Source organism: Chionomys nivalis, chromosome 16, assembly GCF_950005125.1.
Source record: "Chionomys nivalis chromosome 16, mChiNiv1.1, whole genome shotgun sequence".
Lineage (NCBI taxonomy): Eukaryota > Metazoa > Chordata > Mammalia > Rodentia > Cricetidae > Chionomys > Chionomys nivalis.
In genome coordinates, this window is record NC_080101.1 from 26,315,183 (window position 1) to 26,459,361 (window position 144,179).

Below are 144,179 nucleotides of genomic sequence, written 5' to 3' on the forward strand. Positions count from 1 at the left end.
GCAACAGCCTCACAGGAAGGCACCAGCAAACAACTCATGTCACTCCTGTCTACACATAGGTCTGGACGTGCACAAGACACAGCACTGAAAACTAGAGGGGTCTCGGCAATCAAACAGCACAGCTTTATTGTTTTTAATATTTAATTGGATTTAATCAAATATTTTTTTAAAAATCTTAAATTCTAGCTTTATTAAAATTTAATAAAAATTTTAATATATACTAATTATAACTGGAATTTTTGTCTTTTCATCTCATAGGTAAGGTGTGTGTGTGTGTGTGTGTGTGTGTGTGTGTGTGGTGTGTGTGATGTGCGTGTGTGCATCTTTGGGAGAGGTGCACTCTTCTATGCAAGTCCAAGTGCAAGTCAGAGGCTGACACTGGAATGTCCTTCCTTGAGTCTCCACCTTACTTTTGAGGTCTCTTACTGAAGCTCATTTTTTTTGGCTTGATGGGCTGGCCAGCAAGCACCTGGATCCGCCTCACCACCAAAGCTGGTGCTAAAGGCATGAGCCCACGGGCCTGACTTTTGTAAAGGTTCTGAGGATCAAACTCAGTTCTCATACTTGCACAGAAAACGTTTTACCTACTAAGCCATATCCCCGGTGCTCACTCGCTCGCTCGCTCTCTCCTTCCCTTCTTTACTCCTCCCTCCCTCCCTCCCTCCCTCCCTCCCTTCCTCCCTCCCTCCCTCCCTCTCTCCACCAGAGCCATGCTCTGTAGCATTACCTGGCCTCTGACTCCTAGATTCTGAGATTACAAAATTGCACCATCACCCCCAATTACCTTTAATAATTTTAGAAGGAAAGTAACCCTAATAAAAATGTTTTTACTCTTGCCTGTGATGTGATTAGGGGCAAGGAATTTGGGGCAATGTGGTATTGTGGATTTTCACTGTATTTTGTTCTTTTGTTCTTCCATATTTACTTTGTATTTTTCTAGATTTTTGTTCAATGAAAAATAGTATGCTAGAAAAGGGAGAAATTCACCAATAATGTATCTTTTTAACAGTTACATTAGCTCTCCAGCTTACCCTACGCCAGCCTGAGGAGATTTCCTACCTTTCCTCTAGGGACAGGTTTCTAATTCTGTGTCCACTCCTCATATCTACTCAGACTGCCAGCAGGAGGGACCCTGGGGTACTGAGCTGCCCCCTTCGCTGGCTTCCCTAGGCACCGGGGTGAGCGAATGACCTGGCAAGCTGCCCCTAAGATGCCCTGGTGTCTAGTCTCCCGATGAATGGTGCTCTCAGCCTTGCCTTCCTCCCTGAGTACTTAGTGCCATGCTGCTTCAGGACCCTGCGTAGAAACTTCCGCTGTGCCTGGAACCGACCCAGTGCCCCATCCAAGTGGATGCTGCTCACGGCCTCACGCTCAAGCATGAAGGCATTGCCTCCCCTAGAACTAGAGTTCCAGGCAATTGTGAGCCCCCATATTTGGGTTCTGGGAAGCAAAGCAGGGTCCTCTGAAAGAGTAGCAAATGCTCTTAACAGCTGAGTCATCTCTCCAGTCCCTTCTATTTCCACAGCAGACTGACAAAGCTCCCTTAAGGAACGGTCCAGATCCACCACACAGCCTAAGCTGTTCCCTCACAATGTGGCATTTAAAACTGAACACACAGCAGGGCAGTGGTGGCGCACACTTTTAACCCCAGCACACAGGAGGCAGAGGCAGGTGGATGTCTGTGAGTTCGAGGTCAGCCTGGTCTACAAGAGCTAGTTCCAGGACAGGCTTCAAAGTTACAGAAAAACCCTGCATCTCGAAAAATCAAAGAAAAAAAAAACTGAACACACAGGCAAGTCTCATGGTACATGGCTATAATCCCAGTTGCTCCAAGAAGGCTAAGGCAGGAGAATTAAAAGCTCAAGAGCTGTCTAGGCTATAACACAGGACTGTGTTTCAGACTAAATAGAAGTGAAAGGAAGATCATGAATATAGCTCAGTAGTGGAGGACTTGCTGTTGTGTGAACACACTTTTCTTGTGGAGATGCAACACACATGTCTACACACCCCAGACAGGGGTCTCATGACAGACCAAAACATGGATACCACCAAAGTCCAACTTGGTGAACCCTGAGTTTTATTGGGGTTACTACAAGAGTAAGGTTGGTGGCTTACTTACAGGAGCAGAAATGACTCAAAGATACCTACATCACCACCACCACGCAGCCTGGGAGACAGCATGAAAGCTGAGTCTCCGAAGCACACTGCAAAGCCTGCAGGCTGTCCTTTCCAAGTGACTCTGATCTAAACCTCTTCCAAACAACTCAGCTGCTTCCTGCTTCTCCCAGACATCTTGGGTAGTCTCATGAGTCTTCTTGGCAGCTTGGCTTGTGGGAGGGGGACTGAAAGCAGCCTTATTGCTTAATCTGGGAGGGGGGAGGGGCCTAGTGAACTTGGTGAGTTTCAGGGACTTCCTGAAGCTGTTTTGAGTTAATCACCTTCATGCTTAAGGAGCTTCCCTGGACCATGCAATGTTTCAATCTGGGAGAAAACTGTTGCACAACGCTTGCCTAGTTGGACTTGAGAAATTTTTAGAAAAGACTCTGTACCTGGAAGTTTGTCCTGAGTGGCGAATAGAGACAAGGTAGAGGCTTTGGTGCCCCAGAGGTTCCTGGCATGCACCTGGTTTGTTGATTCTGAGGTGGTGTTTTTGTTATATGCTAACATCTCTGAAACCGGTGTGTTAGTGAGTGTAACTAACAACATGTTTTTCCTTAGGAAATCAATACCTGTGCAGCATACAACTCATCAATGGCAACATCCATTCAATAAAATCAGCTGACCCGTGGTTATAGTGGCCAAACTGTATTTGTCAATGACACAGGTATGTCAACACCGTGCTAAGGTTCCACATGTACCACCCCATGGCCTTTCCCCAAATGCCTCGTCGGCCCCAAAAATCAAAGCCAAGAGTGGTGGGGACACTTGCTGAGGTCACCCAGCAGCAGTGCAACCATAATCAGCTCTGCGGATGAAGTTTCGGTTGCACCACAGAGAAATCCATCTTCCCAAGAGACGAAGGACAACCTCCTTACTTGCTAAGAAGGTCAACCAGCCGTCTGGTTTGTCCTGGGCTCAGTGACTTTCTGTGCTAAAACTAGGGAGGTTCCTAACAAAACAAAATGCCTGATCAAGCAAGAGTTCTCAGCTTCTCCTGACTGGTCTGCCTGTTCTTCAATCCTGGCTCAGCCTCTCCCTGTGCCTATGCAACCTGGAACCCAACTGGGATTCCCCAGGACTTGGGTCTCTTCACTCTTCAGTTCAGGAAAGCTGCCAACATTCCTTCTTCCCTGAATGACTGGCCCTGATGCAGGCTAGATCCAGTCCCTCATCCAACCTGATGCCCTCGCTGAGCTGGTGCACCCACTGTGGGACCTAGACCACTACCTCTGCCTTCCGGGCATGCATGGCAGGCACATCTACTGTATGGAGCATTGCTCTCACCCACAGGAGACATCAAAGATGTCCCTCCCCGTCCTGCCAGCTTTCCGGGAGTGAGGCTCCCTATCTGCTTTGTTCCAGCCCCCCCCCCCACACCTCTTCCTGCTTCTCTCTCCCCACTCCTCAACCGAGAGACTCACACAGATCCCAGAGTTCGGGGCACAACTGCCTCCCTTACAGCCCTTGTCCATTTACATGACTAACAAGTGGACATACGTCGCCCTAACCTGACAGAGATGGACTGTGTCCTCTGCTCAATCTCCAGCACATGGCCCAGAGCTCCGCAAACCTTGGAAACAATGGACTAAATGGACCCAGAAGGTTGTAAGTACCCCATTTTCTCAGTCAAGAAACTGAGGCCCAGAAGATTAAGGAATGGGCTCCTAGACTCAGCTACTCTAACTAGTGGGACAGAACAGGAACCTGGCCACAGCTGCAGCCCCTGAAAACCCAGGGTTCCTGACACTTCTAGGAGTCCAGGATCCTGCAGTCAGGTCTATCCAGCAGCTGGCTCACATTGTGTCCTGAGATTGCACACTGGAAATTCTCTCCCTGCGTTTGCCACTAGAGTTCCATTTCTGTCTTGTATTTTTTTCTACACTCCCATCTCTGCCTTCTCGTGTCTCCCCATGTTCTCCACAGCCTGAGAATACCCAGACCTGGGAAGACTTTAATGAAGAAAGTCTTAGCATAAAGGAAGGCACGAGGGGTGGAGTGGGGGGATCCATCATCATACCCAGGGGAACCAGAAGCAAAGGAGAAATAAGCAGTGTGCGCTTCTCTTTTTGTCTGTCTCTATGAGAGAAGACAACAAAAACTGAGGAAAAATGAAATCATCCATTGAAGAAGAAGAAAATGAGTATCAGGAAAACTTGGGGAAATAGATATAAAAAGCATCATTTGCAAGTGGCTTCCCCTTCATAGCAAATCCCATTGAGCAGCTCGAAGTGTAAACAGATTTGAACAATAAACTTACCGGACCATATACAATTATTTCTGGGGAGAAATGGATGAGCGCTTGGTTAGACAAATGGAAGAGGTGTGAATGAGTCTTAACACTCTGATCTAGCAAAATGGTCCTTCGAAATTAATGGAACAAAAAATTATATTGGGGAAGTGCAGCAGCCAGGGGAGCAGGCACTAAAATAGGAACCATGAAATGAGAACGCATTCGTACGAGTGCGAGCATAATGAAATGAATCTAAGAAAAGGTCAAGTTCGGGAGGTGATCAGATGGGCTGCGGCTCCACACGACCCTTGATTTGCGGTGACATTTGAAGCCCAGGACTTTGCCATATACAGAATCCGTAAGAAAGAAATCACCCATTCCGTGAGTTTTTTCTATAGCTGAAGGATCTCGGGTCCAGAGAGGATGAGTGGCTCATCCAAGACCACACAGCTTGGTAGGTATCTGACCTTATACTGCATTTAAAGCTCTAGGGAATCGAAGGAAGTCATGTGCTTCCCTGGTTCTGGTCTATTTGAGTGACAGATACCACCTTCATGGTCCAGAGAGGCAGAAAACTGGAAATTTTTTCTCATCGTGTAAAGAAAGCACACTTTCTAGAATTGGGAAGAGCCGGGTTCAAATCTAGATCCTACCAAGGACTACCCAAAACCTGTTGATCACTCCTGGATGTCTAAGCCTCGGTCTCCTCCTGAGTGAAATGCAGACAACATCTCACACTCGGCAGGATGGGATGAGGTTCCCAGGAGGAGCACTCAGTGCAGAGGAAAAGCTCAAAGTAAGTTCCAATATTTAGTCAATTCCCCAAAATTCTAATTTTTTCCCAGAGTGAAGAAAAATAATGACAAGAGAGGAAATGAATTCTAGAGGCTGAAGGTGGTGGTCGTTCAAGACCAAGCCGAGCTACAGGCAGTTTCCAGGGCCATTCCAACAGAAAGAGATCAGGAGCAAAGGGTGACCTCCAAGCTTGCTATCTCCCCTCTGAGATGTCAGGAATGAACTAAGAGAGGAAAAGCAGATTTAGATGGTGGCTCCAGACTGGGATATGCTAAGAGCAGCTTCCCAGTGTGATCCCAGGCTCCTCTTGATGGTGAAGGATGGTTTTCCCAGGTCACACCCCTCAAGGACTTGAACTAAAGCCCTCTCCACAGAATATTCTCCTCTTAAAACTTGGGGCATGTGGGGTTGGGGGAATGGTCCCCAGGGTCATTTGATGCCTTGCCTGCCCTTCAGCAAAGGGGTAGAAGAGCCCTGGTAAGGTGGTTCCACTTCCCACCACAGGGGGCACCAGAGAGGCACTGAGCTCCCAGCTGTCCTCTGGAGCAGGAAATTAATTTCATATTTTATGTTATTTTATTTCAGTGTGTTTGATAGTACTCACAACTGCTCAGATCTGAAAGGTCCTGAAGGAACCCCAGCCATCAGTCCCTCCCTCCCCACAAAACTTCCAGGTACAAGAAAATTAAGGACAGTGACATGGATGGATACTTTTGCTCTGATCCCATGAGAAGTGAAAGCAAATTTGGCTGGAGTTGTTTTCACAAAATAAGTGGATACCATGAGCAGCATGCTAGCTTATGACAGGTGAGTTATTAATATCAGAGATCTGCACACACAGAACCTGGAGTCCCTCTTTCAGCAACTGTGCTGAGACCCTTTGGTGACCATTTTCTAAAAGCCAAGCATATAAGCTGAATTAACTAGCCAGCAATAACATGCAGGCTCAGATTCTGCTGTCCTCACAATGTCTTCCAGATTGTCCCAGCAGAACTGCCTCGAACTCCCATGGCTCTGTACGTACCACTGTCTTTTTAATTTAAGGTGTGGCCACAAATCAAATGGCATTGGTTGAGAGTCAGGGCCATCATTTCTCTATTGTCTGCCTTTAGCAGTTCTTTGCTGGGGACCTGGCACATGGCCAGGGATCAAAAGCATATTTGGAATTAAATTAAAGTTGTGGGAAATATAGGCTATATCAAATGGACTCAAAGACCAAATTTCCCCCTTATTCTTCCTAGAGAAATCCCAGGTGGTTTATGTCAAGAGACTCCGAGAGTCATGGACTCTGTTCAGTCATGGGCTTGGTTGTGGCACAGAGCTGTCAAGGAATGCCATTCCCTGGCAATGGGTAAATCCAAGGCCAAACTCTACCTTACTACTAACTCCCTTGGGCTTCAGTTAACTTATCTGCGATGAGAAATTTTCATTCCCTTTGAAGGCTATAGCTGGGATTTAAAGGAGCAATGCACAAAGTGCCTGCATCATAGCAGGCCCTGCACATGGGCCTTCCATTCTCCCTTCATATTGTAAAAAGACACAGTGGATACTAAGGGGCTAAGGCTTTCATGCCAGGCTGAGCCGGGCTGAGTTTGAAGGCTCCTGTCTTCACTTACCTGAGTGGGACTTTGAGAAAAATTCCTGCTTCCCACTTTCTGCTCTGTGCTCTCTCACCTGTGGAATGGGAGCAATAGAACCAATTGTTCGGAGGCAGATTAACCGAGATTGGTCAAACCCTTAGGATATTGCTCAGTTTGTTGAGCCCTGGACACATGGTCTCTGTCATGTGCTTTCTTAATCTGAGATGACACATCAACCAGACTCACAGTCAAGGTCTTGGCTTTGTGGGTTTGGGGTCCTGGCTCAGAAGGCCCAGACCAAAGGGCAGAGAACCCATCTAAAAGATCCCACTCCATCACTGGGTCTGGTCAGCACCACGGACAGCTCAGCCAGCACTAGCACCGGGGTGCGCAGCTGGCTCAGGGCTCTGTGGCTCTACGGCTCTGCAGGAGCACTAGGGGGCAGTCAGCACCGGTAACTTTAAAGATATTGGCTTCATGGGTCTCGGTTTCCACAAATCTGGTCTGGAGAAGCATCATGTCAGTTTCCCATTCCACCTTTCCTCATGTGACCCCCTCCTGTGCAGCAAGACCCACGTATTTGTCACCTGGGTCTTATTGTGTGTCACTGAGTCAGAGCCTCTAGTTCCACACAAAAAGACAACTTGACAAATGGTGTTTTCACTGCCGGGCGGTGGTGGCGCACGCCTTTAATCCCAGCACTCGGGAGGCAGAGGCAGGCGGATCTCTGTGAGTTCAAGGCCAGCCTGGTCCACAAGAGCTAGTTCCAGGACAGGAACCAAAAGCTACAGAGAACCCCTGTCTCGAAAAAAAAAAAAAAATGGTGTTTTTAATGTCATCTTTAGCCAAGGAGCCATAGTCATTACCCCACCTATTCACGTCAAGGGCCACCACAAACAATTATGTAGCATGCCCGCTCTAAAATTCTAGAAGTTACCATGTACATAACAGTCTGTACAGACAGCTCTCCCGGGATTTTTGTGGTCATAGTCTACATGGCTGCATCAGACAGTTCTGCCTCCATCCATCGTGCCAGGAGGAACATTTCTGATAAGATTTAGCTGTTTAACCCAAGGGTGGTGGTACACACCTGTCACCCCAGCACGTGGAAGGGAGAGACAGGAGAATCACTACAAGTTCCAGGCCAGTCAAGGCAAGATTGTGAGTCCATGTCTCCCAGGAAAAAAAGAGGGGCACTGGAGAGATGGTCCGGTGGGTAAGGACACTTGCTGAGTTAGCATAAGCATCCGAATTCAGATCCCTGGCACCCACATCCAAACAAAGCTAGACATGACCACACATGTCATAACCCTAGTATTGGGAGGTGGGGTGGGGACACAAGGATTACTGGGGCTTGCTGGTTGCCAGCCTACCAAAAAAGGAAACAAAAAACAAAAACAAAACAAAAAGCAAACCCAAGTTTTCAGATTCAGTGAGGTACCCCATCTCAAGGGAATAAGGCAGGAGCAGTGGAAGGGGGACACCCTTTTGGCATCCTCATGTGTGCCCACGTGCACACCACACACACACACACAAAACTCAAAACAAAACAAAACACCAAAAAGCTTTAAACTGTTTAAAAATTACCTCCACAATTCTTCAGTACATTTATGTTACTTTTAAAAATAGAGTTTGTGTTATTAGTACTTAATAAGCTCATTCAGTCCAGAAGAATTTTTTTTAATGTAGAGGTTCATGGTTGGAGGGAGGTTTTTAAATCCAATTTATATACATCGCTTTGTTGTAGAGAAGTATGATAGGAAAATCAATAAAAAGATTTTCAAGCATAAAAATACATTACATTGGGATAAAAGTCTGTGGGAGAAGTGGATTGGAAATGCAATTTCCCACTGTTAAATAAAAGCTCATTTGCATGTTTTTTAAAAGGATGGTGGCATCCAATTGCTCTGATGTGTGTATTTTATTGGCTACATTGAAAACAGCGATGTCAGAGTTTTATAAAGTTTATTTTCATAACACAGTAGACATCACAGCCTTTACAATGACTTCAGTTGTCACAAAACACCCTAAATACTAGTGTTAAGAGGTTCAAAAAGGGTCAAAGAACTTTCAAAATTATTTTTGGCACCACTAAACAAAATGGTTGACCTCATTGATGCAACTCACCGCACTGGACACACCAGCCTTCCCCAACAAGAGATGCCAGACTTCAGAGGAGACATCTCCAACATGGGAAGTGTTTGTTCTTTGCTTCTCTTTGCATCAAGTTCAGGCTCGGGAGTGGGGACTTCAGTACATGGGAAGGATGGTCTTTGGCTTCCCCTATCAGGTTGTCCTGGGTATCTGTTGTCCTCCCTCGCCCTGCCAAAGGTTTTCTTCTGTGTGGCCCTGGGTGCATGCCAAACTCCCATCAGGCAAGTGAAGGCACTTCATCAGGTTCTCTCCACACCCACCCACCATCCTTCACTGTGCATAACGTACCTGACACTCAGTAGGGCCACAGAAAACAGGCCTAACCATGTGACAGCCCCAAGTGTAAACAGCTCTGCATTTTCCCAACAGAAAGTCCACCCCCAAAAAAGCCTTAAAATAACTTCTGTGTTATGATTATTTATATAGCGTATATAGTGGTGAGGGGTGCATTGTAGAGGTTGGAGAACAAATTTCATGACTTCATTCTCCCCTTACACCGTGTAGGTCCTGGAGTTCTAATACAGGTCGTCAGAAAGACTGCAAGCACCTTTACCCAATGAGCCATCTCACCATTCACCCACCCCCAAAAATATTTTGTTTTTTTAACTTACAGTGTAAGGTTTTCCAGATTATTGGTGAGATTATAAAAGTCTACTCATAATCTGTAATTAATTTAACACTTTTCGTTTTACCCATATTTAAAGTTCTTTATGAAAATATATTAATATACCTGTTTGGTGGCTATCAACAAATATACTTGAATTATAAAATCTTATTAATATTAGCAGAAAGTCTCATACAAATGACAAGCACATTTTTGAAGACTTCCTTTTCTTTCCACATTTGTGGGGTTCTCCAGCAGATAGGGCTGAGGCTGAGCAGGTCCTGCCGATCTCTCCCTGTGGCTGAGTGAGATGGTGAGTATCGAACCCAGACCTCCTCCACACCTCCTCCCCAGAAGAGAAACACACACTGAGCTGGGAGTCTGTCAAAGCAAGATCTCACTTAATTGCATCAGGGCAGGAACTTATATAGAACTGAGGTAGTGGGCTGGAGTCTAGGGGGGTGAGGTAGAGTGAGGAATAAGGGCCAGTAATATCCTGCCACGTCATCAGTGGCTGGGCAGAGGCGGGTCTAGGTCAGGCTGTGCTGAGTCACTCCTCTCCAAACTCAAGTTAGGCTCAGGAAGTTACATGAGGCCCAACATATATTCACACTCATTCCTGCAGCAATTGCTTCTGCTCTTCACAGACATCTTTGGCACTAGTATCTTTGTCACCGTGAAGCCACTTTGCTATCCTCTAGCAAAGCTTTGCTGAGCACATCCCCTGAGCCGCCATCTAAGTCATCTAAGATACAGGGATACAGGGATACTTTGTATCCATGGACGATGCTGTCCCTGGAAATTATCCTCCCAGTCCCAAGTCCCCATTCTCTATTCATGAACTCTGCAAAGTGACCTCTTAGCGCGTTGTTTTTTAAGGGATCTTTAAAAGGCTTGTTTACAGCATCCGACGCTTGCAATTATAAGGAAAAAAAACACTGCATCTGAGCTTCGTGATTTCTTTTCCTCTTCACGTTTGCTCCAATGAGTGACCTTTATAAGCAGATGAAACATAGCACCAATTGAGATTCTTTTGGACGAAGATGTTGTTCCCAAATAGTCCTTTGTGGGTCACAATGAAGTAACTTCAGCAAAGTCCTGAAACACAAGGGCTCTAGCCAAGCCTTGAGCAGAAGAACATGCCTCTTTTCTGAGAGATATCAGTTGGGTCTATGGGCACCCCAGGATGGGACTGCCTTCCAGGGGCGTGTTCCCCAGTACACTGAGCTTAACTCGCACAGAAGCCCTCCCCACCAGGACTGCAATTTACCTAGGCCCAAGGCAGAGAAAAAGCCCTGGTCACCTGAACACTGCAGAAACTCCTGTGCCTGCCACCGTGCCCAGCTTCCCCTCCAGCGCTGGCACAGGGCTGTTCATCTGCATTTTGTTGGAGCCCAGTAAAACTGTAGGCTGCTGAATTTCAACAACATTCTTGAGACGCGAGGGTGAGGGCCGGAGAGATGGATGGTTCAGCAGGACAGTGTCTTGACACCAAGCCTGATGATCTAGCTCAATCTGTGGGACCCATGGGTGAAGGGAGAAAGGCGACTCCCCACAGACAAAAACACCACACACACAAATGTCCAAAGTGCTTAATTTATAAAGATGTATAAACTAGTTGATAGAGCTGGGGACACACATGGTGACTCACGCCTGCCATTGCTGTGCTCTAGAGGGGAGCAGAAGGATTGGGAGTTCAAGGCCAGCCTCTACTATACAACAAGTCTCAAAATAAATAAATAAACAACGAGCCTCAAAATAAATAAATAGATAAAAATCACCCATTGGTAACACATTTATGTTTGGTGGCTTAGAGCCAGCTTCAGTATGACAATCCATGTTTAAAGCCTCATTCTTCCACTTAAGACGTAGTAGCCTGAGGCAGGAAAACCAAATTCCAGTTCATCCTGGGCTGTGTAGCAGGACCTGTCTCAAAAAGAGGGGGGGAGTGTACAGAGATAGAGAAAGGGAGAGAATACATGGCCAGTAACAGGCGACAATGCCTGCCCTTAGGGTGGTCATGGGAGTTGATGGGAGCTGGACCGCCTCTGCCTCCGAGTACTGGAATTAAAGGTGTGCGCCACCACCGCCCAGCCCAAGACCTCGTCTCTAAGCAAGTGTGCTGCCAATGAGCCCCATCCCCGGCAAACCAAGGCAATCTTGCTTTGAACATTGTAATTAGCGTTAGCTATTCTCTTGCCTTTTTCGTTGTTGCTTGGAGACAGCATCTTATTACACAACTCAGGCTGGCTTTGAACTTGCAGTTCCTCCTGCCATCCTACCCACCTGCACCGCCACAACCAGCTCACTGTGAGTTCTGGGATTTCTCTCGGGTCACCAGACTGGATGAGCAGACTTGAGGAGCAGGTACTTGTCCCCACAGAGTCATCTTGACAGCCTCCAAGAAGATACTTTGATTGCCAATGATCACAACCCCACAGCATCTGAACTTTAACGGTGGGGTCATCCAGGCCTAAACCCCTTGTTGTTATCTAAACACAGACTCCCACTCTGTTGGTGCATGAGCGCACCAGGTGAGGTTGGGTAAATTCACAGTGACTTTTCCAGGAATGAAACCAACATGGAAACTGAGGAGTTTGTTTCTTATTTTGTTTTCTTCACATCCTGCCAGTGACACTGTCCACGGCATCCACGTCACGATGCCACAGTCTGCTCTTGTGTTTTTGTGGCTGTCGCCCTCAAAGTGATTCTATCCACAGTGTGCTTTTCTTAAGTCCTGATTTCAACATACCAGCGATAAAGAGAAAATATCATCAACATTCACAGGGATACGACTTCCTTTTTTTTCAAGTCAAATATTCGCTGTAAGGAAGGTTAAATTCTTTAATGCTTCACTGTGCTTTCTTGTGTACTGATGATGAAACACTTAAGTATTGAAGTACATATTATTTTTATTAAAATTACTTTTTTCCTTTTACATTGTATGACAGTTAAGATGCCATATTGATTTTTAAATTGTGCAAATAAATAGAACATTTATGAATTTAATTTCAAGATACTAAAGGGAAGATTCTTTTTAAATTACTTTATCAAAGGTCTGGTTGTGTTGAGAACCACAGGCTTGGTCTCTGTTTCAGTTAAATCTAAAATACCCACAAGGTGCCTGGTTTGAATGCCTTTTCCCCAGGTGGAGACACTATATTGAGAGGCCTCGGGATACAGTCGTGTTTTGTTTAAGATCTAACAGATAAGTTTGCCTGAAGATCAGAGTGCAAAGTTAGCCACACTGGTCAGTCATACAGGCCAGGCTGGCACACACCTTTAATCCCAGCAGCTACACTAGTTAGCTACAGAGGCCTGGCAGCTAGAGAGAGCTGTAACGCAGGATGAGACAGGAACTCGCTCTCTTTTCAATCTGAAGACTTCGAAGAGGTAAGAGCTCTCTAGTGGTTGGCTGCTTTGCTCCTCTGATCTTTCAGCTTGAACCCCAATATCTGTCTCTGGGTTTTTATTATTCATGCTGCATATGGATTTTAGTAGATGTGATAGGATGGGAGGAAGCAGGTGTTCTGGACGTTTTGGTCCACCATGATGTGGGCAGCTTCTGTGCCTGCTTCCACAGGTGCAGCTGCTATACCAAGCTTCCCTGCTGGGATGGGCTGAGACCCTCTGAAACTGGGAGCCCAAATGGCTGGGTAACAACTACACAAAAGAATAGTCTCTGCCTCTTCTGAAGGAGCAGTGCACGAAGGCAGGTATTGGTCCACCCGTGGGGCCCTGTGTTTGGAATTCTGCGTTAAAGTGCAATTGGCTAAGGATGTTGGCTCAGCCGTGACACTGTAGGGTCCAAGCTTTTATAGGTGAAAAGCCATTTGCTTCTTCTTTTTTTTCCAGTTTGTTTTTGAGAGAGTCTTTCTATGTAGTCCTGGCTGTATTGGACATGTTATATAGACCAAGCTGACTGTGAACTCATAAGGATCCTCCTGCCTCTGCCTCTTGGGTACTGGGATTAAAGCCTGCACCACTAAACCCAGCAATAGATGCCATTTCTAAAATCCTTTTAAAGGACAAATCCAGATCAAACTTCCTGGGCCTGGTGACTGAGAGGAGGCAAGATCTCAGATATGGAGGCTGCTGGCACAGCTCCTGGCAGACGGCAGAGGAAATAAATGTGGGGTGTTATTGCTAACTTCCTCAGACTGGAAACCCCAAGTCTCCACCACCATCCCTCCCTGCCCAAAATCGGGGAGAGCTGTTGTTACTCAGACATCTTCCCAAGCCCACCGTGGCCAATTTATTTCCTCTCCCTGCCTCTCCTACGTCCTCGGCCCTGGCCACCTTCAATAATCTCACTCTAATTGGAAATTGGGGATGTCAGCATGACCTTCATTTCCCATCCCTGAGTCTCACCTTGGTCCCCAGCTCTGACAGATGCCGATGCGCCCATAGCTCCAAGCAGCACCGGCAGCCGAGGAGGGGACTGTGAGGGGCAGACTCCTGTGGGTGCCGTGGGTAGGACTATGACCCAGACTTCAGCTGCCACCCGGAGGAGTGGACCTGGCGTGGCTAGTGATGAGCCGCGCTGCCCGGGGGAGTTGTCTCCAGCCCTCCACAGCGGCACTGCTGCAGGTTTATCTCGCTCGCTGAGAGAAGACATAATCAATTCCCCAGCTGGCACTTTGCGCTGAATACCTACTTTTTCAGCTTGATAGCAAGACTAAATTAGTTATTTAGCAACTAGGCCCTAATTTAGAGCGAGCGAGGGCCTTGACAAGGACCATTGTTCAAGGCCGTCCCCCCTTTGCCTTCAGAGAGGAGGCCCGCAAATCCCCAGAAGGTGATAAATAGACAATTAGAAAATAGATATATTTGGTTAGATCTACAAGGCTCCCCAGCGCTGTCAGGCTCACAATGAAGGGGACCAGGGTAAATTGGTGGCCAACGAACACCAGCTGCACGGCCATCCGTCCTGCAGACACCCAGCCATATGTGGCCATTTAGAGACCATCCTGAAGAATAGATCGGACCAATAAGACCAGAAGGAACTAAAAATACTTGACAAAGTTGGCTGCTCTTCATTTAACAAGAATAAAATATCTAATGGGGTGTAATGGAGGCCATCAATCACACGCTGCCAGGTCCAAGCGCAACATCACACTTTTAACTATTAATGCAACTTTGTTTCTGTAATAAGTAGAACAGGCAATCAGCTCGGTGCACAGGGCAGGTGTCTGGGCGGGGGAGATGACTGGGGGCTCTTGGAGAGCTGTGGCCGAGGATGGCTTCAAAACGGAAGGGACAGAGGGATAGAAAACCGTAAAGCCAGTGTGGGAACCAGCACGGGCAGCACTTGAAAAAGTTGCCCGTACAATTCCCAGAGGCTCCAGGTGGGCCACTCCCAGGTATAAACTCAAAAGGCTGGAAGGCAAGGGCTCAAAGTGACGTTTGCACAGCCAGGTTCACGGCAGCAGTATGTACAAAGTGCAAGCCCTCCAAGCACCCCTTGACACAAGAAAACATGCAGCGTGGAGGGTGCGTGTAGCATCGATTATTTTCCAGCCTTTAAAAATGAAGAAGGAAACACTAGTACATAAACCTGATGGGCATCATGCTAAGTGAAAGAAGCCGACTGGAAAAACACAAGATTACCAGACAGGAAGTGGTTGTGACAACAGTGACACAGCAGGTTTCCCACTCCTTCCGCTGCTGTGGACTCCAGGGAGCAGTCACTGAGCTCTGCTCTGTGGAGAGCAAGGTCCTGGGATGTGGGGCCAATGTGGATTTGAGGCCATACCTGTCCTCACAGGGTGCAGCTGTCCTTCTATTGAAGGAAACACACACACATAAGATAAACATCACAGCTGTGGGAGCCTGTGGAACTCACATGACTGGGAAAAGGCAAGGTAACTTCAGTGTGCCCCTCCATGAAGGAGACATGCTAGCTGGGAGGTGCTGGTTGTGAGCGGGGAAGATCTGGCCTGAAAGAGCAGAAAGAAGAAAGTGGACAAGCGTGGACCTCTTGGACTGCGCAGCACACCCCCACTGGGCTGGGGAGGGACAGCATAGAACAGAGATCAGGTGATGTCTTAAACCATCAAGGCAGCCTCCATCTTGGCTCATTCACTCTGAGAATTAACGATGGTATTAAGATTTGCAGAAGAAGGGCTGGAGAGATGGTTCAGCGGTTAAGAGCGCCTATTGCTCTGCAGAGAAGTGAGTTCAATTCCCAGCACCCACATGGCATGGCAACTCACATCCATCTGCAACTCCAGTTCCGGGTATCTGACCTCTCCTGGCCTCCATAGGCATTAGGTACACAGGTAGTGTTCAGACAGACATGCAGACAAAACACTCATACACATAAAATAAATGAGTCTGAATTTTGAAAATAAGTTTTCAAAAAGATAGAAAGATAGATGAAATATTTTTATTTCTCTCATTGCACGTGTTACTAGATGCTTGGTTTTATTATTGTGTCATCTCTATACTAGCAAAACACAGGGGTATTTTTGTTGATAATTTCCCCCTCCTTGGCTTTGTATATCAGGTTTCAGATCATCTTACAGGTTGTCAAGCTGTCTCACTCTACTGAGAAAAAAAGTGCTAACTTCTACTTCCATGCAGAGTGAATGCCATCCCCTAGTCCTGCAGTGTGGTCACGCATGCCAGCGTGGGAGAGACCGGCCCAGGCACGGACTGGGAAGTGTGCAGTGGTAAAGAAGAGGATGCTGACTCCAGCTGACCCCGGCAGGGAAACACACTGGCTCACGTACTGTGCGCTGACTCCAGCTGACCACGGCAGGGAAACACACTGGCTCACGTACTGGAAGGCAGCGTCAGACTGGTGGTGGATTCTGGGATCACTTTCAACAGCTTACGTTCTAGAGCCTTCTCTCTCTGATGCTGCCCAGAGAGCTACAAACTCAATTCCTTGCTCTTTTTTTTTTTTTTTTTGGATAGAGTTGCCTGTGTTTCAGATTAGCCTCAAATTTGCAGTGTAGTTGTCTCAGTGTTCAGTGCTGTGCAGAGACACCATGACCATGGCAACTCTTATAAAGGAAAACATTTAAATGGGGCTGGGATACAGTTTCCGAGGTTTAGTCCATTGTCGTCATGGTGGGGAGCATGGGGGCACACAGGCAGACACGGTGCTGGAGAGGTAGCTGAGAATTCTACATCCAGATCCACTGACTTGGCTTGAGCATTCGAAACCTCCAAGGCCACCCCCAGGAGACTTCCTCCAACAAGGTCACACCTCCAAATGCTGCCACTCCCTGGTGACCAAGCATTCAAATCTATGAGCCTACTGGGGCCATTCCTATTCAAATCACCACAGTAACCAAGAATGACCTTGAATGTGTGTGTACCTGTGTAGATACATGTGCATGTGTGCACACATGTGTAGTTACAGTGCATGCGTATGTATGTATGTAGTTACATGTGTGGGTATGTGCGCATTGTGTGCACACATGTGTAGGTTTGTGTGTGTGCATGTGTAGATACATGTGCACGTGTGCACACATGTGTAGTTACAGTATATGTGTGCACACGTGTGGGCACATGTGCATTGTGTGCACACATGTGTAGGTTTGTGTGTACACATGTGTAGATACATGTGCACGTGTGCACATGTGTAGGTACATGTGCATTGTGTGTATGGATGTGTGGGTACATGCATGTTGCATGCACAAATGTGTAGGTACATGTGCATGTGTGTAGAAGCCAGGGGTCACTGTCAGGTACCTTCCTCAATCACTTTTACTCAGTTTTTGAAACAGTGTCTCTTACTAAACTCACTGAAGTTCACTGATTGGTAGGCTGGCTGTCCCCTTTCAATTACAGACAAATGCTGCCACACACGGCTTTTATATGGTTCCGGGGATCCAAACTCTAGGGCTCATGCTTGCTCAAAACATTCTACACCTCTAGCCATCTCCCCAGCTTTAACCTTGGACTTCTGATCTTCTAGCCTCTATACCCTAAGAGCTGGGATTACAGACATGTGCATATTGACCCCAGGACTTCATGCATGCCAGGCGAGCACTCTACCGACTGACTCAGCAACAGCTCCAGCCTCCGTTCCCTCTTTTTCCAGAGCAGGCAGCTAGAGCTCGTGTCCCAGCCTCCCATGCATTTGAACATGCACATGTAACTGAAAGTGGGTAGCTGGTGGCGTGAGCCACCCGCAGCCAACTACACAGAAACTTTCCTATGCATTTACTATGTGCCTTCATTGTCTGCTGGCAGATCACAGGGTCCCTCCATTCAGCAGCATAGCAGAAGGGCCTGGAAGAGGGGACTTGATGCCTCCTGTGTTAGGTTTTGAGGGCCACAGAACAGGACCTTGTGGTTCAGATAAATGTGTTTTCTCACATTCTGGAGACCAAAATTTCAAGACCAAAGGGCATTAGGGCTTAGAGGTGGCTCCTGCCCAGGTCTTCACATGGTCTTTTGCTCTGTGCATGCACACCACAGGCTTATCTTCGAATGTTGCATCTTCCTCTGCTCATAAGGACATCAGCCACACTGGACAGGTCCCACCCTCACTGACTTTGAAGATCTTATCTTCCATCTTCTCTTTCTGAAGTATGATTTCAACATACAAATTTGTGGAGCACATACACAATTCAGTCCGTGACACCACGGAAGGTTTTTTCCAACAGATGTTCATGTGACCAAGGAGGAAGTGAGTGTTGTGTTAAAGGATTGGGATTTGAAAACTGATTAAACAATTAAAGGCAAAAACATGTTTCTCAGCTCTGTAGTCAACAGGGAGGGAGGGAGGGCAGTAGTGCAAGCACAAGCAAGCGCATGCGAACTCACAATGAATAAGCAGAATTGGCCAAAACAACCTGTCAGCGGGCCAAAAGCAGGGTAACGAATGATGCCCACTCTTAGCCAATCACAGCACGCCAGCAGTGACCACCAATTTCTAAAGGACCAACCATAAATGTTCCAACGGCAGCTTAATTTCCCTAACTCCATAAAACCTCCTGACCTTACTCCATAAAACCTTTTTTGCAATAAAGAGCTTCTGTATTGGAATCTCTCAGAGTCTGTGCCATTGCCTCCATGTCTTTTCACCTGGGGATCACACAACGGGCAGCAGCCACAAGCCTGCAACAAGTGAGCTTTGTCCAGAAACTCCTTGGTGAGACGAGAGCTCCCTGCTTCCATCTGAGAGTAAAGAGTCACATTCACATGTGGTAGCTCATACCTGTAATCCCAGAACTCAAGAGGCTGAGGCAGGAGGATTACTATGAGTTCTAGACCAACCTGGTCTATAGATTGAGATCTGGGAGCTTTGTGCCAACATGGAACACCATCTACTCTCAGAAACCCCTAGGAAACCCTCCTGCTGCTACGTGGACCCCAAGTGGGTCTCATGTTTATGATCAAACCCATTCCGGGAAGGGGGTGCAGTCATTCTGTTTTCCTTATCTAATCAAAGTGACTCAGTGCTCTCTGAGCAGAATGGCTACCTGTGTGGGAAAGGAAGGGATGGCCAAACAGAACCAGTTTGATAGACACAGGAGAGGACATGGCAACTGCTGCTCTAACAGATTGCTTACTAGAGTGGTCCCTATTCTGGAGCCCTAAGGGGTCAGAGGTTCGTTGAGCTCAGTCATTTTCCGGGAAAAAGGTTGTTTTAAAAGACACAGAGAAAGAGGGACCCACACTGAGTGTTGAAGTCACCTAGAATGGGGGGTCCAAAGACAGTGATCAGCATGATGCCCTGACTGCATCCAGGGCCCTGACCCACCCTCTGTCCTCCCTTGCCCATTAAATGGCCCCCATACTGCACCGCCCATGAGGAATTTCTGGGGGAAATGTCCAGCTATCCAGATGCCGGTGCCCTGGCCAGGCTGAATCGGCACCCCCAGGAGTGGAGTTCAAGGTTGTCTTTGAAATATCTCTCTAGATTATTCTGGTTGATGACAGACTTAGGAAATAGAATGCCACATGGTTTTCTAGAGAAATCATCTTTATATACTATGGTATCTTGAGAGAAAAACTTGTGAATTCAGTCAATCTAGAGGTATTTAAAAAAAACATCAACCCAGAAGACCTCTTGAGCAACATGCGCTTTCTTTTTTCTTTTTAATTGATTTTATTGAGCTATACATTTTTCTCTGCTCTCCTCCCTGCCTTTCCCCTCCCCTTCAACCCTCTCTCAAGGTCCCCATGCTCCCAATTTACTCAGAAGATCTTGTCTTTTTCTACTTCCCATGTAGATTAGATCCATGTATGTCTCTCTTAGGGTCCTCATTGTTGTCTAGGTTCTCTGGGATTGTGATTTGTAGGCTGGTTTTCTTTGCTTTATGTTTAAAAACCACTTATGAGTGAGTACATATGATAATTGGTTTTTTGGGGGGATCTGGGTTACCTCACTCAATATGATGTTTTCTAGCTCCGTCCATTTGCCTGCAAATTTCAAGATGCCATTATTTTTTCTGCTGTGTAATACTCCATTGTGTAAATGTTCCACATTTTCTTTATCCATTCTTTGGTCGAAGGGCATTTAGGTTGTTTCCAGGTTCTGGCGATGACAAACAATGCTGCTATGAACACAGTTGAGCACATGTTTTTGTGGCACGATTGAGCATCCTTTGGATATATACCCAAAAGTGGTATTGCTGGGTCTTGAGGAAGGGTGCTTCCTAATTTTCTGAGAAATCACCACACTGATATCCAAAGAGGCTGTACCAGCCTGCACTCCCACCAGCAATGCAGGAGTGTTCCCTTTACCCCCCAACCTCTCCAGTAAAAGTTGTCATCAGTGTTTTTGATCTTGGCCATTCTTTCAGGTGTAAGATGGAATCCCAGAGTTGTTTTGGTTTGCATTTCTCTGATGACTAAGGATGTTGAACATTTCCTTAAGTGTCTTTCAGACATTTTAGATTCCTCTGTTGAGAGTTCTCTGTTTAGGTCTGTATTCCATTTTTAAAAATTGGATTATTTGTTCTTTTGGTGGCCAATTTCTTGAGTTCTTTGTATATTTTGGAGATCAGACCTCTGTCTGATGTGGGGTTGGTGAAGATTTTTTTCCATTCTGTAGGCTGTTGTTTTGTCTTTTTGACTGTGTCCTTTGCTTTACAGAAGCTTTTCAGTTTCAGGAGGTCCCATTTAGTAATTGTTTCTCTCAGTGTCTGTGCTGCTGGGGTTATATTTAGGAAGTGGTTCCCTGTGCCAATGCATTCAAGTGTACTTCCCACTTTCTCTTCTATGAGGTTCAGTGTGGCTGCCTTTATGTTGAGGTCTTTGATCCATTTGGACTTGAGTTTTGTGCATCGTGATAGATAACATGCATTTTCTTTAGACCCTGTTCCTGTCGATAGATGACAGATAACTGTCCCCTGGTCCCTCTGCCATCCTGAAGGACTCTGTAGACCATAGGAGACTTAACAATCTCTGCGCACTCCTAAGTGGCATTGTCTTATTTGCCAACCCATCCCCCTCCAGTCAGCTAAGGACAGCTAAAGGAACCTCGATAAATATCCTTCATCCGTATGAACTGAACCATTAGTCTGAAAGACCCACGATGGGATAGCGGGGTCTCCACAGATGGAGACGAGACCCTGTTCTCAACCCACCACCCACTCAGGGAGCCTCCCACTTTGCCACTGCTGCTTCCATGCATAATTCAGTCACAAATGTCACCCTACACTGGCCTGAGTGTGTCCTTCAGTCTGAAAGTGTCTCCAAGTAGCGCAGAGCGGGGACTGGGAGCCTGGTGACTTTGAACACACCTCCAGGATGCAGATGGGCCAGGTGCTTTGGCAGCATGGGATAAAGCACTCTTCTGGGGAAGGCGCAGGAGGGTTGAGTATTTGAGGGCACAATGACAGCTACAGAAAACAGGCCACCGCGATTGTGATAACGTCTGTGCTTTGGACTTTCGGTGGTTTTCCCCCACGCCCCAGAATAAATATTAGGCTTGTTATAAAATTCCCTTTGGTTTCATACCTAGGCCCAATCACACCTCTTGGCTCATTTGACCCTCAAAAGCACCTTGGATGTAAATAGAATGGATTCTTCTTTGTCTTGAATCTGGCATGCTGTGCTTGCGTCCTGGTTCACTTTGTCAGATTCCGGCTCAGTTCCACTGCTCACTGTTTTTTTATTATGTCCATGAACCCAAATGCCTCAGACATCCACTCTTTTTCTACTTGAATCATAATCAATAATTAACTCATTTAGCAGATTTTATTAGTTAAGACTCACAAGTGGTAGCAACCAAACTCAAATAAGCTTAATCAAACACACAGACAAAAAAAAAAGAATGACGTTGAAGATAAAAAACATGCAGGCTCAAGCTTGGTCACACCCTCCTTCCTCTCTCTTCTCTGATGGGGTAGCTGGGGAACAGTCATGACCCCCCTTTCCCTGTCTCTGGTCTCTTGGACCCGTCTTCTCCAGTCCTCTGACTCAAAGAGATGGAAAAGTGAGAGCTGAGCGTTCCTGAGCTTCCCCTCTTCATTTTCTACCCACAGGGAAGAAAGAAGTCTGGCCACTTTCTGTTCATCTTTAAGAGCCTTATGAGTGGGACTCACTGACGTAGGTACCAGTCCTGGACTAACTAGCAGTGTGGGCCTCCATAAGAAAACTGGAGGACCATCCTAAAGATGATGCATAGAGATTTAATTCAGGGGACACAAAACAGAATGTGTCTCTGAACACAGATATTTCTTGAGTCTTCCATGTGCAAGACAGATGCATTCACAAATGTGCAATGGGCACCTACTGGGTGCTAGCCACTGTCTTGGTCACTGGCGATGACCATGCACCACATTTGCTGTCACATGATACGGGGTCATCCCCGACCGTTTTTGCAGTTGTGGTATTATTAAGTGCAAACAGGATGGACCTGAAGTGGTCAACTTTTCCCAGGGAAACCACAAACATCGAACAGAAGCAGCTGAACGGAGAGGGCTTATTGTAGCTCAGGGTTTCCGAGGGGCCAGTGCATCGTGGGCAGGGAGGCATGGTGGGCGGTTCCTCCCTGGCGACTCAGGAAGCAGAGAACAGGACTGGATGTGGCCAGGCTAGGCTGACTCAGAGAGATCGGCTCTCCAGCGACTCACCTCCATCAACCAGGCTGGGACATCTAAAGGTTCGTAATTTCTTCAGGCAGTGTAGCCACTGGGGCCAGGCGCTCAATCAAACACAGGGGCCAATGTCACCTGAGGGGCGGGGACAGACACTTCACATCAAACTGTGAGAACAGGATTTACACCAAATAAGGTCGGGAGAGAAAGGAGGATAAAGATTGACGTGGGGGGAGGGAGGACCAAGTGTGGATAGTAACATGTTCTTTGAAGTGAAGTGAGACCGAGCAAATGGCCGGTGATACCCCTGAGCGGTGTGAACAAAGTTAGAGTTCCCATCTAGCCCAGTGGTGTTAGCTGAAGCATCGCACCCAACCCTTGCTCCACAGAATAGTAACATGTTTCTGATTGGTCTTAGGAGAGAGAGAGAGAGAGAGAGAGAGAGAGAGAGAGAGAGAGAGAGAGAGAGAGAGAGATCCTGTGGAGCTCAGGGGATGTCTTGCAGTAAAGCACTTGCTTTGCAAGCAGGAAGACCTGAATTCAAAACCCAGAACCCACGCAAAAAGCAGGGAATGGTGCTCCTCTCTTACAGCCCTGTGCTGGGGAGAGACGATAGGATCCCAGGGCTCATAGCCCAGCCTCCCGGGCTAATTGGTGAGTTCTAGGACAATAGGAGACACTGTCTCAAACTGGAGTGGACAGAATTCCAGAGGATGATACCCAAGACTGTCTTCCAGCCTACACACACACATACACATACACATGCACACACACGTACACACACATGCACACATACACACACGTACACACATACATACACACATACACAAACATACACACATGCACACACATACGCACACACACTCACACGCACACAGAGGAACTTGAGCACACACGTTAATAAAACAGATTCCGTAGCCAGATACATTTTGGAAGCACTGGGCTGGCTTTAAAGAAAATTTATTCTCTTTGCTGCAGAATTTGCCAGACTCCAGCAGGCCACTGTGCCCTGAGAAGCACCAGAGAGATTCTCCCAGTCATGTTTTGTCTGACTTGCAAATCAAAAGAGCTCCTCCTTTTGGGGGTGGGGGAGGTGTTTATTTCTCTTGGGCATTTGTTTTGTTTTGTTTTGTTTTGTTTTGTTTTGTTTTTGGACAGCGTCTCACCACACAGCACAAACTTCAGCCTCCTGCGTGCTGGGATTGTGGACCTGTAACACCACAGCTGGCATTTATAGGTTTTGTCTTAAGCCCACAGATCACGGACTCTAGACTCCAGAAGAAGCAGGGTCACCATTCCCCAACCTTCTTTACAGGTCTGAAGGGCATGTGAGCAGTTCCGCCAGGGAGTTGGCAGACTTCTGTCACAGGTCTTGCGAGAAGGGACTCTCCTCCTAGAGAGAGACTGGCAGGCCTTCTCTTCTGGAAGGCAGAGGTGATGCTCTGAGCTGCTGCAGCCACTCTGTGAGCATGAGAAAACACACCACCAACGCCGTAGAGAGGTAAAGCAGAAAGCGGGTGAGAATGAGGAAAAGCTGTGCTGGACCAGCTGGACCAGCTCTGAGCAGCCTCACTGGACTTCCGCCCACAGCCGACAAGTTCTTACCAGTTCCGTTCTCATCCCACATCCCTCTTGGGTTTTTCTCCTTTTTTTTCTTTTTAATTGTATTTACTTAGAAGCAAGCCTTCAGAATGTCAACAAAACAGCTGCAATTTTTTTCTTTTGCAATTACAGAGTGGTATTCAGTTAATAGAACAATTTATCTTTGAATAAGGTGCATCAGAGACAACTGAATATAAAAAAATCAAAAGAAAAACTACTGTTCCCATATGTAACTAATTTACGTTGTGCATCAACAAAAACCTGCTTTAGATTTCCATGTGGATTTACAGCCCCAGACTGGACCAGGAACAAATACAGGCTGGAAACACCGCCAGGACAGAGACATTTGACAGTGTATTAACTGTACAGAAACAACAGAAACGGTGAGATAAGGCTTACACAGCCCTACGTTTCCATTTTTTTTTCTCATTAAAAGGAGTGAGTTGTACATGGGTATTAAATGCTTTATAGATGAGAAAAAAATCTTAACTAAAACCAACTTATTTCATCGCCGTCATCCTCCTCATCTCCCTCTTCCTTCTTTTTCTTGCTCTTTTCAGCCTCCAGCACCCTGTTTTCTGCAGCAGCGGGCTTTCCTTTCCCTCTGGAGGCAGCAATATCGGCTTCGTGTTTTTTCTTCAGCTGCGCAGCCTTCTTTCCTTAGGGCTGCCCATCAATTACAGCAGTGCTGCTCCACATTGCTCCCAGTTTCTTCACGAATGGGTGCTCCAGGGGGCTCTCCTTTGATTTGGGGCGACTCTCAGAATGGAGCAAGGAGGCCAAAGGAGGCCTCTTGGGCGCGCTGGGGACCTTGAACTTCTTTTTGGTCTCCCGTTTGGGCGGGTGTAGGTTTTCTCTTGTGAGCCTTTGCCATGCCTTCATTGCCGCTTTTCTTTAGCAGACAAAGCTCCTGCCTGGATCTCTGATACTTCTTAGAGAACCCCGTGGAGTTGACAGAAGCGTCCATCGGGGCTTCTTCTATGCTCGCTCCGGCAAGCTTGCACAAAAAAGGCCTGTGAGGACATTTGCCGCTCAGCTCCCTAGGCTTTCCTTGCCCGCGCGTTTAGTTGATTTTCCTCCGTGAGCTCTCTCATCGTCCCTCCTATCTTGGACTAGTAATGCCTTCCTGTTTAACATCTTCCTGGTAGGATGCCTTAGTTTGAAGACTCAGATTTCAAAGAAATTGTTTATCTTCTAATCTATCATTGCAGCCAATATCATGAAGGAAACTTTGTAGGTACATTAGTTCAAAAACTCACTGTAACATTATGAACAAAGCAACACATGAGAAAGGTCTCCATTAAATCCAAACTCCAGTTGTTTGGATGTCTAAGTCATATGCAAATTTTGAAGAATGTATATGGGAACCCAGCAATGCTGTTCAGATGGGGCCCGCAGCAAAAGGATTCTGGTACTGCCCACAGGGCTGAAGGGATGGGGTCATTTCACATCTTTTTAATTTGGGTTTTTTTTTTTTAATTTGGGGGGTTTTTGTTGTTGTTGTTAATTTTGTTGTTTTGTTTTGCTTTGATTTTTGTATTTTTGAGACAGGGTTTCCCAGTAGGTATGGAGCCTGTCCTGGAACTCGCTCCGTAGACCAGGCTGGCCTTGAACTCATAGAGGTCCACCTGCCTCTGCCTCCAGAGTGCTGGGATTAAAGGTGTGTGCCATCACCGGCCAGCCTTTAACTTTTTTAAATATTTGATTTTAAATTATTTCTAATTGTGTGTGTGTGTGTGTGTGTGTGTGTGTGTGTAAAATATCACTATAGGGGTGCACACATGCAGGCTGGCCTCAAACTCAGAGATTTGCCTGTCTCTGCCTCCTGAGTGCTGGGATTAAAGGCACACTAACAGGCTATTTTTTTTTTAAGTTCAAAAGTAAACAGTCTCCCAGACAGTATTTCTGTGTGAAGTGTGTGATCTTTCAAGGACAGATTACTGAAAATGCAGGTGTCTGTAGTGTCCTGTCAAAGGAAACCTGAAGTCGAGTTGTTTTAGCAATGTCTTCATGAAATACTTCTCAGTTCCCCTCTTGTATTGAGAATGGTTTCAGCTGGGTACTGCGGTGTGCACTGTGGGACTGGGGCAGGAAGCTTTCAAATTTGAGGCCAATTTGAACTACGTACTGAGATCCTGTCCCAAAAAGAAAATAAAAATCAGTATGATAACTGGCTCTATTAAGAATTTTGTGTCTTGGGGCTGAGAGTGATCTGATTAAAAGCACTGGCTGTTCCTGCAGAGGACTTGACAGATTCCCAGAACCCTCGGCCAGCTACAAACACGTGTAACTCCAGCCCCAAGGGATCCAGCACTTCTGGCCTCCTCAGTACCTGCATGCATGTGCATACACACACACACACACACTCTCTCTCTCTCTCTCTCTCTCTCTCTCTCTAAAAAAATTTAAAAACAGAATTTAAAGATTTTAAAAGGATTTCTGTCTCTTCTACAGAACAGTGAATATTAGTTTGCTTGTCATAGTCACTGACAGTAAGCATGCCTGGCCCCCAGGCCACCTGAGAGGTGTTTTAAGAGCACGCATGTGCATGTCCTGCCCTCCTTGGCTGAGCCAGACAGACTGTCTAGTGTTGGGCTCACTTGTCGATATTATCCCGCACATCAATGTCATGTGTATTCATAGTTGAGAATCATTGCTCCAGGCGCTCATAAGCATGGAAACCTTCTGAAAATCATAATTACAAAATCCCCTAATCTCCATTTCATCTGGCGACCAGGAGGCTCAGCCAAATTTAGTTCTAGTAAATCTCTTACTCCTGGCTTTCACTTTCCCTTCTTTCTCCAGGCTTCCAAGTCCCAAATCACTTGTGTCCAGTCACCGGGCCTTCCTCCAGCCCGACCAACTACTCCAAAACACAAACACACATGCGCATGCCCGGTGCGCGCCCACACACACGTAGGGGTACACACACAACTACATGGCTGCACTGGATGCCCTCCCTCCTTTAGAAGCTGGATTGCGGTGAACATACTCTACGGTGGTTAAAACCTAGACTGATTTGTTGCTCTAATCAGAAATATCAAACATTCCTATCCCCTCGCTTTCTGGGTTAAAAACATACTTTACTTTGTAACAAAATAACGTGGCCACACTTGAGCCTGTCTATCAAGCCATTCAGATGTTTTGTGTTCTTCTCGTCAGTTCTGACAAAGTGAGATGGAGTTGGACACCCTGTGAACTGTCTCTGTGCTCTAATGTGTGAGCTGCGCTTCACTAGAGGGGATAAGATAATCCGCTGTCATTTCTGTTTTGATCATATTCATTTTGGGCCGAGAATTTATTCTCCCTGCACAGTATCGCTATTTATGGGCTGCAGCCTCCCGCTTCTGCATTCCCCAGAGAACGCACCATTAAAACTCTTAATGTGACACCTCATATTTTAGTAGACTAGAAAATAGTTACAATTTTAATTTAAATTGAAATGACTATGTAATGGCTGGACAAATCAGCTTGAGCTCCCCAGAGCTCTTAATTGTGATTCTCCATTGTTTTGTATGCATAAATGTCTTTCCCGAGCTCATTCTGAAATACTCTCTCATGTTTTTCAGCAGCTCTAGCTCATTCCAAACTCACTTATTTAATAATTTTCTATGGTGAACAACTTCATGATTAAGCTTTAATGTTAAATATAAATGGTTGGAATAATACGCTTTATCAGAGAATTTAGGGGGGCAAAGAAGATCCGACATTTAAGCGATGGTGAGCTGAAGAATCGAGTGCACGAAGAGGAGACGGCATTCAGCCGAGAACAAAGCAGATTTTGATAGCTTAAATACGTGCATATATAGGATATAAATGCTGACACAAATGTCTAGATTTCCTCATGCAATGGGACGTGGCACTCGGTGACAGAGCAGCAGTGACTGTAATCTGGTGTGACCTCATTTATGAATGAGGGATGCAAGGCTCAGAAAGGAGAAGTGATTTTTCCCCCCAAATCAAATGACTTATTAGCCAAGATCAGGCTCAGAGAACAATCAGCAGCAAAGTAAAGACAGCAGAAAGAATTCTACAGGACTGTCACACAGGTACTTCCCAGAGTCCTCTTGTCCCCGGGTGCTCAGGGGCCAGACTGAGCGGCAAGGTGCATGGTTGCCTCCCACGAAGCTGGGCTGTGTGGAGGCATTTCGTGCTATCTCATGTTAAGCTTTAAAACTAGAGCTGCTCTCCTTAGCTCGGTGGGTAGTGCTTGCCCAGCATGCACCAAACCCTGGGTCCAGTCCCCAGCACCACAGAAAGCCAGAGTGGTGGGCACTTGGATGACCGGAGAGAGGCTCAGCAGACCAAGGTCACCTCAGGCTACACGTGAGTCGAGGCTAGCCTTGCATACACAAGACCCAGTGCAAAAATTATTCAACAAAGCCTGCGATACAAGAGATGAGACGTGAGTTTTAATCTTGCCAGGCAGTATGAAGTATATACATATAAGTACATATAAGAGTGCTTAGTACATATATGAGGAGCTGGAGTGATACAGGCATGCTAATCCACGAAGCATCCATGTTGAGGACCAGGAGAAAATTGGCAGAATGCCAATCATATATCAACTCAGCTCCCTTGAATCATGTTGGAGGTTTGAGGCGATGGCTTATGGCTAAAGCCCTTGCTGCACAGATGGAAAGACCTGATTCAGATCTCCACAGTGCACATAAAAAGTTGGGCAGGCACATATCTCAGTGCTCAGAAGCCAGAGAAGGAGATCCCATGGGTAAGCTGCCTCACTAGACTATCCAGAACTGGGGAGCCGTGGCGTCAACAAGAGACCTACCTGAATAAGTAGGGTGGAAAGCAATCAAGGAGGATGTCCAATGACAATAGTGGCCATTCACATGCAAATTCACACACACACACACACAATCTGTGTACACAGACATGCACCCACACACGTATGAACACACACTCACACAATTCCTATAGTGTGTAAGGTATGCGTGAGATACCAGAGAACCCCTCAGCACAGCACGCTTTCGTGGGAGGCTACGAGGAACTTTGCCGCTAAATTCAAACCCAGGATAGAAAGATGGATCAGTATGAAGAGCGCCGGCTACTCTTCCAGAGGATCCAGGTGCTAGACTCAGAGCTCCAGCGTGGCAGCTCACAGCTGTGTGTGACTCCAGTTCTAAGGGACCTGATGCCTTCTTCCAGCCGTGTAGGGGCCAGCATGTGGTGCACACATGCACACACAGGCAAAACACCCACATACATGAAATGATATAAAAATCTTTTTTAAATGTTTTTTTATTAAAGAACCATAATTGCTGACTCTTGGGGTTCAGAGAAAACTTCAAGGGATTTAGTCATCACTGGATGTTTAAGCCTCCTGTCAAGAGTCCCAGGGGACCCACTTCTACCTAAGTACCCAGGACAGGGAGTTTGTCATTTTCAAGGCAAGCATATTTTTTTTTCCTTCCAGAAGCTAAAGATAAAATCCTACTTCAGATGGAGCCAAACCCGGCTCCTTACACCACGCATTTGATCCTTTGTACCCCATGGGTCCACCTGGGAAAGGTCAAATCCCTCTTCCACACTGGCTCAGATTTTGCTGGGTCACCTCCATCCCGTGCACCATCCCTCATGGCACACAGATCCAAGTCTCTGGACAACCCACCCCACGCTCCTGAATGTTACATTGCCAAGAGTGAAGTGCGTGTGGTCCGTGCACAAAGGGAATTTCTTTTCGTTTTCTTTTAAGTAGTTCATTTTTGCAAACATCAGGGAACAATTTCCTGAGAGGCAGTATGACTTATGGTGACAGAGGGACAAGGTTATCCGAAGCCCAGCGCATCAGACCTTCCGGAAAACCCTTAAGTGAAGAATGCTTGTCTCCACAAAACCTTTGTCATTTAAAGGGGACAATGACTATCTGAAGCAGTCAAGGTCCCTGTTAAATCTAGCAAGGCTGGGTAACTGGAAGCAAGGGTGTCTCGTGCAAGGGGACCCTTTGGTCTTTAGCGACATCATTATCTGTGGGTTATTATCATTACCACAAATACTAATACAGTTTATTAAGCACTGGCAACGACCCAGGGCAAGTGAGTTTAAGTTCATATTAGATCCATTTTCATTATCTAAAGGAAAGAAGAGGATGAACAAAGGACTATAATGTGAAAATCTAAAGCAGGAAAAATGAAAAAAGGTTAATTAAAAAAAACAGTGTAAAGAGAAAGGTGCCAACTGTTCGTCGTCAGAAGCCATGATGGATGGTGCCTCTTGTCACCCTGGACTTGTCCCCTATTTCTTCCCACCTCGCTCTCTCTCTTAAAAACATTCTCAGCTAAGGACATGGCAGGGTCAGGAGAGGGTGAGAAGGGAAATGGAGCTTCATGTCGAGGCCCTGTCCATGAAATCCTGAGAAAGTTCCAATAGCCCCACACAATACCAAGTTTATCATTACGCAGATTTAAAATATAAAAATAAAATCAGGATATTAAACCCTGATGGACAGCTCCTTCTCTAAATCCCTCCTCTTCTTCTTTTTCTATTTTTTAAACCTCGGACACAAGCATATTCAGACATGACACGCCCATGGCCTCCTGACAGCTCGTGCGTCTCAGGACAAACCCGAGAGCTCCTACCATCACAGTTACGCTTCTTCGGAAGTCTCCTGGGAAGACTTTGCCTTTCTGTTCTGTGACTGTATCTAGTCGCTCAGGTGGCTTTCTATGCCAGCTGTTTTTCTCTGTAAAGGAAATGGCTGGAGTTTCTCAGAGTGTAAAACTCAAACCAGTGTGAGTCATGTGTGCCTGGAGTCCCCGAGAGGGGTCGGGGGCTGGGCTCAGGTAGGCCGCTCGCCTAGTAAGCACAAGGCCTGGGTTTCATCCAGACTGAAAAAGGGTAGGGGAAGAGAAGCCAGTATTTTAAAAAGTAACATCTAAAAAAAAAAAATTAAAAATAATAAAAGATAAAAGAAAGGTCTCAACAAAGCTCAGACAACATAAATTTCAAGGGAAAACAAAACAAAATAATTACATCATCAACATGAAAAAAAGACAAGAAAATTTCAGCAGGCAGAGAAACACAGCAAGCAGCACCTCCAAAGAACTAGGCTAATGTCCCCCAAATTCCGGAGTCCAGGTGATGCGGGAGTACATGCTGATACCAGGAGGACATGACTGTGCCCATTAGAATTCTGTACCTGTGGGGAAAGCTTTAAAAATGAAAATAAAGTAAATATGCCTTCAGACAGACAAACAAACTTATCCTGGAAGAGCTGCACTAAAATCAATAAAAAGAATTCTTTATGCAAAGGTCAGAAGCTGAAATGATGGTAGCCAAATACACATTCACCCTTTCTGTTGTCCTTGATTCCCGCACTTCGTGTATTTGGGGATGGGAATATACACACAGGTGTAAATAGGGATGGGGATACACACACAGGTGTAAATAGGGATGCGGATACACACAGGTGTAGATGGGATACACACACAGGTGTGAATAGGAATGGGGATACACGCAAACAGGTATAAATAGAGATGGGATACACACAGGTGTGAAAAGGGATGGGGATACACACAGCTGTGAATAGGGATGGGGATACACACAGGTGTGAATAGGGATGGGGACACACACATGGGTGTGAATAGGGATGGGGACACACAGGTGTGAATATGGATGGGGATATATACACAGGTGTGAATAGGGGTGCGGATACACACAGAGGTGTAAATAGGGATGGGATACACACAGGTGTGAATAGGGATGGGGATACACACAGGTGTGAATAGGGATGAGGATACACGCACAGAGGTGTAAATAGGGTTGGGGATACACACAAGTGTGATTAGGGATGGGGATACAGACAGTGTAAATTGGGATGCGGACACACACATAGATGTAAATAGGGGTAGGGATACACACACAGGTGTAAATAGGGATGGGGATACACACACAGGTGTAAATAGGGATGAGGATACACACACAGGTGTAAATGGGGATGGGGATACACACACAGGTGTAAATGGGGATGGGGATACACACACAGGTGTAAATGGGGATACACACACATACATAGATATGAATGTACCTGTATTCCCAGAACAGGAAAGGTCGTAAAAGGAGGATCTCTAGGGTTTTTGGCCAGCCCACCTAAGCAAACCAGCAAGCTCCAGGTTATGTAGACCCTGTCTCAAAAGATCAGGTAGAGTGACTGAAGAAAGCACCTGATGTCAACCTCTGGCTTCCAAACAAACATGTGTACACACACAGACACACACACACACACAGTCAGTCTGGAGTACTTAATATTTTTTGATTAGGATGTACTGACAGACATTATTCAACAATAAAAATGAGTTACTAATAAAGACCTCAGGCACATACCCACACAAAGGCAAATATATATACATATAACTAAAAATAAAAGTCAATTGAGAAAATAAAATATTATTAAGTAGACACAGTAGTGTCTAGTTATAATGCCAACATTCAGGAGGCTGAGGCAAGATGGTCTTGAGTTCAAGGCCAGGCTAGGCCACATAGTGGGACCCCACCTTGCCCAATCCCATTTCAGAGCCAAGCATGTTTGTCTTGAAGTATCTGTCCTCCAAAGCTTCTCGGTAGAGGTGGGCTAGTCTCCCCTGACTCTATCAGGAGTAAAAAACACTCTGAGTTCTTGAGAACAACTAGAAAGCAAAACATCTCTAACAGAGAATCCTATTGTCTATCCCACGATATAAAAGCCCTACAGTGACAACAGCTTAGCCCTGAAGTGAGAGCTCAATAGAGAGTTCCAGTCCACTGCCTCGGTTTCCCCAGTTGTGTCTCCAGGACGACTGTCTGACCTGATGTTATCTCTCTGCTCCTATGTGTCCCTTTGCTCACCATGGAGACATTGCTGCGCTCAGGATTCTCAATGGACTCGGACCTGAACTGGCTGCTCCTAAGCTTCCCCGGTTGGTTTCTGATGTTGCCTTTAGTGTGCTCTCCGAGCCGGGTTATTCCAGTTGTCTCCGCTGGCTGTGCTGAGCACTGGCTTTGATCGTCTTCTGCTGTTCCTCTCGATATGCTGGTCACTATTTATCCTTTTGCTTGTCACACACTTAATATTTAACTCCCTCATTCAAAAGTCTCCATAGTGTCCAGAACAGATAACAAGTGATTAGAGAAACACAATTAAAATCAATATAAAAATGGTATCTCACTGTGATTTTCTGTTTAATAAGTCAATAAAGATCTAGGTCAGCCTGAGCTAGAGTGAGAGGTGCCTCAAAACTCTCTCCTCAGAATCCCCAAGTGAAGACGGGTAGTGGTGGTGCACGCCTATAATCCCAGTATTCAGGAGCAAAGGCAGTTCTTGAGTTCAATGCCAGCCTGGTCTACAGAGCAAGCTCCAGGACAGCCAGGGCTACACAGAGAAACCCTGTCTCAAACAAACAAATCAAAAATCCCCAAGTAATATACTACTAAAGTATAAGGGCTTACATTCTACGAATTGCTGCAGTTTGGTAAACATAGCAAAGCTGAGGTTCACTTTCTAGGTGATGCCGTTCCCCAGAGGAAGAAGAGAGAACACTGTTTCATGCCTTCCAAGAACAGAGAAACTGGGCTTCAGAAAACTAAAACTTCTTTCATCAAAACTTACCATCAAGTTAGGAAACTCATAGACAAAAAAAAAAAAGCTAAATAAACAAAAAATAGAATGAGGTGCTGGCAAGACAGCTCAGCAGCTTCCAGTGCTATTGCTCTTGCGGACAACCTGAGGTGGATTCCCAGCACGCACATCAGGCAGATGACACCCACCTGTAACTCCAGCTCCGGGGAAATCCAGCGCCTCTGGCCTCCAAGGGCACCTGCATTCACACGCACAAACCCACAAACATATGCGCACACTGAAAATAAACTTTAAAGCATCATTTAGAATGAGAAAAGCATTTGTCTATCACATGCTATCAAACTCATGTATGCCACCTATGACTGTTGATACCAAACTTACGTGAATAATCTGTAAAGGGCGCCTATGATTCACACAAAACCCCAGCTGAAACCAGGCAAAGGATCTGAGTAGCTGTTTCGTTTTTATATAGATGAATAAGTGCCTGAAAAGATGTTCAACTTCTTTCATCATTAGGTAAGTACATGGTAAGACACACTTACTAAGACGGTTAAAATAATAAACATTAGGTGTTGCAGTGTGGAAAATTCAGGACCCTCGTACGTCACTGCTGGGAATGTAACATGGTGTCTAGTGTCTTTGAAAAGTTTGGTGATGCCTCAAGATGATGGCAGTCAGCGTTTCACTGCTAGGTATACACACAAGAGCACTGAAAGCCACATTCACACAAACTTACACACAAATGTTCACACTAAGATTTAAAGGTGTAAATATCCAAATGCCTTTTATCAGCTGATAAGATGAATATGCACTATATTCATGCCATGGAGAGTTAAGTAGCTATAAATTAGAAGTCCTAATACAGGAATCATGATAAATCTTGAAAACATTAGGGAAATTAGATCCCAAAGGCAACATATGCGATTCCACTTTGTCCTAGTTAGCTTTGTTTTTGTAAAAACAGGTTTATTTATGTGTGTGCATATGTGTATGTGTGGGTGCCTGCTGCGAGGCCACTTGGAGGTGGAGTTACAGAGGTCTGCGAGCTGGCTGATGTGGATGCTGGGATTTGAACCCCAGTCCTGATTAAGTGCTCTTAACCACTGAGCCATCTCTTTAGTTCTATTTTGTCCTAGATAGCTTTGCCAACCTGACACAGCCTAGAATCATCTAGTCTCAACTGAGCGACTGCCTAGATTGGAATGGTCTGTGGACATTTCTGTGCGGGATTGCCTTAATCGTGAATTGAGGGCCCACGGTGGGCACTTTTTCTTGGGCAGGTGGTTCTGAGCCATAGCAGGCTAGCTGGGGCTGAAGAGGTGGTTTAGTGCACTTCACACTGTCCTTTCATAGTTCCTCATGCTGTGGTGACCCCAACCATAAAATTATTTCATTGCTACTTCACAACTGTTATTTTGCTGTTATGAATCATAATGTAAATATCTATGTCTACGTGATCCCAAAGGAGATACGACCCACAGGTTGAAAGCCACTGGTTTAGTTGTTAAGGCACAAGCTGTTCTTTCAGAGGACCCAAGATCAATTCCAGCACCCACACTGGGTGGCTCACAACTGCCCTTAAGCCCACCTCTGAGGAATCCAATACCCTCTGACCTCCAAGAGTTCCTGCGTTAACATCCACAATCCCACACACATAGGTACAACCTGTTTTAATGTTTAAGACAGGTAAATATGGGTCTGCGAAGAGCCAGCAAGCAGTATTTCCCCCACGGTTTCTGCCTTTGAGTCCCTCCCCTCATTTCCCTCAATGATGAATTGTGACCTGGAAGTGTAACCCAAACCAACCCTTTTCTTCCTTAAGTTGCTTTTTGGTCATGGTATTTGTCAGAGCAACCAAGTGTAACTGGTGTAGAACTATATGAATTGTGTGGAATAGTCGATCTGTAAAGATAGAAAGCAGATGTGTGTCCATCAGGGCTATGGGGTGAGGGGATGGAGAGTGAGTCTTTCCAGAGACAGCTTGTCACGATGAAACTCTTACAAAATTAGATGGTGGTGATGGACGCATAAATACCAATGAGCTTTATTTTGCCCCATTTTCATGTGTGCATGTGTGTGTATGCATGTGTATACAGGTGTGGGTGCATTTATGCACGTCCATGCAGAGCCTGAGGTTGGTGCCAGCAATCACCCTTCATCACTCTGCGACCATATTCACTGAGCAAGGTCTCTCAACCAAATGCAGAGCTGACAGCTTGCTCTGGGGATCCCACCTCCACCTTCAGAGGCCAGAATTCCAGGCGGGCATATGCAAGGGTTCTAGAAATCCTACCTATGGTTCCCATACTTGGATGGCACATGCTTTTACCACAGAACCACTCCAGCCCTTATTTAATAAAAAAAAAATTACACTTATTACATGGAAGAGAAGAGGGGGAAGGGAAGCATGCAAGAGAAACCAGAGGACAGTTTTCTCCACCACATTGGGGGAGGTGGGCAGGTGTGGCAGCAAACACCTTTACCTGCTGAGTCATTTCACTGTCCCAAAAGGTGGAAGCTGTAAGATGTAACGTATATGTCAAGAAGGCTGTCACTAACAGTGTAAAACCCTGCAGCAGTTGGTTTTCCTTACCCAGGCCGCTCTCTCTGTTCCTCAGGCCTTCCTTACTCTCGGCTAAATCTCCAACCCATCTATTTGCTCTTAATAGCTGACGTCACTTCCTTTTCCCTTTACAATCTCTGCTCAGCACCACCTGAAAGGCTTTGCTTTTGCACACATTCTGTCAAGAACACCGCACTTCCCACTCTGTCTGTGTATCCCTGTTGGTCTGTCAAGAATAAATGCTGTTTTTTCCAAGACATCATTTCTACCTTCGATCATGTGTCAATACTGAAAACATCTGACCCTCACGGCAGATTCTGAACTCCCTGATTTGCTAGGCAGCACCAGCTTCAGCTCCAGAAGCACAGGCCTGGAAGCCCTCAGTGAATGTTTATTGAATAAATGAATGACAAAACACTCCCTCACTACTGACCAGAAACAGTGCTATTTTTCCTCCAACTAGTTTAATTGGTAAAATCCATACAAATGTAACTTGAGTTCTGGCCTTTAGAGACCAATAAAATGAAATAAAAATACAAATTTGGGGCCAATGTGGAGTCTTAGGGAGATTACCATAAAGTAACATTTCATGGGGCCTGCAGTTTGGATACTTATCATTGTTGACTGGACATACTTACTGAAGTCAATACGCTTTTATACCACATATTAAATGTGTTGTTTAACTCTGGTAACCACAGCTGTGACTTAGTTAATGATCTCAATAAATCCTACTTAAATCAGAGACAGGAAAAAATTATGCAAATGAATTCTTATCTGTTTTTCTGCCCAAGGCATATTTGATAACAGATAAAACACACTCCAAATAGTCTCTACTTAACAGTCAGCAAGCCATTTGAGGTTTTATTCCAATCGAAATCAGATACAAAGAGAAGCCTGGTATATTCACAAATGGTTTTAGTGCAGAAAGAAACTGTACATCAGAGTGAGTCACAGGAAGAGCTGGCATCCCTATGGAAGTGAACAGAGAACAATCAAGTTACAAAAACACCAAGTCGCACGATTTAGAAAGAGTAATAAAGAATGACAGAAGGGTTGGCTGCCTCAAATTTAGCCATAAAATAACATTTTTTGTTGAAAAGGCAAAAAGGTCTTGGTCTTGAAGACAGCTATTTAGAAACGAGCTCGCAGTTCCAACCAGTCATAGGGTCTTCTCGTGCACAACATGCCATCCTCGCTCATCCAGGCAGGATGAAAGGCATCCATTATTTACATCCTGCAGCTAGACAGGATATCTTCCACCAATCTCTTGTAAACCCAAGCATCACCCTTAAGTCGATGCCTCCTGATGCCCACCACGTCCGGTTTCTGGAGATGGCACACTTCTAATTCAAACTGCATTGTCACTTTGCCAAAATCAGACTGCGTTTGACACTTCAGGGTGTAACTGAAAAACATTAAGACAGCAGGTAGTCAGCGAGCCATAGTGTTCTGGATAATGCAAGAGGTTTCTAGACTTCTAAGAGCTGGCGGGAAGTGAGCCATTACTCCACTCGAAGCAATGAATTCTCCATACAGTTTCCAACTGGCCTAGCTGTGCTGTCGGGATGAGGTGTGACCGTGTTTTCTCAGATGAGCGATGATCCGAAGAGTAAGGTGTGAAAACTTGACCAGCATTCTCCCTCAACCACAGAAAAGTCCTTCTTAAATAGTACAGAGCATGCATACCTGGAAAACCTGGCATGTTTTTATATGGCCTTTTTCAACAGGAATGTGAGGTCGTTTCCACAATATTCCCAACAAAGGAAAACAAGGGAGATTTAGAACATTCTTACCTCTGAAAATTGTGACTTTTACTTAAATAAAGCTGAAGCAACCCTCTAGAAAGAGATCTGCCTCATCCAGGTGGTGGAGGCACGTGCCTTTAATTCCAGCACTCAGGAGGCAGAGGCAGGCAGATCTCTGAGTTCAAGGCCAGCCTAGCCTATAGAGTTAGTTCCAGGACAGGTTCCAAAGCTACAGAGAAACCCTGTCTTAAAAGGGGGAAAAAAAATCTGCCTTGAAGACTTTTCTTATACAAGTTTAGAAACTATGACTGCTAGCTATAACACTTTCCAGTAAAAATAAGAGCAGGAAAACAGTGTACCACTATGCTGGACGCATAGGGCTTATGTAGCCAAAGCTGCCAGGTTCCCTTCCCTGGCAACACAAAATAGAGCTTTGACTATGAAAGTGGCATGGACTGAATTCATATAAACATAAAATTAATTACTTTACATTTTAGAGCTATGTCTTACCGATCTTCAATAAATAAGAACACAAACACTCGGGTTTCTTTTAAATTTAAGTTCTCTAAATATTTAAGCATTTATGTACTTATTATAATATTTAGGAACTGTTGCTCAGAAGTATGACGATTTGGGGGACTTTTGAGACAGGGTTTTGCAGTCCTGGGTTCCCAGAACTTGGGAGCTACAGGAGATTCTCTCAAAAATAAACAAACAAAACAAACAACAAACAAAAAAGATAGTATCTTTCCATACAGCCCAGAGGAGCCTGGAACTTTCTATATCCTTTAGGCTAGGCTCAAATTCATAGTCATGCATGTACCACCAGGCAAAACTAAAACTGTTTTTATTATTTATTATGAAACTTAACAAATATTCTTTGTCTTACTCAGTTACAACGAGTTTGAGAAAAGGGTAAAATATCTTAGAAATAAGCAGCCAGAATCAGAAATGTCAAAAGGAACATCCTAGGTACAGGTCTACAGGAAGGGAAAGAATAGTTTAGCTCTGTAGAAGACAAATCCATCCTCCTTGAAGACTAAGAATCATAACAGCGCTGAGAAGCCAAACACTGTTTTTTGCTTCATCACAAGGTAAAAGCAACCAGATAGTAACAGATCAGAGCGGGTTGGACCATTCTAGTTGCTCCGGATGTCAAGTCAAAGCACTGGTTGGATTTCAGCTAATGGTCTGCTGCTGAACCACATGCCAAAGGAGAGACCAGCACAGGCCTGTGAGATTCAGCCAGAGCTTCTGGGACCAGAAAAACAGCACCACACACAAGCAGCACTAAGCAGGAGTTAGACAAACATGTTCTAATGAGGCTGAACAAAAAAATGCAAGAGTTCACACAGGTGACCTATCTACAGAATATATACGGTGATACATTCACAAAGGATTGTCTTTAAAATATTACTCAGGCATGGCCATGGTGGCACAAGCCTGTAATCCCAGTGCAGGAAAATCACAAGTTCAAATCCACCCTGGACTAGTCAATTGCATTCCAGATCACCCGAGATAACCTAGAACTTAGGGTGCAAAGTAGGAGAATTCAAAGTTGAGACCAGCCTGGACTACAGTACAAGGTCCTGTCTCAAAAAAGTAAACAAGGAAACAAACAAACAAAAAAAAATCAAATTCTATATAGATTATCCTGTCTGCATGCTTTCGGTAAATTTAATAAACAGTACACACAGCTGTCTAATAAAGGGATTTTAGGAGCTGGTGTGATAGCATGCTTGTAATCCAGTGCTTGGGAGACTGAAGCCACCAGATCAGAAGGTCCACAGTAAGGCTGTTCCAAATAAATGAATAGGGTTGAAAAGATGGCTCAGTGGTTAGAGCTGCTCTTTCAGAAGACCCCAGTCCAATTCTCAGCATCCACACAGCGGCTTACAATGATATATATATCTCGAGTTCCAGGGGATCTGATGCCCTCTTCTGGCCTCTGCAGGCACCAGGCGTGCATGTGATTCACATATATACATGCAGGCAAAACATCAATACACATAAAATAAAAACTAAAATCAAAATAAATAAGTCATTTAAAAGACATAATTGGTGAAATTCTTAGAAGCAGGAACAATTTGCATGCTCAGAAGAGACCTGGCTACTCCATGAGATTACACCACGGAGCTTCTGACAGCTCACCCAGCAGGGACATTCAGCTGAATTAACTCCTTAACCCACTGAAAACTAACTCCAAAAGATAGTTGGTCAAAAAGAAGCAATCTACAAACTTCCACTTGTCCAATGTGTCTCAGTGATTAAGATTACAACTGGAAAATGCTGTAACAAAGCAGAAAATTAAAGGATCTAGAGGATTGTCCTAAAATAAATGGAAGTCCAGAGTTCCCAATTCTGAGATGAAGCCTAATCTTGAAAGTGGGGACCATGAGTGCTTTCAGCTCAAAAGAAAATCAACTACGAACAGTGGCGCTGGCCCCGCAGCTCTCTGGAGAGGGACGCGGTGGAAGCCGAGGAGTGAACAGCAATGGCGGCAGTGAACGACTCACCCTTTCTGTACGAAGTCCACATGCTTCTTGGGGAGCACAGCCATTATTTCATTCAGGACCTGGTCGGGGTTCAGCAGTTTGGTTGTCGTCACATTATAGTGCAGCTGAGAGAGAAGAGGGGTGGAGTCAACCACGCTGACACAAAAGCCCAATGCTAACTCCTTTTCTAATGGGAACTCTTCAAGAAAATGCTGGAAGAATAGACTACCAAGCCAGCTGCTTTACCACAGCAGTGAGGACTCAGGGGAAGATGTCTTCATCAGAAACTATTATATTATTCCCATTTAAAAAAAAAATGTACCAGGCATGGTGATGCAAGCCTTTAATAATAGCAGGCAGAGACAGGCAGATCTCTTTGAGTTCAAGGCCAGCCTGATCTAAAAAGCAAGTTCCAGGACAGTCAAGAAACACTGTGTCCAAAAAAAAAGTGTGTGTATAGATACAATGTGTGTGGTGAGCACGAGTCAGCCACTGTGTGTGAGGTCCGAGCAGGACTACATGAAGCTGCTTCTCTTCTTCCCCTTTATGTGAGGTCAGGGATTGGGCACCTTTACCCACTGAGCTATCTCATCAGCCTCATGTCAATTTTACATGCTCATTTTCCTTTCTTACCAATTTTTAAGTTGCATTTCAATGTGTGTATGTGTGTGTGTGTGTGTGTGTGTATGTTTGTACGTGTGCATGTATACACACAGTTCTGGCTTTAGAGTCAACGATACAGTAGGAAAGGCGTTGTGGAATCTCTCTCCATGGCCAAGGAAAGCTGCTGAGGTCAGGCATGTCAGGGGTTGTCCCTACATGGAGGTCCAGAGAGGCCACTGTGTGAAGCTGTGCAGGTGAAGCCTGGCTTGTTGTTATAGACCCCAAGATGCTGGAGATGCCAGAGTGGTGGGATGCCTGCCCAGGAGAGCTGCTAACAGGGAGTGTGCTGAAGCTAGCAAGGCTATAAGGAACTGAGTTCTAAGAGCGCTCTGACATCAGACGTGGAGATGCAGAATTTGGAGTTTGCCTTGCTGGTTTTTGGTCTTTGATGTAGAATTTCCTCACTATGTTCCCTTTCCTCCATACAATGAATGGTACATTCTGTGCCACTATATATTGGAAGTATGTGATCTGCTTTTTATTTTGACTTTACATGGGGTAACAGTAAAGAGATTGCATGAGTCTCAGAAGAGGCTTTGAACTTTGGACTTTTAAACAATGTTGAGACTGTGATAGACCATGGAAACTGTGGAATATGGACTAAAGACTTTTTCATTATGACATGGCTACAAGCCTCTGGGGGTCTGAAAAAGAATGGGCCCCCAGAGGCTCTTATATTTGAATGTTTAGTCACCAGGGAGTGGAACTATTTGAAAAGATTATAAGGATTAGGAGGAGGTGTAGCCTTGATAGAGAAGGTGTGTCACTAAAAATAGTCCTTGAGATTTCAAAAGCCCCAGCCAGGCCCAGTAGCTCTCTTTTTCCCTGGGCCTGCAGATCAGGATGTAGCTCACAGCTACTGTTCCAGCATCTGCTTGCTATGTCTGCCGTCATGCTCCTCACCATGATGATAATAGACTAAACCTCTGAAACTGTAAGCCAGCCCCCCAGTTAAACACTTCCTTTTATAGGAGGTGCCTTGGTCATGTGTCTCTTCACAGCAATAAAACAGTGACTGAGACACTGCTAACAGCTTGTTTCTTTTCCTTTCCCCACCAAGTATATTGTCTACACTAATAGATTACACTCTTTAAAAGTGTAACAGGGCTATTGAGCAAGATGCAAACCTCTTAGCCAGACCCTTAACAACCTTCCAGCCCGTCTTCCCAAGCTGCTCAAACTAAGACTTCCAAGATGGCTCAGTGAGTAAAAGTACTTATTCCCAAGGTAGATGAGCTGAACTCAACCCCCAGGACCCACGTGGTAGAAAAGAGACCAGACTCCTATAAGTTGTCCTCTGATCTCCACATGGTATGCATGTGCACACACAATAAACAACTATTTCTAAAAATTTCAATTAATTTCCCATGCATGCAAATATTTCCTAAGAACCTATAAAAGTATCTATGTGTCAGGGACTACTCTTTATTGTACCTGAAACAGGACAACTAAGCTCAAGTCTCCAAACCTGAAGGAAGCTCTTAATTTCTCTTAGCATATATGTATTTCTCATAGATCCCATGCTTCCCTATCTCTATGTTGTCCTGTGATCAATATCTGTGGTTCTGAATTATATGAAATATATGTTCTCTGAAGAGGGTGACTAAATCACCTCTACATTCTTTGAAAAAAATTATTTTTAGGTTTTTATGTGTATGACTGCTTTGCCTGCATGTCTATACACCACATGTGTGTCTAGTGTCTACAGAGGCCACAAGAAGGCAACCTATCTTCTGAAACTGGAATTATGGATGTTTGTGAGCCACCATGTGGGTGCTGGGAACTGAACTCAAGACCTTTACAAGACAACAAACGCTCTTAACCAGTGTGCCTCTCCAGGCCACCTCTGCATTCCTAAAGCCCACCAAATAAGAACATGCATGTATTAACTATTCAAAAATGTATATAAATGAATAGGTAATTTAAAATAGATAATTTTAAAAAAACAGTAAATTTATTAGATACACTTCTCTTTATTTTCTCCTATCCATCTAGTTATCTATCTATCCATCTATCCATCCAGGTTTTTCTTTTTTTATTTTATTTTTGAAGATTTATTTATTCATTATGTATACAGTATTCTGTCTGCATGTATGCCAGCAAGCCAGAAGAGGGCACCAGATCTCATTACAGATGGTTGGGAGCCGCCATGTGGTTGCTGGGTCTAGAACTCAGGACCTCTGGAAGAACAGCCAGTGCTTTTAAGCACTGAGCCATCTCTCCAGCCCCGCATCTAGGTTTTTCAAGACACGGTTTCTCTGTGTAGCCCTGGCTGAGACCAGGCTGATCTCAAACTCAGAGATCCACCTGCCTCTGCCTCCTGAGTGCTGGGACTAAAGGTGTGCACCACCATTGCCCAGCAATATATTTCTTCTTCTTTTTAAAAATCAAAAGGATGAACTGGCAAGATGGCTCAGTAGGTAAAAGCTCCAGACATGCAAACCTGACATCCTGTGTTAATCCCTGGATCCCACACTGGATGAATGAGCAGCAACACACAAACACACACACACACACACACACACACACACGGAGAGAAAGAATGGATCAGTACAACCAGGTGAGGGGGTGGTAGTTGCACATGCCTGTAACCCCATTATTTAGTAGGCCAAGGAAAGAAAATTGCCCTGGTTTAAGAGCAGTCCGGGTTAGAGACCCTGCCAGAGAGTGCTGTTAAAGAGACATCTAGTTAAGAGTCAGCTTCTGAACTTTTAATAGACTCTGGACCACTTACCTTGCGCCTTCTTGGACCATCTTTGGCAGAGCCCCTCTTCTTGCTCCTAGTAAGTGCAGTAAGAACCTTATCCAGTCCTCTCTCAAGGCTTCCAAACACATTGGTTCCTTTCCTTTTGGGGGTATCCTCCACATGTGCCTGGTTGAGATCCACGTCCATTGAGCGGCACCTTAAAAAACGAACGAAGCACTAGTGCCACTGTCTTGCTGCCCTCGCGGCTCCTGCGCCTGTCCCTCTACAAGCTGGCTGCAATAGAGTGACAGAGCCAGAGTACCTCAGTCCTCTCTGGGAGGGGAATAAAGCCATCTCCCACCAAACTACTTACCCTTTCATTTTTGTTTATTTATTTGGGAGATAGCAGTGATTAAACCTAGGTCCTTATTTATACTGGAAAAGCATTCTACAATAAGCTCTATCCACACCCTTCTTTTTACCTTTCATTTTTGTGACAGGTTCTTCATTAAGTTACCCAGGCTGGCCTTGAACTTGCAATCCTTCTACCTCAGTCTCCCAAGTAGCTGGGATTCCAAATCTATGCCAAGGCTCAGCTCTTTCACTTTTTTATTCAACTCAAACATAGAAACATGCGAATATCAGAACAATGAACATTCACATGTCCTCCTAGGGTCAACCACTACTAATATTTGGCCAATGGCTTTCTCTGTGTATACAGACAATACACAGATTCAGTCCCTGTGCACGCCTGCCCAGCCACCTGAAGGTATAATACTTTACTCTGAAACACTTCTGTGTACACCTCCAATGAGTGAGACTATCTTCTTACCCAACCATAATATCAAAGACATTAAAAATAAAAAGATAGTAACTGTAGCATCATCTAATAGTTTATATTGTACTTCTCCAAATAAATCGCGCCTCTGAAAACAACTGAAATGCAATAAAGGCTCACTTATGCCTTGGGGTTTTTCACCTAAGAGAAGTGAGCTGGTTTTCTCTATAAGCCGAATTAGTGTATTTACCATCCTGGGGAGTGCAACTGTTAGTGCACACCTACCCTCTACCAGCAGAGCCGCACAAGCAAGTGAGCCTTGGGGAAGGAAGGCATGGCCATAGGCAGGAGTCTGTCTTCCAGCTTGCGGTGCTTTAACTTAAGGTGCCAGTCCCACAGTTTATCAGTTTCATTACCCCGCTCCAGGAAGGAGCAACAGTGGCAGTGACTGTGCTCAGCCACTGCCTGTCCTCTAGCAACAGCGGTCCAGCTCCAGCATCATCTGTCTCCACTCCATGTCGGGACTTCCTCATGGGTGAAGAGTAGTCCCATGATCTACACTAAAAATTGGGAGTTTGAAAAGCAACACTTACCGCCTCTCAGGGCTAATGACACCCGTTGTTGTGTCTGCCCCTGCGGAATTCCCTGGTGTTCTGACTGGGGTTTCTCTCAGGCACTGGTTTCTAGCTATTAAAAAAAATAACAAACACAAACCATGTGTAGCTGACAACACCTCAATCAATAATACATATACCACTTTCCTCACTGACTCCAAAATATTGGCACCACTTGGCAAGTAAAATTGCTGGCTCTAATTAAGTAAGGAAAATGCTTCCAGATGATCACTGTTAAGAAGGAAATCACCTTGTGCTGTAAAGCATACCTTTACTCTCAGTGCTCAGGAGGTGAGGCAGGATGCTCCACAGCTCAAGGCCAGCCTAAGGTGTATAACACCCTCAAAGAATAAATCATTTTGCCTTACATGTAAAGATTTAAAACAAGACATGAACCTCACTGCAAACTGAAGCATACTGAAAAATGTTAATGCAATTCACAATCCATTTAATTCCTATTAGGTAAAGAAATTCATTCCCTTCTAAGTTTGAAAAAAAAATAGCATGAGTTTTGTTAATGTGACTGTATCTTTATTCCAGAATTTTGTGCTTTACCCTAAACAGGGTAGGCATTGGCAGATCTGGTTACCACTAACTGAGCGGCCTTTTGATTTTATGTCTAAAGGTTCTATCTGGGAAGGCAGCAGAGTGGGAGAACACTTGCCTAGCTCGCCCAAGGCCGTGTTCAATCCCCGGAAAGTACAGACACACAGGTTTGATCCATGTTAGTGGTAACAATGATAATAAACTTTTAAGGGGGGGTTGTTTTGCTTTTAACTAATAAAGTCTATTCTCTTGAGCTTCATAAGAACAACAGTAATTTTAAAAAAAGCTTGTTTTTAAAAAGTCTTTGTCTTTGTATCCTAAGAGAATGTGCTACATATATAGCAGCAGACCTGTGACAGCTACCACTGCCTGGACTACACAGGAGCTGCAATAGGAATTACCATTCATGTCAAAACAAAACACAAGTAAGATGCGCTGGTGGAAGCTCCCAATTACATCGTCACCCTTGCACTCTGTGGAGGCTTTCTGTTTAAAGACAAAGAGCCAATATTCAGTTTTTCACTAATACAGTCTTGCAGGGACAAGATCTGAAATCTTGTACATTTCAAACTACCCACATTTCAAAACCTTTAGAATCAAATTAAAAGCATCAACAATAAAAAAACATAATAAGAAAAGATTATGTTGCCAAAGAGTTTTTGTTGTTCTGTTTGTTTCTTTTTAGTTTCTGTATGAGGTTGGGGAAACCCTGAGTTGGTAAAGCACTGACTACAAAACCCAGTCTGGATTGGACTGGCATGAACTTCTAATCCCAGCACTGGGGAGACAGAGACAGACGGGTCCCTCAAGTCTGCTGGCCAGCTCAGCCTAACTGGCAAGCCTCAGGACCCACTAAGAGCCTGTCTCAGTAGTGCAGGTGGCTCCTCAAGAATGACATGCGCTCTCATTCTCTGTCTGTCTCCACCAGGCAAGGTGGTGCTCATCTACAATCCAACAGGATCGGGAGGTGGAAGTAGGAGGACAGAGAACTCAAGGTCAGGGGGCTGGAGAGATGGCTCAGTGGTTAAAAACATGGCGGCTCACCACTCTGATACTCTCATACAGACATACATGCAGGCAAACACCAATGCAAATAAAATAAAGATAAATTATTTTTTTAAAAAAGGAATTCAAGGCCAGCTGGGCAGTGGTAGTGCACGTCTTTGATCCCAGGCAGAGGCAGGTGGATCTCTGTGAGTTCAAAGCCAGCCAGCCTGGTCTACAGAGCAAGTTCCAGGGCTGCCAGGGCTATACAGAGAAACCCTGTCTCAGGGGGACAAAAAAAAAAAAAAAAAAAAAAAAATTCAAGGTCATTTTCACCTATATCTTCACAATGAGTCTAAGGTTGGCCTGTGCTACATGAGACAGTCTTCAAAAAGCAAAGATAAATAAATTAAAAGACAACACAATTATAGTAAGAGGGGTAACAAAAGAGAGAAAGCTTTGTTGGGGAAAGATGAAATGGCAACCACTTGAGATCCTATAGTTTATTGAGACAAGTGCCACACATAAACACACCTCATCATTCCAAAATGGACTCACGTTTGGAGAAGACTATGAGTTGATGAAATGAAAAACTCCATTAACACAATAATGGAACTCTAGCAAATATTTACACAAAATCTTTCACAATGTCCACGTATAATGATAACCTCTTGAAGTGGCTGTCAACCCTACTAGCAAACTAGAAGCGCAATGGGAGAAGGGGCTTAACAGAAGTTCACACGGTAACCTCAGCGCTGGGTTTCATTAGGATCTCAACACAGCACAAGAGAAGGACATGATTGCTGCAGGGATGATAAATTAGCTGCTGCTGTTATAACCAACACAGACAATAGATCAAGGTCAATAAAATTGCTTCCAGCTCTAGTTTCTGTCTTCGCTCAGCACAGAGTCTGCAGGAAACACGACGGAGCTCTGCTGCATACATGAACTGCTTGTCTTAGGGAGACCTAATCCTAGCAAAGTGGTCTTAACACTGGCACAGCAGAATGTGTTCAGATGAGACAGCAGCCAACCACGTGTCCTGAAAGGCCAGTTTAAATAACTGGTGGAGGAAGCCAACGGAAAGAAGTGTCGTGTGAAGGCTGCGGGGGAGTTACAGACCCCTTGCCTTCTGGACTCTGGCGGTCCTACTGCAGGCAGGTCAGCCAGGTTACCAAGAAAGAACCAGATGGTGAGAAGAGCCCAGCAGAAACTCCAGCCTGAGTCATCCTCAGTGGAGTGAAGAGGCTAAGGCTGTACACACCCTCAGCACTGCACTCCACTCCTGGAGACACAAAAGCTCTACGTTGCTATCTTGTGATGATATGATTCAATCACAGATGGGAGAGAGGGGGTGGAGAGATGGCTGAGCAGCTCAGGGTGCTTGTTGTGTTTCCAGAGAGGACCGGAGTTCAGTTTCCAGCACCTACATCAGGTGGTGACAAATACCTGTAACTCCAGCTCCAGGGGACCCACCACCTTCTTTAAGCCTCCTCAAGTAACATCCTTCTGCCCCCAGCCACACACACAAAGCTTATACACACAGCCATAAATGTAAATTAATACAAGTTACACACTGTCTCCAGTTCCACCAATGCCAGTACATATGACAGCAGCTGACCCGCCCTGGAAGCCAGAGTACAAGGCTGGTTAACTCCAGAAGTCCGTGTGTTCATTACAACAGTAAGAATCACATTTGAACCTTGAGATCTCTGCACAGTTCTCTTAGTAAATACCTTTTGTAGGCGTCGTGTAACGGTTTGGCGAAGTGAGCATTTCTCTCTTATACTGGTTCTTACTAACTGGAGTCCTTGGCTCAGGGCACACAAAGTGCTCTTCATCCTTCACAGCAGACTTGGGAGTGTACACATTCTCTTTGTCCTTTAATTTATTTGCCAATGCTCTGCATACTGCGGGAGTTGGTGACTGAGACGCCTTACCATTTGACTCTGCCCAATGCTTGGTAACCTGGAGGGAAAGGTACTAAATAAAGCAGACGTAGGAAGAAAAGCCAGTTCTTTACTTTATCCTTTAATAAGCAGCAAGTCAACTTGCACCGCTCTTATTAAAATGAAATGCCACCAAAAGGACATTGCGGGACAGCAGGACACTTAACAGTGTCTTCAGGTCTCCTGTGCACAGGCACATCAACATTTTAAAATGAGAGTCTTTTTTTTTTTTTTTTTTGATTTTTCGAGACAGGGTTTCTCTGAAGTTTTTGGTTCCTCTCCTGGAACTAGCTCTTGTAGACCAGGCTGGCCTCGAACTCACAGAGATCCGCCTGCCTCTGCCTCCCAAGTGCTGGGATTAAAGGCGTGCGCCATCACCGCCCGGCTAAAATGAGAGTCTTAACACACTTAGGATTCCAGACAATGCTGAGAAGAACCACACATAGGCTCCAAGTAATGGTTCTTACGCCCACTTTGCATTGGTTTGACTCTAATATACACCAAAATAAGTTTTCTCAGTGATTAGAACAAAAAAATAAAATAAAAAAAAAAGAATAAAAAAGGAAAGAAAGACAACTGACTGAATTAGGAAAGTGACTGCTGTGACTGGAGAGCCTGCACTCTGACCCCGACACCCACGGAAAAGCTGGGCGTGACAGGTGTGTCTGTGGATGCAGACACAGCAGATTTTTAAAGCACAATGGCCAGCCATTCCAGCCAACTGGTAAGCTCAGGACTCAATGAGAGACCTGGTCTCAGAAAATAAAGTGGAGAATAACAGAGGAAGATACCTACACACACATACACACACACACACACACACACATGCACGTTCATGCATACACACATGTACACACATACTTTAATAGAAATGATATGATTACAAACATTTTTTAAAATATTAAAAAATTTTAATTGGATGGTACACACTTTAATCCCAACACTCAAGAGGCAGAGGCAGCAGAACTCTTGAGTTTGAGGCCAGCCTGGTCTACAGAGTGAGTTCCAGAACAGTCAAGGCTACCCAAAGAAATCCTGTCTCCAAAATTTAAAAAAAAGCACAAAGATTTAATTATTTTTATGTTATGAGCATGGGTGTGTGTACGTCCACGCACCACATGTGTGCTGTGTGCATGAGAGAATAGAAGGCAGCACTGGCCCCCTGTTGATGTGGGAGTGTTCTGTTTTGTGTTGATTTCATTGGTTAAATAAAGAAACTGCCTTGGCCCTTTAATAGGACAGAAAATTAGATAGGCGGAGTAAACAGAACAGAATGCTGGGAGAAAGAAGCCAAGTCAGGCAGTCGCCATGATTCTCCCACCTGACACAGACGCAGGTTAAGATCTTTCCTGGTAAGCCACACCTCGTGGGGCTACACAGATTATTAAAAATGGGTTAAAGCGAGATGTGAGAGTTGGCCAATAAGAGGCTGGAACTAATGGGCCAGGCAGTGTTCAAAAGAATACAGTTTCCGTGCAATTATTTTGGGTAAAGCTAGCTGTGCGGGAGCAGCCCATACAACACCCTGTAGCTGGAGTTACAGCCAGTTTTTAGCTGCCATGTGGATACTGGTATTAGAGCCTAGAGCCTCCAGAAAAACAGCCACTGCTTGTAACTGCTGAGCCACCTCTCCAGCCTCCACATCAAAACTATTTTAATCCTTTGAAATTTGTAGCTGAGCTTACAAAAAAGTAAAGAAAACCAAACTGAAAACAGAAAGAGGACGCCAATGTTGAAACTTACTGCCTCTGACAACCTAATCCTAAACAAGCCTGGAAACACGGAGACCTGGGGCCTCTGCAAAACTCTCAAACAGAGCCAGGAGGGGCTATGGTAAAGCGAAAGACAGTGAAACAGAAACACCCCAGAGGAGTCAGTAAGATGTGTCCGGCTTCACCTTGGTCCTCAGAGCAAGTGGACAAAGTGTCCTTTAACAATGTGTGAGAAAATGAAGTTGTCATATTAACTCAGGGCCCAAGTTCCACTGTTTAATTAGACTTAAACTTATGTGGTATAGAAGGCTTCAGTCTACCTTAACCAACACCAGTCCTTAACCTAACACTCAAAGACTTCCAAGAGTTCAAAGAAAAACAAGCACATATATATTTATACTTATATATTTCCAGTCAGTCATGGTGATATTGGTGGTATACCTTTATAATCACAGCCATTCAAGAGACTGAGGGAAGAGAATAACTTGAGTCTAAAGTCTGAGGCTAGTTTGGATAATATAGCAAGATCCTATCAACCAACCAATCAAAATAAACCCAAAAGATAAAAGCAACTTGAGCCAGGTGGTGGTGACACTCGCTTTTAATCCCAGCACTCGAGACGCAGAGGCAGGCAGATCTCTGTGAATTCAGAGGCCAGCCTGTTCTACAGAGCAAGTTCCAGGACAGCCAGGACTACACAGAGAAGAAACCCTGTATCAAAACAAACAAACAAAAGAACAAGTCTACAAAATACTCTGGTAGATTATAAAGAGTATTAGCCCCAGAAATTAAAAAAGGATAAAATTTAAAAACTTGGTATATATAAAATAGCAGACTAAGTAGAAATGAAAATGGAATTCTCAAATGGGAAGATAAGGGTAAGTGAATAATTACCTAGAGCAGAGCATATCACAGCGAGCCTCAAATCTGAACCAAGGTATCTCAAGCAACATTCGTGGCTTCCTGTGTGGTACCTGCTGCGTTCATGGCGCACAGTGCACATGCTGATTGCTCAGCATGGAGGCTACAGTGATACAATACAGGCGAACACAACAAGGAACACCTTAAACTCATGACATGCTAATGTTAGATTAATCTTTGATCTTTTTATACTCATAAACATTTCGCTGTTGCTAAATTTTTCTCAACTCCAACATTCACATCAACACAACCGCATGAGGCTGGGACTCTAGAGAACTATAGTATAAGGGCAACACGGCAATTGACAGAGAATCAACAGAAATAAAATTATTTACAAGAACTAATCAGAAATTCTAGAATTAAGAAGTATAGTGATTTTAATTAGTTGGGCATGGTGGTGTACCCTTTCAATTCAAACCTCAGCAGGCAGAGGAATGAGGGAATCACCATTGTCTGGGAGCTGCACTGCAAGTTCTAGGGGAGCCAGCACTGCACAGTGATAGTGAAGCCCTGTCAAGAAAGGACAGACAGACAGATACAGAGAAAGATGGGGGCTGAGGGGGACAGGATGGACGAAGAGAGATGACTGACTCATCGGAATAATTCAGTGATCTCAGGAGCCATTAGAAAGGGAGGCAGCAAACTGGAAACAGGTGGATCAAATTACTCTGAAGAACAGAAAGGAAAAAGAATAAAGACACAATGGTAATGGAGCAAAAAAAATGGAAAAAATGGTCCTAAAGTCCCACATATAGTGGAAAACTGTGAACCACAAACCAAAAGAGTCCAATAAATTTAAAGGAGGACTAAAACAAAAAGTCAACAGAAGAGGAGAAAATCATCCTTTGCTGCCCTGAATTAAGAGAAAGAATTCATACAAAGGGGCGTGAGCGACTGGGAGAAAGGCAATGGAATTACTGTGTCACAATTTCTGATGGCTCTATGTTGTCAAACACATAGAGCTAAACACTAAAAAGGGTGAACTTCAACTATTTAACTATATACAAATTATACTTCATTTAAAGAGGGGAGGGGCAATGAAGAGTTCCAAAATGGAATCTTGGTTTTCTTTGAAATCACTGACTTCTCTCTCATTACTATTCCAATAATCTCTCATTAATGTCTTCAGTGGCTTAGAGATTCAACAAATTTATAAGCACAGAACTTGATCTCCTGTAGAGTATATGTATTTATAATTAAGATACGCATTCTGCGTTAAGTAGTAATAAAACCACCCACCTGTGGTGTCTGGGGAGCTGATAAATTATCTTCACACAGTTCAGAGTCTTTTAATCCAGTCACATAGCTATCAGCACTTGTGGTCATATCTTCCAGGCTCAGATTCTTTGACTATTCATTTAAAAGGCAAAAGAAGTTAGCAAAAACAACATCACGATCCAAATTTTACAACAGCACATACCAGGCCCAGGGAGGAACCCTGGAAGCAGGAACAAAGAGACAAGCTAGGCATTCTCTGGAATATAATTTATGTAGCTTATCACCACTACACAGCAACAGTCAACAGCTCATTTGCAAACTTACAAATAAAGTCCCAGTGAGCAGAAGCTGGGAAGGACATAACTCCTGACACTGTGCAAGGGCTCGGCAAGTAAAAGTACGTGCCCTGCAGTCCTGGTGACCTGCATCTGGTCCCTAGAACTCACAGAAGTGGAAGAGAACCAAGTAGACACAGTTGTCCCGACCTCCAAACTCACACCCACCTATACATAATCACTATATATACCCACCCCTACACAAACATTATACACATTCTCAATCAAAATGTTTTTATAATTTTTATTTTATGTATACGTGTATTTTGTCTGCAGGTATGTCCATTTACCACATACATGCATGGTGCCTGCAGAGGCTAAGAGGGTATCAGATCCCCTGGAACCGGAGTTACAGACAGTTGTGAGGCACCATGAGGTGCTGGGAATCAAACCTGGCTCTTCTAAAAAAGCAGCCGGTGCTCTTAACCACTGAGTCAGCTCTCCAGTTCCAGAAATAAGTAAATTTTAAAATCACACAGCATAGCTCATCATTTCTGCCCGGAGTAAATAAGCTTTACGGAAGACTGTCCACAAACAGGACATGTGGGGCCTATGCTAACACTACCACCAGAATCCCTTATTTCCCTTCATCCTTGCCCTACACAAACTAAGAGTACACTAAACACAGCCTAGAGACTGAGGTCATGGAGCACTACTCACCATCTCGTTAACCTGAGCAGGCAAGTTTACTTGAATTCTTAAAACCTACATCCCTATACCCAGACTTGAGCTAATGCAGTTCAAGGCCAAATCTTCTCATATCTACATTACTCAAACAGGCAAGCCTTTTGCCTTCTCTGCCTACTGTGAGAGTTCTCCAGGGCTGCCAATTACCATCAATGAGAACTCTCTGCATAGAGTGCCAGGCTGAGAAAAATACTGATGTTAAGTTAGGCCCAGTGGGGAAGTTCAGCGCTGTATAAATGATGGCTGGGATGGCACCACCTACAATAGGCAGTAACTACCACAGCATCTCTGTCTTTCTGTGTGAGCTCCAACATGGAGTAAGAGGACAACTTATCGGAACCAGTTCTCTCCTGCCATGTGGGACCTGGCTCTCAAACTCAGGCGTCAAGTTTGCCAAGTCCTTTACCCACTGAGCCATCTCCAGTCTACCACTGGATACATTTTTCAAAATCGTTTTGCCTCTCTCTTGCTCAAAAGTCAGTTGTTCCCCATGACCTGCTCCACAGTCAACCACTGTAACACAGCATTTCCAAGTTCCTCAGAGTTTAGCTCTTCCCCATCAAACACTGTCACCAGGATACATCAAGCACAATTTGGTACCTGAGCTCTGCTAATTACATTTATTTTACCCCAATCACCTCACTGTGCTCTCTTTTTTTGAGTTTCCATTTTTCTAAATTCAAACTCAACTGCTGATCCAGTCTGGCTCTCCCAATGGTGGCCATTCCTATTTTCCAAAGTCCCCACAAACACCACTTAATCTGGAACCTACTGACTGAGGTGGAGTCCCTGCGTTCCTATGCATGTGGATTTTGCCTCAGCAAGACCACTCCAGAGCAAGTACCACACTCAAAGACATCTGCTCCCCAAACCACTACTGTTGTGACCCCTGAGTCACACTGTACTTATTATCTCACCAGAAGTGCCATCAATTGACTGGTAAATGAGAATTACTTATTGTCTGCACACCCTTAATCCCAGCACTGGGGAGCAGAGGCAGGCGGATCTCTTAAGTTCAAGGCCAGCCTGGTTCACAAGAGCTAGTTCTAGGACAGGCTCCAAAACTACAGAGAAACCCTGTCTCGAAAAACTAAAAGAGAGAGTAAGAAAAAGGCACACATTATCTATCTGTTATTAAAACTGGTTCACTAGTATGACTGTCCATTATTAGGAAAATATTCACTATTTAGTAGACAGAAGATAAAAATAAATTATTTTCTTAGATCTTCCCACTTTGAAACTATAGATCAAAGAAGCCATCCACTGAGACCACGCCAACTCAGATACAAGACAGGAGAATGTCCCAAGTATCTTAACTGAGTAAATTAAAATGTTTAGCTAAAGTAACTATTCTAACTGTAGAGGTAAATAATACCTTTCTGCAATTACCCTGATCAAAAAGCCCATATTTTAATGTCCCAAATGGCCCTAAAGGTTGAAAGGATTTGACCAAATTAACAAGAAAGAGAACGGGTTGACTTACTAAGCATACAGACAAAAGACATGGGATGTTTGCCAGCATATCAACCCTCCAAACTTAGAGCACCAGCCTGGGAGTGAGACTACCTCACTTCACAGATGTCACACGGTGCCCAACCACACTGACACTCTAGTACTGAGCTTGGTCAAGAGATAAAGAAGGGAGAAAAGATAGAAGATACATAAGGTCTAGCAAGATCCTAACATACCCTCAGACCCACAGCTCATGACTGACAGGTAATAAAAAGCAAGCTCTAAAGGAGTTAAAGGAAGCTACAGACGGAAGATTCAACTAGATCAAGAAAGCAGTGGTTTTAACTTATTTAAAAACAGTTTTGAGATCTAAAAGAAAAAAAATGGCCTAATTCAGGTCCATTTGAATTATGTTAAATCTAAAAAGAGGGTCAACTGTGGCTCTTTGAGGATAACAAAGAAACATTTTCTGATTTCTTTTTCCCCATCCTGTGATACTAGGGATCAAACCTAGGGCCTCAGGCACACATGCTAAATGAACACTACCACAGAACAGCTGCTGCCCTAAGGGATGTTTTTCTAATATTGGAGTATTAAACTGCAATCTGAATTAAGTTGAGGAAAGGCTATATTACAAAGTCCACACCCAGATTTAACAAAGTATTCAGAGAGTTGTGGTTGCTCATTTTACAGATAGGGTCTCTGTACCCACAGGCAGGCCTGAATTCATATATGTAGCCCATGCAGGCTACGGACAGCAATTCTTCTGTTTCGGTCTACCAAGAGCACAGGTAAATATTAAGCAATGGGAGGATGGGGAGCAGACGCAGAGAAATAGTTTACAGGGTAAAGGTGCTTGTCCTCAAGCCTGAAGACTGGATTCAATGCCCAGAGAAAATCAATTGTCAAAAGCTATCCTCTAACACCAGCACGCTGTCTGTCTGTCTCTCTGTCACACACACACACACACACACACAAAGAATGTAAAATAAATTTCAACTATGGAAGATAGAATCAAATGGAAACAAATGTGAGCATCTAGGAAGAAGGAGATGTTGCTTGCGTCTCTGTAAACAAAAAAGAATCACAACTTGTTTAAAGCCAGCTCTCATGGAGTGAATTTACATGGCACAAGCTATAGTAACTACAGAAACCTAGATCCCAACGATAACATAAACATGAAAGTGTTTATATTAGAACGCATCATGTCATATGAGACATAATATATCACGTGGTCACAGGCCTGACCCACTTTAAAGCCCTGTATTTACAAGGGCAAGCAGAGACAGGACAGACACATTAAAGATTAGCTAAATCTGGGGCCCCAGAGGTGGCTCAGTGATTAACACTGGCTGCTCTTGCAGAGGACCAGGTTCAACTCCCAGTACCCACAAAGTGACTGACAACTGTCTGTAACTCCAGTTCCAGTGGATCTGATACCCTCTTCTGGCCTCCTCCAGCCCCAGGCACACACAATGGTACATACACACACACACATTCACATAAAAAAGTTAATCTTTGTATTTAAAGATCAACTATATCATCTATAGCTAATAGGTTTATAGTAAATCCTACATTTTCTTTTAGTTTATCTATTTCTATAATAATTAGGACATGCTTTTGTGGAGAAAAAAAGGGCAGAGGGAGAGGAAGTGGCTTTTTAGTTTAGTTTGTTTGTTTTTCATGACAGGATTTCTCTATGTAGCTCTGGCTGTCCTGAAAGTTGCTCTGTAGACCAAGCAGGCCTCAAACTCAGAGATTCACCTGCCTCTGCCTCCCAAGTGCTGGGATTAAAGGCATGCGCCACCGCCAGCCTAGAGGAACTTCAAACTTTGAGAGTTCAAGTTCAGAACTCCCATTTTTCTCTTCGAGAATGTTCACAACAGCTGAAAAGAGCTCAGGGGTAGAGTGCTGGCCTCAAATGCACGAGGCCCAGGGCTCAATCCTAGGGATGCAGAAGAGACAAAAGTTCTCTTGTGTCTGGCTTGCTGATACCCATGACGGATCGCTCATGACAAGACTGCTGGTAAGATGAACACAGGGGTCAAAGAACTTGCCTTTGGAGTGGCGCTGGAAGTCCCACAGGAGAAAGAGGGAAGTTGTAAACGAGCTGGCTTCCCTCGAGACTTCTTGGCTAGAAGCAGAAGGTAGGTGGCTGTGAGGTGATCATACTGCCACTGAAGGAAAAAGAAACCAGGCAGTTAAGATACTTGCAGTACATGAGGAAATAGTATTCTATTTAAAATTTTTTTCAATCCAATAGGCATTCAGAATTTTAAGTCAATACCTTTGCAGAGACGTGGTATTTAACATACCTCTATACCTAAAACTGTCTTGCACAAAAAGAATTCTAAACACCTTAAAAGCTATTCTGTTACCAATTTCATATAAGTTAATTTCCTTAGTAGTTCTAATTGTTTTATCTTCAGGTGCTTTCCATAGAATTCTTACTATGGAAAAAAGAATTCCACTCTGTTATCTTACCTACACACATCTTACTTCTCCTCCTCTGGTAATTTTTAAACAAATCATTTCAAGTTTACATCATTACGAGTTTATAAGTAATTTTCACAACTAAATAGGGTCAATGTTCTAAATATTTCATTGCTATGCTGATGCAACCATTCAAAATAGAGAGCAAGCGTTGGCCAAGACGGTACTGGGACCCTGCCACATCAACGGCTAACTGTTTAATTGTGAGATGTAAGGCTTAGAAAGTAGTTCGATCCATCTAGCACATACAAGACCCTAGTTCAATCCCCAGCAGCACTAAATAAAAGTAGATAAGATATAGGGAAGTGGTACCCAGGGTATCTGGGACAGGACAGTGAGGCAGTCAGAACACTGGCTATTTACTAAGCACTACATACACATTTTAACATCTTAATAACAGCCATACTGACTGGTTATAAGTCAAGCAGTCAATCCAAACAGCAAAAGACAAATAAGATGCAAAAACAGAGTGTAATGGTCTGTCCTGTCCCTTTAAGAGACAAGCCCCGCCCACTCTCTCCTCTTCCACAGCTGAGACAGGCATATCTTCCTGCCTGCCTGCAGCCCAAGCCCTCTCCCTTTCTGTGTCTCACTCTGTCTCTCTCCCTTCTCCCGACTTCTCCTCCCCCTCCACCCTTTTCTCTTTCTCTCTCTGACTCTCTCTCTATCCTCCCTTCTCCCCTTCCCTCATTTCCTTTCCATAACCTACTAAATAAATATCCAACTTCACTCTGCATGGCGTGCCTATCTGTCTCAGACTCATTGGCCCTCATGGCCTGTGGGCCACTCGGGGGCTCCCTGCTTGAGACCTGGCTGCCTTCGTGACCAACCGTGGTCTCGTGCCTGCTGCCCACTGCTGCCAGTCGGGGACCTGTGGGGGTCTGCGGCGTTTTATTTTTATCATTACACAGAAGAGTAAGAAAGATTTGGCATTCTTGTTTCCTTTTTGTTGTTGTAGAACTGTGTCATTCCTAAAATTAATTTATTTAAGCTCACCACTCTTTCTAATTCTCCCACAAATTCTAGTGTTCTCATCTCTCAACATTCATGGTACATCAGCTAACCTACCTTCTCCCTTCTCCTAGAGACATACCCCAATATTAGCATTCCATGTGCCACCTGTCTAGCAACGTTTTCTCCTCCATTCTACAAGTACCCTTACTTCCCTAGATCCAAGTATTCTTTCTTGATTGAAACTCTCATGGTAAAAATCATCCTCCAGTAACTTCCTGAGGGTTGACAGTAGGTAAGTGTTTTAAAACCTCGCCTGTCTGATATATGACAGCATTCTAGCCTTATGCTTGATTCTGGTTTGGTCAAATAGTTACAGACCAACAATAATTTTCATAGTTTAGGAGGCACTATTCCTCTTGATTGTGATATAGCTATTTTTAAAAGATCTCCCTAACTCCCATGACTTTGACTATAGTCTCTGAAAACATTCATGGTCCTTCCCAGCTTTCTGAAATTCCACTAGAAGAGGCATTAATTGGTACATATGTTTTTAATCCTGTATGCTAACTGCTGGTTAATGTGCCGTTTTCTTTAGTGGTTCTTCCCCCTTCACTATTTAACCTTCCTCAGCTTTCTATTACTATTAAATGTAACGTATGTGGTGTGTCTTCTATTACTATTAATAGTAACGTATGTGGTGTGTCTTCTATTACTATTAATAGTAATGTATATGGCATGTCTTTCTTACCTCTTCTTTTGTCTCTGGGTCCTACTTTTGAAAACATTACCTTAACTTTATTTTCAAACATTTCTACCAAGCTTTTCATTCCTAGACAGTTTAAGAATTACAAAGGCTAGTGCTTAGAACCGCTGTTTATGAGCCAGGCGGTGGTGGCACACCTTTAATCCCAGCAGGCAGATCTCTGAGTTCAAGGCCAGCCTGGTCTACAGCGTGAGTTCCAAGACAGCCAACTTTTAAGTTTGAAAACCACAGAGAGAATTTTGAGAGGATACCATTTGAAAGACTTTCTCCAATGATGCTGAAACTGATTAAATGTTGCTTTCAAGGGGTAGGTTTTAAACAACTGTCACATTCGTTCTGATATCCTCTGAAACACCCCAGCTGACAAAAGGAGACATGTGCTGAGATATGGTCAAAACTGGCTTTTTTTCCCACCTGTGGTACCAGATCTAAACCTAGGGCTTCATGCATGGGAGGCGAGCACTCTACATTAAGCTATATTCTGCATTAACTGCCTCTCCCATGCAATAAAAAGCTTTTCTGAAGCCAAGTGAAGCACTAATCTTAGACGGTGACCAGGAACTGGGCTTTTACTCATTTTTTGAGACAGGGTCTCAGAATGCAGCACAGGTTTGCCCAAGTTAACATCAAATTCCTTGTCTCAACTCCCCGGGTACTGGAATTATAGGTGTGAGCTACCATGCACGGTGGGGTTGGACGGTTCGTGTTTGAGATGGCCTCACACTGTAGTAGCACTCTTCCTGCCTCAGCCTTCAGAGGACTGGGATTACACATGTGAACCATCAGGCCTGGCATTAAATATAGTTTTTAATAAAAGGTCATCCCAAAGCAAAGGCACATAAAAATTTCAAAATTGCACTCTTAGAGACTAAGGAGCTGCCCCTCTGTAAACATCTCCAGAGCTACTGCACTGCTCTACTTCTCACCACAAAGCAGCAGCTCTGCTTCAAAACAAACTGTTCAAGGTTTCTACTGGCACGATAGAAAACAGTAAACAAATCCAAAGCACAGGTGACAAAGGACACAGTGTTGAACCAGGAGCAAGGAGAGGTGTAGTCTTGCCATAGTCTTAAGATGAGACTCCGAGCAGTGAATGCCTCTATCACTATAAAAGACCACAGGTTTAGCCTAGATTTCAAGGACCCAAAAAAACAAAAACCATCCAATATCAGAAATCTTGCCAATGACTTCATAGCATCCTTCTCACATGCTGATGACCAACACGCTGCTACAGGACTGTTAAAGGAGAAAACTGTGCTATGAGCTGGGCAGTAGCAGATGCCTGCAATACCAACACTGGGAAGGCAGAAGCTGGAAAACTGAGTGAACAAAGGCCAGCCTGAGCGAGACACAGCTCCAGACAAAGGCCAGCCTGGGGCACACAGCAAAACTGTGTGTGCACGCATGCACGTACATGAGAGACAGACAGACAGAAGGAAAGACAGAAAGACTGACAGAAAAATACTGCGTGGGGCATATTATTAAGGCCTGCTACCCGGACTACATCCAAGCCCTTGCTCAGAAACAGAACTTTCGTTTTCGCTCTAGTTTTGTTTTGTTCTAGTGCTACTTCAAACACACTTCTACCACTGGCTAGAGCCCCAGCCCTTGAAAAGAAATGTGCAAATATAGTTTTTTTTTCAAGTTTACAGCAGAACCAGATTTCTGTTTGAGAACTTTAAAACAGTGAAAGTCAGAACTACTAACTCTCGGTGGAGAACTACCAATTCATCTGCTCAGATTCTCAGTCATTAGTTCATTACATTTCTTTAATCAATGTCCAAAGTGCAGTGTTCACATTTAAAGAAGACATCCAGGGTTGGTGAGAGAGCTCAGTGGGTAAAGGCACTGTCATCAAGCCTGCCAACCTGAATTCAATCCTTGGAACCCAATGGCAGAAAGAGAAAACCAATCCACAAGCTGTCCTCTGAGCTCTACACACTTACTGTAGCATGTGCTCACCACGGACACACACAGAGTAAGCAATAAATAAATGTAGAGACTGTTGTAAGAGACACAGAGGACACAAGCAAAGAATTGCATCATACATGAATACAGTCTGTGCCTTGAGAGTTCATGGAGCTCTCATGGGTTTTAAACACTATGACTATCAACGTACCAGCAAAATACAAGGAGGACAATAAAACAAAAGCTACCACCTTTAAGTTCATGTTGTACCTGAACTTACCAATGAAATTAAATCCTCCATTGTTTGCCTGTTGTTGCGGTGATGTACAGAAAGTTCTGTTATGCAATCATCGTCAAGGTGAATCAACTACAAAACACAGTTTCATACATGGTTAAGTTTATAAACAATTTCTGTTCAACTTAAAATCAACATAATCACTTCAAAAAAAATCTAACAGCAACATGTGGAAGGAACATGAGTTTGCCAAACTCATGGACACCTATCAACACGCATGATTTGTTTCTTTTTGCAGTGCTCAGACTGGAACCCACGGTCTCATGTCAGTTAGGCAGGTGCTCTACCGCTGAGCTACAGCCCACTCGTCCTCATCTGTCCACAAACAGTCAGAGGCTGACAACCATCCCAAGATCTCTGCTGGCTTCCATACCCCAGCACCTCACTGACTGACCGTGCTTCCACGCTGCAAAGGATCACAGTCCTCCCCATGTCTACTGAAAGTCCTGCCAGGCATTTTCTTCAGAGCAGCCATGTTTAAAACTCAGTGTGGACACAAACAGTCAACGGGTGGCTCTGACTTGTATCCTGTTGCACTCTGGGTCATGTTTAGGTCTCCACAAGCCCAGGAGGTCTTGTGATAGATGTGGCAAACACAACACAACACCCATCACACTCAAGTGAGCACAGCATAATGCTAAAACACACTGAAACTCTCTCAGCTTAAATCCCAATTCGCAGTAAGGACAGCAATTACAAGTCTCAGATCCCTGAAAGGTGGGACCTTACTAAGAACAAAATGGCCTTCTCTGAGCTGGAAATACTCAGAAGACGGAATGTGAAGAGAATCACAGGAGAAAAGTAAGACATTCTCTTTTCAACAGCTCAGGAAGTAATGCCTTACTTTCTGCTTCAAGTCTTCCTCCGCAGGGAAGCTGAAACAGCTGGGGCGCTCAGCCTCACCCTGTCACCTAAGTCTGTCCCCAAGGGATCTCCAGCCACTGAATCAGTGCAACCTGACAGCTCACAGGCTTTGAGATTAGACACATTTTGGTTTTCACTGTGACATTACTTTATAACCGTGTGACCTTAAGTATGCCACTACACCTCCCTGAGCATGTTTTATATCTGTAAGAGAGATGATACATGCCTTGCCACTTACATAACACATGGGAATACTCAAGTATAGCATCTAAACAAAGCCTCCCAAAAAATGGTTAGCTATTTCTATTAATATACACACACAATCCTTTTTCCTCTTTATCTTTCAGAAATGGAAATATTCTTGTTAGAGGCCACTTTCCCCTCTAATGAACTACTTGGACTCAGATACAGCAGTATCTCATGCAGAACACCACACGAGTAACAGTGAGCTCAAGAGAAACCATCATGAAAGGAGAGAAACAGAAAATACGAAGACCTTTCTGAGGTCCAGTGATTCTGTTCCTTAAAAACTGGATGCTGAATCCTAATGACCAACATGATAGTGTTAGGTTTCGATTTTGGAAAGTGATTAGATATGAGTGGGATCCATCCTCCCAAAAAGAAAGAAGCCCCAAAGGCATCCATCTTTGACTCCTTCCATTATGGAAGGATGATACAATGTGAAGAAGTACCAACTACAAACAGAAAAGCAAGTCATCACCAGACACTACATAGGCCTTGGTCTTGAACTTCCCAGCCACCCAATTTATGGTATTCTGTTCTAACACACTGAACAGACCAAGTCAAACTTGCACTATTGGCTGGACAAGTACAAACTCAAGGGTTATATATATTTAAAAATCAAAGTACAGACCACACAGATTTATACCAGTGGCCCTGGAGAGCTCCAAAGTGCTAAGACATGTATTCAATGTGATACTTTAGCCTTTGTGACTCTCAGATCACAGATTCTTCATTTAGAATGATCTCAACCTCAACCCCAAACACTTCAACACTCAGGTGGGCATCTTCTTATGACTATCATAGCTCAAGTAAGAAGAGATTTACTGAGTTATTTTCACCTCAACAGAAATACTTCTTGGCCAGGTATGGTGCCACCTGTAATTCTAACACACTGGAAGTTAAGACAGGAGGATCAGCAAGGTGGTGGTGGCACACACCTTTAGTCCCAGCACTCAGAAGACAGAGGCAAGAGGTAAGAGGATCTCTACGTTCAAGGCCAGCTGCCTAAGGGGCTTGAGTTCCAGGACAGCCAGGGTTACAGAGAAAAACCCTGTTGAGAAAAACAAAAACCAAACAAAGAAAGGCAAGAGATCAAGACTTCAAGGCCAGACTGGGCTATGCAGGAAATTCAAGGCCAGCGTAGGATACTTAGGAAGATCATATTTTCATTTTATATTTTAGATATTTATTTATCTTAACTTTATATGCATCTGTGTGCCCGAGTGTATGTATGTGTAATTGCATCCTAGAGTCCAAAGAAGTGAGATCCTTTGGAACTGGAGTTAAAGATGGTTGTGAGTCACTGTATGGGTGCTGGGAACTGAACCCAGTCCTCTACAAAAGCAGTAAGTATTCTTGACTGTTGAGTCATCTCTCAAGCTTTGGGAAACCCTATTTTTTTAAAAGAAAAAAAGAAAGGAAAAGAAAAGAGAGAGGGCGCGGGGAGGGAAGAAAAAAAATCAACCAGACCTGGCATGATGGTATGATGGCCACCAAGTTCAGTGGTCTGGGATGGATTGCAGACACAGAAGACCACACAGAAGAGTAACTCCTCTGGACTATTCTCTATCTCTTTCTGTTTCTGTCTGTCTGTCTGTCTGTCTGTCTCTCTCTCTCTCTCTCTCTCTCACATACACACACACATACACACATGCAAACACACAAATAAATGCCAAAACCACACAAAACCTTAAAAAAAAAAAAAGACAACCAGCCCGTCTCTCCATACCTCCCTGCCCTGAACGTCCATGCACAGGGAAAGCAGGACAAGCATGAAGGAGACACTTTGTTTTCTGCTGGACTCCTGAACTAGAATAAAAAGGATAGGGTGAAAACAGTCTGAGAGAGACCCTCATTTTAAACTGAGTCTTCCAAAGGGACTCAGTATTTTGATGAGGCTTTAAATTCACAGCTATGCATACTCAGGTTAAGGACAAAAAAAAATGCATGTCCAAAAGTAGGCAATTATTTTGGATTATCCGTGCCTGCTACATTTCCTGTTCACTAGGGCAGAAAATGGAACTGAATATAACTTCTATTTGATACAATACTTGGGTACTAGAGCTGTGTATGAAAATGGCATGAGGAGATCATGCGTAGAATTATTACAGCATCTATGCCTTAAATATCCAAGTAAATCGGAATTATTTTTATAGTTCATTCTTGATAACACACACTACTGAAAGAAAAAAGCAAATACTTCAAAAAGTGACAATAATCCTTATACCTCTTCTATTTACAACTCACTTTACCCTGCCACAGCTCAGTAAGGAGGCAGAATGGTGAGGAAGCTGATGGGTAAAGGAACTCTAGATAGACAGGACACTGACTAAAATACCCAGATTTGGGATGATGAAATGAAGAGTAAGAAAAGTCAGTTATCTGCCCCTCAAGACTGACACTTTTGATTCCTGGCCCAGACTTTTCTATCACACTATGCTACCTATCTTTGTTTCTGTTCCTGGCCCAAACTTTCCTAACATGCCATGATGCTTCTCATCTATGATTCTGTACCAGCAGACACCAGACAAGGAATGTTTGCCACAAGGTTGCAGACAGGCAGGATACAGGCACCAAGCTGTAGCACGAATAATAAAAACTCAGAGACAGATATTGAGGTTCAATTTGAAGATCAAAAAAGCAAAGCAGCCAGCTTATGTGGAATTCCCCTTTGTAAGCTGTGATTATCATTAGTTAATAAAGAAACTGTCTTAGCCTGTGATAGGGCAAAAGATTAGAGCGAGGCAGGGAAAACTAAACTGAATGCTGGGAAAAAAGAAGGCGGAGTCAAAAGAAACCATCAAGCCGCCACAGGAAACAGATGCAAGTCTCCAGGCAGAACCTTGCCAGTAGGTCACGAGCCTCGTGGTAAAATATAAAATAATAGAAATGGGTTAATTTAATATGTAAGAGCTTGCTAGGAATATGCTAGAGTAATGGGCCATGCAGTGATTTAATTAACACAGTTTCTGTGTGGTTATTTAGGGACTGAGCATCCAGGAACAAACAAGTGCCCTTCCTACAACAGCCAGCCACTGGCCCTTACTGAAAATGGATGAAATCCTGTCTCCATGAATTCTGACACCGCACTGACTTCCTCCTGTCTCTTCCCTTTTATATTCATCTCTCTGCCTAGCCATATCACACCTGTCTCCACCTCCCTAGTGCTGGAATTAAAGGCCTGTGATCCCGAATGCTGGGATCACCTTTGTGTGAGCTCTCTTTCTCTTTTAAACAGATTCAAACTTGTGCAGCCCAGGGTGGCCTTGAACTCACAGATATCCACCTGCCTCGGGTCTCTTGGGATTAAAGGTGTGTGCCACCACTCCCTGGCCTGTATAGCTGACTAGTATGCTTTGCACTCTGATCTTCAGGCAAGCTTTATTTATTAAAACACAACAATATACCACTATATCAAGCTTAATCCAGTTGACCTCCCAGGTCCTTTCCATGCTGCAGCCCTCCTGTCTTGATTCAAATTCTGGTTTTCTACTCTATACACACTAACCATTCAACTACAGACAAGTTACTTCAAGATCATGTATATCCTTTGCTCAGTCTACAAAATAGGGCAATAATAGCCCCTGCTCCAGAGAGCTAGCACAAAGTCTGAAGGAGTCAGCAAAGCCTATGGAATAATAATAGACCTAAAGTACTATCCAGAGTTCGACCCATATCATTCTGTAGTAAAACATAAAGCCTGAATCTTATAATGGCATGCTATTGTAGTGCTCAACAAATACTAAAAATGTTTAAAGATTTGTTTTTATTGTTGTGTATGTATGTGTCTAGGTGCGTGAGGGGACCAGGTGCCAGATTCCCTGGAGCTGTAGTTACAGGAGGCTGTGAGCCACCACATGCTAGGCATGCTGGGATGCAAACTTGGGTCCTCTGCAATAATAGTATATATGCGCTCTTAACCTCTGAGCCATAGCTTTGTTTGTTTTTAAGACAGAGTCTCACACTGTAGCTATGGCTGGCCTACAACTCATTAGATAGCCCAGACTGACCCCAAATTCATGTCAGTCTTCCTGCTTTGGTTTCCCAAGATCTAGGATTACAAGTATGTGCCACCACATTCAGATTAGCAGTTAATGTTTTCCTTTCTTTTTCCCAAGACACAGTCTCACTATGTTTCCAAGATCAGCCTCAAATTTGTCATCCTCCTGCCCAGCCTCCCAAGGAGCTTAGATTATAGGTATGTGCTACCACAGTTGACTAGCAATTATATTAAGATGTAAATAAAACTGTATGCCCTGGAACACTCAAAATAATGTTCACTTTATACCATGCCCCAAATTAAAAAAAACAAAACAAAACAAAAAAAAAACAATAGAAAACAAATACACAAAACCTCTGATGTTTAAACCAGAGACTCCTCAAGCACAGTTAGGATCTCAAGTTCCAAACCAGCCTTGGCTTCATAGCAAGTCTGAGGCCAGCCTGGGCTAAATGAGACTATGTCTCAAATTCAAACAAGCGTACCTTTTCTAACATGAACAGTAGTGTATTCTATCCCATTCGAATCATGGCTCAAAAGACATGCAATGCCTTCTACACATGGAGAAATGATGACCCCCAATGGTTGAACACAGGCATTTGCACCCCCCAATCTCTACCTCACAAAGGGCATATCAGATTCCCTCTTCCTTCTGCTGAACTGCTCAGACACTCAGACTCTCAGCATTGGTAATCTCTAGATTAAGCTGCATTTACTCAATAGGTATCCGCTACATCATGGTTGGCCGGGGAGACTATGGATAAGAGGTACAGTAAGAGTTAACCATCAAAGCATAAATAAGAGGGGTATGAGTTCAGCCAGTACGGCCCTAACAGTGGGAAGAGTAGAGGCTTGAAGCCAAGTCCATTTTTCTAAGACTGGCTAGCTACTGGGAAGAGTAATTATAGTCACTGATGTGATATTCAAGAAAGCAAATGCCCCATTTGTCTACATGTGACATGTCTGAGACATAACCCCCAAGCTATTCCAATCCATATATATGCATGTCATCATATACCACTGCAGAAGTGGAGAAAAGTCTCAATTATCGGCAAAGGTTACAAAAACACTCCTCCCTTTTCTAACTACATATATGATGAAGCTGTATGTGTGTATGTAAATGGTGCATATATGGTATAAGCGTGTGTGTGTGTGTGTGTGTGTGTGTTGTATGTACCTATGAGAACTCAGAGGGCAGGAATTTGAGCCCAGTTTTCAAGTGTGACCTATAGTCTCCTGGGGACCTCCAGGGCCAGCACTATTTCTATAATACTTCTATTTCTGACATTTGAACTAATGGCACAAAACCATGACAGAAGCTGGCGTTCCTGGAGAAATCAAACTGTTCCAGGACAGGGTGTTTTGTCATGAACTCACAATTCCCCAAGTAAGCCAAAGCTATTAAGTCCTTGATGAAGCAAAGAAAAGAATTCTATTACAACTCCACACTGAACATGTGTGTTTCTAGTATAAGATGGAAGTGTCAAGTACAAAACCATTGCTGTCTGGAGCAAAGCACCTATGTGAGTCAGGTAAAGCTTCAGTGAGCCACTGCAGTCATGGAAGACCACTTCACTGGTTATTCAGACTGGTGTATTTGGGAAGTACTTTGTCAAAGCCGAACAAAGTAAGTTAACTGATGGCATTTGTTGGCAACAATGCAATTTTATCTTTCAAGCAAAATTTAAGAATTTTAGAAAACGTGTGTCTGTCACACAAGCTTGACACTTTACGACACTGAAAATGTCTTCTCCGATGAGACTGGTAGTGAGTTTAGGGAATGCAGGCCTTTTTAATGCTGTGTTGGAAAAGGAGCCAGCATTAGAAAATCTGCACCATTCAGTGCCCAAATATTTTCCAAATGACCAATACAAATGGTACATAGAGAAAAGAGCTCATGAAGTAGGTTTTATGGGAGAGTTCAAAGTGTTCGCTGCTGTGACTTCATATTCCACCTACTAAACTGAGGGCTAGAGAGGGATGGTACTCGGTACTCTTACTTAGGACCAGGGTTCGGTTCCCGGCACCCACATGGTGGCTCACAACCATCTGCAACTCCAGTTCCAGATCCCATCTTCCTTTCTGTCCTCCTCGGTCACATAGTGCACACACATATTTACAGGCACGCAAGCACCCATACACATAAACTAAAATAAATACTTTTAAAAAAAAGAAAGAACCATACTTTAAGGAATGGCCAGAAACTATCTGAAAGGGCTATTAAAGTACTCCCCTGTTCCCTCTCTGTCTGGGTGAGGCTGCATTTTCTAAATGCAGAAACAGGAGACTATACAGGTGTCTGATATTATGCCAGACCTCACATAAGCTTGTAAAGACATCAATATGACACTCCTTTGTCAAATTTATTTTTCAATGTTTTTTTCTTCACAAAAATATTTACTCATGATATGTAATGGATTTATTGACTGCTTTTTTCTTTTGAGGCAGTCTCAGTATATAGGCCAGGCTGCCCTCAAACTTGCAATCCTCCTGATTCAACTTCTCAAGTGCTGGGACAAGCATGTGTCACTGCATTCAACTCTTACTGTTACTTCTGAATGAATTAATAAATATGAAAGGTACAAAAAATTCCTCAAATTCAGATGTCTGAAAATTGATATGATTTCATTACTACCCTGGGAATCAGGGCTGGTTGAACCTATTTCTACGGATGAATAAACAGGTTAAGCAGAACTAAATAACTTATTCAAGACTCCCAGAGCCACTGTTCACAATCCTGACTGCACAAGGCAAACACCTGGGAGCTTTTAAAAAGCACTAATTAAGTATTTTGGGATGAAAAGCAGGGCCTGCTGGTGATGTGGATGCTCTCATCTCCTACCTACTGGAACTAGAGGCACGTGTCACTACTCCAGGTTCTGGGTGATTCTCATGTCTAGTGCAGGCTAAGCAAACACTCACTGACCCAGAGAGTGAGTGACAGGTAAGATAGGACTGGGCTGGAAGCCTCCCAGCAGCGATGCAGGTAATATATTTTCTCTCATATTTAGAGGATATCATTGCAGGTCCTGAAGTCACACAAACTTCTGGGTTTCATTATACTTACAGGCGTCTTGCTTTGCCACTCAACAGGACAGTTGTAATCTTGCATGATCCAGGGATGGTTCAAGAGATTTTTCATAGAAATCCGTCTCTTTGGGTCCACCTAGTGGCCATCGAAGCACATTTCAAACAGAGACTACAACGCCTTTCCTCCTGAGCTCAGAAGGCACCAGAACAGATGTAAACGTTATCATCACAAACAACGCTGTCAAGGACCTTAAAATGGCCTTGGAATGAATTCTTTAAAAAGGCAATTGAGGCAAGAAAACTATAGCAACCAACACAGGCCTACAAGATAAAAGTTTAACAAACACGAACTTCATTGGTATGGACATTATTCATGAAGTTCAGTCAATCTATTGTATGATGTAATAGTCTTTTTGCTGGAAAACCTATTCATGGGAAATATTCACCAGTTTAGTATTCAAGCAAGCGTAGTGCAGGGCATTCACACGGAATACACAATCTCTACTTCCGATTCACTCACAGTCACAAAGAACAAGCTGAAAAGCACACCTTTCGCTTCCATTTGTGAAGTTCAAATGTGAGGAGAGAAAAATTAATCAACAAAGATTAAGTTTTGGGGACTAGAAGAAAGGCTGAGGCATTTTTCAATCTCACTATGGAGATTTGGTGGTCTGGTTCTACTTAATCAAGGTGGGTGAGCCTGAGGTACATTTTAAATTAAAGGTAGAGATGACTTAATCGATGAAAAACTGGAAGATGTTCAGGAAACATAATAAATAAAATAATTCACTATTTTCCAAGTAGTTCCAATTCATTGTATCCAAACTCCACAACAGAGCAGTGAAGTGGGCTCTGCCTCAGCCCTCCATTTTACAGACCACAGTTTAGAAGGCAGACTCACGGACCGGCTAACAGGTGAAGACCTAGACTTCAGCACTCTGCCTTTCACCATCAGCCCATCAAACAGTCATTCTCAAAGTGGCCCCAAACCATCAGCATCAGCACCATTCAGGAGCCTTTTGGAAATGGGAATGCTTAGTCCCTGCCTGAGATCTGTTATATCAGACAATGTTTTTTAACAGGCCCACCTGGCAATTCAGACACACACTGAGGTTTGAAAAGCACACTAGCTCACTGGGCCAACAGAGCACACATCCGTCCATCCAAGCGTTTGTTCAGTAGTTTCTATACGCCTAATGTGCCAGAGTAGAAATAAGAGAATGGAGAGGACAGCAAAGAGCTAGAGAAACAGAATTGAGTATTAAATAAACAAATAAAGGTTTAAAAAGTACACCATCAAAGACAGGCAAAGTCTAAGCAACTGTGTTTACAACATAATTAGCAGAGGTCCTCAGAGAGGATATTTACAAGATACATGATGAATAAAATCCTTTTTAAGCTAATAATGATAAATGCAGCAGTCCCACAGATATATTAAAAGTTAAATCAAACGACTATAATGGATTCTATTATTTAGAAATAAACAAACTTTACCTGCAGCATCTGTTGCAGAAGCAGAATGCTACTGGGAGAGAGCCACTTAGGAACATCGTATTTCCCTCTCTACAAAAAAGAAAGAGAACATTGAAGACAACTTTGGTCCAACCTGCCTTGCTAATATTCTACGGTAGTTAGATGCTAGATTTTGCTTCTGTAACTTTCAATATCTTGCCAACTACAAGATTCAGTCAACACTATCAATAAAAACAACTCCCCCCCACTCCTGCCCAGGCCACCGAAGTAGCAGGATGTAATCTGCCCCACTGAAAAAGTATAGGCTCCCATGAAAGTTCCATGTATAAACAACTGTGAATGAAGCATGAGTGATCATCTGTGGATGAATCATGTTTATCAATCTCTGCCGATTATGGCTCAAGGAACACCTTGGAAGACTGGGTATAAAGAGGTTTATTTATATGATGGATTACACTGATAGACTTTCATATTTTGAACCATCCCTGCATCTCTGGAATGAAGCCGACTTGATCATGAGCTTCTCTGTGCAACAGTCCTGGCTGTCTTGGAACTCACTCTTTAGACCACGTTGGCCTTGAACGCAAAGACCCGCATAGCTCTACCTCACAAGTGCTGAGATTAAAGGCCAGAAGGGGGCAGCAGATCCCATTACAGATGGTTGTGAGCTACCATGTGGTTCATGGGAATCGAACTCAGGACCTTTGGAAGGACAGGCAGTGCTCTTGGCCTCTGAGCCATCTCTCCAGCCCAGACCTCTCAGAGTGAAGAGAAAGAGCATTGTGAAGAGAAGCATTAGAGAATGCAGAATAATGTGGGAATTCTAAGCCGAGCTAGAGGAGAAAAGAATGTGGAGTCAGAGAGATGCCATGGAGGTGCCGAAGGAGACAGAGGCCCCAGAACCTTACTGGGCTTTTCATGACAATGAGACACGTCTGCTCCTGGCAGCACCAATCTACTTCAAGAGGAAGATGGGCATCAAAGAGGCTCCTTACGGAGTTTGATAGCCATTTGGGCAAGAAACTGCTCTTGCCTGGACTGTTGCATAAACTGAACACAAAAAACCTGCAGAAAGAGGACTGCTAAACTTGCCTAAAGGTGAGATGGTCTTTCGGGGTTCCTGATTCATAAAAGAGTTTGTGAGACATTCTACAGGACACAGCAGATAGTGACTAAACTGCCTTTAAAATTTCCTGTTTCATGGAAATGTCTGCTAGATACTATGGGCCTGTAGGCTAAAGATGGATGCCCCAACGGTACAGAGGAACTTTGGCTGACTGTCCAGGCAGCGAGATGTCTATGTTATTTCTAGAGTTTTGGATATCTTGTTTACTTAGGTAATATTATATTCTTCTGGAGTCTTTGATGGAGTTAAAGAATGGTTAGTTATAGTTTTCCATTATTATGATAAAGTAGATGTAAATATTGTAACTGTAATTCTTTCTCGATAACTGTTTTGTTATATGTAATCTTACTACGTTAAAATGAAAGCCTTTCTTTTTTGTTTAAACAGAAAAAGGGGAAATGATGGGGGAGAGTCTTCTGTTTTGTGTTGATTTCATTGGTTAAATAAAGAAACTGCCTTGACCCTGATAGGACAGAAAATTAGGTAGGCGGAGTAGACAGAACAGAATGCTGGAAGAAAGAAACCGAGTCAGTCAGTCACCATGATTCTCCCACTCCAGACAGATGCAGGTTAAGATCTTTCCTGGTAAGCCAGCTCGTGGTGCTACACAGAATATTAGAAATGGGTTAGATCAATATGTAAGAGCTAGCCAATAAGAGGCTGGAACTAATAGGCCAGGCAGTGTTCAAAAGAAAAAAAAAAAAAACTCCCAGTTCTGGCCAGAAAAAAAAAAAATCCAGTAAATTAAGTACTATCATCATCTCTAAATTATTCACGCCAGAAAAGGACTACAGTATTGAGAATATAATTACAATTAACAGACACACACACACACACACACACACACATACACACACACCAGGCTTAGGAATCCACACTGATTACAGGAACAGCAGAGAGATTACTACATTTATTTTATATTGCCAAAGCAATCATCAGCTGACATAGAAGCAACAACAAAACGTACTTGATAGCAGGACATGTATGTAAAAATAGGTCACAGTGAGTCGGGCGGTGGTGATGAACACCTTTAATCCCAGCACATGGGAGGAAGAGAGGGGCAGATCTCTGTGAGTTTGAGGCCCGCCCAATCTACAGAGTGAGTTCCAGGACAGGCTCAAAAGCTACAGAGAAACTATGTTTCAAAATCCCCCCCCCCCAAAAAAAAACTAGGTCACAGTGGACAGGAGGTGAACTCGGTGGTAGAGTATTTGCTTGCCTAGCGAGTGTAAGGCCTTAGTTTGGTACTCAGCCTGAAAACAAAACAAGTCATTAACACACATGGTGTACAGGACAGAACTCCCAATCACTGAACTGTCAATATCTTGTTTAAAACATTATCATTGCGTGAATATGTGTGTGTGAATGCAGCACATGTGTGGAGATCAGAAGGTAACTGTGGAGCTGGTCCCCTCCGTCCCCCTTTGCAGTGGTTCTGGGGAGTGAGCTCGGGTCATCAGGTCTGTGAGACAAGTGCTTTTACCCGTCTCCCCGCCCTCTAAAAGCATTTTCTAGGCAAACATCTTTTGAGGAATGGAAGAGACGAAAGAGAGAAATGCTTACAACTTGGCGAACTGGGGCATCATCATGGTCACAATATCATCAGCCAATGATAAAAGCCAGGAGGCTGTTAAACCTTAATTCAAGTCAGATACCTTTCAATAGAATCTGCAACAAACACCCTCTTTCCCAATTCTGGGGAAATGATACAACAATTTCTTGTGGCAGAGATCAAATTTCTGAATGGTACTAATAACAAGTAATAACAAGTTAATTACTTGAGAAAACCTAAATAAGTTGAATGTTGTTGGGTGGTGGTGCACACGCCTTTAATCTCTGTGCTTGGGAGGCAGAGTCAGGCAGATCTCAGTGAGCTCGAGGCCAGCCTGCTCTACAAAGCAATCTCCAAAAAAAGGCTAGGACTGTTACACAGAGAAGCCTTGTCTCAAAAAACAAACAAAAATAACAAGTTGAATGTGTAATTCATAGCATGCATGAAAATTAACTTCAACCAAATTAAATGCAAAGATAATATTTTAAGAGTACTTACAGAAAGCAGGGGAGGTTGTTTTTAGAATTTTTCCCAGACAAAACAGTAAAACTAGAAACTTTATGACTATGATGACAAAACAAACATGTGACATTTCCAAACAGCACAACACAAAGAAGAGTAACAGCTGGCAGGGAAAAGACTTTGCCCCTAAATGAGAGATTACAACTTAGTCACATAAAACACCTGCAAGTCACTATGGTGCCAGCATTACACCTGCTCTTCAGCCCACCCCCCCTCCCACAGAGGGTGGTGAAGCACCCTGCTCCCCATTGTCAGACCTCTCTTCCACTCACATGCACATTCAACTCATCAGCATTCGAGCTGTGCTCAAAAGACAACATAGCCACCTCATCTGTGCCATCACAAGCCAGCCTCTTGTGGCATATCCAGACTGCAGCACTGTCCCCTGAAGTCTAGTCTTCACTCACTCCCACTTAGACTCTAAAAATAGTGGGGCAAGTCATGTCGCCTCAGTACTCTAAGCCCCCCGTGTTCCCCATCTCGCTCAGCGTGGTCTGCTTCCTCACGTCCACCCCACTTCTTGCTACCTCTCAAACTCATCTAATGTCCCACTCTCCCTCACCACACTAGGCACTCATGAAAGCAGTCTGCCTTGGGCCTCAGTTCCCAGGGTTCCCTCTGCCTGCCACACCTGCGCCAGATGACAGCAGAGTGTGCTTCAGTGGTGACCACCCTGCCCAGCCCGTGCTCACCACAGCACCTCATCAGTCATTCCAACTCGCTTTACAGACTTTATGACCACCATCAGTTTCATTTTAGGCCTCCCTACATTCAAAACCAAGCTTCATACTACACAATTTGCCATTCTGTTGACCTAGAATAGTGTCTGGCCTTAGTGTGTATAAGGTGCTCAATTAATATTTTTTGACTAAAGGAACAAATTAGACAAAAAAAAAAACCCATAGATTCTAAAAGAAAACAGGCATAGAATACTAACAGGACATTTAAATGGCTAATAAGCATGAAATTGTGCTCAACTAATATAACAAAAAATTTAAGGGCTGGGGATGTGGCTCAGCTGGCAGAAAGATTGCCTAACATGCACAAGACCCTGTTCAGTCCCCAGCACTGTATAAAACCAGTAGTGAGACACTCACCATAGGCAGAATTTTCTATCCCACCAGTCAGCTCCCAAATAACCACACAGAGATTTATTATTAATTATAAATGTCCAGCCAATAGCTTAGGCTTATTACCAACTAGCTCTTACAACTTAAATTAACCCTTATTTCTTATCTATATTTTACCATGTGGTTCGGTACCTTTATTCAGTAGAGCATGTTAATCTTGCTTCTCAGGCCAACACACCCTCCTTCATCCCAGAGCGCGCGCTCTCTCCCTCTCTCTCTCAAGTTCCACCTAACCTCTTCCTGCCTAGCTACTGGCCATTTAGTTCTTTATTAAACCAATGAGAGCAACACATCTTCACAGTGTACAAAAAGATTATTCCACAACAATTCACCTGTAATTCTCGTACTTAAGACAGGAGAAGGGGAGTTCAAGGTCTCAAAAAACAAACAGGAGTTGGGGGGAAGGCTCAGTGGGTAAAAGCACTAGCCGCGCAAGCTGGGCAACCAAAATTCAATTCCAGAAACCCATGATTAAAAAACCCCTGTGTGGAACTAGACCTGTAATCCCAGCACCACTACTAGGAGACAGTAAGCAGAGACAGAGTCACCCAGAAGCCAACAGGACAGCCAGCCTGCATTACATGACACAACAGCAGGACAATGAGAGAGACCCTGTCACCAAGGTGGGAAGCACAAATCAAAAGTTGTCCTCTGCCTCCACAGATCTGCCTTCATGTACACACACACACAACACACACACACTAAAGAGACAAGGAGAGGCCCTGTCTCAAGGAAAAGGGGCTGAAGAGATGGCCCAGCAACGAAGAGCACTGACTGTTCTTATAAAGGATCTGGATTCAGTTCCCATCACCTTAAAGGTGGCTCACAACCATCTGTAACTTCTGTGCCAGGGATCCAATACCATCTTCTGACCTCTATGTGGAGACACCAGATACACACAAGGTACACATATATACATGAAGGCAAAACTGTGCTACATAGAAAATAAAAATAAATCTTTAAAAAAATTTAAGGTATTGCTTTTATAACACTGACAAACATATTAGTTTTTGTTTTTCTAAGATGGGTGTCACTATATTGCCCAGAATAGCCAGGGCTCAAGTTATCTTCCTGTCTCAACCTGAGTAGCAAAGACTAAAAGCACATATAAACTGATAATGTAAGCATGGTAGCATTTACTATAGAACTGTTTGTAATACGGCTAAAAAACCTATGGCCAAGTCCATAGGGCCTCCCAAACCACAGGAAGCCACAGGAAAATTCCTGAGTAAGGACTCTGAGTTAGAAATGTAGTCCAGGGAGATACAGGCAGGCATAGAAAGAAAGCCAAAGTCAGTTGTAATGAAGGAGACTCTGAGAATCCATCCACTAATACACTAGTAAGGGTATAACAGAAGTTAATCCAGTTTACAAGTCGGGGACAGGTTACAGGTCATTCAAAGTCATAAACTATATGGTAGACGTGATGGCTCAGGCACTTGGGGAGCAGAGGCAGGCAGATCTCTGAGTTCATGGCCAGCCTGGAGTATATGAGTTCCTGGTTAGAAGGGCTACATAGTGAGACCCTGTCTCAAAAAAAGAAAAAAAAAATAAACAATCTATATGGCAGGCTGGTTTTCCATTATGTTAAAGAGGTAAGCAGAGTTCCAAAGTTTTCATTCCCTTTCTCTTTGGTCTTCAATGTGATACAGAGAGACCACTCATTTATACCTTGCTTGGGGTGGGGTGGATATTAATGCTTGCCTGAGTCAGAAACCTCTAATTTATTTCTCCCTACTGGCCTTTACCAACTGAACCCCATGTGAAGGCTCAGTGCTATCTTGTCCCAATTTTTATCCCAAGGAAGGAGGGATTTAGATGCTGCTGCCAACTCTCCAGTAATATGGGACTGGACCTCTCACTGGCCCCTCCCATAACTGAGTATTTCATAACTCCTAGCCAAAGGCTTCTCACGAGTCCGCCCGGGAACTGGATTTGCTCTCAGCAAACGACCATCTGCCTGCCTCTCATAAGCTTCAGCTTGCTCTTGTCAAGGTCCCACAGAAAGAAGAGCTTCATCTGCTTACCTGCTTATCAAATGGTCACAGCCCACCTCAGTTTCTGATCGGAACTTGCTCCCCTGCTGGTCACTCATTGGTCAGACTCTGTGGGCTAGCTCTGGGTGGCCTTTCCCCACGCTAACAGTTACAGACTTTCTTGCTTACTCCCTCACCCCTCCATGTTGGGCTGGTGCCCACTCCCACTGTGGGAGAGTAAGTCAGCTGTGTTAAGCCACCACCCTCAAGTTCTCCTACAGCTTCAGTTAGGGTCTCACCTCCTAGCGGCCTCCCAAGGAGAGGTCTGGTTCCAGGTTCCTGCTTTTCTGATACTCCAAAACAGGCTCATAACTACCAAAGTAAAAGAAATGTTATGCCCTTAAACTAACATTCAAAAGAAAAAAAAGAAGAGCAAACAAACAAAAACTTAGCTAAAAGTAGGAATACTCCAAATGACATGTACCACACAGCCAGCACGAGGAACTTTTTAGTAGACGCCCTGTGCTTTGCAGGAGCATGCAGGTTGGGGGATACTCCTGACCTCTACTAAGTCAGGCCGTAAATGCTGCTGCACACCGCAGTACTACAGCCCTCCACCACCACAGCAAAGAATGACCACATCCCAAGTATCAACAACAGAGCCAAGGCTGAAAACCAGTTACAGAGCAAAATGTTTTAACTGGCTAGAAAAGGACCGAGAGGCAGGCAGTGCTTCTTGCGCTGTGCTGTGCTAAAGGAAGCCTACAAGTACAGAGAGGGGTGATTTGAATAGTAAAATATACATTCAAAGAGCAAACGGAAAAGACCTCAGGGAACAACGCTGCTGAGGAGGGCACCTCCACAGAAGGCCCTGTGCGAGCCAGAACTGCACCCCTAAACCCTGCTTCTTTATTTAAGGGTGATTACCTTGCAAACGAGAACAGAGCAACAGGAGATGAAAGCCAAGTGGGAGGAGGAGAAAGATCTATGGGCAAAGAATAATCCTGGGGATTCTAGCAGTCTTGAAATGGTTCGTTTTGCACATGGTACTAAGAAAGGCAGGCAGTCTCTCCAGTACACAATGACAGCACTATAGTCAACTCTATAAAAATTATAAAAATATAATCTCATAAAGAGACGGCTTGTTCATTTCCTTTAAAGTTGAAAGTAACAACTGATAAGCAATTTTACGTTCAGGCTATCCAACTCTAACTTCTAAGTTACATAGACTAGTATGTGTGTACTAGAACTGAGGTATGGCCATGCTTGTCTTCAAATACAGTGATAGCAAATGAACAGATGACTTTACTAAGATTGACACACAATCCCTAAGTAATCATGCTGAAAATGACAGCTCAGCATTTTGGTTAACGTCATCAACAAATGCAAAAGATAACCAAAGCCCACCTCCTAAGTAAGTTACACAGTGTGTCAAATACTGCTGGGCTTTTCAGTCAAGACCTGGGGGCTGTAAGAGTCCCAAGTGAGAATTTTTAGAACATTCTAGGCAGATACATACTGTATGCAAGTGATACAACACCTTAATTAGATTCAACCAGCAGACTGTATTACACTGCGACTCGGAGCAATAGTTCTGAGCCAAGATTACAATAAATTTCAAAATCTATAATGTGTGAAATTAAATTCCACAATAATGCATAAAAAATCCTAATTTGAATCAATTTTCACCTTGCAAATACATGAAAAACTAAAAAATGAAATTCAGAGTAGAAGAAAGAAAGAATGTACAGTATTAGTAAATAATATTAATTAGGAAGGCCAAATTCTACCAAATAAGAATTAGGTATTTTCTACCTCATTCATGCCGCTGCAAAGGCACTCAATTTGCCAAAAATAAAACCTTGGATTTTACCATTAGGGCAGAACACTTTCATATTATTTTAAGGTAAGTTCTAACCCCCAAAAGATTTATTCAAGATCTACTAGTGTACTCAAATAAATATACTGATTAAAACAATATTAATAATTAATAGTGTTAATGCCACATCTGCCATGTGAATGTGAATTTGCAAAACAGCAAAGGAAAGCAAACAGCATAGTAGTCTAAGATCCAGAAAGGCAAAAATACAGCGAATCTCAGTCACGTCAGTAAATTAAGAACATCATGGACCTAATATAACTTGGTTTCCACAGACTATGAACCATCACTTATTTTTATAAAATCTTGGTAGTTTGAATAGGATTCACCCTACAACAGAATAGGCAAACCCTCGGGTGAGCCTGTACTGTTCAGTATACTTTTCCTTCTATCTTTGCTTTTGTGTTAACTACAAGTAAGTGTGCACACAGCCATTAGTCTGTCTCCCCACACAGCCTGGCCCCAGGACTGTTGATTCTGATGGCCCACTGAACTGCTCTTCCTGCAATGGATTTGGGGTTCCTGGAGGAAAACTGAGTAATCTCAGCACAGTTAAGATTCTGTTCCCTCAAGCCACCGACCAGGTACATCTAGAAACCACTGGATAACATGTGCTTTGTTTTCTCATCTCTCTAATAACCAACACCAAAAGCATCAAGTTGGACCTGTTGCCAGCGCTGCTAGGTTTCCACCATGTGTGTTAACTTCATCACTGCAGTGCAAATGGTGCCAGATGGACATGTGGTCCTTCTTTTGACATCTTGGGCTTCACAAGAGGTCTGAGGACAGCCATGATGCAGAGAAGGAGATAGATGGCACCTCCAAAAGACAATGCCAAAGAGTTCCATGTTTTTGTGGGGTGGGGAGGAACAGGATCTCATGCAGTCCAGGATGGCCTTAAATTCACTATGTAGCCAAGAATGACCTTGAATTCCTGATATGCCTCTCTCTATCATGCCCTGGGATCACAGGCATATGCCACCACTCCAAATTAATAAAATGCTAAGGACAGAACCCAGGACCTCATGAATGGTAGGCAAGCACTCTACATCTCCAGTCCTTTTTTGTTTTACTGTTTTGTTTTTTTAAGAGAGGGTCTCATGTAGTCCTGGGTGACTCGAATGGCCTTCAACTCCTGACCCTCGAGTGACCTCCACCTCCTAAGGGCTAGAATTACATGTGTCCTGTATGTGTCACCACATGTCCTGCCCATTCGGTTTTTAAACAATTTAGAAATGTTAATGGCACAATGTCAACTGTCATGGCAGTTGTTATTACATGACAGAAGCAGCAGCATTCAAAACTTCAACACAACAGTAAGAAAACATAAAACAAGAGTCAAGGAATTCAGAGCTACAGAGAGTTGGAATGGACCTGGGAAATTACTGACTTCTGGAACGCTGTAACAATACTGATGAACAAAATCAGAACTAGTCAGGATGCAATGCCATCCCGTCAGTGAAAAAGCTGACGCATAACATCACCTAATGGGAACAAGGAAAGTAAACTTGTAACCATGGTAAACCTGATATGAAGGGATGCCTGGGCGCATTCTGGTCAATAGGTGCAAACGTAAGCTTGATGTGGAAGTCATGTCTCTTCTTGGTGCCAGTGATTTTTGTAGACTAACAACTACAGAGCTGAGAAATCGTGACTCGTAGTTATGAGGAAGGGCTCTGGGCTCAGACGGCCATAAGACCCTGAGGAAGTTATTGAAGTCTCTACCTTTGCTTTCTCCACTACAGAAGGAAACATAACAGAAACTGTCTTCTTTTACAAAACCTGGCCAATCAACACAGCTCCCAGATGCCAAGTGTTATTCTTGTGACAAAGGAGTAAGACACACATGCAGTAAGCATTTTCTTTCTTTTTGGGCAACCATGTGCCAGCTAAACAAGACATACAGTCTACATGACAGAAGACGCCAAACCCTTGGAGGAGCAGTGACAGTAGGAAAACACAACTTCTCTAAGTAACAAGCTGAACCCTAAGAAAACAGACGTACAACTGGAAAGGGGAACAGACAAGATCACTTGACAAAACTGGGAACGTGGGGGTTGGGGAGCGTAGGGGAAGACGAGGGTAGAAGGGGAGTGGGGAGGAGAACTTAGGGAACGGGATAGTCAAGATGGGGGAAGGACAGAGATGAGAGCAAGGAAAGAGATATTTTGATTGAGAGCCATTATGGGGCTAGCAAGAAACCTGGCACTAGAGAAATCCCAGAAATCCACAAGGATGACCCCAGCTAAGACCCTAAGCAATAGAGGAGAGGGGGCCTGAACTGGCCTTGCACTGTAGTCGACTGATGAATATCTTAAATATCACCATAGAACCTTCATCCAGCAACTGATGGAAACAGAGGCAGAGACCCACAGCAGAACACCGGACTGAGCTCCCAAAGTCCAGTTGAAGAGTGGGAGGAGTGAGAATATGAACAAAGAGATCAAGACCAAAATGGGTAAACCCACTGAAACAGTTTACCTGAGCTAACGGGAGCTCACCAACTCCAGCTGTGGTGTGGGAGGTTCATCTGTCTGTGTGTTGCTTTTATTGGTTAATGAATAAAGAACTGCTTTGAGCATATGGCAGGGAAGAACAGAACTAGGCAAGGAAAGCTAGGCTGTATGCTGGGAGAAAGGAGGTGGAGTCAGAGAAATGTCATGTAGCCCCACCGAAGACAGACACCAGAACTTTACTCAGTAAGCCACAGCCACATGGCAATATACAGATTAATAGAAATGGGTTAATTTAATATAAGAGTTAACCAATAAGAAGCTAGAGCTAATGGGCCAAGCAGTAATTTAAATAATAGTTTCTGTGTGATTATTTCAGGACTAAGCAGCCGGGAAGCAACAAGCGGCCCCTCCTCCAACACAGCTGGACAGGGAAGGAACCAGCATAGGTCCAAACTAGTCCTTCTCAATGTGGGTGACAGTTCTATAGCTGGGGCAGACTGCTTGTACTGGCTTTTTTGGAGTCCGTTCTCTTTGGATGTATACCTTGCTCAGCCTAGATGTAGTAGGGAGGGCCCTGGACCTTCCCCAAAGCAATGTGCCTTACCCTCTCTGAGGAGTGGTTAGAGGTGGGATGGGAGGACAGCTGGAGGGAAGGGGAGGAGGGGAGGAAGTAGGGATTGGTATGTAAAATGAAAAATGATTGTTTTATTTTGTAGAAGATAGATAGATAGATAGATAGATAGATAGATAGATAGATAGATAGATAGATAGATAGATAGATAGATTTTTTAAAAACTATAAAAAACAAAACTTCAACAAAAAGTCTAAAGTGCATGCTGTAGGCACAAAGATTTCAGCACAGCTCCAAAACAGAGAGCCCTTTTTCTGTACACCTACAGAGACTCATAGCTGGCTGGTACAGTTACCTCCTACTCTCTACAACGGCTCACTAAAAATGTACCAGCCTATCCATAAAGTACCAATCCTCGCAAAACAAGTTCAACAGCACATTAAAAGGATTATATACACCAGGACCATATAGTCTCTATTACAAGGTCTGAGGACTATTCAACAGACCAAATCAAGTTAACAAACTATACAAATGAGAAGAAAATACATTATCATCTAAATTGATACAGAAAAGCATATGGCAAAATAACACCACTCCATAAAAGCACCTGACAAAAAAGGAATAGACAAGAACTACCTCAACATAATGAAAACCTAGGGTTACCATCATATGCCATAGGAAAACCCGAAAGCTTTCCCTCTAAGACCAAGAGCCATCTCAGCACTCAGAACAGAGTGTAGCAGAAGGACTGTGGGGATTTTAAAGCCAACGTGGGTTACAGAGTGAAGTCCAGGACAACCTGGGATACAGTATGAGACGTCACCTCAAAATTACAAACCTCAGCTGGATATGGTGGTGTCTGCCTTTAACCCAGTACACCGGAGGGATGAGGCAGGCAGACAGAGCTCTGTAAATTTGAGGCAAGCCTGGTCTACATAGCAAGCTAGCCAAGGCTACATAGTGAAACCCTTTCCCAAAAACAAAAAAACATAAAGCACACACACAAAAACAAACCAACCAACCAACCTGGGGCCAGTGAGATGGCTGAGCAAGTAGGGAAAGGTGCTTGCCAAGTCTGACAACTCAAGTCCAGACACCTCAGAGATATAATAATTCCACAAATTGTTTTCTGACCTCCACACTTACACAGTGGCATTGCCCCCAAACAAGTATATAACTGAAATTTAAAAATAAAACTTTGAGATCAGTCTAGGCTATATAAAACCATGTATGTATATATATTTAAGGGGGGGCTGGGGAGATAGTTCAGCTGTTAAGAGCACTGGCTCCTTTTCCAGAGGACCTGGGTTCAATTCCCAGCACCCACATGGGAGCTCACAACTGTCTGTAACTCCAGTTCCAGGTGATCTGACACCCTCACACAGGTGAAACATAATAAAAAAAAAATTTAATATATTCAAAAAAAAAAACCAAGAGTTACTAAGTTTCACCACTTCTATCACTTCTATTAACACAGTACAGGAAGTACTAGCCAGAGCAAGTAGAGAACCAAGAAGTAAAACCTTTACATGATTCAAACTGAAGAGATACATAAAGCAAAGACTACCCCCCTCCTAATTTTCTTCCACAGACTGCAGCAGCCATCAGCTTCTAGTATTTCCTGCCATGGGAAAAAATAAAGACGCTGGGCTTTATTGTGTTTTTCAGAATGACGATATACTATACAAGGCTCTGTGCCTTGCTTTTTCAATTAGCACTGTGTCCTTTTAAATTTTTGTTTTATTTATTATTAGTGAAGTGGTGTTTAAGTATGAGTCAGAAGACAACTTTGACAACTTTCTGGGGTCAGTTCTCTGCTTCCCTCGGAGGCTCCAGGAAGCACTTCTTCCTGCCCAACCATGCTGCCAGTCCACTTAACAACATAGCTTAAATATTATTTATTATCAATATTTGACGAGGTCCTTCATTCTCCCCTCCACTCACCCCCAGACAGGGTTTCTCTGTGTAGCCATAGCTGTCCTGGAACTAACTCTGTAGACCAGGCTGGCCTCGAACTCACAGAGATCTGCTGTCTCTGCCTCCTGAGTGCTAGGATTAAAGACGTGTGCCACTACCACCCAGCTCTTTTATAAATCTATAGGTGGTCTACTATTAACATCTACTGTAATTTCACAAGAATGTTTTCCAAAAGAGAGAGAGAGAGAGAGAGAGAGAGAGAGAGAGAGAGAGAGAGAGAGAGAGAGATCCTTAGAAACCTGTAAGAAATAAGGACAGGAAGGAAGGAAGGAAGAAAAAAGGAAAAAGCATCCTCCAACTCCATTCCTTTTAACCATGGCCAAATAACACCTACAGTCTTAACTTCTAACAGCCTGGACTATATCTGTCTTTTGGTACTTTAATCCATGGAAAATACAATAAGCAGCGCAGACAGCTTTTATTCTGAAATTCTGTACCCACACTACTCACCATAATCTTCTTGTACAAAGCCATGACATTATCATCATCAAACGGTAGAAATCCGCACATAAGCACATACAAGAGGATGCCCATGCTCCAAACATCTGCCTAAGAGGGAAAAAATAGCATTAAAATACATTTCAAAAAGAAAGGACACAAAATGAATCACAGAATCTTCACAAAGCTGGAAGAGAACTAAGAACCGGCCAATTCAACTTGCTCATTCTACAGAGAGTGAACACAAAGCCCAGAAAGTCCAAAGTCACTGACTCAGTGGAAGACCTCCTGGCTTTGAATTCAGTATAGTCCTCTAGCCACATGCTAGTACTGAATAAAAAGTAACTCCTAACTGGGTGGAAACTGAGCCATGATAAGGAAACAAAGCCAGGTCTCTAATTCTCAAAGACAGTTTTAAGGCTACCAAGGGCTTAAGGTTACATATGAAGATTATGTAAACATGTAGAGAGATGTCTGAAAATTTCCTGGCCATCTGCAAATGTAACTAAGCTGTGTTGTAAAATCCTTTGTACATAGAGAGATCTTAATAAAACTCAGTGGTTGACTTTTCCAACATGTAGGGTGGCACCACAGCACTACAAATCCTAAACTCCAGAAGGAAGTTTACATCGCTCTGAGACATCCTTGAGTCTCATGAGTCCTGAGCAGTAACTATTTATTCAAGCAGTACTTGGCTTTGACCAATAATAATGCCACATTATTAGTCACAGCTCCTAATCTTGGTTGTCAACTTGACTACATCTGGAAACACTAAAACCAAGGTGCAGTTGTGTGATCAGAGATTGGAGGTGGGGAGACCCAGTCTAAGTCTGGAGCACACCTGCTAGTTGCAGCCTACACAGAAAGGCGTGGGAGAAGGAAGCTTTTGCGTTTTGCTGCTCAGTCTCACTCTCACTGACAAAGGTGTCTATCCTGTTGCTGTGACTGTTATTCTATCCAGTATCGTCAGGATTCCAACACAGCTCTTCTCAGACTCCAGCACCCGCCAGACTGAGACTGCAAAGACACCCTGCACCATGGACAGGACAATTACTAGATTCTTGGCCTTTCTGTTGTGAGGCAGCCATTATTGGATTACAAGAATTATAATCTATAACTCAATCTAGTAAGTCCATATTGTTTTTTCCATTCTGTCAGTTTTATTCCTTTAGAGAATTCTACCACTGTTCACTTGCTGGGGAAGTAGTACAGTGATAGTGCCTAAATGTGAGTCACAGCTTTCACCCTCATTTGACCCTTAGAAACCTGCAAGAAATAAGGACTGTAAGTAAGACCGACCTAGGCAGCATCATGTATCTAGGTAGTACACATGCACTAGATAACCGGTAACCTAGACCTGTCCGCTGAATCACAGCAGACAGGACTCCATGACAATGCTGATGTGAACAGTCTGCCTCTCAAGTCAACTACTCATCTGTGTTGCAAGCTATGGAGATCAGAAGTTAGCATGTATGTCTGAGAGGTGTCAGACATTTCATTTATTAAGTTGAGGCAATACAGAAAGTGAACACAGCCTTTTCAAATACCAGAGCAATCAAAACAGATTATGTCTGAAACTAAAAGATGAAAAAAAATACAGGAGTGTTCCCATAAAAATCTACCATCGCATACTGGAAAGAAACTAGACTTTCCAGTTATAACTCAATCAGGCATCTCCTGTCTCAAATTAGATAAGAGAACACACTAATTAACTAAAATCATAAGCAAAGGCAAATGTAAATAAGCCTATCCATTGACAAGTAAAATAAAAATAACTGGGTGAAGAAAAACCTCTGAAACATTTCCCATGAGACATTTGTGAAAAGCCTTAGAAACCCTACCATGGAACATGTCCTAGGCAGGACAAACATCAGAAGTGCCTCAATTGTTTACTTTAAAATGAAGCACTATGCCAGGCGGTGGTGGCGCACACCTTTAATACCTGCGCTCTGGAGGCAAAGGCAGGCGGATCTGTAAGTTCAGGACCAGCCTGGTCTACAAGAGCTAGTTCCCAGCACCACATAAACTGGATCTGGTGGCACATGTCAGTCATCCCAACACTTGGAAATAAAGACAAGATCAGAAGTTCAAGGTCATCCTTGGCTACATAGCAAGATCATAGCCTGAGCTATATGATACCCTGTTTCACAAACAAGCTGGGCATTGTGGTGCACACCTTTAATCACAGCATTCAGGAGGCAGAAGCAGGGGATCTCTGTGAGACCAGTTTGATTTACATAGTGAGTTTCAAGCCAACTAGAACTACATTGTGATATCCTATGTGTTATGTGATGTGTGTGTGTGTGTGTTGTGGGGTGGGCGTAAGAAAAAGTAAGAAAACCTAAAAGTTTTCCAGATTTCAAAAGAGTTCAAGTTGGCCAGAAAGACGAATCAGCAGGTAAAGAAGCATGCTGTCAAGCTAACATCATAAATTCAAACCCTGGGACCCTTATACTGGAAGGAGAAAGAGAAAACCAACTCCCATAAACTGTCCTCTGGCCTTCATCTGCATGCACAATATGTATGTACACACATACACACATACATGTAAACAGAATAAAGCTATAAAGAGCATCACTAGGACAAGCACACATTTTACAGGGGTCCGTAGCATAAGGACTCACATCTGTACTTCCAGCACTGGTGAGGGGAAGATGAGGTAAAAACACCCAAAAATTCAAGGCTAACCTGAGCTACATAGTGAGTTCTAGACCAGCATAGGAGACAAAACGGGTTTGGCTCTGTGAATAATTATCTTCCAGACAGGCATGAGGATGAGAGTTTAGATCCCCAAAGCCAATAAGCCAGGTAGTGTAACTTCCAAGCCTAGCACCTGAAATTCCCTTGTCAGGCTGGCTACCAAAACTAGCTGGAACTGGCCAACTACAGAGTTCAGGAAGAGACCCTGCCTCAGTAATGTAGAAGCTATCAACCAGACATCCACTTCAGACTTATGCAGGTACAGCTATAAACACACATGTGAATATATACATACACACACCACAAGGAAAAAGTTCTTCTCAGGAAGCTGAGGCAGGAAGACCTCAGGTTGGACAATTCAGCTTTCCAACTGAAAATATAAGACCTTGTCTCAAAATTTAAAAACAAAAAAACAACAAAAACTAAAGGGGTTGGGACTTAGGTCAGTGGTAGTGTTAGCATATTCAATCCCAGTACACTTCAGGAAATACAGGCAGTACTCCAGTTACTGCCCAGGCTGCTGCCCTCTTGCACCAGATTCAATAAACTATCCTCCCAAAATAAATACATATTTTCTCTGCCGCTTCCTAAACAAATAAATGGATGAATGAATAAGTAAATAAATAAGCATTATCCTTGCCACTGCCAAGTCTCCCAGAGGCAGGGACTCAAGTGCATTCAAGATTCAGCTTCACCTTACCCCACCGCCATGGCCAAAAGGCACTGTTGCTGAAGGAGTAATGGACGGCTTTATGGGAGATGTTCATGACCACACTCATCCACGAAAGCCCAGCTCTAAGCTCATCTCTCTGTGTCTGCCTCCAATTGTGATATGCCTGTGTGTGTCAAGACGACGAAAGCTCTTTATACTGAGCACCAAATCAACCTAAAGTTACTGAAAGCAAGAAACTAAACAAATGAAACTATGAAGCCCATAAAGCTACACAGTGGGTAAGGACGACAGCAAAGACTCTCAGCCAAGAGGTCACGGAAGAGCACTTCAGATACAAGAAATGGACAAATTAAAAATTTGGCTCATTTAAAATAAAAGAACAAACAAAACAGGGCTGACAAGATGACTTCACAGGAAAGGCACTTGCTACCAAGGCTGACAAGCTGAGTTCAATGTCTAGAACCCAAATGGTGAGGATAGAACTAACTGCTGAAAGTTATCCTCCGACCTCCATATGTACACTGTGGTATTCGCTGCCCCAAAATACATACAAAATAGATGTAGTAAAGAATCTTTTTAAAAGAGACAATATATTAAAAATAATAAAATGTACATAAATACTTATGAAGGAATATGATGCTCAGTTTACATTCATATGTTTTTTAAAAAGGATCTGCATAATATGTATGGTCTAAGAAAAAAGTAAATAGAGGAAAATATAAATAAATACAAATTTAAATAAAAATACACCAAAGTTCTTAATTCTATTTTTGTACAATACTTTAAATTTGAGATGAAAATGAATTCACTAAAAATATACAAAATCCCATCTACCCCTTTTCCAAATTAAGCAAGCTGGTATTTCCAAAGTCCTCCCACATAGCACTTCTCCCCAGAGATGTTCTACAGGAAGGTGGATTCTGCAGGTAAAGAAAGCTGGGACCAGCTCGCACCTGTGCTGTTTCCCCTCCAAAGGTCCCCGCTATACAAGAGTGTATGCAAGAAAGGAGACATTCAGCCCAGCAACTCCTAAACTTCTGAAAAGTCATGGTTTATTTCTTTACAACACTAATGCCAGCAACACCTGAGCTCCAGAGAATAAGAGGGGCCGCCTACAACTTGAAGGGTCAAGTGCAAAGAAAGCAAAGCCAGGCTTTCTGAGCAAGGACACTTGAAGGACAGTGTTGTTTTTCTTCTGTGCTAATAAACATCTTTGAAAACTGGGTGTGCCACCATAGCCTTGGGCCACACCTAGCTTACCCAGCCTCAAACTACGGCACACTTTATACAAAAAGCAACTGTAACGAGGATGACAGAAAAAATCCCCAAACTCATCAGGAACAATTACCTCTGATCCAAGATACGATTTGCCTTGGATTAGTTCAGGTGCTGCATAAGCAAGACTCCCACAGCATGTCTGTAGATGGTAGTCCTTGTTGCCCTACCATAACATAAAATGAAACTTATTAGTTATGGCCCCGAAGAATAGTAAGTCTCAAGTTAGGCATGATGTGTACATTTGTAAGCAGAGGACCAGGGGTTCAAGGCCAGAATCAACTACGTAGAAAGCTTGAGACCAGTCTGGGTTTAGACGAGACCCTGTCTCAAAAAATCAAAAATAAACATTAAAAACATTAAACTTTGACAAAATCTCCCTTTTGAATTAAAAGAAAGGCGAGATGAAGAACCATGCCATGCCAGGTGTGGTGGCACACATCTTCAATACCAGAACTTTGGAGGCAGAGGCAGGCAGATCTCTGAGTCTGAGGCCAGCCTGGGCCTGGTCTACAGAATGAGTTCCAGGACAGTCAAGGTTACACAGAGAAATCTTGTCACAAAAAAACAAAACAAAGAATAAACAAAAAACTCTTCCAAATAATCAAGAGATTTCTGCAAATGCTCTTTGTGTATATGTACACACACATATGCCAACTGTGATTCTCTGAATTTTCAATACCACTCAACCTCACATGAACAAGACCTTTTCCCCTTAGTTAAGTCAAATCAAGTCCATACTTCCCCTAAATATTTGCATAGTAATAAACCTCACATCCATCCAAGCACCCATGATTTCCTACCCCCAAGTATTCAAGAAATACCCACTGAATTCAAGTCCCTATCTTTAACATCTAATCTTTACAAATGCAGAACAACTTCCTTTTGTTCACAGGAAGAAACAAGTGGTAAGTAGGAAATATTGCTAATCTATCCTTCAGACCCTGTGGTAAGGCAAATCACCGCCTTACCTGGTGATCTGTCAACCTCCTCTGCTCTCAAGGCCTAGGCCTTATGAAAATGAAGCTGCTGCTGCACTCCTGTGCTGAGCCCTACAGGGGCCAAGACCTAGAAACCTTAAGATTTTGTTTACAAACGAAACATACCCAGAAGAAAGAGCCCCATGGGGCTGAGGCATCCTTCCCAACACCCCATTTTCTTGGATGGTGTCTTTGTGAGTTGGAGCTGTAGCCGTCATTTAAAAAAAGCTAATGGAGTCTTCCACAAACATCCCCACCCACCTCCTACAGAGAATGCAGCTTATCTGTCTGTCAAAGGATGATCTTTATATGCTTTATGTCTGTAAAAAAAAAAAAATAGAAACTGCCTCCTGAATCATCTGCTTCCCAGACACAAGCCTCCACCGATAATCTCAGAATAGACATCAGTGGGAGAAGAATGAGAAAGAACCAGACATTCAAAACTGAGGAGGCAAAATCTGCTTCCCTTTGCTAATGCTGAGGGGTAGGAAATCATCATGGGACTACAATGGCCTGAGAGGAGCCTGCAATTTCAACGTTCTTAATGAGTGTAGACAGCTCATTTTAGCAATGGAGTGCCATCATTAGAGAACCCGGAAGGAAGCCTCCAACAAGCAGCCACACAGGAGACCTGCCACAGGCGCAGAGCGGAGAAGTTCAAAGTCACCTCAGAGAAGTTATGCTAGAGAACACCAGCACTTAGCTATGGAATGCAAATGAGGGACATTTCAAGTGGAATAAATATAGAAGCCCATGGCCATCCATTCTCCCTCTTCTTTCACAAGGAAGGGGAATCAATCCTTAGTTATAGAACTATCTGTGTAATAAAAACTAGATACACACCAAATACCCAGCTTCTACACAAATGAACCAAGGCAGCACCTAGTGGCAACATACTCAAACTACAAATACATGACTTAGTATTCATAGTATAATGGCTTCATGTTGCCTGGCATTACAATTGTCCCTGGGGACAAATCCTAGACCTACAGTGGTGGCTCACAATCTTGACTCCATCTCAGAATTATCTAGCAAACTTATAAAACTACCAGTGCTAAGGATAAAATTTTCAAAATGGATGTAACTAAGTTCAAGAAAGATTAAGTGAAAGTCAGTGCAATATAAGACCAACAGGTACACTTATAGACAGACATACGTTTATTTTTATTTTTGCACTTACCTTGGGTTTTGCACAGAGACCAAAGTCAATCAGCTTTAATTTACGACATTCATCAAACAATAAATTTTCCTGGGAAAACAAAGATATTTTGATAACTGTATTCTGATTTCCTTATATCACATCCCACCTTTAACCATTTCTAAAACTGATTTAGTTGTTTTAATTTGAAGCTGAGATCCAATATAAGTTAAATCACTGACACCTAATGAAAAGATTAGAAAAAAATAGAGCTGAGGATAAGCATACACTTTTGACCCTAATAATACTCAGGAGGCAGAGCAAGCAGATCTGTTTGAGGCCAGCCTGGTCTAAGTAGTGAGCTCCAGGCCAGCCAGGGCTACAAAGTGAGACCCTGTTTCCACCACCACCATTACCACCACGGAGTGGGGGGGGGGAAGAAGAGGGAGGAGAAGGAGGAAGGGGAGGGGAGGGGAGGGGAGGGGGAGGAGAGGGAAGGGGAGGGGAGGGGAGAGGAGAGGGAACTAGAGATGGTGCTCAGAGAAAGAGCACTTCCCCAGCATGCCTGAGGTCCTAGAATCACAAAAAGAATAAAAAAGAGAGAGGCCTAGGGAGATGGTAGGTGAAGTTCTTACTCTGCAAACATGAGGAAGCTAAATTCAGACACCCAGCATCCATGTAAAAAGCCAGGCATGACAACACACACCTCTCTAATCCCAGCACTGGGGAAGCAAAGAGAGGAGTATCCTGAGGCTCACTGTCCAGACAGTCTAGCCAAAATAGGAAGCTCTGGGCTCCGTAAGAGATCTTTTCAAAGAATAAGATGAAGGAGGAAAAACCATTCCTCCTAGTACGCTGAGGCAAACTACAAGTGAAGACAATTTCTGCCAAAGGCAAGTTTAAGACTAAACAGAGCTCAGACTGAAGACTGAGGTATTAAACACATGAAAAGGTGGTAACACTGCCACAGACCTACTCTAGGTCCCTGATCCTGTTTGATGAAGCTACATTTAAATACATACTCAGTTATATTAGTCACATTAGAGCCCAAAGACCAGAAGACTGCTCACATTTTTCATCAGTCCTTTAAAATTAGAATCTGTCAATCCTACTGAACTGCTCCCTTCTAGAGAGAAATGGTTTGAAATTAAAGGAATATAATTCAGCATTTTAGGTGACTAAAACAGGAGTCTCTCAGCCTGAGCCATATAGATCGAGGTTGTCTCAAACAAAAACAAAACACTGAATGGAAAATGCCCGATGGCACATCGTGCCGAGGGATAAAATCTTGATTCCAAGGGCATCCCATGTCACACACAGCTGACAGGTGAGAGAATGGTAAGAAAGAGAAAGAAATGTGACAGATTCTGAACAAAACAAACGGCCAAGGAGCCAAACTGGTGAGTTTTTAGCAGAACACATGGACACCTGGAAATAAGAGGCAGACCACGCTCAACTCTCAGGTAAGCATTTGTGACAGGGCCACTTACTGGCTTGAGGTCCCTGTGGGCATAGCCCTGGCTATGCACGTAAGCAACTGCAGACAGTATCTGACGGAAGACAACTCGGGTCTCCTCTTCTGACAGGCGATCCTGGGAGATGATGTAGTCAAACAGCTCTCCTCCCGGACAGTACTTTAACAGCAAGATCACAGTTACAGCTGACAGAATCACTTCCCAGCATGGAAAGTAAAAACACACTGAAGTCAATGTTAGCACAACTTTAAGGCAAGGGAACTGAGTGAGCATATCGAAAACTACACTCTCAGGATCCAACAATTCACTAATTATTCCAGGAAGGAGAACAATAATTCTTCCCTTGAGCAGTTTTATTAGCAATAAACAGAAGTCAAACCAACTACCATTCTGATTTTCAAAAGCTCACTCAGGGCTTTATATTTTTATAACAAAGTACTAAAACTCACTCTCAAGTTAATGTACTCACATTTAGTACAGTCATCTAAAATCAAAACTGAAAAGCAGCAGTAATTATTGTTTCTTCAGTAATTATTGCTGGTCACCATCCAAAGATGAGCGATTTTCAATCTTTCACAAAGAGCCCGTTAGGGGCCAAGAGGATGGCTCTGTAGGTAGTGCATGCTGAACAAGCATAAGGACTGAGTTCAGGTCCCTAAGCACCCACATAAAGGCCTGCAGTTGGCAACACACATCTGAAGTCCCAGCACCAAGGAGGTAACGATCAGCAGATCCTAGGGCCCCCAGTCAGCCAGCCTACCCTAGACACTAAGCTCCAGGTTCAGTGAGAGGCCCTGACTGAAAAAACAATATAAAAAGACACTCTTGAGTTTCCACGTGCACATACGCAAGCACACATACTCGCATACACATATGCATACACACCACACCACAAAAGTAGGAGGCATACAACAAGTAATTAAGAGGAAGGGCTTACAAAGTCCTCTCTCCAGGATTTATACAGTTAATGATTGATAAGTGAGGAGAAACATTTTCTTCAGCGATGTAGCCACTGGTAAGGCACTCACACTCATATATGCAACCCTCAGAAAATTCAAAAGAAAAAAAAAGATGTGGAAGTAGAAGTGGGGATAGTTGAGAAGAGGAAGGGGACCCGTGATAACAGAAGGTAACAGAGGATTAATATGGTCAAAAAACATTATATAAGGGGCTGGAGAGATAGCTGAGAGGTTAAAAACACTGGCTGCTCTTCCAGACAACCTAAGTCCACTTCTCAGTCCCTTCATGGCAGCTCAAAGCTTTCTATAACTCTAGCCCCAGGGGATCCAAAACAGTTTGTAGCCTCCATAGGCACCAGATACACACATGGTACACACACAGACATTCAGGCAAAATATTCAAACATAAACACATTTTATATATATAAATATATATGCATTAAATGTCACAGTGAAACATATGTACAGTGATATATAATAATAAGAGACACAAAAGGAGCCACCGAGATGGCTTTGATCCCAGGAACCTACATGAAAGTGGAAGAACCATTAAATCATTTTAAGGCTTAGCTTTATCAACTTAAGCAGCCTAGAGTCACCTGGGAGGAGTCTCAGTGAGGACTGTGTATACCAGGTTTGCCTGTGGGCATGTCCGTGGCAGACTATCTTTATTAAGTTCATTGATGTGGGAAGTCCACTCTGAGTGGCACTACTCCCTAGTCAGGGGTCTTGAGCTGTATGAGACTGGGGAAGTCAAGCTGAGCACAAGCAGACAAGCAAGCATTTCCTTCTTTCCCTCTGCTCTGTTAAGTCTGTGCTGCACTGACTTCCCGGGACCCTGAACTATGGCTAACCCGTCTCCTCTGAGCTACTTCTTATGAGGACTATTTTATCATGGCAATAGAAATGAAACTAGACCAAACATTAGTTCTAATTTTTCAGGTAAGAAGATGTAATTCTCTCTCAACTACTGAAAAAGCAAGCAAACACTTTTGGCTGCCTGGGACCCACCACTAACCTCAAGAACCATGAATATTTTGTTTTTTGTCTCCAGCACATGGTAGAGCTGACATATATGCTGATGTTTCAGATTTTTCAGGGCATCGATCTCAGTTTTGACTCGGGGTAAGTCACTCTGTTTGACAAAACAGCAGTTCAGATAAGCAACAAATTTCTTGGAAAGTGTCCCAACCATCAATATCAACAGTTTTAATAGGAGGAAGGAAAAGCTATCAATAGCTCTAAAACACACTGCTCAAAATTACAGAAAAACATTACAAAATTAGTGCTCTGAGCATTTTATGAAGTCAAGCTCAATGTGAGTGACAATTTGTCAGTCTGAATGAGTGGAGATTAGCAAAGCCCACACTTAGGAGTGCCTGAGGACTCAGAGAGGACCCACACTGAGCATTGTGGCACCACTCAATAAGCCGAGGAGTGGGGGGACCGAGGAGATGCCCGTTAGCAGAGGCATGCTCTCTCTTTCTGAGGCGTGGGGGGACAGAGGAGATGCCCGTTAGCAGAGGCATGCTCTCTCTTTCTGAGGCGTGGGGGGACAGAGGAGATGCCCGTTAGCAGAGGCATGCTCTCTCCTTCTGAGGCGTGGGGGGGACAGAGGAGATGCCCGTTAGCAAAGGCATGCTCTCTGTTTCCTGGCTTCCACTGAGGCACATGCTCAAACCATCGCAATAGTCAGCTTCACTTCCGGCCCAAAGCAGTGGATCCTGGACGCAAACCACGAGACAAAACTCAATCTTGCCCCTTTACATTGTTCCCCTCAAGTGACAAAAAGCAAACTGATAGAGTCGTCAAGAGCACAATGCCCACAATCCTGAAAGAGTCTGGACTACCGTAGAAGGTGGCCATGCCAAACAAACCAAGTACAGAAACACCACCAGCAGGCTTGGATACAATCCTAGCAGTCAGAACACTTGGGGAGGAATGAAAACCTGAGGCCAAGCTGGGTTACAAAGTGAGCTATAGGTCAGTCTGGATTAAAGAACAAGAAAGGAGTCTCGAGTAAAGAAAAGGAATTAAACCAGGCAGTGGTGGCACATGTCTTTTAGCCCAGCACCTGGGAGGCTGAAGCAGGTGGAGGCAAGTTCCAGGACAGTCAGGACTGTTACACAGAGAACCATCTCAGAAAACAAAACAAACAAACAAAAAGACTTATAAAAGTATTTTTCATATAGCCTTGACTAGCCTTGAACTTGCTATGTGGACCAAACTGACCTTGCACTTGGAACTCCTACTTCTGACACGTGAGTACTGGGAGTATAAGTGTGTGCCATCATGTCTAGATCCAGATTATTTTAAATACACAGGTCTTTACCCTATAAATGTGGTGTAGAGGTGTGTGCACATGTGTGCAGATACATACAGAGACCAGAGGTCAACATTAGATGTCTTCCTTAATCACTACCCATCTATTTTTTTTGTGGCAGAGTCTTTCTCTGAACCCAGTGCCCCCAATCAGTCTAGATGGTACACACCTTGCCAGCACTGGGATTATAGATGTGTAAAGCAACCATGCGCCCACTCAGCTTTTTATGTGAGTGCTTGGGATCCAAATTCATGTGCTTAATGGCGGGGAAAGGAGTGGAACTTGCTCTATAGAAGACCAAGCTGGCCTCGTACTCAGAGACTCACCTGCCTCTGCCTCCCAAGTGCTGGGATAGGTGTGTGCCATGACCACCAGGCAATGTTCTCATTCTTATATTTTTGGTTGTGAGCCTAGCCTTTAACGGCTGAGCCATCTCTCCAGCCCAATGTTCTCATTCTTACATAGCAAATACTTTACCAACAGAACCATCTCTTGCTTTTTAAAAGAATTTTATCACTATTTTTAATTATGTGTAAGCTTGTGTGTGCATGTGGGTATATGCACATAACTATGGTGCCCCCAGAAGTCAAAGGAGTAGGATCCCCTAAAACTGGAGCTACACATGGTTGTGAATGTTGGACATGGGTGATAGGAATTGAGCTTGCATCCTCTGAAAATGCAGCAAGTGCTCTTAACTGCTGAGCCGTCTCTTGAGTCTCCAGATCTTTACATTTTGTTATGCAAGCAAGAGGGCTAGAATTTGGGTCCCCAGAAATCACATAAATGTCAGCTAGGTATGGCAGCTCGGCTCACTTAGAATTTCAGCTTCAGAATAGAGATGGGATCCCCACAGGAGGTTGTCTAGCAGGAGTAGCCATATCAGCAAGCTCTGGGTTTGACTGAGAGACCTTGCCTCAAAAAAAGAATAAAGTGGAAAGCAATCAAAGAAGATTTCCAATATCAACCTCAGGCCTCTGTACATGCATGGGCATATACATGTACACATACCTATATATATGCCATACATATATACAGATGAAAAGATATATATAGCATACCTACACATGTGCCCACACACATGCATGCATATATACATATGAAAAGATATACATTTCTTGGTAGGGTGTGATGACACACACTGGCAATCCTAACACTTATGAAGCTGAGGCAGAAAGATCACAAGTTGAAGGCCAATCTTGACAAAAAGTAAGTTCAAGACCAGGGCTATATATAGTGAAACCTTGACTCAAAGTAACTTTTTTAATGTCATGAAGGATAAATGATCAATGGACTATAACTCCCATATATAAAAGTATCACAGTAGAGCCCATCATTTTGTGTAATTAAGGAAAAGAAATAATTTCAAACTTACCCCTAGTGCATTTTTATCCATGATTTTTATAGCTACCATTTCTCCAGTGAGGATATGACAGGCAAGTTTGACCTTTGCAAAGCCACCTAAGTACAAAAAGATGAATAAGCACAGATTTCTTAAAAGGCTCTTTCAAGTCATTTTCTGAGAAGTTTGTCTTTCTTCTGTTATTTCCAATAGCTATGACTCTAGATTCTTTTCAATGTTTCTAGATAAGCAGTTCTCAACCTCTGGGTCACAACCCCTTTGTGGGTCAAAAGACCCTTTCACAGGGGTTGCCTAAGATAATCAGGAAACACAGATGTTGATATTATAACTCATAAAACTACCAAAATTACAGTTATGAAATAATTTTATGGTTGGGGTCACCACCACATGAGGAACTGTAGTAAAGGGTCACAGCATTAGGAGGTTGAGACCCTCTGCTCTAGATGGAGGTTTTTCCTACCATGAACAGTAAATAAAGAGTAAATGATAAAAATGTAAGGAAAAAAACCTCATTCTTTAGAAATATGCACTATGGGAGCTAGAGATATGGCTAGCAAGTTAAAGTATGCTTGCCACTCTTACAAATGACCAGAGTTTAGCGACCAGCATCTACATCAGACAGCTCAAAATTGCCTGTTACTCCAGCTCCAGAGGATCCAACACCCTCTTCTGGGCTCTTCAGCCACACACACACACACACACACACACGCACTACTCACACTCAGATCACACACACACACACATATAAATATAGCAAATCTATTCTAAAAAGAAACAGACTCTATAGTTAACGCTGCAATTAAACTTTATTAACGTGCTAGAATACAATATAAAGTTACTGAAACTGAAGACAAATTATATAAAACTTCACTGAGCTTAAAAACTATGAAGGTAGCCAGGCAGTGGTGGTGCACACCTTTAATCCCAGCACTTGGAAAGGCAGAGGCAGGAGGATCTCTATGAGTTCAAGGCCAGCATGGTCCACAGAGCAAGTGCCAGGACAGGCTCCAAAGTTACAGAGAAACTCTGCCTCAAAAAACATTTAAAAAAAAAAAAAAGAAAAAAAGAAAAAAAAAACCAAACTATGAAGGCAAGCAATTATGTTTTAAAACTGGGTCAGTGCTAAACAGCTCTAGTTATCTGAAAGATGTTAATACATTCAAGAAGTTTCTGATAGTCTCTTCCACAGTCTCCCCCACTGTTTTCCCGGGTGGAACTTCGTTTCTCTAGCAGTGTACATACAACTCATCAGCAAATCCTACCTGCTTACCTGGGGAAAACATACAACGACTTCCCTGGGGGAAAGGAACAGTACTGACTAGAAATTACCTTGTCTTCTCTGAGCAGGTAATGCACGACTGTGTCTTCATGTTCTCATGAACATCTGTGCACTTTGCATGTTTTATCGTATGTTGTAACTGCCTCACTAGCTTCACCCCACCATTCTAACACGCTGCCTTCATCTCCAGGGTCACTCTCCTCACTGCAACTGCTTCCCCACAGCTGTTCACCTCTGTCCTTGCTCTCTCCCACCCAATGCCTTCACCCTCAAGCAGCCAAGATGAGGAGGTCAGACCGCGCCTTAGCTCAACAGCCACCACTCCACTCCTGTGGCTTTTGTTTACACTAGAAGTCAAATGTTGGCTCGCAATGACGATTAGAGGCTTTCTCTAATAGTTCACCCTTGTTCTGTTCTGCTTATTAAAGTAGGTAGAGGATCAGGCGAGATGGTTTATCAGGTAAAGGCACTTTGGCACACAGGCCTGGCAACCTCAGTTCCAGCCCCAGAATCTATATAAAGGTGGAAGAAGAGAATCTACTCCACAAAGCTGCCCTCTTACCTCTACATGCAGGCTGATATGCGTGCCCCACACACATCGTACACACACACACACAACAATAACGATAAAATAAATTTAAATTTTTTAATTCTAGGTAAAAAAATTTAAGCTACATCAATTATACTAAAAAGCTCATAACAACCCAAACAAATCATATATCCAATTATTTTATCTGTACTCTGCCTCCAAGAAAAAAATTAACAATTACCTGTCCCAATAGTTTCATATAATTCATAGTATTTGAGAAGTTCATCATAATCTTTCATAATCCAGCTGAAAGTTTCTTCAAAATGACAAAAAGAATCTGTAAAACAGGAAAAAAATTTACATCAACAATGAACAATAAAAGAAATATCACCAGATCATCTCCCCTCCACACCCCACCCCCCCCACACACGTTTTTTCAAACAGGTTTCTCCATGTAGCCTTGATATCCTGGAACCAGGCTGGTCTTGAACTCAGAGATCTGCCTGTCCCACCTCCCGAGCACTGGGATTAAAATTGTGCTCCACCACCACCAGGCTCCACCTCCTATGTTTGCAATTAGAAATAATAATAAATCTTAGGCATATAAATGACAGTGAAGGACTAATTAGTCATATTAAAAACAAACAAACAAAAGCCCCTGAATTTCTGCCTCACACAAATCAAATCCAGATAAAGACTTGAATATACCTGGGAGGTGGTAGTCCCTAGAATCCCAGGACTTGAAAGATTGGGGCAGGAGCTCAAGGTCATCCTAGACCACAGAGCAAGTTCACTACCTGGGCTACAGGAGACTACCTCAAACAACAACAAATCCACTAACATCAAAGACAAATTAGCTCAGTGGGTAAACTTACATGCCACCAAGCCTGACCCCTGGGCCCTCTGTGACAGAAGATAGACCAACTCCCACAACACACATCCAAACATACACCAAGGAAGTAAATAAACAAAGCTTTAAAAAAAAAATCAAAAAACTACCTTTCCTCAAAAAACAAAACAAGACTGAGTTCAGGGGCACACACCTGTAATCCCAGCAGTTGGGAGACAGACAGGAGGATTACTCTGAGTCTGAGGCCAGCCTGGTGTACACAGTTTCAGATCAACTGGGAAAAAAAACTAAAGTGTGTGTGTGTGTGTGTATGTTCAGAATTCCTATACAATCAAAGACACCACCAAAAAAGAAAGCAGAACCATGTGTGCTGATATCTGCCTACTATCCCAGGACTGGGGACACCAGAGAGGAGGATCTGAAGTTCCAGACTAGCGTGGGTTACACATAAGATACTATATTACAATGGAGGGAAGCAGGAAGGACTGGAGAGGCCTTTGGCAGCTAAGAGTGCTTACTGCTCTCCCAAGTTAAGTTCCTAGCCCCCATCTTAGACTGCTTAGAACCACCTGTAACTCCATGTTCAAAGGATCCAACACCCTCTTCTGGCCTCTGCAGGCACCAGCATGCTACACACTCATGCAGACACATACATACGTGTTTTTAACTTTCAAATTTATACTTACTGTGTATCTGATAAATGTGTACATGGGTGTGCACATGCCATAGCACGCATGTGGAGGTGAGAGGACAGAACAGCTTTGTTCTCTGCTGCCCACAACCACATCTCACCCGGCCAGACTTCTAGGGAATACGCTTAATTGCCTTATTAGCTCAGAAATCTCTTAATGGCCATTTGCCGACAGAACAAATTCAGGAATAAAGTAAAACAACATCCTCCAAAGAAATGGAAACCCAGAATAAAGGACTTCCAAGATAAGAAATACTGGCAGTTTAGAGGTCAAGACGTGGCTCAGTAACTCCTGGGACCCAGTAACTCCTGGGATCCTGTTCAAAGAGGAGGGGGGAAAGCAAGAGAAAGGAAATGGGGGAATTGGGAGATATAAATCTGACTGGAGAGCTGTCTGCTACAAAGTAGGGTAGCAAACCCTGCATGGAGACGTGGGTCTGCAATCCCAACAGTCTTATATTTTCTCCATAGCCCAGGCAGCTTTGACCTTCCACACTTCCTGCCTAATCCCACCACACACAGAGGATTACACAATGTACCACCAGGCTTGGCTCGTAATTAACTTCACAGATTTCTCCCAAAGGCGTTTTAAACTTCCAGCTCTTAGGAAGAGATTGCCTTGCACAAATAATAAAACCTTTTTTTCTGCCTACTTTCATCCCTCAAATTACTATGTCTTTAAGTAACACCACTGTGAGGCTGGATTATATCTATTAAATCAGGGAACAACATTTTTGCTACTATTAAGAAAACTAGGGATGCTGCATGGTGTTGACACATACCTTTAATCCCAGTACTCAGGAGGTGGAGGCAGGAGGAGCTCTGTGAGTTTTAGGTTAGCCTGATCTACAAAGGTACTTCCAGGACAGCCAGAGCTATTTGAGAAACCCTGTCTCAAAAAAAAAAAAAAGAAAGAAAGAAAGAAAGAAAGAAAGAAAGAAAGAAAGAAAGAAAGAAAAAAGAAAAGAATGAAAACTAGTGATTATATCTTCTATATTTTACCTCCACATGTTGTGGGTATAAAGCTGATCTCTATCTTCTAGAATGCAGAATATAAAAAAGAAATCCTTGTGCTTGGAGATGCCTGACTTAGTGTGAAAGGAAACCAGACCCTCAGTCCGGTATCTGAATGCCCCTCCGGACGTGGTGAAATACAAGAAATGGAGTATATATAATAAACTTCTGAGGAAACAAGGCACCCGCTAGATCCTGAGAGATTTGTGATGAAACTTAAAACACTGTGGGCATGTCTTTATGCCAGCACTTGGGAGGCAGCGGCAGATGCATCTCTGTGAGTTCCAGGTCAGCATGGACTACACACACTGAGGGTGTTTTGCTACTAATACTGTGTAATTTGGGCCATGCTATCACTTACTACATGATACATGAACTTGCCTCTTGTGAGACACTGATTTGGTCATTTCAATTGGGAGTGCAGAAGGGCTTATAGTATGACCTTAGAATACAGTCGAGTAGCCTCCTTCCTTCCCTCTCCTTTGCAGAGGCTTCTGGGAGAAGAGCCACCGAGGCATTCATTCCGAAAAGCATTTAGGGACTAATCCATCCATTTTGTTGGTTCACAACAGATTGGCAGGAAAGACCCACTGTTTCCATGAAGGTGCAATCAAAAGCTGTTTCGATTTCTCTCACACCAATCGTGAACAAAAACAGGGACCCTAAGCCTCTAAACATTACAGGCCGCTCGGAAGCCCCGCCCTTCCTCCTACTTAGATTTCCACTAACTACAGAAATCTACCGAAGGTGAGACTAGAACACCTACTCACCTCACCCTAGTGTGAGTCTGCTGCCCTGGGACGCCATCTCTGAGAAGGTTCCCTGTTCCTCTCCACAGTCTCGTTGACAGGAGCCACCTTGCTGCTCCAGCTACTGCTACAGCCTCGGAGCACCCTTACAATATGTGCGTCTCCGGCCTCTTGCTTTGATTGAGGAGGTGCAAGGTGAGGAAGGATTTGGACTCTGAAAACGGGGATCACACGCTTCCCTTTTAACTGGAGCACCCCAGGAAACTTAGATGAACGACAAGAAAGTATCCCAAAGGCCTTCTCTGAACCGCTTTTGCGGACAGTCAGGAGCACTGAAATAAATGCAACTCCCATCTAGCCTCGTAGGTGTCAAATGCTCTGCCAACTTCATCAAAAACTCCGGAAGCCGGGAATAGTGGCGGGGAGCTCTTGCCTATATTCCCCAGCTCTCGGGAAGCCGAGGCGGCAGGATCCAGAATTCGGGGACCGCTTTGGCTACAGTGAGAGAGAGACGAGCCTGGACTATACTAGACTACGTCTCAGAACGGCAGAAAGAAAAACAAGAAGCAACCACCTGTGAAAACCCTGGGTCGAAAAGTCTAGAAGTTCTCAGAAACCAGCAGTGGTGGGCGGAACCCCGGGAAAGCTCCGTCTCCCGGCTGCGCCCCACAGCTCAGAGCCCGGTTCGCGGGCGGTAGAACTGACCTGAAGGGCGGCAGGCTCGGCGGGACCGAACCGGACAGAAGGTCGAAGCAGCCGCCGCAGAACCCAGCAAAGCTGAAACAGAAAGGAGTCGGTGGGAATCTTTACGGGATTCAAGTTCCAGCAGCTTCCGCCCGCCAAGGGAATCAAACCTCGCGGGCCGGAAGAGGCGGGGCCCACGGGCACCGGAGGTCCGTTCCCAGGGAGGTGGGGCGGGGCCAGGAGGTAACGGGGCGGGGCGATAATGGGGCGGGGCAAGATAGGCTCACACTTCCTAGGGCTACAGGACGCGCGCGCAGGTAGGGTGTCTGACGCTCAGGATCAGAGGCGGCGTGGGGCTCCCTTGAAATCCTGGCTGAAGACTTAAGACCTTGCTTTTCCTTTTTTTTTAAAAGGATATTTGGATTTATTCTTCGAAAACAACATACATATAAAAAATGTATGTTGGTCACATCTCCCTTCTTGTTCCCCACACCACCCAAAAAACCCTCTTATCTTTCTGTCGTTTCTTTTTCTTTTTTATCTTTTTTGTTTTGTTGAGTTTTTTTTCTAGCTTTCTTCTACTAACTGCAGCGTGCACAAAAAACTTTCCAGAAGACATCAACCTGTTAAATTTTTACATAATCAACTTTTGTGTGTTCCTAGTTTATTTTATTTTATTCATTTATTAGTGTGTGTGTGTCACATGAAACCACTTCACACGTGTGGAGGTCAGAAGACAACTTTCTTTTTTTTTTTTTTTTTTTTTTTTTGGTTTTTCGAGACAGGGTTTCTCTGTGGCTTTGGAGCCTGTCCTAGAACTAGCTCTGTAGACCAGGCTGGTCTCGAACTCACAGAGATCCACCTGCCTCTGCCTCTCAAGTGCTGGGATTAAAGGCGTGCGCCACCACCGCCCGGCCCAGATGACAACTTTCAAGAGTCGGTTCTCTCCTTCCACTATTATGGGTCGGAGTAATCAATCAGGTTGTCAGCTTGTCAGGAATCTTCATCAGCCACTGGGCCATCTTTCTCCTTTTTTCTCCCTTCTGATTCATGAGGACCCAAACCTGCCATGGCCTTGATTATTCTAAGCAATAATTCTAACCTTGAGCTACTTTTTCCCAGCCCATCCATGTCCTGATTCTTACTAAAATCTGTTGCTATGCGGTAGAAAACCTTAGGAGCTGGATTAGCTACCCATGAAGATGCTAGCAATAAGGCTCAGCAGGTAAAGGTGCCGCCAGTCCTGATTGCCTGCATTCGATCCCCAGAACCTCTGACTTCCTCTTCAGCCCTCCACCAAAAATAAATAAGTAATTTTAAAAAAGAAAAGAAAAGAAAGGTGGTGGTGGCAAACGCCTTTAATCCCAGCACTCAGGAGGCAGAGGCAGGTGGATTTCTGTGAGTTTGAGGCCAGCCTGGTCTACAGAGCTAGTTCCAGCACAGCCAGAGCTACACACAGAGAAACCCTGTCTCAAAAAAGAAAACAAAAAGAAAAATTCAATGTACAATAATATCCAGTATCCCAATAAAAGTATTTCTCATCATGTCATTCCCTATTATATCCAGTCATGAGCTCAGAAGTTTTCTCATCTATTTCCTGTTTAGTCATTATAAAACTTGTAATAGTCATGTAAGAGGAAACTTCAGCAAAGAAATTGCTTCCATCAGAATGGCCTGTGGGCAAGTCAGTGGTGCATTTTCTTGACTACTAAGAGATGTAGGAGAGTCCGGCCCATTGTGGGTAGTGCTACCCTGGACAGGAGTGAGAAGTTGTATAAAAAAAAAACAAGATGCGCAATTCAATCAGCAGAATTCCTCCATGGCCTCTGCATCAACTTCGACCTCCAGGTTCCTGCCCTGCCTTCCTGTTCTGACTTCCCTTCAGGCTGGGCTACAAGGTATGAGCGAAAATAAACCATTTCCCCACAAGGTTCTTTTGGCCATGGTGGTTTTCACAGCAATAGAAACTAACTAATACACCTTTGAACAAATGATGCTATGACTTGATTTTAAAATATTTACAATTGAGGGCTAGAGAGATGGCTCTGCCTTTAAGAGCACTTGACTGCTTTTCCAGAGGTTCTGAGCTCAATTCCCAGCAACCACATGGTGGCTCACAGCCATCTGTAATGAGATCTGATGCCCTTTTCTGGCATGCAGGCATACAGACAGACAGAACACTGCATACATAATAAATAAATATATCTGTAAGGAAAACATTTTCAACTGAACCAGGCAGTGGTGGCACACAGCAGGAGCCATGAACCTGTGCCAGAAAATCAAAGCCTGACCTTTTGTGGGCCTTATTTCCTTGTTTGGGCAATAAGGAGACTGGATTCCTATTCTGCTGCTCCCTGTTTCCAGACTGTCTAACCGAGTGGGTCAGGCCATTTGGAACGAAACCTATCTACCAATAACACTACCATTAATGGCAGTAATAAAACCCTCTACAGTTTTCCAAACAGCTAACGTACATGTACATACATCATCCCTAAACACAAATCCCTGTACCTGTCACACAGGATAATTTGTGTTCTTCATTCTCTCATCAGTCACCAGCACGTACCCTTTGCCAGGCCCTTTTCAAGGCACTGCCAGAGAAAAGAAGAAAAGAGATGTGGCTTCTGCCCAAGGGAGCTCAAAGACAGAAGTGCGAGGCTCATAAACAAGCAATTCTCATAAAGAGCCAACTAGAAGTACTATTATGAGTGCATGCAGCCAGCCATGCAGGGTAGAGCTCAAATAGGAGCAATTAATTCTGACCAGAATTGAAACATTCTAGCAGTAGATCTTGAAAACAAAATGCAGAGAGAGAGAATATTCTCAAGATTGGGTGTGTGTGTGGGGGGGGGGGGTAAATGTGCAGAAGCACAAAGCCAAGAAAACACAGGCTGGTAGGGAAAGCAATTTGGACAGAGCACAGGACGCAGGGAGGGGTTGGTGAGAAAGGAGAATCTTTCCAGCAGAAGATACAGAGGATGTACAAGACAGAAGAGCTGACTCACAGGGACCCAATCTGAAGGGTTTTGATGTTAGCCTACACTCGGGGGATGCTGGCCTGGAAACAGAGCTATGTGGATATGCACTTCAGAGAAAGGCAGAGCAGTCACTCAAACAAGAGAAGAGTGGGTCTGGCCTCCTAGGGCAGAGGGTGTACGGGCTGTCTCATGGTAAATGGATGCCTTGAATCCTCGTGCCCAAGTGTGGCTGAGTCATGGGTGGGACAGGAAAGAGCTGCAGTGCACACTCTGAAGGTAGTGTTTAGAGCGAGACTCTGCCTTCTGAGGTCACCCAGATTGACCAACCTCAGGCTACCAACCACACCCTGAACTTCATATCCAACCCAATTACAAGTGGAAAACCACACAAAATTAAGATTTGGGTCATAGTTCTTTTGGGGGAAAAAAAAGATGGTAGTATACACATACGCACATGTGTTTTGTGGGCGCAGGTGTGGCTGCAGATGTGCATGCAGTCACCAGATATCTTCTGCAACTGTTCTCCATGTTAACGAGATAGATTTTTTTTAAAGTTGCTTTACAAAAAAAAAATTCTGGGTTTAGGGCTGTGGAGAAGCCTCAGTGGGTAAAAGTACTTGCTACCAATGACTTGAATTCAACATCCAGAATCCACATTGTTGAAAGAGAGAAATCATTCCCATAAATTACCACCACACATCCCTAATTATTGATAAGCAAGCAATATTTGCAAACTGGCAGTGGTGGCACGTGCCTTTAATCCTCCCCGCATTTGGGAGGAACAGTTGGGTCTCTAAGTCCAAGCTCACCCTGGTCTACAGTACAGCCAGGGCTACAGAGAGAAACCCTGTCTCAAAAAACAAGCAAACAAACAAAATATTATATGGGCAGCCTCCAACTCATCCCAATCAATATTTGATAATCACTCTTAAGGAATACTTGTTATACAAGACCATTTCATTCTTATAATTTTATAGTATTTGTATATTAAATTATTTTGCATTTCTCTCTGTGATAAGTAAATAAATGAAATAAAGAGCTATTTCAGGGCATGGCTGAGTATGGTGGCACATGACCACAGTCCCAGCACTCAGGAGACCGAGGTAAAGAGACTACAGTGGTGAGTTTGGGACAGCCCAGGCTATGTCACAAGATCCTATCTCAAAAAGAAAAATACTTAGGATTTGATTTTGAAACAACTTCAGGAATTTGCAAAATTTTCTAATTCTGGCTACCGACTATAATAAACAAGAGTAAATGTCCTAATCTAGGACCTTTTGAAATCTGACATGTTTGTAGGTACCCTACATTCGGATGGGTCACAGTGTGTCCTCCAGCGCATCTCTGAGCGGCACCCATCATCCTTATCACAGTAACTACTTACAAGACAACCTCTGACGTTGGGCCTTCTCTCCTCTGCCTCCAAACCCTCTGCATTTAATTCTACCCTCATAGCATGAAGACGTGTGCTAGAATACAATGAGTCTGGGCATTAAACTCAAGGAGAGGAGACCCTATCTATGAAGCTATGGTCCTACTAACCTGGAGTAAGTAACAGGGGCAGAAACAAGAAAGATTCAGCCTCAAAACAAAGGTGAAAGGTAAGAACTGACTCCCTAAAGTGACCATCTGACCTTCACACCCATCAGGCACAGAGGACCTCTAACAGAGTAGCAAATGGACCAACGTCAGTCTCCTCCAGAGAGTTGTTGGTAGGACAAAATGAGTTCTCAGAAACCCTGAGACTCGTGTCTGACACATGCTAAAAGCTATGCGATGGTTTTATTCAATTTATTTTAATTTATGTGTATGACTGTTTTGCCTGCATGTATACTTGTACGCCATATGCATGTCTTTTGCCTGTGGAGGTCAGAAGAGGGTGTTGGATTTCCTGTAACAGAAGTTACAGATGGAAATGAGCCACCACACAGACACGATGATGGAGTGTCCCTAGATAATCATTTGGTTTGGCTGGGTTTGTTTTTTTTTTAAAACAGGGTCTTGCTATGCATCTCTGGCTGCCCTTGTACTCACTATGTATCAAAGACCGGCCTCAAACTTGCAGCAACCCTTCTGCTTCAGCTCCTAATTGAGAGGATTATAGACAAGTGTTGACATACTTGGCTTTAATAATCCTGGATGTTGTAAGACATGAGGTCCTTGGGCTCAGTACCCTCTAGCTATCATAATGTGCCACAGAGTCCCAGCATCAGTTTACTCTAAAAAGTAGCTTGTTAGGTTCTGTGCAGCTGAGTTGATGGAGTTCTTGCCTAGCAAGTGTGAACCCTAGGTTCTCTCCCAAAGACTGCATAAGACTGAGTATGATGGCATGCCTAAAATCCCAGCATTCTGGACGAGGATAAAAAGTTCAAGGTCATCTTTGGGCTTCATAGTGAGTTAAAGCCCCGTCTGGGATACACAAGACCCTATATTTAAAAAAAAAAAAAAAAAATAGCCGGGTGGTGGTGGCGCACACCTTTAATCCCAGCACTTGGGAGGCAGAGGCAGGCGGATCTCTGTGAGTTCGAGACCAGCCTGGTCTACAAGAGCTAGTTCCAGGACAGGCTCCAAAACCACAGAGAAACCCTGTCTCGAAAAACCAAAAAAAAAAAAAAAAAAAAAAATAGCTTGTAAATGTCAGGTTAAAGAAATATTGTGGTGCCAGGCATGGTAGCACATACTTGTACACCAATGCAAGCACTTTAGCACTTTGAAGACTGAGGCAGGAAGATTGCCAAGTGTGCAGCCAGCGTGCTTTGCACAGCAGGTTCCAGGCCGCCACAGGTACATGATGAGACCCCATCTATCTACCTACCCATCTAAGTAGTGGTGTGGGCTGGATAGCTTAGGAATATAGCTCATTGGTAAAGTCCTTGATTAATATATAAGGTCCTGGGTTCCATATCCAGCACCTCAATGTATTGGGGAGTGGGGTTTATAATTAGTCGTAGGAAATTCCTAGGATTGTAGGAGATTCCTAGACTCTCAGAGAAGTTTCTTTTGTGGCTATAGTTCACTGTTACCACTTGGTGGCAGCATACTCTAACCACCAATTCCTTAGAAAGCTGACATCCTTAAAATGATTACGGACAGAAAGATGACCATTATTATGTAACTCCCGATGAACATGCACACCACAGCATCATCCGGGAAGCATCCTTGACATGAAAAATGAAAGTCAAACCTGAGATCTGGGAATAGCATGTGCCTATCATGAGTAAGGCCATGGGTTCAAAGGCTCTGGATCCAGATAGGAATTTACAAACACACACATGACATATCATACATGAGCAGGTCACAGGACACCGTAAGAGTAGGTTCTTGTTTTCCACCTTATTTGCTTTGACAAGTCAAAGTTTCTCTCTCTCTCACTCTTCCTCACTCCCTCCCCCTCTCTCCCTTCCTCTCTCCCTCTCTCTCTCTCTCTCTCTCTCATAAATGTTTTGCATGCATGTATGTTTTTATACCATGTTCATACTTGGTGCCAGAAGCTAGAAAATGGTGTCAAATCCCCCAGAACTGGAATTACAGATGGTAGTGAGTCAGCATGTGGGTGCCGGGCATAATACCTTGGTCCTCTGGAAAAGCAGCCAGTGTTCTTAACTATTGAACCGCCTCTCCAGTCCCTTTCCTCTGTTATTTACCACTTGTCTACACCAAGCTACATGGCTCCAGAGCATCCAGAGTTATCCTCCCATCCAAGGGCTCCGCTTCCCATCTCTTCGTATGAATGCTGGGACTACACATAGTCCGTACTGCACCTGACTTTACATGTGTTCTCAGGATTTAAACTCAGGTAGGTCCTCATGGTTACAGAACAACACTTTCATCACTGAGCCACTCCCCCAATCTTCAAAGATGAGAAAGGAGCTGATGACTTATAATGCTTAAATTTCAAAAGAAATGCTTTTAAAAGATGCATACATAGGGTTGGGAATTTAGTTCAGTGGGGGAGTGCTTGCTCAGCAAGCACAAGGCCCTGTGTTTGATCCTCAGCTAAAGGAGGAGGTGATGGGGGAATTCATACAGGATTAGTGGTGGTTATGGCTCAGTGATAGTGTTTCCTAGCAATCGTGAAGCTCTTGGTCATGGAAGGAGAGAGAGAGAGAAGAAAATATTATATTTATATATAATATATAAGATGTCATATTATATATAATATCATTGTTATTATGTAGTGCATAATTCTATATTATGTAATTGTATATTACATAATATTATATGTAATTATGTATATAATATGTAATTATATGTGATGTTTTATTGTTGTATATAATATTATATTATGTTACATAATATATTTTACACACACACATAAATATATATATAAAATGCATGTATTGAGCATTGTTGCACCCTATAAATTTGGGTAATTCCTAATTACATTTTAAAAGTCTTTGGAGACAGAAGGATCAGGATGTCACCCTCACACACACAGTCAAAGTTTAAGGCCAGCCTTGACTGCATAGACTCTGTCTCACCCCTCAAAATGCTAGGATTATATGCACTGTTATACGCGGGTTTCCTCAAAACCCGGTGTCTGAGTTCTTGTCAGCACAGAAGCAGCCTAGACCCCTAAGTCCAAGAACGAAAACATGAACATAAGTCTTTCCGAGCTGTGACTAGGGCCTGTGAGGTAACTGGTCTGGAAAAAACACCTTGCCCACAAAGCCTTGTGTCCTGAATACAGCCCCCCAGAACCCTGGTAAAGATAAAAGGACAGAAACGACTCCAGAAAGTCTTCCCCTTACCTCCACACTCGTGCCATCCTCCATTGTTTTTGTACATGGTTTTGCTATATTGCCTTGGTTGGCCTGGAACTTGATATGTAGACCAGGCTGGCCCTCAAACCCCAGCTATCTACCTGCCTCTGCCTCTTAAGTGCTGAGATTAAAAGCAACACCCAGCTCCACACAACTTTTTAAAAATGTAATTAAACCTGCTTGGTAAATACTGCCTGTACCTTACTACTCAGGTGACAGAGGCAAGAAGAGTGTTACTTCAAAAGCTATATATTGAAACCCATTTTAAATGATGGTGGCGCACGCCTTTAATCCCAGCACTCGGGAGGCAGAGGCAGGCGGATCTCTGGGAGTTCGAGGCCAGCCTGGTCTACAAGAGCTAGTTCCAGGACAGAAACCAAAAAGTTACAGAGAAACCCTATCTTGAAAATCAAAAAAAAAAAAAAAAAAAAAAAAAAAAAAAAAAAAAAGATAATTCAGAAAGAGGCCAACTAGATAAGAAGCAATATTGGCTAAGTGCTGTGGGAACTCCTTCAGTCAATAGCCTTTAAGATACCGGCTCATTTTGGGTGTGGTCTCATGTATTATAAATGCAAACGAAAAGCGTGCTTGCGGCTCTCTTGGCTGCTGGGTTTGGTTCCAGTTCCCAGCACACACAGAGGACTTCGGATCACTACTCTTTCTGTGAGTTTATCCCCAGATAATAAACCTTTGTTATACTCCGTTCCGGGCTATTGTGGAACTCTTTTGTATGCCAACAGGCTAAGAGTTAACAATCGTGGAGGATCAATTTTGACACTTGCAAGCTTGTTCATCATCCTCGCTACACAAGACACCATCTGAGAATTTGTGGGAGATGCAGAGCCTCGGGCCGTCTTCAGATCTGCTGCATAGAATCTGCACTGACAGGCTCCCAGGCTCTATAGGCACACTGAAGCTTTGAAAGCCCACAGGTATTCTTTTTCCTTTTGGGTGTGGACTGGCGTGATAGCCCAGTGGGAAAGGCGCTTGCTGCCAAGCCAGGGCATCTGAGTCCAAGCTCCAGGACCCACCCGGTATATGTCAGGAGCCCAGACATAAATCATTTCTCATACCAGAGTGGAGGTGTGGGAATAAATGAAGACACAATTCACATGACAGTACCAGGAGAGAGTTTCAGTGATCATTCAAATCCTGAAATCTCCCGCATTTATTTTTCAAACAGCTTTTATATCAAGGTAAACTGAGGGGGAAGGTAACAAACTTCATTAGCATTGTTTCTTGGGTAGCGAGGAATGACTTAATAACCTATTTTGTCATGTCTTTGCCTATTTTAGACTGAAAACACCTCTTCCCCAGGCGACCTCCTAATTCATAATAGAAGGAGCAGAACAACATTAGCATATCACGACCACTTGTTAGGATAGGGTCAGGTTATTTTATTATCAAAGAACCTGGTGACCATCTCCTGTGTGGAAGGTGCAAATTGCCTTGTGGGTTGCTCAGAATTCTCTGACCGCCAGACAATGAAGGAATGGGCCTGCAGTTCTCGGCCCCTACAGGTATAAAAAGAGAATCCACTCCCACAGGTTGTTCTCTGGTCTCTTCACTTGCTATGGAACATGTGCATGCATGCATAAACCCATACACACACACACACACGCATGCATGCACACACACGTACACAAAACTATGCAATAAAAGCTTAAATATAACTATAAAATTATAACAATGAAATGCATCATGCATAGCAAATATTTCTTTTTTAATATTTATTTATTATGTATACAATATTCTGTCTGTGTGTATGCCTGCAGGCCAGAAGAAGGCACCAGACCCCATTACAGATGGTCGTGAGCCACCATGTGGTTACTGGGAATTGAACTCAGGACCTTTGGAAGAGCAGGCAATGCTCTTAACCTCTAAGCCATCTCTCCAGCCCCTAGCAAATATTTCCTAAAAGTGATTATCAAATATTGATTGGGATAAGTTGGAGGTTGTCCAGATAACAATATTTCTTATCTGTTTTGTTTTGTTTTTTCAAGACAGGGTTTCTCTCTGTACCTCTGGCTATTCTGGAACTCTCTCTTTAGACCAGGCTGGCCTCAAATTCAGAGATCTACCTGCCTCTGCCATGCTTGAATTAAAGGTGTGTGCCACCACCACCCAGGTGGCAAATATTTCTAATTTCTTATTAATGATTAGGTGTACGGGTGTAGCTCAGTGATAAGGTACTCACCTAATAGCAACAAAGCACCCTAGTATTAGAAAAAGTATATTCCAACTGCAATACATTATGACTAAATTATAGTACTATCAATGAACTTCATCTTTGCCGAAGCCTTTACTGCCCTTATTACAGATTTCAGAAGAGTAAACTGGAACGTAGGAAAGCCAAATGATTCATCTGAGACCCCCATTACTCAGAAGTGCAAGATTCCTGACTTCAGGTCGGCGTGGTGGCTACTGCCTGTACTCCCCACACCTGGGAGGCTGGGGGCAGGGTGGATCCCAGAGACTTTGAGACCAGTTTGGGCTACAGAGGGAGTTTGTGGTGGTTTGAATGAGGATGACCCCCCCCCCCATAGGTTTAAGCGGAGGCTGCTCATTCATTCCCGGCCGCTTAGACCCAAAGTAATTATATAGAAACCATTAATTGCAATACTGTTTGGCCAATAGCCCAAGAGTCTTTACAGCTAGGTCTTACATCTTCAAGTAGCCCATTCCTATTATTTTATATTTTACCATGAGGCTTGTGGTTTACTGGCAGCAAGGTTTCAGTGTATCTGTCTCCTGTGGCAACTACATGACTTCCCTCTGACTCCACCTACTCTCTGTATATATCTTTTCCAGTCTGGCTATATTCTGTTAAGCTATTGGCCGAAAGCAGCTTCTTTATTCATTAACCAATAGAAGAAACATATACAGAAGAACTTCCCACACCACATTGATTCATATATTTTAATGCCTGGTCCCCAGTTGGTGGAACCTGTTTTTGGAAGGAGGTGTGACTTGTTAGAGTAGGGGTGTTCTTATTGAATGTTGTGTGTCACGGGGTGGGAAGGAAAGATGGGGGGTGTCTTTGAGATTTCAAAAGCCCACACCAGGCCCACTCTGGCTCTGCCTAGTGCCTATGGATCAGATGTAAACACTCAGCTACTCCTCCAGCACCATACTCCTCTGCCTGTCTGTTACCACTCTCCCTGCTATGATGGTCATGTCCCAACCCTCTGTCACCGTAAGTCCCACATTAAATGGTTTTGCTTTGTTCTGTTTTATATGTTGCCTTGGTTCATGGTTTCTCTTCACAGTGATGGAAAACAGGCTAAGATCTAGTCCAAAACCAGCATGGACTACAGAGTGAGAGAGCCTGTCTTAGAAAGAAAGGAGGAAAGGAGAGAGAGAGAGAGAGAGAGAGAGAGAGAGAGAGAGAGAGAGAGAGAGAGAGAGAAGAGAAGAGAAGAGAAGAGAAGAGAAGAGAGGAGAGAAGAGAAGAGAAAGAAAAAGCCAGGCTTCTAACTCCCAAACCCATTCTTTTTCTGTCACTCCACCATATTTCTGGAAATTGAAATGTGGCCCAAGCATCTGTGGTTTGCTTTTATAGAATTGGTTTTCTTTTTACTTTTTTTTATATATCTATACTTTTTTTTAAAGACAAGATCTCCCTATGTAACCCTGACTGGTCTGGAGTTAGGGTGGTAGTGAATATTTGCCTCCAACTTGGGGTGATCCTCCTGTCTCTGATCTCTCAGTCTCAGGATCACAGATGCATACACCCACAATCCTGGATACAGTTAAGTTGCTATTACTTTACTTTCAAAAATTGTATTTTATGTGTGTGTGTGTGTGTGTGTGTGTGTATGTGTGTGTGTAGAGGCACATATGGAGGTGACAGTATTACCATCAGGAATTGGTTCTCTCTTTCCTCCCGGGATCCTGGAAATTGAACTCAGGTCATCAGGGCTTTTATCTGCTGAGCAATCTAAGTGGGTCTATTATTTTCTTAAGCTATAGAGTTTCTCTGTGAAAAAAAACCCACAGCCATTTTCTGAATGGCTAAAACATTTCTCCTGCAAGAAAGCAAACACTGTTACCCTTGAGTAGAGACCAGTTCTGGGTGCTGAAGAGGTGGCCCAGAGGTGAGGTTATGAGCACAGGTTCCTCCAGAAGACCCACATTTCATTCCCAGCACCTATCTGCTGGCTTATAACCATAACTCCAGTTCCAGGGGATCTGATGTCCTCTTTGGGCCTCCGCAAATACAGGGCGCCAAAACCACCTATAACATGGAGGAATAGAAGCCAGCTTGGGCTACATTATAAGTGAGACCCTGTCTCAAGGAGGAGAGAGAGAGAGAGAGAAAGAGAGAGAGAGAGAGAGATCTGGAAAATTTGATGTGGCTCTCATTTAAACTTTTCAACATATTGTAAGAATTTAAATATCAAATTTCATACTCTGTGTCATGCCCAAAACTCTGGTGAAGGGACTTCAAAGCAAGGACTGTGTAAATTTAGGCAACAAGACCTTAACAGCTGACCACTTCTGTGGCTACGACAGGCTGGCTGCAGCTCAGAGTACCATGAGTCTCTGCAACTTTCAAGCCAGGATGGGACTGCGTACCATCACATCCACCCAATAAGGGAGATTCTGAAGAAAAAACTGCCGAGTCCATTTCTTCAGCCCTGGGAAACTCTTCTGAGCCTCTGTGCATGGAACCACACCTCAGGACGGAAAGGGGCTACTCTTCTGCATTTGGGGTATCAAAGCAAGTTGGACATGCTTTTCCACCCCTCCCCCATCCCACCTGGCCCTGCGTACACAAGCCTGCTTAGTTTGGAGGCTAGGCCTTGTGCATGCTGAACACATGCTCTGTTGCTGAATGACACCTCAAATGCCCAGTAATGATATTCTTCCCTGTCACCAGCAGTCTGCGCCTCTAAACTGACAGAATTGCCCCTTACACTCCATTTCCATCATTCTGTACCTGCCCAGCCTGCTTCTCCAAATCGTTTCTGAATCCTTCCCACAAATAATCCTAAAAATTTCTGAACCATGTGTACAGGTATAGTCGTGACAAACATCTTTCTTTCTTTCTTTCTTTCTTTCTTTCTTTCTTTCTTTCTTTCTTTCTTTCTTTCTTTCTGTCAGGGTCTTGCTATGTAGCTCTGGCTGTCCCAAAATTGCTATGTAGACCAGGCTAACCTCGAACTCATAGAGGTTATGAGTTTGAACTCATCTGCCTGCCTGCCTTCCGAGGGCTGGGATTAAGGATGTGCACCACCGCACCCAGCCATGCATGACCTCACTTCTTGGTGCCAGTTTTCTGTGTTCGTCACTTTTTGTCACACAGCAAGACATCTTAGCAAAACAACTCAAGGGAGGAAAGATTTCCTTTAAAACTATGTCTGTGTGGGGCGGAGTGGGCTGGGCATATGCACGTGAGTGCAGGCGCTGGTGGGGGGCTGAAGAGAGTGTTAATTCCCTTGAAGCTGGAGTTACAGGCAGTTGGAAGTCACACAGCATGGGTGCTGGGAGCCTAACTCGGGTGCTCGGCCTGAGCAGTGTGCACTTTTTAAAACTTTTGAGTGTTTTCCTGCAAGTATGTATGTGTACCACATGAATGCCTGGTGTCTCCAGGAGACCAGAAGAGGAAGTTGGATTTCCTGCAGCTGGAGTTAGAGGCAGTTGTGAGCTGCTATGTAAGTGCTTGGAATTAAACCTTGGTCCTCTGTAAGAACAGCAGCTGCGCTTAACCACTGAGCAGTTCTACAGCCTTGGGAAGATAGGGGCTCACGGTTTCAAAGGTATCAATCCATGGACACGTGACTCCATTGCTTCTGAACCTGTGAGCCTGGAGGCAGATCCCCAGGACAGGAAACTTGTCAGGGAACAAAGTGACCCACTTTATGCTAGACAAGAAGCAGAGAGAGGAAGTCAAAAAGAAGAGAGTGGAGAGTAGACGTGCCCTTCAAAACTGTGCTCCCAGTGACCCTCATCCTCCCGCTCATTCAGCTGTGAACTCACAGGTGGGTTAGCACTCTGATGAGCTCAACAGCCTCATAATTCAGTCCCCACATGATGGCATCACCAGGTCTTCAACTGATGCCTTTGGGGTGGATGCTCCAATCCAAACCCTAATATTATTTACTCCTTATCCCACAAGGAGTGGCCTAGAAGCAGAATAGGGAAACAGAGATGAAAGAAAATGTTTGATTCCTGCGGAGATGCAAATTAAAAAGATCTTGAGATGGAATTTCACACCGAAAGATTAACAGTTCCAAACACTGGCAAAGGTAGGGCAACCAGAACTCTCATATGCACAAAATGAGACAATTTTGTAGATAAACTGTTCAGTATTTCCTATGAATCCACTTACCCAGTGATTTAGCAGCTACCTTCTCAGGAGATAAGAATATATCCCTCAGCTGGGTGGTGGTGGCGCACGCCTTTAATCCCAGCACTTGGGAGGCAGAGGCAGGCGGATCTCTGTGAGTTCGAGACCAGCCTGGTCTACAAGAGCTAGTTCCGGGACAGGCTCCAAAACCACAAGAGAAACTCTGTCTCAAAAAAAAAAAAAGAAAGAAAGTCACTACCCCAATCTCTTTTCATTCTCAAGAGTTCCTTTTTTTCTCCCTTCAGGAAGTCAGAGAAAAAAACAAACAAACAAAACAAACAAAAACAAACCCTACTGTCTTCTTAGTAATAATCAAGTTCCGTAGACATTTAACTATTTCTTTTTTGAGGGTACCATGTAGCCCATGCTGGTCTTGAACTCCTGATCTTCCTTCCCCTACCTCCCAAGTGCTGACTTCACAGGTATGTACCACAACACCAGACTTTTTCTTGTTGGGTTTGTGCTTTGATTTCGCAGTATTGATCCTTGTCTCCCTTCTTTGCCTCTCCAGTTATCCCAACTCTATTTCCTTAGCCTCTGTGATTCGGAGTCCTCTTGCGTGTTTTACATGTCTCTGCTCCTACCATTTGAGCATCTGAGAAGCTAAACTACCACCACGCATCCTTCTTGGTCTGTCTGGTCTCTCATCATTTGCTTCCATTTATTCTACATGTGTATGTATGTCTTAAATGTATACGGAGTCAGAGGACAGTTTTGTGGACTTGGTTTCCTCCATCCACATTTCCGTGGGTTCTGGAGTTTGATCTCAGAGCCAGCTCTCTACCCCAGCCCCTTACCTTTATAGTGTTTCTTAAAATGAACGGTTAAGTTCCTTCCTTCTTTTCTTCCTCCTCCTCTTCCCCCTCCTCCTCCTGCTCCTCCCACTCCCCCAACCCCCTTCTCACACTTGTTTATTTATTTTGTGGAGCAGGGGTGATGTGCCAAAGCTGCTGTGGAGATCAGAGATAACTTGAGGGAATCAGCACTCTCCTCCCACCCTGTGGGTTCTGAGAGTGAAATTCAGGTTGTCAAGCGCAGTCGCAAGCGTTTCTACACAGGAGCCATGTCACCAGCCTCTCCACCTCCATCTCTACCCATTTTGGTCTGTTTGTTTTGTTTGTTTGATACAGGGTTTCTCTCTGTAGCCCTGGCTGTCCTGAAACTCAATCTGTAGACCAGGCTGGCCCTGAACTCAGAGGTCCGCCTGTCTCTGCCTCCTGAGTGCTGGGATTAAAGGCATGTGCCACCACTGCCTGAATACACCACCCGTTTTGGGATTCAGGGTGTCTTGTGGTCCACTCCATCTTCAAGCCTGCTATGTACCTGAGGACGACCTTGAACAGCCTCCACTTCTGCAGTCCTGGCCTTACAGACACACACCACTGACACACAGTTTATTCAGCAGCTGGTGGTAGAGCCCAGGGTTTAGTGCATGCTCCACCAGTACTTTACCAGCTGAACTACATCTCGTTTTTTTAGATAATAAGAAAATGTAAGACTGGGCAGTGGTGGTGCACTCCTTTAATCCTAGCACTTGGGAGACAAAGGCGGGAGGATCCCTGTGAGTTTGAAGCCAATCTGGTCTACAGAGAGAAAGTTCCAGGACAGCTAGAGCTGTTACACAGAGAAACCCTGTCTTGAAAAATAAAAATAAGAAAAAAAAAAAAAAGAAATGAAAATGTAAGAGTCAGGCCGTGTGGTGGTAGCAGAAGCACATGCCTTTAATCACAGCACTCATAAGACAGAGACAGGCAAAGCGTGTGAGTTCGAGGCCATCCTGGTCTACAAAGCTACAGTGAAACCCTGTTTTGTTTTGTTTTGTTTTTTTAAAAAAAAAAAAAAAAAAAAAAAAAAAAAAAAACATGGTAGTGCCAATGCATAGTTGTACAGGCCTCAATCCAGTGCTTGGAAAGCAGAAGCAGAAGGAACAGGAATTCAAGAGCAGCCTGGGCTATGCGGTGATTTTGAGGTCAACATGGGCTACACGAGCTCCGAAAAGAAGAGGAGGAAAAGGAGGAGGAGAAACAGAAAAGAAAGGGGGGAAAAGAGAAAAGGAAAATCAGACACGCTTTTCTTGTAAATTTAGCCCATCCCTATAAGCATTGTTCAGTAGCAGCTTTCTCTAGGTAAATGGCTAAATAGACATTTCTTGCCTTGGATTTGTTTTGCAGTATGAATAATGCATGTTCTGTTTTCTTGTGGCTTGCACTTGCCTGTTGTCTTTTCCTAAAGGTTATGTTTGCTGTTTCTACTCACTCATATGTTGTATACACTTGACTCAACATACACACTTGACTTCTGTCTAGAACACATATGGACTCTCCTGATCTGCCATGTTTATTAGTTTAAATGCCACTGGCTGTGCACCCCAGCATTTCTAAGCTGGTGGCCCATGACAGAAAGCATTTTAGAGGTCCTCGAGATGCATCATGAAGGAGATAAAGAGAAGCGGAACTATGACAACTGAATTCAGGCTCAAAGTCCCCATCATGTACAAGGTAGTACACAGTTCTTTAAACACAATGCCTAATGTCTTTCACTCTTTCTCCTAAGCTGGACACCACTCTAAGAACTGGAAAATCATTAGGTGCTTGATAAATATGACTCTTTATTTTAAGATACACATGCTAGTATTGACGTAGACCTATACGCTGGGCTTACCATTGTAGGCAGAGTTTTCCTTTGGAACCATCAGTCACCTCTGTCCTGCCAGCCTGCTCCCAAATAACCACACAGAGACTTATTAATTTTAAATGCTCAGTCAAGGGCTGGAGAGATGGCTCAAAGCTTAAAAGCATTGCTTGCTCTTCCAAGGGTCCTGAGTTCAATTCCCAGCAACCACATGGTGGCTCACAGCCATCCGTAATGGGGTCTGGTGCCCTCTTCTGGCCTGCAGGCATACACACAGACAGAATATTGTATATATAATAAATAAATAAATAAAAATAAATAAATAAATAAATAAATAAAAATGCTCAGCCAATAGCTTAGGCTTCTTATTAACTAGCTCTTACATCTTAAATTAACCCATGTTTCTTTACAGTCTATGATGTGGCAAGATCTTCTTCAGCACATGGTATATCCATCTGCTTCCTCTGCATCTGAGTAGAGACTCCGCATCTTTCTTCCTTGATCTCTTCTTGTCGGTGAGTCCCACCTAACCTCTACCTGCCTAGCTATTGGCCAGTCAGCTCTTTATTAACAGTGAGGGCAACACATCTTCACTGTGTACAGAAAGATTACTCCACAGCACACCATCTTCCTTTTCTGTCGCTCTCTAGCATGTACCCCAGCCCTTCTACCATGTATTTGCCTGATACATCAAACTCTCTAAAGTCTACATATCTTCAATTATGCTCATTTCTCTTAACTCTTTTCTGAAATGTTTTCTCTGTCTTGAAGTCTGGTGTGTGTGTGTGTGTGTGTGTGGTTTGTTTGTTTTCTCTCTAGGACCTCAGTTATTATACATAAGCACTCTACCATTGAAATGTATCCACAATTATAATGTTTTCTCCATCCAAAGTACAAGATAGCTCTTGTCAACACATCCCTGACCCTCACTTGAGTCCAGCTGTTGATCTCACACAACACAATTTAAAGAAACATGCTAGAATATTCACTATACGCACATGGGCTTACACCAGAGAAAAAGAGAAAGAGGAGCATTGCAAACCCCATATGTGCCATGTCTCCTTCCAGACTCAACAGTTAAGCCACTGTGCCATTAAAGGAGGTCCCTCCATATAAATACATGAACCCTGGGTAATAAGGTTCTGTCCTCATCAACACCTCTGAGATGCCTTGCCTTTGCTCTCATTGCAGTCAGGAATTCCTCCGAATTAAAATGTGCGTTCCCATGTTAGAAGCACCTCTGTGCTGGAGGGACAGCATCTGTCCAAATTCTGCAGGACTGAGAAAGGATGCCCTGAGACTCTTGTCCGTGCCAGATGCCGCTGGCAACAGAGTGAGAGAGAGGTTCTCAGAAACTGGCAGGATGTCAGAGGTGGAGTCAGAGCCAGCTGAAACTGGTCTTCTGTGCAGTATTTTTACTGTACCTTTTACTCTGACAATCCTTGTGCAGTTATTGTTGTTGTTTTGTGAATGTTTTGATTTTATTATTGTTTTGCGGGGTTTATTTTATGTATGTATTTATGTGCATGGGCATTGGTGGGCATGGTGCACTTACACATGGAAGGTAGAGGGTAATTTCCGGTGTCATTCTTCCAACACCATCCACCTTACCAGCTCTTACCAATTAGACCAGACTGGCTGGCTGGCATGCTCCAGAGATTGGCCCAGCTGCATTTTCCCAACACGAAGATTACAATTGAGCACCATAGCACCCGGCTTTTGGACTTGAGTATGGTGATAAAACTCAGACCCTGTGCTTAAAATACACACTTTATTGTGTGTGTGTGTGTGTGTGTGTGTGTGTGTGTGTGTGTGTGGGTGGGTACATGCCACAGTGTTCATGTGGAAGTCAGAGAAAAACTTCAGGAATTGGTACTCAGGTGAGCTTCAAGTATCAAACACAGCTTATCCAGTTTGGTCGCAAGCACCTTTACCTGCTGAGCCATCTTGCTGAAACCTCAGTAGGGGGATGTTATATTTTGTCTGTTTATGTAGTTCAAGCTGATCTCAAATATGTGATTCTCTTATCTCTGCCTCCTGAGTGTGGGATTATAGGCAAGCCACCACACCTGGTTTCTGTGGTCCTAGGAACTGAACCTAGAACTTCACAAATACCAGGTACACACTTTACCAACTGAACTACATCCTCAGTTCATGGTTATGCTTCTTATTGCTAAAAAGGAAACAAAACAAACAAACAAAAAGCTGACAAAAGCGATTTAAGAAGGGCACGATGGCTCAGTGGGTACAGGTGACTGCCGCGAAGCCCAAGAGCCTGAGTTCTATCCTCAGCACCCACACGGTGGAGAGAGAACTGAGTTCAGAAAGTTGTTCTCCAGCCTCCCCAGGAGTGTGCGGCATCTCACACCCTGCCTTGCACACGCACACAGAGCTATTAAAAAATAAAGTGAAAATAAATGAATGCTAAAAAAGGAAGAATAAAGGGAAAACTATTTGGGCAGTGGTGGTGCACACCTTTAGTCCCAGCACTCGGGAGGCAGAGGCAGGCGGATCTCTGTGAGTTTGGGGCCAGCCTGGTCTACAAGAGCTAATTCCAAGACAGGCTCCACAGCTACAGAGAAACCCTGTCTCAAACACACGCACACACAGACAAAAGAAAAAAAGAAAAGAAAAAAAAAGACTGATTTTGCTCACAGTTGAAAGGTACAGCCCATCCTGGCAGCAAAGTCACGGTGGCAGAAGAATGAGGTGTTCGGTTCCATTGCATCCACTGTCAGGAAGCAGAGAAATGGTTGCCAGCACTCAGGTCCTTTCTCAGTAAGAGAGCCCAGCCCATGGGAATGACGCCAACCACATTCAGGGTGGGGCTTCCCTTCTTGGGAAATACCCTCATTGCCAGCTAGAACTCACTGTGTATCTGAAAAATAGCATTGAATGCCTAAGCCTCCTACCTCTACCTCCAAATACTGAGGTTATAGGCCTGAGCCATCATGCCTGGCTGCCTGGCTGCCTGGCTCTAAGGTGCTTTGTTGGCTTTGATCAACCGACCTCAAATGATATGAACTCTCTTCTGGAATACTTGACAATGATCAAAGGATTCCTGTGTTTTCTCAGAACTCATTCTGCAAATATTAATGATTGAGATAAGGATAAGAGAAGAAAACATCGAACGTTAGCATTTCAAATCCTTCTTTCTCCTTCCTGCACCTGTTCTCTAACCAGGAAAATTAAAAATTAAGAATAGAAACTGGGTGTGGTGCTGCAGGCCTGGAATCCTAGCACTTGGGAGGTGGAGGCAGGAGGGTCAGAAGTTCAAGGTCATCCTTGTCTAGTAATGAAACAGTCACAGTTCAATGCTAGCCTGGACTGCGGGAGACCCTGTCTCAAAAAATAAACAGAAGGTTCTGGGGAGATGGCTTCAGTATATAAAGTGTTTGCTTCTCAATCATGAAGCCTCAGTTTAGCTTCCTCAGCACCCATGTAAAGTCAGGCATGGCCTTGTGTCCATGTTCCTCAGCATTGGGGGACAGAGGCATGAAGATCCTGAGGGGTCAATGACCAGTCGATCTAGCCAAAGTGGAGATCCCCTGGTTCAGTGAGAGACCCTATGTCAAAAAATAAAGCAGGGAAATGATCAAGGAAGATATCCAAATGTCAGCCTCTGCCCTCTACACGCCTGTGCACGGGTGAACTCACCTACACACACATGCAAAGACGCACGTTGCACAGTCGTAAACAAGCTGGAGCTGAGGGAAGCCTCGAAGTATTTCACGGGGAGGGGAGCAGTGTGGGGAGCAGGGGGGCAGGTAGAAGATGGGGGATGCAGGGGGAGATGAGGTGAGGAGTAGCAGCAGTACACACAAGGAAGCTCGGCACTCAGGAGACAGGCAGGGTGAGCCTGAGTTAAAGGCTAGCCTGGGCTACACAGGAAACCCTGTCTTAAAATATGGTAGTAAGTGTCAGGAGGTGAAGGACCTAAGGGAGTTGGAGTGGGGGTAGTGAACGAAATAGCTTTGCCCTGAGACCTCCCATGAAGCGGTTGATGTTCTTTGATTTTATTTATTGGTGGCTGGAGTGTGACACAGGTCTCTATATTTAGTCTTGGCTGTCCTGGAACTCACTCCCAGCTCTTTTATTTCTTGTTTGTTTGTTTGTTTGTTTTTCGAGACAGGGTTTCTCTGTGGTTTTGGAGCCTGTCCTGGAACTAGCTCTTGTAGACCAGGCTGGTCTCGAACTCACAGAGATCCACCTGCCTCTGCCTCCCGAGTGCTGGGATTAAAGGCGTGCGCCACCACCGCCCGGCAGCTCTTTTATTTCTTAACGTTACAAATTATATACTCTTGGAAATGGGTACAATAATAGAAAGTAGACTTTCTTTTCCAGTCTTCACTTGTGAATGGGAAAACAAGCTCCTAAGGACTATACGTGCACTGCCCCACCCCAGTGGGAGGGGCGTCCTCAGGGAAAGACCCCACCCATCTTTGTTCTCACTGGTGGAATAGAGTCTAAGCGTTCTTCAACTGCTAGAAAACGTCAACACGCTAAAGTTTCTGCTAATGGGGTAAGGTCCGATCCCAGGCTGGCAGTTGAACAGGGCTGTGTCATAGGAAGAGGCTTAACTTGACATTAGTGCAGCCATGACAGGCTACAGACTAACAATACTGGGACTAGGCCTCACCCTTTCAATAACCAGGAAAAAACCAACAAACTCTACCCTGTGGGAGGCCAATCAGAATTGAGACAAGTACTAGGTACTCCAGATGTTAAGAATAGCTTATCTAACTGCTGTGGGACAATGGTCTTCTGTCCTGTCACTTGTATTATTTTTAATAAAATGCTGATTGGCCAGTAGCCAGACAGGAAGTAGAGGCGGGACAACCAGACAGGAAGTAGAGGTGTGGCAATGAAAATTATGGGAGGAGGGAAGTTTCAGTCCACAGCCGTCACCCAGTCACAGAGGAAGCAACATATGACTGCCTTGCTGAATAAGGTACCAAGCCACATGGCTAACTCAGACAAGAATTATGAGCTAATGTAAGTTATAAGAATTAGTTAATAAGAAGCCTGAGCTAATGGGCTAATCCGTCTACAACTAATATAGACCTCTGTGTGATTCTTTGGGACTTAATGGCTGCAGGACCGGGCAGGACAGAAAACCTCAGTCAACACCTGACTTGTCCTAGAACTAGCTCTGTAGAACAGGCTGACTTCAAACTCACAGAGATCCCCCTGCCTCTGCCTCCCAAGTGCTAGGATTAAACTCATGCTCCATTACCGCCTGGCTAAGGCTTATTCTTTGAGATCAGACATGGACCTTCAAGGTTTGGAGTTTGTCCTGCTGTGTTTCCATCTTGCTTTACAATATTTCCTCACTGTGCTCCCAACACCTCCCTTCTGGAATGCTAGTGTAGATTTTCTGTCATTGAATGTTGGATGTAATTTGCTTTTTTTATTTTACAGGGGTGACAGTCAAGTGACTACCTTGAGTCCTAGAAGAAAGTTGGGCTTTTGAAGAATATTAAGACTGTTAAAGACTGGAGATTTTTGAGGCTGAACTCAGTGCCAGGGAGTGATCTGGTGGTTTGAATGAGAATGCCCCCCACAGGCTCAGGCACTGGAGCACTGGTGCTCGTGGAGGTTGTGGGGATGTGCAGCCTTGCTGGAGGAAACAGAGAACTGAGGTGGGCTTTGAGAGTTCCCAGCCTTGCCCCACTTCTAGCCCACTCTCCGCGTTTGTGGTTGAAGATGCGATCCCTCGGTTTCTGTTCCAGCCATCAGCCGCCATGCCTCCTGACCTGTTATGGACTCTCCCTCTGGAACCATAAACCCACATAAACTCTTCCTTCCCCTCAACGGTCATGGCTCCAAATCCTAGATTCAGGCTCCTGCACGCTACAGCTACGAGGTTCTGTGGAAGGAACTGGGAATAAAATGGCTGGAACCCAGTGCTAGCACTCCAGGGTATTGTCATCTGCTGGCAACGACAGATAAACCAAGAAGCTTATCAAGCGTCACAGCAGTGCCATGAGAAGGTACATGGACATCACAGGAGTCCGACAAGAAGACGCGGTTCCACCCGGGAGACGGTGAGAGCTGAGTGCGGGCGCAGGACTTGTCTCCCGGCGTCCAAGCAGCGACCCCTTTTCCAGTGACTTCATTCGGGGATTCTACCTCCTTCTGCCTTCTTTTCTTGGCATTTCTCTGACACATCCTGTTGGAGAGTATGTTTCAGGAAAAAAAATTTAAATATATTCATCTGCCACCTTAGACTTGTTTTCATAAGAGAACCTAGCAGCTTGCAGCAGGAGGGACGGTTTCAGCTCGCGAAGCTTGACATCATTTCGCCAACCCCATTCTCCTTATAGCCCCTCCCACCGGGCACCCCCGTTTGTCCTCTTTCTCCCTCCCCCCCCGCCCCCCGCTGTCCCTCTCAGAGCCTCTTGACAGTCCCATGATGATGCCTCAAACCCAAGTCGTTTCATGAGCTCGGAGGGGCTAAGTGAATCAGCAGAGGTCGTAGCTTCTTGACTGGAGCAGGATTCAAACCCAGATCTTTTGATTGTCCCGTGTGATTATAGGAAAAGAGATCACAGGGTTGCTCCATGACCCTTTGCTGATCCAAGAGTAAACCTTGTGTGTGATCATTCCCATCACGCGCCCAAACACAGCCTGGCCCCTACCCAGCGGCCTTCTCCTCCTACTCAATAAAGTGTCCACTTCTGACTGCATGTAGCCCAGGCCCGGCAGACAAGCCAAAAGTCCAGTCATCAGACATCTAAGTCGCTGTCTCCTCACAAGGTCCTGGGCAGCTACATTGGTTAAAGTCCTTCAAACACAGTGTTTGGGACTCGCGTACTAACTTCTAAATAATTATTTTATTGTTGTCATCCTTGTGTGCCTGACGCGTGTGTGAATGTGGGCACATGCCTGTGTAAGAGGACATTTTCAGGACTTGGCTCTCTCCTCCCACCACAGATTCTGGAGACTGAACCCAGGACAGGCTATCTCAGCAGCTCCCTTTATTTTTTACTTTAAAATTTATTTATTTATTTATTCATTCATTCTCTGTGTGTGCGTGTGTGTGCACGCGTGTGCACGTGCACGTGAGTGCATGTGCAACTCGCAGAAGTTGGTTCCCTACTTTCATCAAGGGATTGAATTGAGGATTCAGTTCATCAGACTTGGCAATAAACATCATAACTTGATGACCTGTCTCACCGGCCCCTTTTTCCTCCCTTTTTCTTTCTCTCACTTTTCTTTTTTAAAGATGTATTTCTCTCTTATGTATACAGTGTTCTGTCTGCACTGCAGGTCAGAAGAGGGCACCAGAATGTGAGCCACCGTGTGGTGGCTGAGAACTGAACTCAGGACCTCTGGAAGAGCAGCCAGTGCTCTTAAGCTCTGAGTCATGTCTCTAGCTCCTCTTTTCTTTCTTTCATTTTTTTTTTTTTTTAAAAATGGTTTTGTGGAGCTCAGTCCAGCTTTCAACTTGCTATAATAGAGGAGAACTTCTTGATCCTCCTGAATCATCTCTCAGGTTAGAGGATTCCAGGCTTACACCACTACTCTCAGTTTGGGACCAAACTGATGCATGCTAAGCAAGCACTCTACCAACTCAGCTATATTCACAGGCCTAAAGGACACTTGACTTACTCAATTAATTTAATGTGTAGGTGTATGTATGCTATATATATGTTCATCGTGGGGGTGTGTGCCAGTGTGTGGGTGCAAGCACACAAATATGGTCATAAGCGTGGAAGCCAAAAGTTAATACTGGGTGTCCTCCTAAATAATTGTCTACCTTAGTTTTGAGATAGGGCCGCTTCACTGAACTTGGACATATGGATTGGCTAAACTGGGTGGCCAGTGAATTCTGCAAGATCTGTCCTACCCCAGCTCTGGGTTTATAAATAACTGTGCCACCTTGCCATACCCCACTGGGAATCAGCACTCACGTGTTCATACTTTAACAGCAAACACTTTATCCACTGAGCCACCTCCTCACCCCCAGAACGGGAATCCTGCAAGATACCGCTGCATCAGTGGTGCTGATAGTTAAAACAGCCTTTTCGTGCCTCACTATGCAACCTCACTGACCTCGAATTGATTGTGTAGAGCAGGCTGGACTCAAACTCACAGAGTTCCATCCGCCTCTGCCTCCTGAGCACTGGGATTCAAGGTGTGTGTCTGACCAAAACTTCTCTTTTAAAGATTTAGTTATTTTTATTTTATATGTATATGTGGGTGCCTACATGTATGTATGTGTATTCTTGCATGCCTGGTGCCCAAAGAGGTCAGAAGAGGGTATCAGACTCTGTAGGACTCCAGTTACAGGCAGTTGTGAGCTTCTGAATACTGAGGTCAAACCCAGGTACTCTCCAAACACAAGGGAAAGGGAAATTATTGATCACTCTTTGATATCCTCCTCTACAAAATCAGTTTAGGCTGGTGAGATGGCTCAGTGGGTAGAGCAACTTGCCACCAAGTCTGATGACTTAAGTTTGATTTGCCAGGACCTATCTGGTGGAAGGATAGAAAGTTTTCTTTTGGCCGGGCAGTAGTGGCGCACACCTTTAATCCCAACACTCAGGAGGCGAGGCAGGCAGATCTCTGTGAGTTCGAGACAGCAGGACAGGTTCCAAAAACTAGAGAGAAACTCGGTCTCAAAAAACCAAAAAAAAAAAAAAAAAAAAGAAGAAAGTTTTTCTTTGACTTCTACACACATACAAGTGTACCCACACACATATACACAAAGTAAATTAAGATGTAAAAGAAAATTTTCAAAAAAAATCAAAGCTTAATGTGCTTTTCATAGATTTTTAAATTTAATTTAATTTTATGTGTATGGGTGCTTTGCCTGCAGATATATATATATATATATATAATCTGTGGTGTACCGTGTGTTCCTAGTTCTGGAGGAGCCAGAAGAGAGCACCAGATTTCAAGGCAATGGAGTTACAGAAAGCTGTGAGCCATTATGTGGATTCTGGGAATAGAATATGGGTCTCCTGAAAGAGCAGTAAGTACTCTTAACTGCTCAACCATTTCTCTAGCCCCTATATCTTTTAAACAAATAAGGATAATTTGTGCCACTCAGCTGGGGATGCAGCTCCATTGGTAGGTGGTTACTTTGCCTGGGTTCTATCCCCAGCACATCAGAAACCAAGTGTTGTGGGTGCACCTGCAATCCCAGCACTTAAGAGGCAGAGACAGGTGGAGCAGCATTTTAAGTTTATCTTCCCATACATAGCGAATTTGAGAAGCCTGGTCTACCTGACTCCCGAGCTTTAAGAACATTCGGGGGTTGGAGAAATGACTCAGGGGTTAAGAGCACCTTCTGTTCTTCCAGAGTCCTGAGTCCAATTACCAACAACAACATGGTGGTTTACAACCATCTATAATGAGATCTGATGCCCTCTTCTGGCCTGCAGGCATATATGCAGACAGAGCACTCATACATTAAAAATAAATAAATAAACAAAACTTTTAAAAAAATGAAAAAAAAAAGGGGGCTGGAGAGATGGCTCAGCGGTTAAGAGCATTGCCTGCTCTTCCAAAGGTCCTGAGTTCAATTTCCGGCAACCACATGGTGGCTCACAACCATCTGGATTGAGGTCTGGTGCCCTCTTCTGGCCTGCAGACATACACACAGACAGAATATTGTATACATAATAAATAAATAAATATTTTAAAAAAAATGAAAAAAAAATTTTTTTTTAAAGTTGGAAACTGGGCAGTGGTGGCACATGCGTTTAATCCCAGCAGTTGGGGTTCAATGACAGTTGTGAGTTCAAGGCCAGCCTGGTCTACAGAACAAGTTCCAGGAAGGCCAAGTGTCTTAGTGAGGGTTTCTGTTGCTGTGAAGACACATGACCATGGCAACTCTTACAAAGAAAATCTTTAATTGAGGGGGCTCGCTTACAGTTCAGAGGTTCATTCAGCCCATTATGATCACGAAGGGGAGGGAGCATGGCTGCGTCCAGGCAGATGTATTGCTGGAGCTGAGTGCAGGCAACAAGAAGCTGGAGACAAAGAGACCTCACAGCCAGCCCCCACAGTGATACACTTCCTCTAACAAGGCCACACCTCCAATAGTGCCACTCCCTTTGGGGGGTCATTTTCTTCCAAACCACCACACCAAGGCTACACAGAGAAACCCTGTTTCAAAAAACAAAACAAAACAAAAAGTTGAGAGCTGGATTTGTCAGTGCCCATGGTGAATGGCTGTTAATTCCCCATAACTTCAATTCTAGAAGATTCAACATCCTTTTGTGGCCTCTGTGGTACCTGTATGCCAAGTATATATCTGTGTGCACTTGCACACACACACACACATTGTATGTGTGCATATGTGTATATGTGTGTATAAACATGTATTTACATGTGTGTATACACTTGTAGAGTTTTTAAAAATGGTTTCTGTCCTAGAATGTGGCGGCGCAAATGAATGTAGACAGATTATATAGATATATACAGCTTTAATAAGGAAATAGACTTACAGGACCACAGGTTCCCGCGGAGCACTGGAAAAGCGGAACAAAAGAAAAAGGGGCTGCTGGGCTCATGCCCGGCAGATTTATCAGTAAACATTAGCCCGAGGCGAACACGCCCTCAATGGGTGGGGCTATGTCCCTACACTAGAAGCTTATCCCAGTTCTGTACTTAGATACATGCCCATAATTCCACCATTTAAGAGGCTGAAGTAAGGAAGATGGCCATGAATTCAAGTTCAGCCTGGGAATATATAGCAAAATTTTGTCTGAACTAAACTGTTAGGGTCCTGGAGAAGTCTCACAAAAGGCCACCCCTCACATATGCAATCAGCACAAGCGTTTATTATCTGAAGAAGGTCCCAGCATGCTGGTGCCGCACATCTAACACAAAGCGGAAAATGGTGAATGGTGTGTGTCCCCAAGGAAAGCTTTCCAAGGACTCTAAAAGCACTGTGCTCTTTCTATATAGGATTGGTTTACACAAGTGGCAATTGTGTTGTGATGTTTCTAATTGGTAAGAGCTAGCAGGGGTGGGCTAAAGTTATAGCTTCTCCATTCTTGGGCAAGTGTGGACAAGTCTCAGGTTTTGTTCTTTTTTGGTTTTGCCTTGAGGTATGGAGGGGGGCTGTTCCTGGTATAGTATGTGCTATTCCCCTAGTCCTTACTGTGTGTGTGTGTGTCAGCTGTTCCTGGTACAGTATGTGCAATTCCCCTAGTCCTTACTGTGCGTGCGTGCGTGTGTGTGTGTGTGTGTGTGTGTGTGTGTGAGCTGTTCCTGGTACAGTATGTGCAATTCCCCTAATCCTTACTGTGTGTGGGGGGCGGGGGTGGGTGATCGATTGCTCTTTGTTCTTGTTTTCCTCAGAACTGACTTGTTTCAGGAGGAACTGAGGCCTAATCCTTTTTGTTTTTGTTTTTCAAGACAGTGTTTCTCTGTAGCTTTGGAACCTGTCCTGGAACTAGCTCTTATAGACCAGGCTGGTCTCAAACTCACAGAGATCTGCCTGCTTCTGCCTCCAGAATGCTGGGATTAATGGCATGCACCTCCCAGCGAGGCCTAATTCGTAACTGAGTAATCAGGGGCCTGTCATGATATTTAGCCGGTCCTCTCATAAACAAATAAACAAAACAAAAGTTCATCCTGCACTATCTAGAAAAAAGCTAACAATCCCAGGAGTGCAGGCTTCTGTGCCCCGTGGTCTTGCTGCCCTCACTGCTCAGGTCCCAGCCTCAGGTCTTGCCCATCCGTGGGAAGAAGCATCAGGAACTGAGAAGTAACAGAAAATAGGAGGCTGGGAGCCTGTGCTTCAGCGCTGGCAAAGAACTGCTGTGTGTCTGTGGGAGTACCCAATATTAGTATCCAGGCTCACCTTGGCCCTGGCACAGGGCATCACGCCCTGCATCACACCTAAGTACCTGGCCTACAGTACTCTGTTCCTTTAAGGGACAAGCCCTGCCTACTCCCACTCCCTTCCTGCTCTCTTCCTTTTCTGCCATTTTCTCTCTTGTCGCTCTCCTCTTTCTCTCCCCCCCACCCTGTTCTCTATTCCCTTCCCCATTCCCTTTGTCTCAATAAACTCCGCACTTGAGCTGTGTCTGCATGGCCCATTTGTGTTCCACCCGTGGTCTTCACCCGCCTTGGGACCCCAAGGGTCCCTCTCATACCGTCATCATAACACCCTCTATCTACCATTCTGACCTCTGGCATCCAGATACAGCAACCAAGGCTCCTGGATTGCAGGTTCTAGAGTCCCTTTTCTGAGTTGCCTTCACGTGATTTTGAGGCCACCCCATTTCTGCATTCGGAGGATGACAGCCTCATTATTGCTGTGGTTTCCCAGCTACTGCAGGTGCTTACAGCTGGGGAGGGAGGAGGGCTTTTTGCTTCTGTGTTTAGAAAACAAGATTGCGCAAGCCATGGGGCGTTGGCGAATATTTGTTTACACTGTGAAGATGTATCTTTGCCAAGGTGCCTTCTGACCGGTTAAATAAAGAGCTGACTAGCCAGTAGCTAGGCAGGAAGAGGTTAGGCAGGACTTTCAGGCAGAGAGGACTCTGGGAAGAAGAAAGGCAAAGTTAGTAGCCAGACAGAGGAAGCAGGATAGGCAGTATGGAGAGATGAGGTAATGAGCCACGTGACAGAACCAAAAAAATTTGGGTCAATTTAAGTTATAAGAACTAGTTAGGAACAAGCCTAAGCTAAGGTTAAGCTTTCATAATAAGAAATCTCCATGTTATTTGTGAGCTGCCGTCCCAAAGAAAAATCCCTCTACAATGGGGTGCATGAGGGAAAGAAGGCAGCTCAGAGCGAAGTCGTGGGCTTGAGATCATCGTAGAACAATGCAGCTTCTAGGGTCATGACCTTTGACTAGAGCATGTGAAGGAAGGCACCAGGAAAGAAGCCGCATGTACACTAAACTTGCTGCAAGACTGAGTGCAGAGAGGTTGGAATGTTGCAATTTTTTTGGAGCAATCTCTAGCCTCTCCCCCATTTTGAGACAGGGTCTCTATGTAGCTCCGGCTGCTCTGAATGGAACTTGCTATGTTAAGCAGGCTGGTCTGAGACCTACAGACATTTGCCTGCCTCTAACTCCCAGTGTTGGGATGAAGGTATGTGCCACCACACCCAGCTCTACTCAGTTAGTTACTAGCCATTCCTTGTCCACCTTTGTGACTGATCTAATATCCTTGTGACTAGCAGGTGAAACCTTTTGGAATGTATTAACTCAACAGACCAGGAACTCCCAGCAATCAAAATGCTAAAAATGTCCTCTGATAGCATCTGAGGCCTTAGCAGGGACCTGAGGTTTTGCGGTGACCTGTCCCAGATGTCCGTAACAATGCAGTGAAAAGTGTCTTGGTTGTGTCTTGGTTGTGACTTTCTTTGTTCTGTCGCTGTAAGACTTCAGATCCCTATTAGCACGCTGGAACATGAACTTGGGGTAACTTGAATCTGTGTTCTCAGGCCATGGTCGTTCATATTTGGCTCTAACATAAATTTTTCTGTGTCCCTTTTGAGGCGAGACTTGTGTCTTTGCTTCAATAAGAGTAAATTCTTTGAAAGCCGAGTCTGAAACCTTCAAAGGCATCAACACAGAGGATCTCCACAATTATTTGGGACCAAAGAAAGAAGAGGAAGAAGAAAGGAACAGGAGGAAAGCTAGAAACTGGAACCCTCCCCGACACTTTAATCTTCAACTAATGAGTTTTGGTTTATGCAAGGGGGTTTATGCCACTATTTTTGTTCTCTATTCTTAATTGAAAATTAAAAGTGCAGGTGGCTGGAGAGATGGCTCAGAGGAATAGAGCACTGGCTGCTCTTCCAGAAGTCTTGAGTTCAATTCCCAGCAACCACATGGTGGCTCACAACCATCTGTAATAAGATCTGGTGTCCTCTTCTGTACTGCAGGATACATGAAGGAAGAAATCTATATACATAATAAATAAAAAAAAAGAGGGCTGGAGAGATGGCTCAGTGGTTAAGAGCACTGACTGCTCTTCCAGAGGTCCTGAGTTCAATTCCCAGCAACCACATGGTGGCTCACAGCCATCTATAATGAGACCTGGCGCCCCCTTCTGGCTTGCGGGCACACATGGAAGGAATGTTGTACACATAATAAATAAATAAATATTAAAAAAAAAAAGAAAAAGAAAATTAAAAGTGCATTTTGTGAGGCTAGGCATAGCAGCACATACCTGCAATCCCAGTGCTCATGTCAGGAGGCAGGATTGGTGCAGACTGGAGGCCAGCCTGGCCTGTATAGGGAGCAGTTTTTCTTCTTACAGACAGTGTAGAGACCTTTCTCTAGCCTTTTCACTTCGGTTAAGAGACTTTACCCTTCTGTTATCTTTGCTCTATTATGTATAAATGTAGCAATTTAAATTATTCAGATATAATGCTAATCATTGTTCATTTCTGTTAATTGATCCATTTATTCAAAAATACTTTTGAGTCCCTACTATGTGCTAGGAGCCATACTAGGTAATGTTGAGAATTTACTGGTGAACAAGATGTGTCTTATGACTTCAAATATTCAAAGGCTATTCTGGGAGACAGGTGAATATGAATAGACCCTTGGCATTTTTTAATCGCTATTCATTGTCTCAGCTATTCACAAACAGCCTCAAAGATGCAGGACATGAATCTAATTGTAATGAGAGCAATTACAATGATATGGTGGGCTGTTTGGAGGATTAACTGAGATAATGCAATTTTAAGCACCTACCATGAATCTGAAACAAGAGCTATATAAGAGTCGTTTGCTGGAGGGAGCCACTGGCTTGGAGAAGCAAGCGACGGGAATTAGGAGAAAAACCACTCTACCCTCCAGATTTCAGAGAGCGAGAGAAAACCTTGTCCCCAGTGCAGATGCAGAAGTCAGTTTAAACGCCTGAAGTTACCTGTGAAACAGATGTCACTGTGCAAATCCTTCCCTGGAAGAATGTTTAAACTTTGTGTGTTTGTGTATGTGTGTGCACATGTGTGCATTACTGGTCAAGAGCTTTGTGCACGCTGGGCAAATCCAACACCACTGAACAACATCCCTGCCTCCTGAAGCACATGTTTAATTAATAATTAATTTAGCCATTTCTTGGCCTTTTGATTAAAATCAAGAATGAGTTTGTATTTTTTATTTATTGATCTAGGGTCTTGTGTTTCTTCGACTGAACTTCAGCACATTGCCAACGAGTACCTGGGACTTCTATTCATCTTGCCTCAACTTCCAGAGTGCTGGGGTCACAGGCAGGTGCCACACACAGTTTATGCAGCGCTGGGGATGTATCCCGGGGCTTTGACTTGCTGAGTAAGCACGCTCCAAGCTGTAGCTCCAGCCCCCTATACATTTGTTTTAAAACTCATCAAATGCAATCAAGATGGAAAAGGAAACACACACAGATTCGAGTGTGTGCGAGATCACGTCTCTCCCCGTCTCCATCCACAGGACATGTTCCTTCCCCATCTGCACACAGTTACTCATATCAACACTTGCACAACTTTGTTTCACTTAGAACATAAACTTATGACACATCTTTAAACATCTGTTGGCACAAAACACAGCTCTCACCTCAAAAGGAGTAAGAGTTTATTCTGGAGTCAAATACGAGTTAGTATGACTGGGGTGTTCCGATTCTAGCCAACCAGCATGGCTGGCACTTCCGGGTTCCGAGCCATGCATGTGGGGACAAGCCCTCAGGCAAAAATACCTATCTGCCCTGGGGACCTTAGAAGGCCCTGTAGGACCCACGTGTGGCATGGTTGCATCACCTATGTATGATCCAGCTACTTAAGCCCTTGTGCGCATGCGTAAACTCTGTCATCTGTGTATGATGTAGCCACATCATCCCCCATGCACATGAGCTAGGCAGGCTTTAAAAGCTGGACTTGCCATCTTCTGCCCTCTCTTTCTGCACACCTGCTTCACCAGGCCTGTTCACGTCTCCTCTAATAAACCCCTAAGTGGGTTTGTTGCGTGTTCCGTGCTTCCTTCTCATTCATACCAGACAGTTTCACTGGAGAACATAAATTCGTGTTGCCTCAAATGACACATTCCAACATGAAAAGAATATATGTGTTTATAGTTAGATAACAGAAGACATAAATCAAGTCATTTAAAAACACACTAGGGGAGGGCTGATGAGATGTCCCACCCATCAGTTTCCAAATAACCAACACAGAGGTTTAATATTAATTGTAAATGCTCGGCTGATAGCGCAGGCTTGATACTAATTCTTACAACTTAGTCCATCTCTGTTCATCTATATGCTGCCCCGAGGCTCATGGCTTTTAACTCTATTTTATATGTCCAAGTTGTTCTGTGTCTGGCTGGTGTCTTCTCTGACTCAGCCCTTCTTCATTCCAACATTCTGTCTGTCTCAGGCTGTCTCGCCCAATCTCTTCCCGTCCACCTATTGGCCAATCAGCTTTCTATTAACAATGAGAGCAACACATATTTACAGTGTACAAAAGGATTATCCCACAGCATCAGTGGGCATCTTTTGTGGCACTTTCTGCCAAGTCTTAGGACCTGAGTTTGATCCCCAGGTCCTCTGACCTCTACATATATGTCCACATACATAAACACACATACAGATTGTTAGATCTGAAACCCAGGACAAACAGCTGAGGTGCCTACTTGACATATCAAAGCAGACCTGGCTGCCATGTTCACCCAGCATCCCTCAGTCCCTACTTGTTACAGGGTATGCTGTTGCAAGGAAGGCTGCTTGTGGGTTTCTGGCTGCTCAGCCTGAAAATAATCACACAGAAACTATGTTATTTAAATTACTACTTGGTCCATTAGCTCTAGCTTCTTATTTGCCAGCTCTTACATTTTAATTTAACCCATTTCTTGCAATCTGCATATTGCCACATGGCTGTGGCTTACGGGGTATAGGTCCGTCTGGCTCCATCAGGGCTATGTGGCTTCTCCCTGACTCTGCCTTCTTTCTCCCAGCATTCAGTTTAGTTCCCCCCACACCTAAGTTCTGCCCTATCAACAGGCCAAGGCAGTTTCTTTATTCCCCAAGGGTATTCACAGCACACAGAGGGGAATCTCAGATCACTACCTTTATTCTCCAGCCCAGGGACTAACACACCCTACCCTTTCTCCAGAGACTCTTCACTATATAATCCAGACATTTTGGTTACCCGCCCTGTTGGACCTTTGGCTTCCTGGCTGCTGCACCTGGTTCCTCTTTACCTCCTCTCCCCCCCCCCCCCCCAATGGTGCAGCTCAGTCTGGTCGTGCCCACTCTGGACTCTGTCCCTACCCCTACCCACCTCTCCCTTTAATCTACAATAAACTTTCTCCTCCACCACACCTGGAAGCAGTCACGTCCTTTCCTTTCCCCTTTCCTTTTTATTTCTTTTTTTCATTCACAGACAAAATAAATAAATCCAATATAATAAAAACACATTGGTGAAAACATCAGGGAACAGCAAAGTGGCGGAGTCTCTGCAGAGGTTTCAAATGCTGTCTGATGATATTCTTCGCTCCTCAGTTGGTGGAAGCTAGTGCTCTGTTAATGCATTTCAAAAGATTTTACCTGATAACAATAAAGGTGTTAAGTCACACACAGATGTGAGAGCACTAAAGATAGTCCCGGATAATTTGGTCCCAGATTTGTAACATTCCCACTCTTCACTATCAGAGAGCAAAGAAACCTGGGACAGAAGGGTAACTGACATGCTTAGTCACATATCAGAGCAGACACTGGCTTGCTCTCCCAGCAACTCTCAGTACCTGTGGCTCCTCCCATTGCTTCTTACCCCACCCTCTACCCCAAACCTCTCCCTCCTAGGTGCTTGGCGTTCTCTTCCCTTCCCCCAGCTTCTCTCCCCTATATAACCTCAGCCATTTTGGAGAGTTGTTTTTTTGACCAATTGGTCTACAGGCTTGTTCCTGACTGGCCTCTTATTCCTCCCCTTACACCGGCGCTTCAGTCTGCTGGCCATGTTCAGTCTTGACGCTTCCAGGAGCCTCTGGCCGCATTCTCCCCCATAGCTACAATAACCCTTCTCCACAGCCCACACCTCGGAGCAGCCATGTCCTCATGTTCTTATTTATTCACAATCACAGAATTCTAGCCACTTAGCCTGGCAAGGTTTCAATCTAGTTGTTGCTTTTTTCTGGGATCTTGACTTCACATATCTATTATTATTGTTGTTAAGAACAAATCTTAAGAAGAGCTACTCTGCCAACGCAAAATAACTCCAATTAAACCAGATTAGACCAAATTAAAAATGCCCACATTTAATAAATGCAACGTTTTTTGGTGGCTGGGAGCATGACAGGGGTGGGGGGAGAGATAGAGAGTGGAAGCACATGCAAAACCCCAAACCACATGTTCATTTTTCCAGCAGGAGCCTAAATACCCTGTGGGAGTGGTTTTGACCCTCCCTGGGGAGAAGTCAGTGCTTGGCAGGCTGGGAATTGGAGTCCAAGCACTTGGCAGGCTGGGAATTGGAGTCCAAGCACTTGGCAGGCTGGGAATTGGAGTCTGGACCAGGGCAATTCCCAGGCCAGGACACTTCCAACTCAATATTACATTCCAGACTCTTTGGATATAGGGGTGTTAGAGGACTGGGGTCTCACTTTTGACCAAACATCCCAGAGTCCTTGGATATAGGGGCATCAGCTCAAGTCTGGCTACTTTCTGCAGGCATGGGGTGTCATGGGAGAGGGGAGAGCTGGGAGTTGGTGTACTCATACTCTGCCAGAGGTGTGGCTGGAGTGGCATCCAGTTTGCTGTCATCCTGGAGTCTTTAGCCAGCTGCTTTTTGAGGGAGATGAGAAGGCAGGTGGCTAGGAGAAAAAAAATGTTATTATTGGCCCTATGAAATGGGACTAGCCATGGGATGGGACACAGTAGCAGATAAAACCAGATTTTAGTTGGCAGGTGTCCTTGATCCAGGAGAGTTGGTACCAATGGTGAAGCCCCAGGAGCTGGCATAGATGTTGGCATTGTCTGGAGAGCACTTTATAAGTTGGTCTTGGCCCAGGCAGCAGGAGTGACCTGTAAAATATGTTTGAAATTGGCTGGGGTTTGTGTAACAGAACTTTTCTCCAGAACCTGTAAGAGAACTGGAACAGATTCACATCTTAGTGTCATAGCAAAAGGCTGTTGCTCTAGGTTAAGACAATTAAAGGAATTGGGAATCCTGGATTCTTTAAGATACACCTGAAACCTGTTAGGCACATTTGTTTGTCTTTTAGCAGGAAACTTCATTAAATATCATGGATGAAGTAATAAGTTAACAGTACCTTAAGTTGTCAAATGCCATTAGACAGATCTGGGAGGGATAAATACGCAAAAATGAGACAGTTTTTAGCTATGCAGGCAATCCCAAATCCTCTCCTTGATCCTTGGAGAACACTAGTCTTAGAAGCATTGCTTGCCGCTAGCTGCTGAGTACGGGAAGCCCAAAGATTTTTCCTGTGTTGGGGAAGATTTGTCTACCTGTGTTGGCAGGATGAGCAGATCAATTCCCCAAGTGAAGCATCCAGGAAACTGAAGAGGTGGAAAGTCGCTTTTTGCTGTGGGGGTGGTTCTGCCAAACCCAAAGGCAAAGCCAGAGGCAGAAGGAACCATGCATCTTCTTGGAGGAGCTACAGAGTGCTACAAAAGCTGGCATGTCTCTGTGTTAGAGGCTCTTTTTGTTAAATGCCATATCCTCAGATCTGTAAAGGCACTTGGGAGTCAGGATGCCATTACCTGTTATTTTAAACTGGACATATAAGCCAAATTTAGATGTGTATTTTATCCAATTAGTTACAGTTTATCAATGCTAGTAGATGCATGAAGATTAAAAGGAATATTTTAATAAGTCAAAGAATACTAGCATATGTGGGTACTCTTATCAAAGATGGCGGTGAAGTTAAAATGGTGGCTACCCACATGTTTGTATTTTTCCAGAGCTGCTGTAATCTGGAGATATAAGTTTTACTGGTCTTAAACAGGCACACGTGCACACAGAAACATTTATAAAGTTACACAAACATACTGTGACCACATCATTATAATAGAGAGACAAATAAAGCACTTTTGGAAACCTGTGTCAGCTGACCCACCCAAAATTCTGGCGTAGGTGGGCGGGAAAAGCCAGAAAAGCACGGAGGTGATCCCAATAAGGACCAGACTAGCAGATGCTGCAAGAGGGAACAGAAACATAAAGACCAAACATCCATAGAGTTTTAAAGTGGAAGGACAGGGGAAAAACAGAGTGAGACAAACAGCAAAAAGCAGGGGGGGGGGGAGGGGACCAGAGTGATCAGGCATAGGTGGCAGGGGCCAGGGAAGCACAGCAAACAGCTGATGGGTAAGCCCAACTCCCAGACCAGGAGGGTGACCCTTCCAACTCAATATTATTATTATTATTATTATTATTATTATTATTATTATTATTATTATTATGTTTTTATCATCATCTATTACTCACACATAATGCTTTTCTTTATAAAAATTTCATGCTTGGGCTGGAGAGGTGGCTCAGAGGTTAAGAGCACCGACTGCTCTTCCAGAGGTCCTGAGTTCAATTCCCAGCAACCACATGGTGGCTCACAGCCATCTAGAATGAGATCTGGTGCCCTCTTCTGGCATGCAAGCATACATGGAAGGAATGTTGTATACATAATAAATAAATCTAAAAAAAAAACTTAAAAAAATTTTTCATGCTTGTCCTTCTTCTCAAATAGTCCCCTGCCTTTTTGATATTCTGTGCATGTGTCTGTGTATGTACCAATGAGTTTGTGTAAGGTCACTTACAGGAGCATGGACAACTTATCAATGGCTACACCACTGAAGCAAATGTCTCTCCCTCTCTCCAAAACCATCATCTGCCAGTAGAAACCCAGGGAGGTGTGAGCATTGTGAGCCAACTCTTCTTCCCCCTTTTCTCCTCTCCCTGCTTCCCCTTCCTCTCCTTCCCCTTCTTCCTTCTCTTCCTTCCCTTTTTCTCCTCCCTCCTCCTTCTCTTCTATCCTCCCCTCTCTTTCTCCTCCTCTTCTTTTTCCTTTAAGGATAGTTCCATAAATGCCAGTTTGGCCTCAATTTCTCTGTGTAGCCAAGGATGAACTCAGAACCTCCTGCCTCTACCTCCTAAATGCTGGAATTACATGTATGCACCACCACTCCTGGCTAGTTGTCCATCTCTCTTGACTCTTAGGACATTCTTTGAAAAACATTTTTTTATTTGTTGTTCTTCCCTGGCCTCTTCTCAATGGCTCTGCTTTGGCAGCCTCTGTCTGTCTTTCTCTGAGCTCTCATTCTTTGATCATATGTTTACCTCTCCCTTACCTGCTCAGAAGTCTTTAGTGAGGTTGGTTGAGTGTAATTAGCATCTGTGATAAGAAAATGCGAATGTCTCAGGCTGCTTTGAAAGTTCAGGACCGTGGACAGCAACACAGCCTTTGAATGCTCTCTTTGTGCTAGCCACGCCCATGCTGCAAATAAGCTCCGGGATTACAAACAAGGGTAAGAGACCTGGCAAAAACTTGATAAACGTTATCCCAACGGAGTAAACAAACTGTTGTGGAATAATCAAGGAACTCCAGAGAGTCTGGGTCCTCCTAACATGTCTGGGGGAAGGAAGTTGTAGGCAGAAGATAACTTCACCCACAAGATATTGGGAACTCTCCGGGTATTTCCAACAAGAATCGCAGGCCGGGCGGTGGTGGCGCACGCCTTTAAGAGAGGCAGAGGCAGGCGGATCTCTGGGAGTTCGAGGTCACCCTGGTCTACAAGAGCTAGTTTTGGGACGGGCACCAAAGCTACAGAGAAACCCTGTCTCTAAAAACCAAAAAAAAAACAACAACAACAAGAATCCCACGTGCCATTTTACAGTACAAATTTTTTTCTTAATAACAAACAATCTTTTTCTTAGTGTATCGTATTTGGATTGGCTGTAAATAAATAATGAACACAAACTTGAATATTGTTTCTGTCTAGAGGCAGCTGTGGGAGTGGCCCAGGGATAGAGCACTTACTTAGCACGTGCAAAGCCTTGGTTTGATTCCCAGAAATCAAAAGGGAGAGTGTGGCTCTCGGATATTGTCAACTAAGAGCTGATGCAAAATGTTGTGGGGACACCAGAGTTACTAGAAACCCAAGGCCTTTAGGTCATCAGAGGCCACTGTGAAAGAAATTTCATTGCACAACTGACAGCTGAACTTCAGCCATTGTGGCCAGGGAGATAGCTCAGTAGGTCAGAGAGCTTGCTATGTAAGCAGAACTTGAGTTCTAATTCCCTGCCCTTAAAAAGTCATGGATGGAGATGCAGAAATGGTTCGATGTGCCCACTGCTTTTGCAGAGGACCCAGGTTCATTCCTAAGTATCCACATTTGGTGACTCACAATTGCCCATAACTCCAGCTCCAGGGGAACTGATATCTTTTTCTAGCATCTGAGAGCACCTGCACATGTGCACATAGTCTCTCTCTCTCTCTCTCTCTCTCTCTCTCTCTCTCTCTCTCCCTCTCTCTCTCTCTCCCTCTCTCTCTCTCTCTCTCATACACACACACACCACACATACACACACAGTCACAAATAAAAACAAAATCTTTTTTAAAAGGCCAATGTTGCAGATGGAGACAGGAAGATTTTAGGAACTTGGTGGCCAGCTAGCCTAACAAAGCTTTGGGTCGATGAGAAACACTCTTATTCTCAAGGGAATAAGCAGAGAGCAATAAAGATGTGATGTCATCCTCTGGCCGCCACGTGTGCACACAAGCTCATGCACACACACACACACAGGCACACAAAAACACAACACAAGTTTAAAATTCTAGTCATTGCTTTTCTGAGTAGTGGTCTTAACTGAGGTGTTTTTTTTTTTTTTCTCTGTAGCTTTGGTGCCTGTCCTGGAACTAGCTCTTGTAGACCAGGCTGGCCTCGAACTCCCAGAGATCCGCCTGCCTCTGCCTCCCGAGTGCTGGGATTAAAGGCGTGCACCACCACCGCCCTGCCAACTAAGGTGTTTTTTTGTTTGTTTGTTTGTTTGGGGTTTTTTTTGGTTTTTTGAGATAGGGTTTCTCTGTGTAAAAGCCTTAGTTGTCCTGAGACTAGCTTTGTAAGCCAGGCTGGTCTAAAGCTCACAAAGATCTACCTGCCTCTGCCTCCCGAGTGCTGGGATTAAAGGTGTGCACCAGCATTGCCCGGCATCTGAGTACTGGCCTTAACAGTGAGAGAGACCTGGAGCCAGTCTCTCATTCTGTATCCTGAAGTCCAGCACATGGAATATGTAATAACTGGATGCACACGGGTCATGGTGTGTTAGGAAAGTCGTGAGGTCCCTGATGCTTTATGAAAGATTCTCCTCATATTCTAGTTCCCCAAGTTTCCACTCAGTACTCATTGTCCCTTCTGGGCTCATCTTGAACCATTTAGATTTTTCTGTATTTTTGTTTTTTTCTCAGTACATGCTAGGTGAGTCCCCTATTACTGGTCTCCAACCCCAGCCTTTTCCATGAAACCCCAGCTATGTGGAGACTACTCTCATGGTGCCCTTAGTCATGGATGTTTGCCTCTTCAGGAAAATGAACTCTATCTTTTCAGCCATTCCTTGTAAGAGATGACTCATGACTTTCCCCTATTCATTTAAGTCAGCATCTGGCTATGGTAATTTAGGTTGGCCTCAGACTCAAAAACCTACAGCAATCCTCCTGTTCTAGCATTTCAAGTGCCAGAATTACAGGCATGTACTGCCAGACCTGGTATTCTGGCATTTGAATTGAGTTTTTTTGCTTATATGTTTTTGAGACAGGGTCTCATATAGTCCAGGTTGTCGACAACTTTTATGTAGTCAAGTATGAACTTGAACATTTGGTCCTCCTGTTTCTACCTCCTAGGTGCTGGGAGTATGTGTCTACTCTATGCCAAAATGCTATTTGGTGCCAGAGAGCCAAATTCAAGGCTTTGTACATGTTAAACAAGTGATCTATCAACTGAACTATATCCCAGTCTGATTTGTCTTTTTTGTTTAGTTTGTTTTGTTTTGTTTTTGTTTTTCAAGACAGGGTTTCAAGAGTATCTTTGGAGCCTGTCCTGGAACTTGCTCTGTAGACCAGGCTGGTCTCAAATTCTGCCTGCCTGCCTCTGCCTCCCAAGTGTTGGGATTAAA

At 44.0% G+C, this 144,179-nt stretch overlaps 1 protein-coding gene across 1 annotated transcript; it reads right to left on the reverse strand.

The window, feature by feature from the left end:
* Nucleotides 1–37,133: 37,133 nt before the first annotated feature.
* On the reverse strand, nucleotides 37,134–103,537 carry Melk (maternal embryonic leucine zipper kinase). Its single transcript, XM_057790645.1, has 18 exons — nucleotides 103,405–103,537; nucleotides 99,637–99,732; nucleotides 97,600–97,685; nucleotides 94,923–95,039; nucleotides 92,961–93,104; nucleotides 91,513–91,581; nucleotides 89,426–89,518; nucleotides 84,717–84,815; nucleotides 71,099–71,167; nucleotides 69,642–69,740; nucleotides 61,453–61,539; nucleotides 57,112–57,231; nucleotides 52,602–52,712; nucleotides 48,517–48,748; nucleotides 45,230–45,323; nucleotides 43,907–44,075; nucleotides 40,531–40,634; nucleotides 37,134–37,674 (listed from the first exon to the last, which is right to left on the reverse strand). Exons 2-18 carry the CDS (start codon nucleotides 99,692–99,694, stop codon nucleotides 37,497–37,499), a joined length of 1,929 nt encoding a protein of 642 aa, XP_057646628.1. The 5' UTR covers nucleotides 99,695–99,732; nucleotides 103,405–103,537; the 3' UTR covers nucleotides 37,134–37,496.
* Nucleotides 103,538–144,179: the final 40,642 nt, after the last annotated feature.

Bases quoted from the DNA above. Each gene is read 5' to 3' on its own strand.
- Melk (XM_057790645.1), bottom strand. From the start codon at position 99,694: ATGAAAGATTATGATGAACTTCTCAAATACTATGAATTATATGAAACT. The intron at 95,040-97,599 runs GTAAGTTTGAAA...TTTGTCAAACAG, and splicing joins TGGATAAAAATGCACTAGGG to AGTGACTTACCCCGAGTCAA. The intron at 44,076-45,229 runs GTAAGTGTTGCT...TCGTTTTTTAAG, and splicing joins GTCATTAGCCCTGAGAGGCG to GTGCCGCTCAATGGACGTGG.